Source organism: Mytilus californianus, unplaced genomic scaffold, assembly GCF_021869535.1.
Source record: "Mytilus californianus isolate M0D057914Y unplaced genomic scaffold, xbMytCali1.0.p SCAF_9, whole genome shotgun sequence".
In the NCBI taxonomy this organism is placed as follows: Eukaryota; Metazoa; Mollusca; class Bivalvia; order Mytilida; family Mytilidae; genus Mytilus; species Mytilus californianus.
In genome coordinates this window covers 87,594,560-87,724,136 of record NW_026262745.1, presented here as the reverse complement: position 1 = coordinate 87,724,136, position 129,577 = coordinate 87,594,560, and the positions used below count along the sequence as shown (strand labels likewise).

The 129,577-nt window shown below is 31.5% G+C and overlaps 1 protein-coding gene and 1 long non-coding RNA gene across 5 annotated transcripts; one reads left to right on the top strand and one right to left on the bottom strand.

Moving 5' to 3' along the window:
* Nucleotides 1–23,910: 23,910 nt before the first annotated feature.
* On the bottom strand, nt 23,911–27,951 carry LOC127715435 (uncharacterized). Its single transcript, XR_007988414.1, has 3 exons — nt 27,414–27,951; nt 26,204–26,283; nt 23,911–24,558 (listed from the first exon to the last, which is right to left on the bottom strand). It is a non-coding gene; the product is annotated as an uncharacterized LOC127715435 (long non-coding RNA).
* A 4,107-nt stretch (nt 27,952–32,058) lies between these two features.
* LOC127715430 (transient receptor potential cation channel subfamily M member-like 2) lies at nt 32,059–117,227 on the top strand. 4 transcript variants are annotated; one of them, XM_052221471.1, is made up of 24 exons: nt 32,059–32,434; nt 59,450–59,499; nt 64,533–64,590; nt 67,907–68,084; nt 70,300–70,451; nt 72,209–72,428; nt 73,324–73,507; nt 75,427–75,571; nt 76,527–76,605; nt 79,177–79,400; nt 81,351–81,479; nt 91,549–91,593; nt 91,911–92,031; nt 92,523–92,690; nt 95,229–95,328; nt 96,856–97,078; nt 99,495–99,704; nt 101,977–102,117; nt 102,602–102,856; nt 104,439–104,616; nt 108,486–108,642; nt 110,267–110,445; nt 111,668–111,797; nt 113,881–117,227. In XM_052221471.1, the coding sequence occupies exons 2-24, from the start codon at nt 59,453–59,455 to the stop codon at nt 114,071–114,073; spliced, it is 3,516 nt and encodes a 1,171-aa protein (XP_052077431.1). In that variant the 5' UTR covers nt 32,059–32,434; nt 59,450–59,452; the 3' UTR covers nt 114,074–117,227. The 4 variants fall into 4 exon arrangements, with proteins under 4 accessions (XP_052077431.1, XP_052077430.1, XP_052077433.1 ...); XM_052221470.1 differs by lacking the exon at nt 32,059–32,434 and adding an exon at nt 41,862–42,522; XM_052221473.1 differs by lacking the exon at nt 32,059–32,434 and adding an exon at nt 43,005–43,035.
* Nucleotides 117,228–129,577: the final 12,350 nt, after the last annotated feature.

Genomic DNA, 129,577 nt, shown 5'->3' with positions numbered 1-129,577 from the left:
TTTTCTCAAAAGTGATATCATAAAAAATCTTCAGAAAATTATCTGTATTCAGCAGAGAATAGCAGCAGCAGCAAACCAAACATGGAAGTCATCTGAGTCATAACACAAACATTTTTCATCTTGAATTTTATTTTGCATCTCAAAATCTGACATATATATTATGAACAATATTCAATAATACAAACAAGAATATGCAATGATATAACTTGCAAAAAAAAAATCAAATACAATGAACTATTGCAATTTTGCCAAAGTAATTATTGCAAGGTCAACAAAGGACAAGACTGCAATTGACTGTTATAACCAGTCAGAACAACAAATTCCAGAGCCTGATAAAATTCTTAAGCCCCAGTATAATAATCATTTGTCGATTCAACAGCGTTATGAAAATTACAGCATTTTCATGGGAAAATATCCAAAAATGCTCATCAGCAGCTACAATTATTTTCGTCTAAAACTGCCAAAGCTACAAGATTATATATACCAGAATAAATACTATGTCAACAAAAACAAAACTGGAGAAAAGGAAAAATTTGTATCCCAGTTTAGTTTGGTCAACTGGATGCAAATGAAAGAAATTGAAAAACATCAGCATACGCTTGAAGAATGCCCAATCTGCACCACAAAATACAATATGTTTTCGTCATTACACACATGTAGCAAAGTTGAAAATAAGGCAGAAAATCTTAAGTTTACTTGTACAAATCTGGTGGACACAATTCAGGAAGAGTTTTCTGCCTCTCCATCAATTAATAAGGTGTGGTAAAATAAAAATTCTTAAAATTAAAAATAATTGGTGTATAAACTGGATCAATTCACTGACAAAGTGGCCCAGTATCACGCTAAGCTACAGGCCCAGCAGCTCAGGCTTGTAAAACTGCTTTCGGGCTTGTAAAAATCGTGTCTGCAGGCCAACAGAATCTAACAAAAAATTCCTAAATTTGAGATCAGGGCCTGCAGGTTTTAAAGTTCATCGTGAAAACCGCAAACCAATAAATTGATGAAGGAATTTAATAATATTTATGTGCAATGTGATCTATAGTTTATACACAGATAAATTCCTTTACAGAAAGCGATTATCCTTACTTCTATAAAACAAATAACTTAAAGAACCACTAACGCAAGCCTTCTCAACAAGAATCATACTAATATATTTCCTTATACGCAAATTTATATAAGATTTATAGATTGTAATCATTGATCATATCAGACTATCTGTTTCAAAATTAAATTCGGTTTAAAAAGTGGGATGTATGCATGACAAGGTAAATTGCCTTCCATGTTTTAACTGCCTATAAGGGTCAGGCAAAATGGTAAAAAAATAAAACTAGGTTATAAAAAAAAAACACCAAGCTAATCATTCTACTTTGAAGTTCATTCATTATGAGTTAGAAAAAGTGAATCAGTTGTTTGTGTTTCTGGTAATGGAAATAACTAAGTTGGAGAATTGGTTAGAATGATAGCAAATTAGAGTGATCTCCCCTTAAATGTTTATTTTTAGTGCATTTCAACCAAATTGTATCTTCTATTATCAGAACAGTAAAAGGAAAAGAAAACTATTTTTTTGTAATTCTACTTAATAAGTTATGAATAAAAATCAATGTAAACTATGGTGGGTTTTTTGTCATGTTTTCACCTGGTACTGGCACCTAAATGATTATTTTTATAAACAAGCCTTTTCAACATTAACATTTAAACTTTCACTACTATTCAAAAATTAAGTTGGTATGACTGGTCTTTGACACAAAAATCAATTAATACAATGACAAATTTATTCAGGTCGGGAGTTCAGCCAACTGGAATGAGGACCAATTTCCTAATAATCAAAATTATAATAAAATTTGTCAAAATTAACTGTCTAAATCTCTAGCCCTTCAGCTTTACTGGTGAAGTGAATTTTAACTTTATATCTATTTCAGTATTTGTAAATTAAATTTATATTAAAGATAAGATGTCTGGCTCACTATTCAAAATGATTTATTAATTCATTTGTCAATGCTGTACAGTTGTCTGAATAGTCTCCCTTTAACACTAATTCATAAAACAATTACTGTTAATACATTGAAATATTCAAAAATACAAAAAGATCTGACATCATAATAATACACAATATTTGGTATAAAACATTAATTAAAAAAAAGTTTGAAATTGTAAATGATATAATATGCAAATCACAAAATAAGAAGACTGGTTTCTTAAGCTTAATACTTTTGATTACAAATTCAACATATAAACAGTTCATTTATTCATACTTTATGGTATTTCAGTGTTCATGGGCAAATCAGAAGTAAATAAAAATTGCATTCAATACAAATTAGGAAAACTTGAAAGATCATAGTACAATTTTGAGTTTTACTTTTTAAATCTTAATTGTCTCTTAAATTTTTACTATTTAATGGTCCTCCTCCTTTATTATTTATTTTTCCACAAATATAAAAAAGAAGATGTGGTATGATTGCCAATGAGACAACTGTCCACAAGAGACCAAAATGACACAGACATTAAGCAATTATATGATACAAATTTTCTTTCATCAAGCAAAATTTATTCAATTAAATTCAATTATGTAATGAATTAATAAAAATTTTCCTAAATTTTTTTTTAAAATTGAACTATTCTAATTTTGATCCAAAATATCTTTATTATGACTCCTTTGATTTTCATTTCCAAATCATTATACTAACCATTAGGATATACTTGGGTGAAATTTTTTTTTTAATTAAAATGTACAAACTAAAATTTATACAAATAAACTGTTATCACAGAGATATGTCTCGCCTTTTTGTAATTTTGATAATGCAAATGTTGAAATCATAATAGCAATACTTAAACATTTAAGTTATGCAAATATTCAAAGTCGATGAACCATGACTGAAGGTACATGGCTAAACAATCTCCATGGAATGAGATGTGCCAATGCTAATACAACTGCATACCAAATACCATTGACTTTTATAAGTCATTACCTTTAAACAAACCTAAACACAAACATTAACTTGTAAACTGTGTAAAAGTTTCAAAGTCAATGAACCATGATCAGGGGTGGGGCTATATAATCTCCATGGAAAAGATACTTGCAAATGCCAATACATGTGCATACCAAATATCATTGACTTAACATTAGCAGTTCATCTTAAACTGACCTAATCACAAACTAATACATGTAAACTAAGCAAAAGTTTCAAAGTCAATAGACCATGACTGAGGGGGCGGGGCCAAATATTCTCCATGGAAATGAGATGTGCTAATGTTTACACAACTGAACACCAATTAACATTGGCCTACCACTAATGGTTCCCCTTGAACTGACCTAATCACAAACTAATACATGTTAACTTAGCAAAATTTTCAAAATCTATAGACCATGACTAAGGGGGCAGAGCCAAATAATCTCCATGGTAATAAGATGTGCCAATGCTAATACAACTGCATACCAAATATCATTGACCTACCATTAGTGGTTCACCATGAACTAGACCTTATCACAAACTAATACATTGTTGACGCCGCCGCCGCCGGAAACAGCATACCTATGTCTCGCTTTTTGACTCAGTCAAGGCGAGACAAAAATAGGTACAGCATTAATTAAGGAACAAAATAAGCTTTAAATATTTATAGGTTATTCAACTCATTCTCAAGATATTTGATGTTTAAAAAATGGCTGGAAAAGGCTTTCTCTGACTTTATCCTTATATTAAAACCTTGTATCTGAGGGGAAAAAACAAAGGTGTCTGAACATATGACAAAAAATACCAAAACCTCATATAAGTATATCGATTCCTTAAATTGCACAGCATTAAATAAAAATCAATTCATGCAATCTGTTATGCTACAAATGCATATAAATTTGCACACTCCAGTTTATAAAACATTACCATAAAAAGGCATAATCACCTTCAAAAGAATGCAAATATTTTTTTTATAAATGAATCTACTATATTTGTTACAATATTTGTAGTCTTTTAAATAAAACATATTACAATTAGATGTGTAATTAAGTGACTAGTTTAACAAAATAAGTTTAGTCTTAACTATAAGCTATGTTCCTTTACAAAGTACTTAAAATATTTTCAGTTAAATACATTCATACTATATTATAAAAGGTAGTTCTGGGGATATTGATTTTTATATGTGAAGCTTGCCAAGCTTTTTAGATTTTAAAATCAAATTGTCTTGAGTGGAGAAATTTTGTAGTACACAAGATAAAGCGGTGGAATCTCTTTCTCTATTGACTTTTAAACAAAATCTAATACAAACTTTGTCCTGTCATTCCAAAAAACTGCAGAAAGTTGTGTTCTTTATATGTGACGCCATCAAGCATGGTTGCCCTTTTTTATGACGTCACATTGAAAAATTTAGATAAAAGCAAGAAATTTTGATGTCATAATTAAAATTCAACCAATCATGCCAAGAACACGATAATTATTTTTCTCACAATGGTGGATAAATGTGAAACAAGCATTAAAATAAGAGAAAAGGCAGTATAAACATTTTCTATTATCCAACATAAATATTTTGTCAATACATTAAAATTTAAATAGTCTTAGATCCAAAAATATTTCATTCCCCCAGAACTACTTCAATTGAACAACATACAATTCATTTGTAATACAATCCATTATTCTGCTACAAAACTGTTTTAACAGGTGACAAAAGCTGTTGTGCAAGTTATAAACCCAGTATTTGCTTCAAAATTTGATGTAAACTTTGAAACTGCAATTGCTGAATCTTTTCATCTGTCACCAACTGAAACCGCAGAAAGCAGGAAAAACACAATGGAACAAACACTCAACATGTCCATGCAATCCATTAACAGTGCATTAACTGACAATGACAATGATGTTAGGCAGTTTTTAACATTAGGGAAATCTTATAAAAGCCATGACCGCGAGAGGATGATATTTTTTTCAACCAAAGAAGAGTCCAGAAAGATCACCCAAAAAAAAATAGAGCAAGAAAATCTTGGAAAACTCAAACCAAAAATACATCATGGAAATTTTGACAAATACAAATTTGACAGAGAGAATTTTATTGAGGAATTATCAACAATTGAAGAGGGTCAAACTATAAATTGGACAAGCATGGCAAGAAAACACAACTTTAAAAATCTAAATAACAAAATGCCACTGAATTCAGGACAGATTTTAATGGCATATGCTAAAGAGCAAGGTATAATGAAAGCAATTTTTACAGACTCCTTTATTCTTTGAATATTTACTCAATATCAAATTTTGATAGATCCATATGGAATGTTTTAAACTTAATTTAAAAGTTTACTATTAAAAGTACAAATTTGTAATCAAGCAATCCACAACTCCTGAATGGCAAAAACAGTAAAAAATATTTTTGTAAGACATTTTTAAGAATAAATGTAGTGCTTTAAATTATCAAATTGATTTAAAAAAAATACAGGAGTTGCTATTATAAGCCAATCAGATCCATAATGTAGCATTCATAGAATGTGTCCATAGTACACGGATGCCCAACTTGCACTATCATATTCTATGTTTAGTAAATTCGTCAAAAATCTAATTTGGCATCCCTTTTGATAATGTTAAAATAAATTTTGATTGTCTGAAACAGTTGCTTTCAATCTACCTTTATTTTTTTATTAGGAATAGATGTTTACAAATTTAACAAGCAAAGTCGAGTCAGTGGAAGGGACTACTTGCGCCGCGTTCGTCGTGCCAAAAAAAGGTTGCTGAAGACAAACATTTCAATCAATACACCAAGGTCAGCCAAAATACTGAGAGGTATAGTTAAGGAAAAGGTAGAGTCAGGCGAAATCAACATTGGAAAAAAAATAGCTCCAAAAACCTTCATAACAACAACTATAAATAAGGAAGGAAACCTTATAGAAAAAACAAAAACGGTCTATGGTAGAAAAATTCCATTAAAAGAAATATTGGAAAAAGAAAACCACAGGTTACATGCAGCTGGGGTTCTTAGAGTGAACACTGATGAGTATTATGACAAATTAACACAGCCTGAGCTAGACAAGTGTCTGATCAACTTGCAAGAGAATCATCACTGCAATAGCAACACAGAAACAAAACGAAACATCTTAAAGGCAATTCAAAGATCAAGATACATTAAAGTCTGGCATGACCATTCTGATATACTTAGCCATACCTACATAAATTTCATGATAAGTTACATGTATGACTCTGCAAATTTTCTAACAAGCAAAGAGTATCTGGAAAGAAATCCTACCATCAAAGATATAGATATACAGAAAATTGTTGAAAGGCCACAACTGTATATTTTAGGACAATCAGGTAAAAATAGTACTACATGACAACAAATAGATAAAGTATAAGGAAACAAGAGTGCACACGCTGAAATGTCTCGCCTTCTTTACTAATCACTGATATCGTGTTGATAGTCCTTAATATAAAGCTTTATTACAACTGTCACATAAACTTAACATTAACCAAGAAAACTAAACATTGACCAATGAACCATGAAAATGAGGTCAAGGTCAGATGAACTATGCCAGGCAGGCATGCACAGCTAACAATTCTTCCATACAACAAATATAGTTGACCTATTGCTTATAGGTTAAGAAAAACAGACCAAAACACAAAAACTTAACACTGACCAATGAACTGTGAAAATGAGGTCAAGGTCAAATAAAACCTGTGCGACTGACATGTAGATCATAAAATATTTCCATACACCAAATATAGTTGACCTATTGCATATAGTATTAGAAAAAAAGACCAAAACTAAAAATCTTAACTTTGACCACTGAACCATGAAAATGAGGTCAAGGTCAAATGACACCTGCCAGCTAGACATGTACAGCTTACAATCATTCCATCCAGGTCTTCCACCTTCTAAAATATAAAGCGTTTAAGAAGTTAGCTAATGCCGCCGCCGGATCACTATTCCTATGTCGAGCTTTCTGCGACAAAAGTCGCAGGCTCGATAAAAATTGCATGGAAAGAGTTTGTAATGATACAACTCTTTGTCCTATTCCATGAAAATAAGATGGGGTATGATTACTAATAATACATTTCTTTGTCCTATTCCATGAAAATAAAATGGGGTATGATTACCAATAATGCATTTCTTTTCCCTATTCCATGAAAATAAAATGGGGTATGATGGGGTACGATTACCAATAGTACATTTCTTTGTCCTATTCCATGAACACAAAATTGGGTATGATTACCAATAATACATTTCTTTGTCCTATTGCGTGAAAATAAAATGGGGTATGATTACAAATGATACAACTCGGTCCGAGTCCAAATATTGCTAATGATGGCATTTCTTGTTAAGGGCCTCTAGTTTCCATTGTAAAAAAATCAAACGAGATGTAATGGATTTTAAATCAAAATTAATACTTAACTCTCCAGTCCTACCCTTATTAAAAGCCCATTTCACTTTTTGAAAAAAAAAACTTTTAAAGTTTATTCAATGAATTCTTTGTTGCGAAAAATACATAAAGTTGCTGACCAGGTTCCTTGATAGAATTTGAAACTGATCAAATCTGTCTCTGGAGAATATGTTGAATAAACTGGGATACAATTTCAGCAAGTACAGATCAAGATCAAAGAACTTATATACAGACAAGAATGGAGGACATTGTAGAATTATCTGAAGGAACCAAATTCCAAGATGTCACTTTTACAGACAAAATAAGAGTTTTCAGTGGGGACAACCCCGCAAGACAGTTTGAAGCAGGACAACAGAGAGGTGGAGCATACAGCTGTCTTTGTGGTATTCCATCAAAAGCCCATATCAATCTGGAAAGCTGCTACAAACAAAAACCTCAGGATCTGGAAGACAGAAGAAAACTTGTAACTGAAGGGTATTTGTGGAAAAAAATTGAGGGAGGTAATTTCAATCCCTTCAAAAATTTAAAAAAAGAAGAAATTATCAATGAATTAGATCATAGGAAAATTGAAATCATGAAAGAAGATAAGCCATCCCTACAACAAGAACTGACAGAGCTGTTGCATGGAATCTGCAGACCACCAGCACTGATGCTAAATGATCCATCACTATCAGCCTCTGAAAATCATATTGCCCATTACGAGATAATGCACTGTGAACCCTTGCATGATATCACAAATGTGGTTCAAAATGTTTTATCTGAACTTCCACACCATATAGAAGATCCTGAGACAAAGATGGCACTGGAAAAATTTACAGCAAAGGCCATTGGTGATAAAAACCAACTTAAGGGTTCCGATGCCAGATGTATTGCCATCAAACTGGAGAAATTGGTTCACTCTCTCTTTTTAGATGGCAAGATATCTTATGATATAGTCAAGATGGTTTCTTCCATGGTGGAAATTATTCACATTGCATATAGCCCTGAAGAGAAAAGAAATCCAAGGCAAGTACTTCGCCTTTTCAACATCACCTTTTTATTTGGAGTATTGGCCAAGTCTGTAATTGCTAATCCTGTGAAAATGACCCAAAGGAAGTTCTATGGTAACCATTTCCACTCCATTGTTACACATCTAGCTGAAACATACAGGATCATGAACACAAAATCTGTTCTGACTGAAGATGAGGAGAGATCCTTTGGACTTCTTAGAAGAATTTCCGAGACCACATCAAACAGAAAACCTGGTGATGTTATTGACAATGCTATCATCAGATACAATTGTCAATCCCAAGCTGATGATAGAATAGACTCCTTACAAAAACAGGAATGTGAGATAAGTCGCCTAGCAAAACTACTACCAGAAAGAACAAGTTCTATTTTTAACAAAGACATCCTAATGAACAAATCATCTATGTATCAAACACATTTAAGCAGGATTGCTGAATTTGTTAAACCTGGAGAAAACATCTGGTGGCACTTCAATGGTGACTCTGTAGTCTTTCATGACAGTCAGCAGGAACCTCCTTTCAGAGATGATGGGCCTCTTCTTTTGCATTTTAGATCTTCTTCCTTAAAACAAAAACATGAGGAAAATGAAAAAATCTGGCAAAATTGCATAGATCAATATGAAACAAAAAATCTGTCATTGCCTTTACTTAAGTTAAAAAAAAGGGGTCAAGATGGAAAAATTGTTATAGTGTTGAATGAAAGAAAGAAAGGTAATACATGTACATGTGTCTTAACTGAACAATAACTTACTATGCATTCATTGCAACCATATTGGAACCTCAGCAGCACAAAATTGACCAAAGCCTTAAATGGCCAGGTTTTTAAGTGCAAAATACAAAAAACAAAAGGCGCTCAAGAGCTGGAATTGCTCACCTGTAACTTTTGTTTGTTTAAATCCTTCATCAATGATTATTTTTTGCTTTTCAATGTATAATTATATATTAAATGATTCCTTAAAAATGCAAATAAATCTTTGTATCTGTCATATTTTCTTCCAAAGCAAGAAAAAAAAGCATTGTGAAATTGTTTTAAAACGGCAATAATTCCTTAGGGGGTCAATTGAAAATTTTGGTAAGTTTTCCTTTTTTGTAAATCTTACTATGCTGAACATTTTTGTTGTAAATTGTTTATCTGTATCTTTAATAATATTCAAGATAATAACCAATATTATACTGCACAATTTCCTTAAAATTACCAATTCAGTGGCAGGAACCCAACAACAGGTGTTTTCCTGGAATTCAGTTTATTTTTATCAGAATTCTGGAAGATTTATATTACAAATTCTGTACCCATTTTCGTCAAACCCGGCCAAAAATCTATGAAGAGGAAAATCAACATAATAAAAGCACACAACTATATAAAACTAAACCTTATTTCTTGTAGACACAGAAGTCCCCTATCCAAATGTCAGCACAGATATCCAGGCAACAACAACAAATAGTGTTGAGCAATCTGGTAGGTCAAAGTATCCTGAAATATTTGTTTAATTAGACTTTTTGCTTTCATTTGATGTTTCATTTCTCGTTTTTTTTATATAGATTAGACCATTGGTTTTCCCGTTTGAATGGTTTTACACTAGTAATTTTGGGGCCCTTTATAGCTTGTTGTTTGGTGTGAGCCAAGGCTCTGTGTTGAAGGCCGTACATTGACCTATAATGGTTTACTTTTATAAATTGTTATTTGGATGGAGAGTTGTCTCATTGGCACTCATACCACATCTTCCTATATCTAGGAACAATAGAAATCATAAGAACATTTGATATATAAAGAAGTATTTTTTGTAGTGTTATAACTTTTTTCTCTCATTAAATTCAATATATCATTGCAAGATGTTTTTTTTCATTCATTTTGTCTCAAAAACTGCAGCAGTGTGGAAATATTTGTTGTAAGCATTTGTCTCTGGACAAGTAAAGCTGTAAATGTTACTTGTCCCGTAAAAGTTGCAAGAGTAATTCTACATCTTTTATGAAATTGAACTATGTCAAGTGATTTTTTTTTGTCCATTGAAAGTAAGATTTAAAAAAAATACTTGTCCATGTGTTTCAATGTACACTGTATGAGTGATGCAAGGCATTTCCACACCCCTCAACTGTATTATTTCTTACCAGTTTCTATGTTTTTTAGATGATTAGCAGGAACCTGCATTTATTTCGACTGTGGAGGAAACTCATAGCAATCATGAAGAGACAGGTATATACTAAAAAACAAACATATATATTAAATATTCTTATCAAATTACCTTAATGATTAACATGTGTCTTTGAATTGTTATAAAGAATAACGCATAACGCAGAAAAAGTAATAAATTTGTCTCAACTGAACAAAGTGTTATCATGTGTAACGATGTGTTCATTGTAAAGCAATTATAAACAATTTCAGCAAAGTAACATCGGTTCTACACCCTGTCCCATATTTCACTGAGCAAGTTCTCATCTCCATTGAAATATTCGGACCGGATTATACTAATCATGCACATCCTCAGTAGCACACTGCATGTATGATGGTCTGTGATGTTTCATCAATACCAATTTGTTTGTTGGGGTATGATATCTGAACTATTTACAGATCTATACTATTAAACGAGAAGACCTCATTTTGTGTGTCGCTTCTCTTCCTCCCACAATAAATTAATCATCATGCCTCTGTGTCTTATAGGTACCGTGCATAGTCGCATTTGTCATCCATTCTTATGACTATTCAGTTTGGGTTATTTTGGGAGAAAAAACGAAAATAAAGGCGTCCAGATATTGATTCCGTATGCAAACCGACTTTTAAGTCAGATATGACTTCCGGTTTTAACATTGAGAACCAATCGTATGATAGATAACAATAAAATGCTCCGCTCCAAGTACCTATGAATTTTGATACCTTTTCTGAAATTCTCCAGACATGAAATCTTTTACAAAAATTCTCCTTTCAACAGTTTACATACTTTCAACCAAGCTCTAAATGCCAGCGATTTCGCGGGTGTGTTCTAGTATAAAATGATTTGTGTATATATTTATGAATTTCAGTTATATTGTTTGTTTCTTATTTTGTATTTGTCAAACTTGTTGATTTTAGTTTATTCCCTACTTGCGGATTACAGGATTTATCTCCCATTTGCAGAGTTATCTCCTCTTTATAGTAAGCTACAGCAAACTGTCCAAAACTATTATTTCTTACCAGTTTTCATTTTTTTTCAGATGATGAGCAGGAACCTGCATTTATTCCGACTGTGGAGGAAAATCACAGCAATCATGAAGAGACAGGTATATACTAAAATAAAAAATATTGCAGCATTATCAATATAAGACATGTTACAACCTAATATTGATCAATAGACTTGAGCAACTTAGCAGCACAAAGAGTATTATCGGTCAAGCAACATAATTATCTTTTTTTTTTTTTAGATACAACAGTCAATCGTCCTATCCAGGCAACAACAACAAGTAATGATGAGCAATCTGGTAGGTCAAAGTATCCTGATTTAATTTTATAATAAGACTTTTTGCTGTCATTCAACCTTTAATATTTCATCTGACTTTTAGTAAAATTTCAAAAGCATCTTTCAATATAAACCAGAATTTTAATACTAGTATTAATTATCTTGGAGCAGAACATTTGCGGTAATCTGTCACCGGAAGTTTGAGGCCGATGCCTTAATAAAGTAGCTATAGTAAGCTATAGTAAACTTTCCAAAAACTTATTTCTTACCAGTTTTCAATTTTTTTCAGTTGATGAGCAGGAACCTGCATTTATTCCGACTGTGGAGGAAAATCACAGCAATCATGAAGAGACAGGTATATACTAAAATAAAAAACATTGCAGCATTATCAATATGAAATATGTATACTCATTGTTTGTATATTACATTTTTAGTAACAATTAAACTGAATGAAAATGTCTTTTTATTTCAGAAAAGAAGAAGAGTCCACTTGTACGAAAAAAACAAATCACATTGACAGCTGAGGTGCATAATGCCTTTAGTAAGTGTTAATGCATAAAAAACGCACACATGGTTCACTCATTTACATCAGTATATTAGTACGTAAATAAAAATTGTGAATGGAAATGGGGAATGGGTCAAAGAGATAACAACCCGACCAACGAGCATAAAACAACAAATAATAATAACCAATAATCTGCTTCACTGAGCGCAACTGGGTACGCCCACAGAGGCTTGATACAGGTCTGAATTTCGATTGTAATTTAATAGTTGACATATCATAGGTTTCTGAATAAATGTAGTCAATGAACTTGAAAAAGGTTGAATGAATTGAATTTATATACAATTAAAGATGTCTTGCTGTTGTACAATACACTTTGCTGTTGCGCAATACTTAGTAAATCTGTTGTCAGACTATAGACAAATAAAATATTATTACTTGGAAACGCAAAATTGAAAATTTAAAAAAATCTAAAGGGAGCTTACAAAAATAGATATAAACAATTTACCAAAGTTTCAGAAAGCATTTTTGAGTTATTTTTCGTAATGAATAAAACCCCATTAATCGGAAACGTATAGTCTAAAATTTATAAAAATCAAAAGGGAGCTTTGTCGATAGAACTAAACAATTCACCAAAGTTTCTTACAAATTGGTGAAATTGTTTTTGAGTTATTGTTTGAAAACTGGAAATTACCCCCTTTTTTATTGAATAAAACCCCAAAACTCAGAACCTGTAAGTCGGAAATTCCTAAAAAAATAGAGGGAGCTCACGTCATAGATATAAACAATTCACCAAAGTTTCATGCATATTAGTTAAAGTGTTTTTGAAATAATGTCCATCATGTTGACAATGGACGGTCAACAGTAAGTATACCATTATACGTCCCGTAATCGGGCGTAAAAAAACTACACTAAACTGAAGCCAACATAAGTACTAGGCCAGGATTTGAACCTGGAACCTCCTCAAACTGGGTTGAGGTGCTCTTCCAAATGAGCTACCTAGTAAACTATAAGGGTCAAAACTATCAATTCACAAAACTGACGAATTTGTCTTATATTTCAATGTCTTAAAGTGTCCAAAGTGAATGTGATTTATGTTCATGATTTCTCCAATTTGAATATTTCTAAAATGCAAAACCTTAAAAGACAAATAATTCAGCCATATTTTTATTTTTCTTCTTTCAGATGATGATCCAATGACCATTCCAGCTAAACAGATTGTTTCCCTTTCTGGAGACCATGGTAAAGGTTTAAATCTATTACAAAAATTGTTTAACAGTATTATACATTATATTGGAATGATTGATCACCCTTTTTCTTATTGTGTTTTTTATAATTATGTCCATTTTCTTTTTTCCATTGAAAACAATTTGATCTAAGGTATGACATAAAAATGTGTGATTTCATGAAGTGGGTACATGAAAAACCTTCAAATTAAGAACCTTTGTTAAATTCTACAAAAGAAAGAGTGATTTTCCATTGCTGCAATTCACATCATCTCATAAACTGAAAACTTAACAAAATAATTCTACACCATTTTTAATACTTATCATTTTTTTTGGTTAACCAGTCGAACTTTACAAATACCAGTTTTTTTTTTTTGGAATGAAAGCCTGTTGTCAAAGAATTCTCATTTCCCCCTTGTGGTCCTTGAAGAATGTCTGGAGGTCCTCAACATTTATCTTTACTTTTGCATATTACCAACAACTTTTCAACAGTAGTCTTTGTGCCTGAAAAGTAATATATAAAAGTAAATAAACTGTATTCTAATTTTATTTTCCTTTATCCTTATTTACAGACCACCAGTTATCAAACCATACTGCACACACTGGCGAGAAGAAACTTGCTGCAAGAAAAGTAATGGATAAACAACTTTCAACAAGTTAGTCTTTTGTTTTAAAATGAGATTTCTGTTGATTGTTAAGAAAAATGCATAGAAATGGCATGTATAGAAATTTATTTTTTACACGATTGGGCTAAATAAAAAATATATTTATTGTTCCAGTTACCAGACTGACCATGGTTTAAACCCCCCAACCCTAGAACTTTTTTTTTGTCATTTCTGAAAAAAAAGTAATTGATCAAATTTTGAGGATTGTGAATTTTAAATAATTAAATTCATAGATTCCTGTCATCTGAATTTCATAAAAAAATATCCATTCTGAAATGCAACAATTCATAACAGAATGCAACAAAATTAACTAGAAACGCAACGCTATTTATTTTTCACAGTAACACTTGAAAAATGATGAACTTCCTGAAGAGGCGTGTATAATACCGGAATCAATTTTGGTAAACACACGATTTTTTTTATTGATTTTGACAATCCATTTTAAAAATTTAGAAAAAAAAAAATGAAATTGCCCACCTACCGAACCTATTTTTTAAAAGTATTTAACTGTAACCACACATATATTTTTATCTGGCCTTGGCATATTATTTTTAGTATTCCAATTACACATACAATACCTATAAATATATTAACAAGTCTAACTTATCTATGTTTAGATATATTTATAAACATTTGTAACTATTTATTTTACAATTAGTTGAAGATTGATGGATGAAGTTTTTAAGTTCAAGGTTTTATCTTTCAGGATATAAGCATTTGGAAGATGACAAAGTTAAAACTCTATACAACTCATATATTAAAGGTATGATAATTATTATAAAAACTTAAATTCAATCAGTTACATGAAAACTGGCATTTATGAAATACCATTTTTACCATAAAATAAATTGCTCGGCAAAGTGTAGATTATTTTTTTTCTTGCTATGGCTTTGTTAGTTTATTTCTTATTTCATTTCATACCTTTATATTTATGAATCCATTGGTGAACAAACTTCACAACTACATGTACATGTAACTGAAAATGATGAAAGTTGTCAGTTTAAATGGCCATGGTAGCTCCCTATCTACATTGTACATGATCTACGATGTTATCTATTTGGAAGGCTTATTGCATGCATTGGGTTGACAAATATTTGAATTTTTCACTATACAATAATCAAAATGTGAATCTTATTACAGATAAGAAATCTGCTGTGTGTGACAATGATGACAGGTCAAGTTGTACAGCAAGTACATGTAGAACAACCCTTAGGAAGAGAAGATTGCAAGTTAAAAGGAATCTTTTTGAAGACAAAAAAGGTAAAAGTGAATCCTAGTATTGAAACTATTACTTATAGGACTTGGGGGTACATGTATAATCAAGATGTGTCAGAACGACATAAACGGTCCCTTTTCAAATAAAGTGAAAACCTGCAATATCAATTACAAGTGGGGACAGAAACATGCACGGTCCAGCATTCAACTGTTTATTTCAGATTATTTCAAGTTCAGTTAGAGTCTGTAATTTCAGCAAAAATAAGCAGAGCAGCATGAAACTTAAAGCTGATCCGTAACTCATCATAACTGGATTTCCCGCTGCAAATGTTTGCACCTGTCCTAAGTCAGGAATCTGAAGTACAGTAGTTGTTGTTTGTTTATGTAATTTATACTTGTTTCTCGTTTTTTATATAGATTAGACCGTTAGTTTTCACGTTTGAATGGTTTTACACTAGTAATTTTGGGGCCCTTTATAGCTTGTTGTTCGGTGTGAGCCAAGGCTCCGTGTTGAAGGCCGTACATTGACCTATAATGGTTTACTTTTATAAATTGTTATTTGGATGGAGAGTTGTCTAATTGGCACTCACACCACATCTTCCTATATATATTTACATATTAAAAACAAGCTCAAGATCTGAAGACACATCGAAAAGAGTGTATCAGTCTGTGTATATTTTTATTAGTCCAAAGGCTGTAATTTTCTAGCAAAAATCAGCCGAGCAGAACAAAACATAATCTTAATCTGTAAATCAGCAGACTTGAACATAATTAGCACTTGATCTGTAACCTGCCATGGTTATACTATATACCAAATATCAAACCAACATACTCAATGACAAAAAAAAGTGTGGAAAGCTGATTTGCAGGGTGGACGTATAGACAGACGGACGGACAGAGTGTAAACCTAAAGTCCCCTTCAACGTCAATGGTAGGGGACTAATAAGAATTTACTTACCGACTGAAAAGATGCTGTAATTTTCAAGTATCATATATGATTTCCATGGTTGGAGAATTCAGAAACAAATCGGATTGTCTTTTGTACCTACATGTATAAATAAATAATAAAACGAATAGCCTCTCAAAACTTGAATAATGTGATGTTTTACTTTCAGGTAAAAGTAATAAAAGGGTTTTGATAGAACTTGGACAAATTGACAAAATGAATATGGTCCATCAATATGTATTAGATTCAAGTAAAGGTAAATTTAACCATTTATACATGTTGTAATCAATAAAAATATGTTACAAAAATGTATTCCTTTCGTTAATAATAATCTTGCATTTGAAATTCTAAATGCATAAAACAATGTAACAAGAGTGCACACGCTGAAATGTCTCGCCTTCTTTACTAACCATTGATTTTATGTTGATAGTCCTAAATACAAAGCTTTACTACAAGTAACACATAAACTTAACATGATCCAAGAAAATGAGGTCAAGGTCAGATAAACCAAACGAGAAATACATGTACACCTTACAATCATTCAATAAACCAAACATAGTTGACCTATTGCTTATTGTTTCTAAGAAATAGTCTTAAACATGAAAACTTAACATTGACCAATGAACCATGAAAATGAGGTCAAGGCAAGATGATCCATGCCAGACAGACATGTACACCTTACAATCAATTTAGGCATTAAATATAGTTGACCTATTGCTTATAGTATCTAAGAAACAAACTGAACCATGAAAATGAGGTCATTTTCAGATGATACAATGTACCTGCCAGACTGACATGTACACCTTACCATCCTTCCATACATCAAATATAGTTGATCTATTGCTTATAGTTGAAGAAAAATAGACCAAAACACAAAAACTTAACACTGAGAAATGAACCGTGAAAATGAGGTCAAGGTCAAATAAAACCTGTGAGACTGACATGTACATCATAAAATATTTCCATACACCATTTATAGTTAACCTATTGCATATAGTATTAGAAAAAAAGATCAAAACTCAAAAACTTAACTTTGACCACTGAACCATGAAAATGAGGTCAAGGTCAGATGACACCTTACCATCATTCTGTTTACCAAATATAGTAGACCTTCAGCTTATAGTATCTGATATATGGACTTGACCACGAAAACTTAACCTTGTTCACTGATCCATGAAATGAGGTCGAGGTCAAATGAAAATTGTCTGACGGGCATGAGGACCTTGCAAGATACACACATACTAGATAAGAGAGAAATTAACATTACAAAAAAAGTTGACTTTTTTTTCAAGTAGTCACTGAACCATGAAAATGAGGTCAAGGACAATGGACATATGACAGACGGAAACTTCGTAACATAAGGCATCTATATACAAAGTTTGAAGCATCCAGGTCTTCTAGCTTCTAAAATATAAAGCTTTTAAGTAGTTAGCTAACGCCACCATAGCCGCCGCCGCCGGATTACTATCCTGATGTTGAGCTTTCTGCGACAAAAGTCGCAGGCTCTACAAAAATTAATGACAGGACTACTTTTTTTTTCATCATATTTGAAAATTTAAATGATGAGCACTTTTTAATTGACATTAATATCATAATTATTACTACATTTGTATCTACTGTACATGTGCATGTACCAGTCTGTGTCAAACTGTTTTAGGGTTTGTCTGACCGAAAAAGAAATTTGACATTTTTCTACTATATATTCAACTAAAAATTCTGAAAATTTCTGTCTGACATCGACTGAATGGCTTTTTGTCTGACATTTTGTCAGACAGACAGAGTTTGGGATACTCCGATGTACTTCATACTTTTATCGCCAAGACACAGGAATATAGGCAACAATAGTATACTGCTGTTCAATAGTCATAAACAAAAAAATAACTGGGCAAAAAAATACAATTAAAAAGAGGACACAGGACTGACATCTGGGACCCTCTGGAATCAATTTTTCCGGCCGTTCATCTATTTTCATTTTTCTGCTTTTTTGGGAGGTTTCATTATAAATCATTTGATTAACATTTTGTTGATACAATGTACTTCATTATGATCAAATCATCTAGCTACCTTTAATCTCTGAGGTCCTTAAATATTGTTGTCATCACACCAATGAAATTACTTAACCTGGTTCCAAAAGTTAAGAATATCTATGACAAGTAATAGATGTAAACTGTAAACCAGTGTGTCATGATTTGACCAAGTACCCTATGTTACAACAAAGTTCAATGTATTAGAATGAACTTTTATGTTTTAAAAAATAGTTCATTCTGCCTGATATGAAAATCTCTATAGAACTTTAAATCCTTGTTTTTGGTCTTAAAATATTTAAAGAGTAAATTAGTTACTAGAACTTAAGTAGGATTTTTTTAATATAGTTCTGAAGAATTTCACCTGTATTTCAAATAAATGCATTTCCTACATATAACTGTATTTTACTTACAGTGATGGCAGATGTTCAAAAGCCTAAAACAGAGATGGACTTTTGCAAAGATCTGTTAGGTGATGAGAATAGAGAAATTATAGATGTCATCAAATACCAAATTCGTCTCGAAAAATATCCAGGCAACAGATCATTTCAATCTTCCTTAGACATTGCTATGGCTAAATTACAAACTGCAATTTCAAAAGAACATAATACACTAAAGAAAGTCTTTTTAGAATCAAAATTAAATCCTAAGATATCTGGTAAACTAAAAAAAGCAGAAATTCTTTTGAAAAAATGGAAAATATATTTCTTTTAACTCAATTTTGGTCGGGTTTCCATTTTTACTGAATTCAAATGGTGATCACCTTGTTGTGGTGATAAATTTATCCTAGATTTGGAAGGATTATTGGGTTTTTCTTTTTTTGAAACTCATATTAATAAGCTGAATGTTACATGTATGTTATTTCAATGAAAGAGAAAGCAATTCAAAATGAAAATCTTGTTTTTATTGAACTTTCATTGGACTGCTTCAATATCTATTTTACATGTTGATGTATATACATGTACAATGTATATGGTAGTTAAACCATCAAAACTTTTCAAGCAAAATGTTATTTGTTGGCAACCAAACACTAACGTTACTTAGTTTTTTTTATCTTCATTTCAAAAACTAACAGTAGTCACTTGACAAAAATAAAAGGTCAACATTGAAACCAAGTGTTTGTATACTTTGAAGGTTTTATGAAGTTTGAGTTTATGTAATAAAGATAATGTTAGTGAAAAAATGTAAATACCATTTCTGTGAGCTTCCTCTCAACAAAAAACATGTGGTTTTAACAATGGATGGTATTTAAATATAGACAATTGCATAACAATAAATGAGAATAAGTTATGTTCAGTTATGGTGACAGGGAAATATTAAGGTGGCAGTTAAAGGTGTGCACAATTTAGGTACTTTTGAGTTATTTGATCTTTATCCATCTACTTTGAACTGTTTAATAGGTTTCCAGTTACAGTAACAAATTTTGCAATTACATGTGCAATATTAATATTTAACCAGTTACATTGTCAAAATGGATGTCAAGCTTATCTACCTAATCATTTATTTTTTATTAATAAAGAATGAAAACATATAGGTTAAATGGAATATTTTCTATACTACTTTGTCTTAATATATTATGAATTCTGGATTTTTGCTTACACACTTACTTACATGCTAAGGATTACAATTATATATTTTTCTCAAATTTGTCAAATGCAGAAAATTTAACAAAGAATAAAGATTTTAAACATTTTAAGACTTTTATGTACATGAAAAATTTGTTTATTCTAATACATTCATAATCATATCATAAATATATTGCCACTGAAAATTGTGTTGTTTTAATTTATTGAAAATTTGGAAATACAAATGTATATAAAAAAGATGTGGTGTGATTGCCAATGAGACAACCCTTCACAAGAGACCAAAGTTAAATGACACAGAAATCAATAACAACTATAGGTCACCATACAGCCTTCAACAATGAGCAAAACCCATACTGCATAGTAATCTATAAAAGGCCTCGAAATGACAAATGTAAACCACTTGTCTTCAAACAAGAAAAGTAATGGCCTAATTAATGCACAAAAAAATGAATAAAAAACAAATATGAATATGTAACACAGCAACAAACGACAACACACTATCCTGACTTATATAGGACAGGCACATACATACATAATGTGTTGTAGTTAAACATGCTAGGTTTTTGTAGCAACATAAGCGATGAAATTTTAAAAAAAAGTGGCAGGACAGGAATTTTGAGTAAAAGAATCCAGGACATGAGTTTCAAGTAAAAAAAACAAAACAGAATGAGCGACTGGGCAAAAAAAAATCCAGGATAAACTTGTAAAAAAAGACAGGACCGAGTTAACTAAACAAGAATGTGTCAGTTTTCGGTAGAGTTGTTTTAAAGAGATGGGAGTTTTTTCTGCTTTTGACCATCCACAAGAACTTGCGGTCATCCAATGTTCAGTACTTCAGTACTTTGATAAATTCTGTCTGCACCTAATATTTTTCAGAAACATATGGAACTTGTTCTGAACTCTGTTCCAATTTGTTTTATTGGACTTCAGATGGATTTTGTTAGTTCAAGAACTAACTTACCCAGCCCACTCATGGCTCCTTCCAGACTTAGGACAGGTGCAAAACTGCCAAAATCATGTATTTTGCCCAAAGTTCATGCATTATTGTCATCTAATTATTTTCTGTGATCTATGATTTTCTCTATAATCTTGCAATTTTTGCTGAATTTCATGCATTTGTTGAAAATTTGGCACATCTGCAAGTGCATGTAAAATATAAAAACCCAGAGACAGACAAACAACAAAAAAAGAATTAGGGACATGCCCCCAGATTGAAAATTTGTGATACTTTTGCGGCATAGCAACTTTAGATAACATATGTATAAGGCCAATTATAACATACAAATAGCCAAATGTATCAAATAGAAATTAAAGGGATATATCAAGTAACAACTTATCAGTTAACATAGGGCTTTTTTCTTCCGATTCTTCATAGTTTATGAAAATTAACTTTAATTAGATTACAGTACAGACTGTAATAGCTGCAGAAAAGTACATGTAGCTCTTCTAAAGCCCCTGTGTTTTTTTTTTTATTGTAGTGCACAACATCTATGGTCCACAAACAAACAAAAATAACATCAGGACCTAATCTAGTCCAAATAGTCATGATAGTTATAACGTCTTTGAAGGCTATTTTAAATTTTTGCTTTGACGCCTTCCTGCGACGTAAGGCGTCAAAGCAAAAAAAATATAATAGCCTTTAAAGACGTCATAGTTATTTGACTAAGACTTATATATATAATGAATCATGATTGAGCTGGGGTTTCACAGCTTCTGCAACAAAAACAGGGAGCCTTAGTTAAAATATTGCAACTTGTGCAGTGTTTTTTGGTCATTTGATGTTTAGGCCTCACCAATTTAATTACTTGTTCGACGGACCCGCCCGCACCAATTTTTTTTAATTATATATAATTCTTTTGGAAAATATGAGCCCTTTAGTACTAAAAAGTGTTTAACAAAAAAAATATTATAACTTATATTGACCCCTTTATAAATGGGATATTAATAACATAGGGGTTGTTCCCAACCTGATTATGACATGGATGGAGAAGTCTTATTGGCACACATACACCATCTAATTATTCAATTATATCTTGGTGAACAGGGAAAAAACACTTCATAAATAAAAGAAATGTCAGAGTACAAGTGATAAATCAAGTTTTAATATTGTAAAAACCTACTATTTTAAGTTTTTAAAAATAAAAATATAATCGCTCGCCTTTACTTTTCAACCTTCGGCTCAAAAATTTTCAGATTAAATATTTTTTTACAAAAATTTTCAAATCGCTCGCTCGCCCCAATTTTTGGAGGTCAAAACTCCGTAAAACAAGAAATCAAATTGGTGTGGCCTTAGTATAACTTAGAAAAAATAATTAAAAAGTTAATACACAGGAATTATGAAATTATAGACAGTAAATTTTAGTAGCCAATCACTGTGCATCTGCATGTGTGTCACCTTGATTTTAATAACATTTCAGATTCCTGTGCAAACAGAGAGATGCACCTAACAGCTGTACTTATTCAGTTTATAGCCTGCCACAAAAGTTGAAGAATTCTGTATTTAAATTTTCATATGTCTGGAGATACTTCGTATTTGAAATGCCAATTAATGGTCATTTCAACTGCAATTTTTTCAGGCGCAATTTTATTATGAATATATATGACAGGTTTTCGCAATAGATAGCAAATCATCAAACTAAAGAAATGATAAATTAAATATCCTCTTGACAGGCATCGCTAATTCAACGGATTTAAGGCAGGCGACACGACCAACAGGATAGAAGCACGTGTTCTGGTTAAAAATTGACATTCTGACACCAATATATCCGCTAATAGAGGTATTTTCTCCATTATTATTTGACTTACTTGATGCATGCGATCATAAATGTCCTAACAATCACTTTTCTTGCCCAAAGAAACATAATTCTACAGTTTATTTCAGGTTTTTCTAGGAAAAGTCACTTTACTCGTTGAACAAACAAGTGCCCTCAACATTCAGAATACAAGCATCCAAAAGACCTCGAGGAGATTTTGATTGGTCGTTTAGTCTGAATAGGCGGGGCCAAGTCCGCGATAGAAAAACTGCTAAGATAAATAAACTTTACTTATAAATGTAATTAGTATGGCAAATCATAGTACCTTAAATAATTATACACCATATCGAAATACTTTTGACAACAATGCATCGTCTGTATTTACCATATAACGAAATCTTTCCTTGCGACGCTCAGTGTGCATTGATGACGTCATGAATAATAATAAGGAACATGGAGTTATCTCCGCTTGGTAAAAAATCCGGGAAAAAATGTCCAAAAATGCCTTAACAGTCCCGCGTAATGTTTATTGCTTATCTTGTTTGATTAAACTCAGTTTAACATAGTTTTAATTGAAAATATACTACAGAATTAGGCCTGGTAAGACCCCTTTTAAGCCCCAAAATTTAGCATTTTTTTAATTACATGTATTAACTTATCGCTACTTATTGAAGTCACTTTTCAGAAGTAGAATACTTCAGTTACTTTAAAATCATTTTTTAATGGGCTGTTTTTTTACAATGCAATGAACATTCAACAGGTACTGTCTTCATTAATTTATGAAAATTTCTGAAATCCTCACAATTTTAGCATTTGTGCTAATTTTAGACGTTTGTTGTCTAAAATGGATATGGCCACTTTTGTTCAGTCTTGATATTTAAATACATGTTGTATTTGATGATATTACATACACATATAAAAATTGAGACTGGGTGCTTCTTACCTAGAAAAGGGGGTCCATTTTTTTTATATTAGAATTAATCTTTATAAGCTTTTTGTCAAATATCAAGCAGATGCTGAGAAAAGTGTTACTTAAATTTTGTGACGCTGACATGAATGACAGATAGTGATCCCTATGTAGCTTCTGGGATAACAGTCGACATAACAACAATGTTAAGTTTCCTCATAGTTTGTAATCTCCAATAACTTAAGGCATGTGAATAAGACATGTAAGATGTAGTTAGCCTATTAATACCACAGACAAACAAAAATATTTCAAATGGAAATAAAATTTATTTTATACCTACATGAATAAAAACAAATATACAGATAAATGGTTCAACTGTGGTGCCGACATTTTCATTAAAATGGTTATATAGTTATTTAGGCTGTTTGCTTATAATTTTACTGTCATATAATATTAGCGAAGTCTGCCATAAAGAGAAACATGTAAAACGGTCTGAATACATGCAAACAGTGATAAGATCTGAAGCCAGGTCGGATGACTATTCAGGTCTTAGTTAGTAAGTATGCATCAATACGAGCTTCAGTCAAAACATCCTGTTGTAATATTGACTGTGTTTCGTCTGTTTTCCTCTTTTCTACTACAGATCAGAACACTTTATCGACTTGTATTGTGCAGGTACAATATAATTCAAAATCAAATCAATAATTTCTGATGATAATTTTGTAGAAAAAGCCATTGTACTTTTTGATACATCATCCCATTCAAGATTCAATTGGTTCCTAAATGGTGGATACTTTCAATTTCAAAGGAAATGCAAGCCTCTGTTGAGTTTCTCCCGGTCAGAAATGTTATCTGTTTCCCAATCTGATGCTAAATATTATGAAAAATTAGTTGATGCTCTTGAATATACTCCTATGAGAACCTGAGTATCTTTAATTTGGCTTTCATCTTCATCTAAAAAGATAAAAAAATAAATCTACAAATGTACTTTAAAAAAATAATATATCCCTTATTAAATTAAAGTTATATGAATTCTCAAATATACAATGTCCATGATATATGGGATAACTATGAAATCTATTTGGTTGGGACCCAATGAAAAAAAATATATAAGATATCTCAACTGGTGGAGTAAAATCATTGCTTTACCACATCTAGTATATCTGATAAAACCTCAATGATTTAATGCAAAAACTTCATGAACTTAACCAATCCATTCATGCAGAAATTGTAGGCCAAAGTGACCTTATCAATAGTAACCATGTTGTACTACCCAAGATATCTATCCACTAGCTATAGTCAAGTATCAATGTAATACCATGTCTATTATCATACAGAGAGACCTAAACACACAAAATTAACAAAGTTGCTCCAGTGGAAAATGTAGGTCAAACTTACCTTTATAAAAGTGAATCATGTTGGACTATCCAAAATCAATACACTGGTTAAGTATCAAAGCTATACAATTTTGTACCCGAGATATTGACCTTAATGCAAAAAACGTAACCATGTCACTCATGTGGAAAATGTAGGTCAAGGTGATCTAATTTTTATTATTTACCCTATTGCTCTACCCAAAACCTATCCACTGGTCAAATATCATAGCTATACTACATGTTTCATGATTAATCTAGTGTCACTTAAGTGAAAATGTAGGTCATAATGACCTAATTATAAATGTTAATTAGGAAATTTTAATATGTCATTATATGAGGTTCTTGATTGAATCCAAGTCCATGATAAAACTAATACAAAGCTATACCCAGTACTGTAAATTCTGAAATTATTGCGTGCATTAATAACTGCGATTTGGTAATGTAATTTTAGACTGAAATGCGAATTTAATTTTTGCAATATTCAGAAAAATCCTGTTAGATTCATATACATGATATAGTAAATTTCAAAATGCGAGTTTAAATTAGTGCGATTATAACCCTGTCGCATTTTTCGCGATAATAAAACATCGCAATAATTTCAGAATTTACAGTAATATTTTTGACATTATCACTTTTTTGGTAATGGTTAAATATTTTACCACTGGTCGTCTCATGATTACCTAACCTCCACCCCTTCCCACTAAATGTATCTCTGTACATTTAACAATCAGTTTAAAATTTTCAAAATGCCTTTCAATTGCCCCTGTAACTAAACTATGTAGGGATGCCACATCCGATCTCTGATTTTGTTAGATGTATTTATGCTTTGTGTCAATCTGATGAGTTAAGCCTCAACTGACACATGACTGATTTCTTATGTTGTACTGATACACTACTGTCCCAGGTTAGATGAGGGTTGGCGCCTTCAAACGAATTTAACCTCAAAGTGGTTGATGTTTGTTGCTGTATACCATATTTGTTTTTCGTTCATTGTTTTGTATATATATTTACTCATTCTAAATAGTTTAACATTTGTGATTTCTTGGCCTTTGATAGCTGACTATGCGGTATGGGCTTTGTTCATTGTTGAAGGCCATACAGTGACCTATAGTTGTTAATTTTATGCCATCTAGTCTCTTGTGGAGCATTGTCACATTTGCAATCAATTCAAATCACTTCTTTTTTTATATCAAAAACATTCTCATACACGTATGTTTTCTTACCATAATCTTTTTTGTATCAACTATGATTCCTCCATCAACTTCTGTTTGTCTAATCTTGGTAAAACACTGCTTGCAGAGACCTACAAAGTATGACTTTGTGAAAAAATGGAATAATGCAGCCAGTCAATGGTACCATACACACTAAAAACATCAATAAAACACGATCATGTCAATGTCCAGATGAACAATGTTTCAGGTGTGAACAATCAATCAATTTATAAACCTGTTGTTCTACGGCATGATGCCAGTGAATAAATTATAATAGACAAATATGTTTTATCAAATTAAAGGTTAAAACTAATTTATTTACAAAAACAGTCAGAGATCTGACATAAACAAGTCAGAATTGTCAAGACTTATGCAAGTCAGATTATGCATTTTTACACAGGAGTAACAGTATCTTTAGACTTTATACAGTCAGAATGTGCCTGACTTATTCAGGTCATATTATGTTCAGTGGATTGTGATGTTTCAGTATTTTAAGATTTGTAGCAAACCTTTTCAAAAAGTTACCATGAATTTTTGTATGATGCTTAACAATACCAAAATATATCTTTTAATGCTGGTTTTCAAGTAAATCCATTGTTTATACAGAATCTTATTTACCATTTATCACAAATACATTCTTACATAAAATGGTTAATTTCATATGATTCCGTTTTTTTAGGGTCTTATTCATATTTCTGGTCATTTACAGTTCGCAATTAGATGGTGGTTGTGCGTGTTGCATATATCACATATCTACATGTATTAGAAATAAATGCCTTTTTCCATATACCTGTATATATGTTCATTGTATCACATAATTATATACCTCGCCACTATGTCATGCATATGTGGCAGTTTAAAAAATGAATCTTTTCATGATACAGTGGATCCATCCAGGGAGGGACCGGTGGTCAAAATAATTATGACGTCTTGAAAGGCCATTTTATTTACTGGCTATGCCTATGGCGCCTGCGTTGCATTAAGGCGTCAAACATGTCAAAGCAAAAAAAAATAAAATAGCCTTTCAAGACGTCATATATATTTGGACTGGGGACCAGTTGGTTAGAACCTTCCCTTTTATTGCTGATTAATGCTTTTGAATAGGGACACATGGATGGACATCCCTTTTTATCCTGCTAAGAACCACCACCCCCTCCCCCCTTTTTTTAAATTGGCTAGATCCACCCCTGTCATAATTAACTAATTTATTTTTGTAGTTTACCTGACCCTTTTGGAATTAGTTGTCATTACAATAGTCAGTATTCCTATGATAGGGTTAGTGTCGTTCCTCCAACACTATCAGATTTTCGCCTTTTGGAGTTTTGCCTTAATGTTAGCAGAACGATCTTTGAATCCACACTTTGTTGAATAGTCCCGCCAATATATCCCAAAAAAGTCTCTGTGCCATCGGCATGTACATATCGACAATTTTATAGCAGCACGATCAACAGAAAACAATGTCACTTATGTGTATAAAAATTAAAATAGTCCTCCTGGAACATGTGGAAAGTTTGATAAACAGGCCTCACTGCCCTCAGTGCTGTGGATAAATTCAAGGTGGTGTCCTTTGTACAAAGATAAACCTTGTCTAACAGATGAGTTGTATAGTGCTTTGATTGTCCACAATAACCTCCAAGATTAGAAAAATCGGACCGAACAGAGACGTCAACTTTTCATCACTGGAAGCTGCCATATTGCCAGTGAAAGATTTCCACTAAGGGAGACAATTTAACCACAAAAATAACATTGAGGCTACCTTTGGGTAATTTAATGTTAAATTTTGCAAATTACAAGAAAAAAAACATACATTTAGCCAGAAATATTTTTCAACATAAAATAAATCAATTTTAGTCCAATTACCACCTACTTTAAGCAATTTTAGTTAAATAACAAGAAACAAAAACTATTAGAATTATTGCATTTTATGGTTATTTTAAGAGTATTTTTGATCAACTTTCCATTATTTGCCAAGCTAAAAATTTTTACCTGTCTTAGAACTGATATACACCTTTCAAAATATTATAAAAGTTAAGAATAAAAAATATGATCTTGAGAGAAAACTGCTATTGAGTACATGTAGTATATACAAGTTGTTTATAACATCTGTTGCGCGAACTTTCTTGCAACCTGCCAAAAGTTCCGAAATTCTCAAAAAAGCTATTTTTTTGGTTATTAACTAATGTTCCTTAAAAATATGATAAAAAAATATTTCATTTAAGAGCTATATCAATTATCCAGACCCTTTAAAAGTGCCTAAATAAGGTGTATTTTTTAGCCGTTTTTAAAAATAATTCACTAATATGCAAATTAGGCGGTTTAATGGAAAATAGCGCAAATTAACAAAAAAATTTTTTTTTATCTGAACTCCTGAATACCTAAAGTTTTTGGAAATATATATAATTTTGGCAAGTTGTAACTACCAATTTGGACGAAATTTGGGATTTTGCATGGTTTTAGGGCAGACTGGCTCTTAACATTATAATCAAATACATTAAAACTGTTACAATCATTAGCCAATTCTTTTGGATTTGAACATTTCACTAATGAGAAATTATTGTCCTTCACACGATTTGCTCTGACATGCCTTTCAACATTCTATACTATTCACAATTTGAATAGTTTTAACGCAATAACACTCATAAATAATGAAAGTGTAAAATATTATCCTGATTTGCAATTGTCCTTTGTGATACATTAATTGAAAATTTAACAAAACAAGAGTATTTTACCGCATCGATTTAAAAAAATGTTCTTTTGTAGAAAAGTGCTTCTTGATTTAGGTAAGTTTTTACATAGCTTGTATTGTACATATGCTTTCCAGCACAGTACATGTATATATTACTTTTTAAAAAAATTCTAATTGATAATGGGTATTCTTTGTAGGTCCATTTTATTAATATAGATCCGCACGTTTTCATGTATTTAAACATTCATTGATTTTCAAATTCAAGATATATCGGCGTCTTATTAATACTAACATTACTATGTGTGACCAGGAATGTAAATGTATGAAATGAAATGTCGACTAGTTAATATACTATAATTCATTTTTAGATCTTCTGATTGACTGATTTTTTTCCCTTTCGATTCGGATTGACATCTAACATGTGGTGCATACTTTTAATAACCTGCTGGAGAGTTGTTCCGCTATGCGAGATATTCAGTGTGCACCACATCATTGATGCTTTTTCTTCATAGACAGAAAAAAAATATTGCACTCATTCCTTATTTTATCATGATTTTTGTGAGCCAAATTTTGTTTATTCATGTTATAGAGAATATATTTTATTAGTATCATACCATACGTGTATGATCAACACGTGACTTTGAATAATGCAGTACATTTTCTTCTAAATATTCAAGGAAGGACTAGTAATCCCGAACACCATGCGACGATTAATCCTATTATTCCCCTGAGCATGAACTTTTGATGTTATTGATTTGTTTGTAAGTTTTTGTCCGAATATAATAATGTCCCAGAGAATATCTCTGACAAATTAAACTTAGGATGACCTTTTATATCTAACATAAAACGTCTGTTAATTTTCATTTAATTGCAAGGAAGGACGAGTAACCTTCAAAATTAACAACTATCAATGAATAACTCTATTTGTCACCGCTGAATACTTTTCGAGCTTCTTGATTTGTACACGAGTTATAAAAAATGAGGTCACAAAGGTATATAATCAAAATATCAACGATCAGAGAGTAAGTCATCGAGTGATGAATAAACAAAGCCTGGAAATTCCTCTTCTTACATGTCTTATGCCAAGAATATTTCTCAAAAACGGTCCTTTTCAGCTCCATCGCTATTTTACAGAAAAGTCTACCTTTGTTGTATAAAAGAAATGCTCAAAATTAACTTATTAAAGGTTTTTAAATCTGTTACTACAGTCAGGTATTTTGTAATGGTTCAAAAGACCTGTACACTGTTAGTTCGAAATGATGAATTAATTTTTGCATCTGAGTAACTATACATATCACAAATTATCAACCCTAAAAAAGTTATTTGCACTTTGGGCTTCCCATCTGGGAAATAACCGTTATGGGTTGACAATTATGGAAATTTACCTTTTCTACGGGTCATAATTGTATATTATACATTTGTTGAAAGTTTCATTTGTTACAAGTTAACATTTTGCGTGTGTTCCTTTTAATGATAAAGTTTCGTTAATTTTAAAGAGCTTATGAACGAGAAACTCAATATATTCAAAATGTTTAAGTAGATAAAATTTGTTCGTACTTGACTTAATTTTAAAATCCTTTAAAAAAATGTCAGACACGAGCTTCTTGATGCATGCACAAGCAAGTCTATACATAGTTTATATTTTCCAAATACTGTCTTGTTTAATGTCCTTTATGATTGCTGTTTTTGTTGTTGTTGAAACGATTATCATATTTCATTGCACATGTTGCAGAATTGTTCTTAAATTTGACTAAATATAAAATATTGATTAAATGTGATGATTATAGATCATATTGTCATTTTTTTTCTAAACTGATACTCTGTCAATCTTTTACATATGTGTAGGCATATCATTATTTTGAACAATTACCACCACAGTCATATGATAAAGTCTATTATGTTAAACACAAAGTAAAAACACTGTAAATGTTTAATTGACATCTCTAGTGCTACTCATTAGAAATAGCCATACATGTATTTTTCTAACATGAATTGGATGATACAGGTGTATTTTAAAATATGAGTTAAACATATTTACAATGCATGATCAGAAATAAATATACATTATAATATCTCGCAACCATGTCTCAAAATGGTTTTTTTATTTACTAAAGGAACGTATTCAGACTCTAGAAAAAATAGTAAAGCAGTCGTTTAAGTTCGATCTCTACAGTATAAGTTATTATTTCGTCAATAAATAAGTGAAAGAACACATTTGATTGCAACTTATCTTTATTCGTTAAAGTTAAACGAAGGACGATAACCACAGCCAAGTCTCTCTTAATTTATGCTAAGAATAAGAACAAAACAGTCGTTTAGACAAAAACAACAACAACCTGTATGATATGAAACGCACCATCTTTTGTCGCACAAAAGATTCTGTCGTGAACATTTATTATTCCACAGAAATGACGTCAGATAAAAACAAACATACTACTTCAGCGACAGAAAATTGAGACAAAATATAATTCATTACAATCTTTACTCAAATTGACTGTAAACATATTTAAAAGAACACTTTAAAACAAATATAACTTTCAACTCAATTTAATTAGTGTCGGTTAAAATCGGTATTCAATGAAAGTCCCGTTTGATTATATAGATCCTCACGTATTCCAGGTATTTATACTGTACATAATCAGCTCAAAAATATTGGCTGTAAGTGTTCTTGATGAAGGTTAAATTGGCCTTTTATAAATCATCACAAATCTATTTTGCGTGTAAAATGTAAATATGTAAATTAATAATCTCACATGGAAAATAACTCGTTTATTTTACCGCACGATACTTTCTCTATCAATTAACGGACCCTCACATAAGACTTCAGATCGGAGATTTTAGCATTGATTTCAAAAAGTTCATTGACTAACTAATTAATTGATAAAGTGTATCATAAACCAACAATGGATAGTCGATTTTTATTGTAAGCAACTTCTTGCTTCACAATAGTTACAAAAGCTGAAATAATCTTCTCTAAGTATCAAATGTGTGCAACATCTGCAATACATATATATTTAGAGGACAAACAGTAGAGTGGTTGCAACAATTCACAAAATCTGTCCAACTACCACTGAAATATGTTTTGATATTATGTTTCTTTATAATAAGAGGTATAACTTATTGACGTTTATTTTAATTTAAAAAAAGAAATAAGACCAATTGTCACCGAACGTCGCTATGTGATGCGCACTTTATCGTTGTTAAAAGTTGTCAACATTTGACACATGTTGTTGATAAAGTACTGCTAATTTCAAAAACTTCACGAAAATTATATTAATGCATTCAAATGTGTTATACTATCAAATGTGTTCGTACATGAACTTCCACTCAAGTTGATAGTAAAAATCGCCTTGTCAACATTCTCATTTATTCACAATTTAAACGGTCCTACATAATGCAAGTCATTTGATCAATTCATTTTAAAGTGTTTTGCAATCATGTGTTCATTTCACATTGTATCTCAATTATGAGACATTTAACTAAAAAACCTGAATACTTTAAACTATTCATTAGATATATTGTTTGTCAGGGACGTACACATTTGCCCATTAATCCAGGTAAGTTACTAACATAATTGACAGATATTCATGTTATATATATAGATTGCCTAACAATGTAATTTTAGCACACTATTTAGTATGTTAATATGAGAATGTTTAAAATATTTACAAAATGATGAAAATAAACGCAATCTTTCGCTAGACTAACTAGCTTTATCAAGCGTGCATCTATAATTTTATTTGTGTAATTGAATTAATCTCTGCACTGATTAATCCACACTCCCATAGATTTGTATTTCATGTGCTGCTATTTATAGGCACTTATATATATATAAAGTCTCTGAATGATTGTATAATAAAAACTATAACACAATTTTCCATACGTTTCGGCCATTACGGCCTTCTTCATTGGAATAAATTACAACATTGAAAAAACAATTACATCGATTGGATGCATTACGTAATAATAACTACTATGACGTTTATTTGCCGCGTATTTTTTTTTTTTTTTTTTTTTTTTTTATAAATATTTTCACTATCTTTCATACATTGTGTTGAGTCCATCAGGCTCTACAGTTTTTATTTTTTTTTTATCCAAAAGGCTTCTTTAGTTTTTCTGTAAATTTCTGTTCCAAATACTCTTTCTATGGCGGTAACTTTTAAATTTTTCATCGAATGATTATGCTGAATGAAGTGGTTTGCTACCGGATCGTCTATTTTGTTTGTTCGTATTTTTGAAAAAGTTCAATAGCATCCATTGATAAAGTGAATCACCTGTTTGTCCTACATATATAAGTTTTTCGTATTTTGTACAGTTAATTGCATATACTACGCCCACGGTTTTACAGTTTATTTGTCCCTGAATGGTATATTCTTTCCCGGTGTTGTCACAAAATACCTTGGTTTCATTTATGTGTGAGCATAATGCACAATTTTTACCGCATGGTCCACAGCCATTAGTTTGTTTATAAAATTGTAAATTGTGCTTCTTGTGTACTAAGATATCTTTTATGTTGTTGTCGCGTTTAAATTCTACGATAGGCGGATCGGGGAATATTTTCTTTAGCCTGTTAGATTGATGGAGAATTTTAAGATTTTTTCTGAGAATTGAATGTATATTTGGAAGCGCTTTGGAAAAAGTAATCACCAAGGGTACTCTGTCGTTTTCTTTCTTTGGTTTGTACTGTAATAGACCGTCTCGGTTTAGAATGTCGACTTTTATTAATTAAACTTCAGTTTACGAGTTATTGTATCCACTTTTTTTAGGTGCGTTTTTATTTCTTCTCTTCTTATTTTGTAATTTTCTTCTGTTGAGCAAATTTTTTTGACACGAATATCGAGTCCATATGGTATAGCATTTTTTTACAGAATTTGGGTGGCTTGACGAAACATGTAAGTACTGGTGTTTATCTGTCGATTTTGTGAAAAAATCTGTTTTAAGTTGTCCGTTTTCTATGTTTACAAACATATCAAGAAATTCGATTTTTTCAGTTGAGTAACGCATTTCTGTTTTAATTCGCGGATATAAATTATTGGACAATTCGTGAAATTTTTTTAATTCATCTAAACCATGTTCCCATATTCCCCAGATGTCATCAACATATCTCCAATATGAAAACGGGTGTAATTGCTGTTTTAAAATAAATTTTCCTCCCATTTTCCGAGGTAGGTGCAAGCATAATTCATGCCTAGATGGGAACCAATAGCTGTTTCTTCTGTTTGTAAAAAGTGCTTTCCGTTAAAGCTAAAATTATTATTTTCAATGACTAAGTCCATCATTTTAAGAACATCTTCAGTTGGGATTGATATATCAGATCGATTTTCTAATGCTGTTTTAAATGCTTCTCGTGCTTCTTTTCGTTGTACACTTGGATATAATTTAGTTACATCTAAACAAAACATTATTGCGTTGTCTGGTAATGGCTGTTGGATTGCATTTAGTTTGTTTAAAAAATCTGTTGTGTCTTTAATATAGGTGGGCAAGTTTCGAACATTTTCCGAAAGTTCGTTTTCCACTATTTCCGCGATCTTTTCTGTCGGATGGTTCCGCCCATTAATAATTGTTCTTACCGGATGAATTTTTTTGTGCAATTTTGGATTTGCTTGTACTTTTCCAGGACATGTTCCTTTCGGTAGTAGATATTTTTTCATGTCTTTGTCTATTATTTCTCTTTTACATACATTTTCTACAAGTTTCTTTACTTTATTTTCATTTTTCTGTGTGAGATCTTTATCTATGGCTTTGTAAGTACGTATCGTTGTTATTTAATTCTTTTTCGACTTCTAGTTTATAGTCTTCCGTGTTCATTATAACAACGCCGGAGGATTTATCGCTCGGTCGTATCACGATGCTTGTATCATATAACAGTTCTCGCATTGCCTTTTCTTCTTCTGTAGTAATATTCATTTTAAATTTTCGGCTCTATCTACTTAAAATTTCATCTTTTACGGTCTGAATATATTCATCTAACCATCGTTCTCTTCCGGGTGAGGGTGTGAAATTACTTGATTTTTTGAATTTAGAATATTCGTTTTGACAATTTTCTTTTTCCTCGTTTGCTTCAAAAAAATATTCGCGGATACGCATTCTTCTTTTCCATATTTTCAAATCGGCTATAAGTTTTCCCATGTCTACTTTTCTTCTAGTCGGCACAAACTTAAAACCTTTCGACACAGTGTTTTTTGTGCGTTCGTTAGCTAAATTAACTGTACAAAATGAGAAAAACTTATATATGTAGGACAAACAGGTGATACACTTTATCAACGGATGCTATTGAACTTTTCAAAACTACGAACAAACAAAACAGACGATCCGGTAGCAAACCACTTCATTCAGCATAATCATTCGATGAAAAATTTAAAAGTTACCGCCATAGAAAGAGTATTTGGAACAGAAACGTACAGAAAAACTAAAGAAGCCTTTTGGATAAAAAAATTAAAAACTTTAGAGCCTGATGGACTCAACACAATGTATGAAAGATAGTGAAAATATTTATAAAAAAAAAAAGAAGAAAAATACGCGGCAAATAAACGTCAAAGTAGTTATTATAACGTAATGTATCCAAGCGATGTAATTGTTGTTTCAATGTTGTAATTTATTCCAATTAAGAAGGCTGTAATAGCCGAAATGTATGGAAAATTGTGTTATAGTTTTTATTATATATATATATAATCACGTCTCAAATGAACTTCTCTAGACTCTAGAAAAAATAGAAAAGCTATCTTTTAAGTTCGATATCTACAGCAAAAACTATATTCGTCAATAAATAAGTTATATGAATTGACACATTTGATTGCAGCTTATCTTTTTTCGTTAAATGAGGGACGTTAAAAAACCCCAACAGACAGGCTTCTCACAATTTATGGATCAAGCTTACAAAGAATTAAAAACACTTTCAAATTATTTACTCCGATTGCATTTAAAATGGCAAATTAAAGTAATTATCCTCCATGGTTTTAAATATGATTTTAACATTTATTTAAAACCTAATTCAAACTTAAGGCTTCTAACAATCTCGGTTTATAAAGCTATTTTTGCACATCGAGTGTAAGTGTTAAATATAAAATTTGAAAATTATTTTGATATACCATATTCTATATCAATCAAAAAGTGCATAAAAGCGTTTCTGAATAGTACGACAAATGAAAATTAAAAATAGATGGAAAGTATTTATAATGAACGCGATCAGCTGCTGCATTCTTTATAACTTGAAAGGACCAGACGCAAACATCGTTCTTTATGTTTTGAGCTTTATTTTAATTATTTCCGTAAGACTTTATTAATCAATATTTGCATCATTGTAAACGTATCAAGTTTCTTATTTTGATTTTATTGTTGCTATGGTTCTATCGATAGGCAGATAATACTACCTTTGCACAAATTGTTTTAATATCATGTTTTCCCACTCAAGCGATACAGCACAATTGACTTAACTTCTTTCAGGAATACAAACAAGAAATTAAACGTTTCTTTATCAATTCAGTTTGGTTCATTAAATAACTTTTATACATTAAACAACCTATTGATTTCGCTAGATTTTGACAAGAGATAGCATAAAGTTTCATGGTTTTTTGTATAATGAATTTCTTTACTTTTCTATTTGACAGTTATCATAGGAAACGTATTTCCAAAAAAATCATTAAAATCATTTTTTATGCTTTTTGATTAACGTGGGGTTTTTATGTATTTTTTGTGATTGATTTAATGTACACACCATTAATTTTTTAGCATTCATAGATGTAAGTCAGCTATTGGATATAAGTATGGTTAGGCTTTTCGTCACGATTAAAAGCAATTTTAATGAATGGCGTCGGAGGTAGGTTAAGGAACTTTGAAACGTAAATAGTGGCAAAAATATGATATATCAAGAATAAAATTGTTTAAACCGAAATTCAGGAATCTTAGTTGTTGAATTTATATATTCGTGTAGTAAGGATTCAGTAAACCGAAATTTTTGTCATGATCGCCTAGATCACGTGACTTCTACAGGGGTAAAATGCCTCAACCAAATTGGCAAAAAACGGGTTACTACACTGAATAAAAATCAAGAAACTTTTTTTTAAACGAATCCTTGTGCTTTCCCGTTAATTAAAAGTGCTGCGCGATTTTCCATAAGTGAACATATTAAATAAAAATAATATTTTTAGTTTACCCGGCAGCATATAACGTTAAATTTGTACACAGTTTCGTTCCTATTGTGATTACAGTTTCAAATTCAATAAGCGCGCAGCACTTTTCTATTAGGTTTTATCTTTAGCTTTCTATTTCAGTTGATTTTTTTTAGAAATATCGTCTCTGGTAACCCGCTTTTTATGAATTTAGAATTGGTAACTATGGTTTCGATAAATTGTCAATGTTATTCAAGCGCACTGAAGACTCGAACAATCATCAAAGAACCGCAACTCTGTTGTCACAGTTGACGATGCGGGAGTATTGACATTATTAAACCTCAACATAAATTGGTCTTATTGACAATATCTGTTGAAATCGTTTGACCTTTGTAGTAACCGACGATAGTAAAACAAGTTGTCTGTGTTTGATGCCCCTCTTTAGGCTTCAATTGTATGTAGAATGTTGAATTTTCCCGTAAAAAGGACTGACGAAATATGTGCAGTTCCACCTTCATAAATAATTTGTACTACCAATCTCTATACAAATTTGGAGAGTAGTCTTATGGTGTATATGTTGGTTGTCCGAGTTCTATATATATGTTATGTTATGTGTTGTCCTTGGTTCTTTTTTATCAACCAATTACTTTCCTCCAGCCCCAGGTGATTTATATTCATATCAGACTATTTATTTTGTGTATAGCAAGATCTTGCTATATAAATCACTGATCTCTTACTATATAAATCCTTGATCTCTAACTATACAAATCCTTTATTAATTATGGGTTTGTAAATTTATGCTAATGGTATGCATTAAAAATTGTATAACAGAAGAATAAAAGAAAACAAGCAGTTCTGACATATTCAGTTGCAGAATATGTTTGGAAATGAGTATGACAAGTTCAATCAGAAGTCTTGAAAAGTATAGATAACCACTTTATTTTAATTGGAAGAGAATTTGGTATTCAGGGTGAGGAAAATGGAATGTTTCCTTTCATCTGTTGCTACACAGACATATTTTTTTATGAGGGTTGCTGTGTGAAAAATAATTTTCACTTTTTTTCCTTCATTTTGTGTTTTTCCAGTTCTTACCAGGCAATAATATTCATTTTCAAAAATGATGTCCAAGTCAGTACTCGCATAGTCATTTCATCTATATCATGTACATTGTATATTGTGTTATCAAGCATCGCATTTCATTTTGTGACAACAAAAATGAATTCAGTGGCGGATCCAGGGAGTGGAACCCCCCCTTTTTTTTGACGATCAATGCATTTGAATGGGAACATATAGTTGGAACCCCCTCTTTATCCTGGGTTAGGTACCCCCCTTTTATAAATGGCTGGATCCGCCCCTGGAATTTGTGTTGTTGTGTTACAGTATTAAAGGGACTATTTGTTCAGTGGCTTCCTTTACTTTGGTTCATGTCTGTCATATATGTTTTATTATACATTAGGCTGTTAACTTTCTCTATTGAATTCTTTTTTTTATGTCTAAGCCATTTTTAGCCCAATATACAGTATGGATTTTCTCATTGTCAAAGGTGGTAGTTGCCTATAGTATAATTGCTAAATTCTATAGCTATTTCATTTGAACTTTGGTGGATAGTTGTCTCAATGGCGATCATACTAATTTTGATATAAAAACAGACAAATGGCATTAAAGTATTTGTGTGACCATGTATTGCTTACAGATTTCTTGTTGACCCCTCTTTACAAAAATCTGGATAAACTTATATATTATAATAACCAACATTAGAATTATTTAAAATGGGATTTCACATATATATATATAGATATGTCAATTTTCAACCTTTTATTATTAAAAAATGATTTATTATTTAAAATAAAAACAGTTTATAAAACATGTAAAATCAGGATACCCAGCAATTTTTCAAAACTGTAAATACTGAAATTTTTGCATGCATTTATTATTGCAATTATTCAAGAATGGATGCCTTGGCTATTATCTGCTCTTTGGTTGGGTTGTCTCTTTAATGTGCATATTCCCCAACTTCCATTCTCAATTTTACAAAAAAAATGTTTATTTATTGTGATTTCAAATAATTCTGCATAAATGTGTATGTTTCAGTTATAAATATGCAAGTTCTTTTTATTGCGATACTAACCTAGTCACGTTATTCGCATTCAATAATTTCTGAATTTACAGTATATAAAGTTTGAGTGGTTTGCAAAAAGGCAATATGTGTAATGGAACTTTACAGAAGAAAAATATATAAGCATAGACAATGATAGAAGTCTCATCTGTGTCTTATCAGCTGATAGACCTATGTTTGTCATGTGACTGTGACTAATGAAACGCGTTTTTTTTCATTATTTACACATTAAAATTTAATTCAAAATTGAATTATAAGGAATTACCATAATATTTTTTTCCCTTTCGATTCGGAATGACATCTAACATGTGGTGCATACTTTTAATAACCTGCTGGAGAGTTGTTCTGCTATGCGAGATATTCAGTGTGCACCACATCATTGATGCTTTTTCTTCATAGACAGAAAAAAAATATTACACTCATTCCTTATTTTATCATGATTTTTGTGAGCCAAATTTTGTTTATTCATGTTATAGAGAATATATTTTATTAGTATCATACCATACGTGTATGATCAACACGTGACTTTGAATAATGCAGTACATTTTCATCTAAATATTCAAGGAAGGACTAGTAATCCCGAACACCATGCGACGATTAATCCTATTATTCCCCTGCGCATGAACTTTTGATGTTATTGATTTGTTTGTAAGTTTTTGTCCGAATATAATAATGTCCCAGAGAATATCTCTGACAAATTAAACTTAGGATGACCTTTTATATCTAACATAAAACGTCTGTTAATTTTCATTTAATTGCAAGGAAGGACGAGTAACCTTCAAAATTAACAACTATCAATGAATAACTCTATTTGTCACCGCTGAATACCTTTCGAGCTTCTTGATTTGTACACGAGTTATAAAAAATGAGGTCACAAAGGTATATAATCAAAATATCAACGATCAGAGAGTAAGTCATCGAGTGATGAATAAACAAAGCCTGGAAATTCCTCTTCTTACATGTCTTATGCCAAGAATATTTCTCAAAAACGGTCCTTTTCAGCTCCATCGCTATTTTACAGAAAAGTCTACCTTTGTTGTATAAAAGAAATGCTCAAAATTAATTTATTAAAGGTTTTTAAATCTGTTACTACAGTCAGGTATTTTGTAATGGTTCAAAAGACCTGTACACTGTTAGTTCGAAATGATGAATCAATTGTTGCATCTGAGTAACTATACATATCACAAATTATCAACCCTAAAAAAGTTATTTGCACTTTGGGCTTCCCATCTGGGAAATAACCGTTATGGGTTGACAATTATGGAAATTTACCTTTTCTACGGGTCATAATTGTATATTATACATTTGTTGAAAGTTTCATTTGTTACAAGTTACCATTTTGGGTGTGTTCCTTTTAATGATAAAGTTTCCTTAATTTTAAAGAGCTTATGAACGAGAAACTCAATATATTCAAAATGTTTAAGTAGATAAAATTTGTTCGTACTTGACTTAATTTTAAAATCCTTTAAAAAAATGTCAGACACGAGCTTCTTGATGTATGCACAAGCAAGTCTATACATAGTTTATTTTTTCCAAATACTGTTTTGTTTAATGTCCTTTATGATTGCTGTTTTTGTTGTTGTTGAAACGATTATCATATTTCATTGCACATGTTGCAGGATTGTTCTTAAATTTGACTAAATATAAAATATTGATTAAATGTGATGATTATAGATCATATTGTCATTTTTTTTCTAAACTGATACTCTGTCAATCTTTTACATATATGTAGGCATATTATTATTTTGAACAATTACCACCACAGTCATATGATAAAGTCTATTATGTTAAACACACAGTAAAAACACTGTAAATGTTTAATTGATATCTCTAGTGCTACTCATTAGAAATAGCCATACATGTATTTTTCTAACATGAATTGGATGATACAGGTGTATTTTTACAATGCATGATCAGCAATAAATATACATTATAATATCTCGCAACCATGTCTCAAAATGTTTTTTTTTATTTACTAAAGGAACGTATTCAGACTCTAGAAAAAATAGTAAAGCAGTCGTTTAAGTTCGGTCTCTACAGTATAAGTTATATTCGTCAATAAATAAGTGAAAGGACACATTTGATTGCAACTTATCTTTATTCATTAAAGTTAAATGAAGGACGATAACCACAGCCAAGTCTCTCTTAATTTATGCTAAGAATAAGAACAAAACAGTCGTTTAGACAAAAACAACAACAACCTGTATGATATGAAACGCACCATCTTTTGTCGCACAAAAGATTCTGTCGTGAACATTTATTATTCCACAGAAATGACGTCAGATAAAAACAAACATACTACTTCAGCGACAGAAAATTGAGACAAAATATAATTCATAACATACCTTACTCAAATTGACTGTAAACATATTTAAAAGAACACTTTAAAACAAATATAGGTTTCAACTCAATTTAATTAGTGTCGGTTAAAATCGGTATTCAATGAAAGTCCCGTTTGATTATATAGATCCTCACGTATTCCAGGTATTTATACTGTACATAATCAGCTCAAAAATATTGGCTTTAAGTGTTCTTGATGAAGGTTAAATTGGCCTTTTATAAATCATCACAAATCTATTTTGCGTGTAAAATGTAAATATGTAAATCAATAATCTCACATGGAAAATAACTCGTTTACTTTACCGCACGATACTTTCTCTATCAATTACCGGACCCTCACATAAGACTTCAGATCGGAGATTTTAGCATTGATTTCAATAAGTTAATTGACTAACTAATTAATTGATAAAGTGTATCATAAACCAACAATGGATAGTCGATTTTTATTGTAAGCAACTTCTTGCTTCACAATAGTTCCAAAGCTGAAATAATCTTCTCTAAGTATCAAATGTGTGCAACATCTGCAATACATATATATTTAGAGGACAAACAGTAGAGTGGTTGCAACAATTCACAAAATCTGTCCAACTACCACTGAAATATGTTTTGATATTATGTTTCTTTATAATAAGAGGTATAACTTATTGACGTTTATTTTAATTTAAAAAAAGAAATAAGACCAATTGTCACCGAACGCCGCTATGTGATGCGCACTTTATCGTTGTTAAAAGTTGTCAACATTTGACACATGTTGTTGATAAAGTACTGCTAATTTCAAAAACTTCACGAAAATTATATTAAAGCATTCAAATGTGTTATACTATCAAATGTGTTCGTACATGAACTTCCACTCAAGTTGATAGTAAAAATCGCCTTGTCAACATTCTCATTTATTCACAATTTAAACGGTCCTACATAATGCAAGTCATTTGATCAATTCATTTTAAAGTGTTTTGCTATCATGTGTTCATTTCACATTGTATCTCAATTATTAGACATTTAACTAAAAAACCTGAATACTTTAAACTATTCATTAGATATATTGTTTGTCAGGGACGTACACATTTGCCCATTAATCCAGGTAAGTTACTAACATAATTGACAGATATTCATGTTATAAAGTGAGATATTCTATTATTTTGTTCAAATGATAATATACACAGTGGTATGTCCCTGAGATACACACAAATGATCGAGGCGAGGATGAGGGCAATACTTATAATCAAAGGGACAACAAACTTGGCAATATACTCATAAGTGTTTTATTATATCAAACAAATCAACTTTCTGAATTGACTACATGCACACAATCGAATAACCCAAATAGTCAAATAGACATGCAAAAGATGAACTATCAGGTTTTTTTAATCAGTAATAAATATTTTATATATATATATATATATATATATAGATTGCCTAACAATGTAATTTTAACACACTATTTAGTATGTAAATATAAGAATGTTTAAAATATTTACAAAATGATGAAAATAAACGCAATATTTCGCTAGACTAACTAGCTTTATCAAGCGTGCATCTATCCAGGTGAAATCGGATGTAGGATTTCACCTGGATAGATGCACGCTTGATAAAGGTAGTTAGTCTAGCGAAATATTGCGTTTATTTTCATCATTTTGTAAATATTTTAAACATTCTTATATTTACATACTAAATAGTGTGTTAAAATTACATTGTTAGGCAATCTATAATTTTATTTGTGTAATTGAATTAATCTCTATACTGATTAATCGACACTCCCATAGATTTGTATGTCATGTGCTGCTATTTATAGGCACTTATATATATATATATATATAAAGTCTCTGAATGATTGTATAATAAAAACTATAACACAATTTTCCATACGTTTCGGCCATTACGACCTTCTTCATTGGAATAAATTACAACATTGAAAAAACAATTACATCGACTGGATACATTACGTTATAATAACTACTATGACGTTTATTTGCCGCGTATTTTTTTTTTTTTTTTTTTTTTTTTTTATAAATATATTATCACTATCTTTCATACATTGTGTTGAGTCCATCAGGCTCTACAGTTTTTATTTTTTTTTATCCAAAAGGCTTCTTTAGTTTTTCTGTAAATTTCTGTTCCAAATACTCTTTCTATGGCGGTAACTTTTAATTTTTTCATCGAATGATTATGCTGAATGAAGTGGTTTGCTACCGGATCGTCTATTTTGTTTGTTCGTATTTTTGAAAAAGTTCAATAGCATCCATTGATAAAGTGAATCACCTGTTTGTCCTACATATATAAGTTTTTCGTATTTTGTACAGTTAATTGCATATACTACGCCCACGGTTTTACAGTTTATTTGTCCCTGAATGGTATATTCTTTCCCGGTGTTGTCACAAAATACCTTGGTTTCATTTATGTGTGAGCATAATGCACAATTTTTACCGCATGGTCCACAGCCATTAGTTTGTTTATAAAATTGTAAATTGTGCTTCTTGTGTACTAAGATATCTTTTATGTTGTTGTCGCGTTTAAATTCTACGATAGGCGGATCGGGGAATATTTTCTTTAGCCTGTTAGATTGATGGAGAATTTTAAGATTTTTTCTGAGAATTGAATGTATATTTGAGAGCGCTTTGGAAAAAGTAATCACCAAGGGTACTCTGTCGTTTTCTTTCTTTGGTTTGTACTGTAATAGATCGTCTCGGTTTAGAATGTCGACTTTTATTAATTAAACTTCAGTTTACGAGTTATTGTATCCACTTTTTTTAGGTGCGTTTTTATTTCTTCTCTTCTTATTTTGTAATTTTCTTCTGTTGAGCAAATTCTTTTGACACGAATACCGAGTCCATATGGTATAGCATTTTTTACAGAATTTGGGTGGCTTGACGAAACATGTAAGTACTGGTGTTTATCTGTCGATTTTGTGAAAAAATCTGTTTTAAGTTGTCCGTTTTCTATGTTTACAAACATATCAAGAAATTCGATTTTTTCAGTTGAGTAACGCATTTCTGTTTTAATTCGCGGAAATAAATTATTGGACAATTCGTGAAATTTTTTTAATTCATCTAAACCATGTTCCCATATTCCCCAGATGTCATCAACATATCTCCAATATGAAAACGGGTGTAATTGCTGTTTTAAAATAAATTTTCCTCCCATTGTCCGAGGTAGGTGCAAGCATAATTCATGCCTAGATGGGAACCAATAGCTGTTCCTTCTGTTTGTAAAAAGTGCTTTCCGTTAAAGCTAAAATTATTATTTTCAATGACTAAGTCCATCATTTTAAGAACATCTTCAGTTGGGATTGATATATCAGATCGATTTTCTAATGCTGTTTTAAATGCTTCTCGTGCTTCTTTTCGTTGTACACTTGGATATAATTTAGTTACATCTAAACAAAACATTATTGCGTTGTCTGGTAATGGCTGTTGGATTGCATTTAGTTTGTTTAAAAAATCTGTTGTGTCTTTAATATAGGTGGGCAAGTTTCGAACATTTTCCGAAAGTTCGTTTTCCACTATTTCCGCGATCTTTTCTGTCGGATGGTTCCGCCCATTAATAATTGTTCTTACCGGATGAATTTTTTTGTGCAATTTTGGATTTGCTTGTACTTTTCCAGGACATGTTCCTTTCGGTAGTAGATATTTTTTCATGTCTTTGTCTATTATTTCTCTTTTACATACATTTTCTACAAGTTTCTTTACTTTATTTTCATTTTTCTGTGTGAGATCTTTATCTATGGCTTTGTAAGTACGTATCGTTGTTATTTAATTCTTTTTCGACTTCTAGTTTATAGTCTTCCGTGTTCATTATAACAACGCCGGAGGATTTATCGCTCGGTCGTATCACGATGCTTGTATCATATAACAGTTCTCGCATTGCCTTTTCTTCTTCTGTAGTAATATTCATTTTAAATTTTCGGCTCTATCTACTTAAAATTTCATCTTTTACGGTCTGAATATATTCATCTAACCATCGTTCTCTTCCGGGTGAGGGTGTGAAATTACTTGATTTTTTGAATTTAGAATATTCGTTTTGACAATTTTCTTTTTCCTCGTTTGCTTCAAAAAAATATTCGCGGATACGCATTCTTCTTTTCCATATTTTCAAATCGGCTATAAGTTTTCCCATGTCTACTTTTCTTCTAGTCGGCACAAACTTAAAACCTTTCGACACAGTGTTTTTTGTGCGTTCGTTAGCTAAATTAACTGTACAAAATGAGAAAAACTTATATATGTAGGACAAACAGGTGATACACTTTATCAACGGATGCTATTGAACTTTTCAAAACTACGAACAAACAAAACAGACGATCCGGTAGCAAACCACTTCATTCAGCATAATCATTCGATGAAAAATTTAAAAGTTACCGCCATAGAAAGAGTATTTGGAACAGAAACGTACAGAAAAACTAAAGAAGCCTTTTGGATAAAAAATTAAAAACTTTAGAGCCTGATGGACTCAACACAATGTATGAAAGATAGTGAAAATATTTATAAAAAAAAAAAGAAGAAAAATACGCGGCAAATAAACGTCAAAGTAGTTATTATAACGTAATGTATCCAAGCGATGTAATTGTTGTTTCAATGTTGTAATTTATTCCAATTAAGAAGGCTGTAATAGCCGAAATGTATGGAAAATTGTGTTATAGTTTTTATTATATATATATATATAATCACGTCTCAAATGAACTTCTCTAGACTCTAGAAAAAATAGAAAAGCTATCTTTTAAGTTCGATATCTACAGCAAAAACTATATTCGTCAATAAATAAGTTATATGAATTGACACATTTGATTGCAGCTTATCTTTATTCGTTAAATGAGGGACGTAAAAAAAAAACCAACAGACAGGCTTCTCACAATTTATGGATCAAGCTTATAAAGAATTAAAAACACTTTCAAATTATTTACTCCGATTGCATTTAAAATGGCAAATTAAAGTAATTATCCTCCATGGTTTTAAATATGATTTTAACATTTATTTAAAACCTAATTCAAACTTAAGGCTTCTAACAATCTCGGTTTATAAAGCTATTTTTGCACATCGAGTGTAAGTGTTAAATATGAAATTTGAAAATTATTTTGATATACCATATTCTATATCAATCAAAAAGTGCATAAAAGCGTTTCTGAATAGTACGACAAATGAAAATTAAAAATAGATGGAAAGTGTTTATAATGAACGCGATTAGCTGCTGCATTCTTTATAACTTGAAAGGACCAGACGCAAACATCGTTCTTTATGTTTTGAGCTTTATTTTAATTATTTCCGTAAGACTTTATTAATCAATATTTGCACCATTGTAAACGTATCAAGTTTCTTATTTTGAATTGTGTTGCTATGGTTCTATCGATAGGCAGATAATACTACCTTCGCACAAATTGTTTTAATATCATGTTTTCCCACTCAAGCGATACAGCACAATTGACTTAACTTCTTTCAGAAATACAAACAAGAAATTAAACGTTTCTTTATCAATTCAGTTTGGTTCATTAAATAACTTTTATACATTAAACAACCTATTGATTTCGCTAGATTTTGACAAGAGATAGCATAAAGTTCCATGGTTTTTTGTATAATGAATTTCTTTACTTTTCTTTTTGACAGTTATCATAGGAAACGTATTTCCAAAAAATTCATTAAAATCATTTTTTATGCTTTTTGATTAACGTGGGGTTTTTATGTATTTTTTGTGATTGATTTAATGTACACACCATTAATTTTTTAGCATTCATAGATGTAAGTCAGCTATTGGATATAAGTATGGTTAGGCTTTTCGTCACGATTAAAAGCAATTTTAATGAATGGCGTCGCAGGTAGGTTAAGGAACTTTGAAACGTTAATAGTGGCAAAAATATGATATATCAAGAATAAAATTGTTTAAACCGAAATTCAGGAATCTTAGTTGTTGAATTTATATATTCGTGTAGTAAGGATTCAGTAAACCGAAATTTTGGTCATGATCGCCTAGATCACGTGACTTCTACAGGGGTAAAATGCCTTAACCAAATTGGCAAAAAACGGGTTACTACACTGAATAAAAATCAAGAAATTTTTTTTTAAACGAATCCTTGTGCTTTCCCGTTAATTAAAAGTGCTGCGCGATTTTCCATAAGTGAACATATTAAATAAAAATAATATTTTTGGTTTACCCGGCAGCATATAACGTTAGATTTGTACACAGTTTCGTTCCTATTGTGATTACAGTTTCAAATTCAATAAGCGCGCAGCACTTTTCTATTAGGTTTTATCTTTAGCTTTCTATTTCAGTTGATTTTTTTTAGAAATATCGTCTCTGGTAACCCGCTTTTTATGAATTTAGAATTGGTAACTATGGTTTCGATAAATTGTCAATGTTATTTAAGCGCACTGAAGACTCGAACAATCATCAAAGAACCGCAACTCTGTTGTCACAGTTGACGATGCGGGAGTATTGACATTATTAAACCTCAACATAAATTAGTCTTATTGACAATATCTGTTGAAATCGTTTGACCTTTGTAGTAACCGACGATAGTAAAACAAGTTGTCTGTGTTTGATGCCCCTCTTTAGGCTTCAATTGTATGTAGAATGTTGAATTTTCCCGTAAAAAGGACTGACGAAATATGTGCAGTTCCACCTTCATAAATAATTTGTACTACCAATCTCTATACAAATTTGGAGAGTAGTCTTATGGTGTATATGTTGGTTGTCCGAGTTCTATATATATGTTATGTTATGTGTTGTCCTTGGTTCTTTTTTATCAACCAATTACTTTCCTCCAGCCCCAGGTGATTTATATTCATATCAGACTATTTATTTTGTGTATAGCAAGATCTTGCTATATAAATCACTGATCTCTTACTATATAAATCCTTGATCTCTAACTATACAAATCTTTTTATTAATTATGGGTTTGTAAATTTATGCTAATGATATGCATTAAAAATTGTATAACAGAAGAATAAAAGAAAACAAGCAGTTCTGACATATTCAGTTGCAGAATATGTTTGGAAATGAGTATGACAAGTTCAATCAGAAGTCTTGAAAAGTATAGATAACCACTTTATTTTAAATGGAAGAGAATTTGGTATTCAGGGTGAGGAAAATGGAATGTTTCCTTTCATCTGTTGCTACACAGACATATTTTTTTATGAGGGTTGCTGTGTGAAAAATAATTTTCACTTTTTTTCCTTCATTTTGTGTTTTTCCAGTTCTTACCAGGCAATAATATTCATTTTCAAAAATGATGTCCAAGTCAGTACTCGCATAGTCATTTCATCTATATCATGTACATTGTATATTGTGTTATTAAGCATCGCATTTCATTTTGTGACAAAAAAAATGAATTCAGTGGCGGATCCAGGGAGTGGAACCCCCCCCTTTTTTTTGACGATCAATGCATTTGAATGGGAACATATAGTTGGAACCCCCTCTTTATCCTGGGTTAGGTACCCCCCTTTTATAAATGGCTGGATCCGCCCCTGGAATTTGTGTTGTTGTGTTACAGTATTAAAGGGACTATTTGTTCAGTGGCTTCCTTTACTTTGGTTCATGTCTGTCATATATGTTTTATTATACATTAGGCTGTTAACTTTCTCTATTGAATTCTTTTTTTTATGTCTAAGCCATTTTTAGCCCAATATATAGTATGGATTTTCTCATTGTCAAAGGTGGTAGTTGCCTATAGTATAATTGCTAAATTCTATAGCTAGTTCATTTGAACTTTGGTGGATAGTTGTCTCAATGGCGATCATACTAATTTTGATATAAAAACAGACAAATGGCATTAAAGTATTTGTGTGACCATGTATTGCTTACAGATTTCTTGTTGACCCCTCTTTACAAAAATCTGGATAAACTTATATATTATAATAACCAACATTAGAATGATTTAAAATGGGATTTCACATATATATATATAGATATGTCAATTTTCAACCTTTTACTATTAAAAAATGATTTATTATTTAAAATAAAAACAGTTTATAAAACATGTAAAATCAGGATACCAAGCAATTTTTCAAAACTGTAAATACTGAAATTTTTGCATGCATTTATTATTGCAATTATTCAAGAATGGATGCCTTGGCTGTTATCTGCTCTTTGGTTGGGTTGTCTCTTTAATGTGCATATTCCCCAACTTCCATTCTCAATTTTACAAAAAAATGTTTATTTATTGTGATTTCAAATAATTCTGCATAAATGTGTATGTTTCAGTTATAAATATGCAAGTTCTTTTTATTGCGACACTAACCTAGTCACATTATTCGCATTCAATAATTTCTGAATTTACAGTATATAAAGTTTGAGTGGTTTGCAAAAAGGCAATATGTGTAATGGAACTTTACGGAAGAAAAATATATAAGCATAGACAATGATAGAAGTCTCATCTGTGTCTTATCAGCTGATAGACCTATGTTTGTCATGTGACTGTGACTAATGAAACGCGTTTTTTTTTCATTATTTACACATTAAAATTTAATTCAAAATTGAATTATAAGGAATTACCATAATATTTTTTTCCCTTTCGATTCGGAATGACATCTAACATGTGGTGCATACTTTTAATAACCTGCTGGAGAGTTGTTCCGCTATGCGAGATATTCAGTGTGCACCACATCATTGATGCTTTTTCTTCATAGACAGAAAAAAAATATTGCACTCATTCCTTATTTTATCATGATTTTTGTGAGCCAAATTTTGTTTATTCATGTTATAGAGAATATATTTTATTAGTATCATACCATACGTGTATGATCAACACATGACTTTGAATAATGCAGTACATTTTCATCTAAATATTCAAGGAAGGACTAGTAATCCCGAACACCATGCGACGATTAATCCTATTATTCCCCTGAGCATGAACTTTTGATGTTATTGATTTGTTTGTAAGTTTTTGTCCGAATATAATAATGTCCCAGAGAATATCTCTGACAAATTAAACTTAGGATGACCTTTTATATCTAACATAAAACGTCTGTTAATTTTCATTTAATTGCAAGGAAGGACGAGTAACCTTCAAAATTAACAACTATCAATGAATAACTCTATTTGTCACCGCTGAATACTTTTCGAGCTTCTTGATTTGTACACGAGTTATAAAAAATGAGGTCACAAAGGTATATAATCAAAATATCAACGATCAGAGAGTAAGTCATCGAGTGATGAATAAACAAAGCCTGGAAATTCCTCTTCTTACATGTCTTATGCCAAGAATATTTCTCAAAAACGGTCCTTTTCAGCTCCATCGCTATTTTACAGAAAAGTCTACCTTTGTTGTATAAAAGAAATGCTCAAAATTAATTTATTAAAGGTTTTTAAATCTGTTACTACAGTCAGGTATTTTGTAATGGTTCAAAAGACCTGTACACTGTTAGTTCGAAATGATGAATCAATTGTTGCATCTGAGTAACTATACATATCACAAATTATCAACCCTAAAAAAGTTATTTGCACTTTGGGCTTCCCATCTGGGAAATAACCGTTATGGGTTGACAATTATGGAAATTTACCTTTTCTACGGGTCATAATTGTATATTATACATTTGTTGAAAGTTTCATTTGTTACAAGTTAACATTTTGCGTGTGTTCCTTTTAATGATAAAGTTTCGTTAATTTTAAAGAGCTTATGAACGAGAAACTCAATATATTCAAAATGTTTAAGTAGATAAAATTTGTTCGTACTTGACTTAATTTTAAAATCCTTTAAAAAAATGTCAGACACGAGCTTCTTGATGTATGCACAAGCAAGTCTATACATAGTTTATTTTTTTCCAAATACTGTCTTGTTTAATGTCCTTTATGATTGCTGTTTTTGTTGTTGTTGAAACGATTATCATATTTCATTGCACATGTTGCAGAATTGTTCTTAAATTTGACTAAATATAAAATATTGATTAAATGTGATGATTATAGATCATATTGTCATTTTTTTTCTTAACTGATACTCTGTCAATCTTTTACATATGTGTAGGCATATTATTATTTTGAACAATTACCATCACAGTCATATGATAAAGTCTATTATGTTAAACACACAGTAAAAACACTGTAAATGTTTAATTGATATCTCTAGTGCTACTCATTAGAAATAGCCATACATGTATTTTTCTAACATGAATTGGATGATACAGGTGTATTTTTACAATGCATGATCAGAAATAAATATACATTATAATATCTCGCAACCACGTCTCAAAATGTTTTTTTTATTTACTAAAGGAACGTATTCAGACTCTAGAAAAAATAGTAAAGCAGTCGATTAAGTTCGGTCTCTACAGTATAAGTTATATTCGTCAATAAATAAGTGAAAGGACACATTTGATTGCAACTTATCTTTATTCATTAAAGTTAAATGAAGGACGATAACCACAGCCAAGTCTCTCTTAATTTATGCTAAGAATAAGAACAAAACAGTCGTTTAGACAAAAACAACAACAACCTGTATGATATGAAACGCACCATCTTTTGTCGCACAAAAGATTCTGTCGTGAACATTTATTATTCCACAGAAATGACGTCAGATAAAAACAAACATACTACTTCAGCGACAGAAAATTGAGACAAAATATAATTCATAACATACCTTACTCAAATTGACTGTAAACATATTTAAAAGAACACTTTAAAACAAATATAGGTTTCAACTCAATTTAATTAGTGTCGGTTAAAATCGGTATTCAATGAAAGTCCCGTTTGATTATATAGATCCTCACGTATTCCAGGTATTTATACTGTACATAATCAGCTCAAAAATATTGGCTTTAAGTGTTCTTGATGAAGGTTAAATTGGCCTTTTATAAATCATCACAAATCTATTTTGCGTGTAAAATGTAAATATGTAAATCAATAATCTCACATGGAAAATAACTCGTTTATTTTACCGCACGATACTTTCTCTATCAATTACCGGACCCTCACATAAGACTTCAGATCGGAGATTTTAGCATTGATTTCAATAAGTTAATTGACTAACTAATTAATTGATAAAGTGTATCATAAACCAACAATGGATAGTCGATTTTTATTGTAAGCAACTTCTTGCTTCACAATAGTTACAAAAGCTGAAATAATCTTCTCTAAGTATCAAATGTGTGCAACATCTGCAATACATATATATTTGTAGGACAAACAGTAGAGTGGTTGCAACAATTCACAAAATCTGTCCAACTACTACTGAAATATGTTTTGATATTATGTTTCTTTATAATAAGAGGTATAACTTATTGGCGTTTATTTTAATTTAAAAAAAGAAATAAGACCAATTGTCACCGAACGCCGCTATGTGATGCGCACTTTATCGTTGTTAAAAGTTGTCAACATTTGACACATGTTGTTGATAAAGTACTGCTAATTTCAAAAACTTCACGAAAATTATATTAAAGCATTCAAATGTGTTATACTATCAAATGTGTTCGTACATGAACTTCCACTCAAGTTGATAGTAAAAATCGCCTTGTCAACATTCTCATTTATTCACAATTTAAACGGTCCTACATAATGCAAATCATTTGATCAATTCATTTTAAAGTGTTTTGCTATCATGTGTTCATTTCACATTGTATCTCAATTATTAGACATTTAACTAAAAAACCTGAATACTTTAAACTATTCATTAGATATATTGTTTATCAGGGACGTACACATTTGCCCATTAATCCAGGTAAGTTACTAACATAATTGACAGATATTCATGTTATAAAGTGAGATATTCTATTATTTTGTTGAAATGATAATATACATAGTGGTATGTCCCTGAGATACACACAAATGATCGAGGCGAGGATGAGGGCAATACTTATAATCAAAGGGACAACAAACTTGGCAATATACTCATAAGTGTTTTATTATATCAAACAAATCAACTTTCTGAATTGACTACATGCACACAATCGAATAACCCAAATAGTCAAATAGACATGCAAAAGATGAACTATCAGGTTTTTTTAATCAGTAATAAATATTTTATATATATATATATATATATATATAAAGTCTCTGAATGATTGTATAATAAAAACTATAACACAATTTTCCATACGTTTCGGCCATTACGGCCTTATTCATTGGAATAAATTACAACATTGAAAAAACAATTACATCGATTGGATACATTACGTTATAATAACTACTATGACGTTTATTTGCCGCGTATTTTTTTTTTTTTTTTTTTTTTTTTATAAATATATTATCACTATCTTTCATACATTGTGTTGAGTCCATCAGGCTCTACAGTTTTTATTTTTTTTTTATCCAAAAGGCTTCTTTAGTTTTTCTGTAAATTTCTGTTCCAAATACTCTTTCTATGGCGGTAACTTTTAAATTTTTCATCGAATGATTATGCTGAATGAAGTGGTTTGCTACCGGATCGTCTATTTTGTTTGTTCGTATTTTTGAAAAAGTTCAATAGCATCCATTGATAAAGTGAATCACCTGTTTGTCCTACATATATAAGTTTTTCGTATTTTGTACAGTTAATTGCATATACTACGCCCACGGTTTTACAGTTTATTTGTCCCTGAATGGTATATTCTTTCCCGGTGTTGTCACAAAATACCTTGGTTTCATTTATGTGTGAGCATAATGCATAATTTTTACCGCATGGTCCACAGCCATTAGTTTGTTTATAAAATTGTAAATTGTGCTTCTTGTGTACTAAGATATCTTTTATGTTGTTGTCGCGTTTAAATTCTACGATAGGCGGATCGGGGAATATTTTCTTTAGCCTGTTAGATTGATGAAGAATTTTAAGATTTTTTCTGAGAATTGAATGTATATTTGGAAGCGCTTTGGAAAAAGTAATCACCAAGGGTACTCTGTCGTTCTCTTTCTTTGGTTTGTACTGTAATAGATCGTCTTGGTTTAGAATGTCGACTTTTATTAATTAAACTTCAGTTTACGAGTTATTGTATCCACTTTTTTTAGGTGCGTTTTTATTTCTTCTCTTCTTATTTTGTAATTTTCTTCTGTTGAGCAAATTCTTTTGACACGAATACCGAGTCCATATGGTATAGCATTTTTTACAGAATTTGGGTGGCTTGACGAAACATGTAAGTACTGGTGTTTATCTGTCGATTTTGTGAAAAAAATCTGTTTTAAGTTGTCCGTTTTCTATGTTTACAAACATATCAAGAAATTCTATTTTTTCAGTTGAGTAACGCATTTCTGTTTTAATTCGCGGATATAAATTATTGGACAATTCGTGAAATTTTTTTAATTCATCTAAACCATGTTCCCATATTCCCCAGATGTCATCAACATATCTCCAATATGAAAACGGGTGTAATTGCTGTTTTAAAATAAATTTTCCTCCCATTGTCCGAGGTAGGTGCAAGCATAATTTATGCCTAGATGGGAACCAATAGCTGTTCCTTCTGTTTGTAAAAAGTGCTTTCCGTTAAAGCTAAAATTATTATTTTCAATGACTAAGTCCATCATTTTAAGAACATCTTCAGTTGGGATTGATATATCAGATCGATTTTCTAATGCTGTTTTAAATGCTTCTCGTGCTTCTTTTCGTTGTACACTTGGATATAATTTAGTTACATCTAAACAAAACATTATTGCGTTGTCTGGTAATGGCTGTTGGATTGCATTTAGTTTGTTAAAAAAATCTGTTGTGTCTTTAATATAGGTGGGCAATTTTCGAACATTTTCCGAAAGTTCGTTTTCCTCTATTTCCGCGATCTTTTCTGTCGGATAGTTCCGCCCATTAATAATTGTTTTTACCGGATGATTTTTTTTGTGCAATTTTGGATTTGCTTGTACTTTTCCAGGACATGTTCCTTTCGGTAGTAGATATTTTTTCATGTCTTTGTCTATTATTTCTCTTTTACATACATTTTCTACAAGTTTCTTTATTTTATTTTCATTTTTCTGTGTGAGATCTTTATCTATGGCTTTGTAAGTACGTATCGTTGTTATTTAATTCTTTTTCGACAGTTTTTATTTTTTTTTATCCAAAAGGCTTCTTTAGTTTTTCTGTAAATTTCTGTTCCAAATACTCTTTCTATGGCGGTAACTTTTAAATTTTTCATCGAATGATTATGCTGAATGAAGTGGTTTGCTACCGGATCGTCTATTTTGTTTGTTCGTATTTTTGAAAAAGTTCAATAGCATCCATTGATAAAGTGAATCACCTGTTTGTCCTACATATATAAGTTTTTCGTATTTTGTACAGTTAATTGCATATACTACGCCCACGGTTTTACAGTTTATTTGTCCCTGAATGGTATATTCTTTCCCGGTGTTGTCACAAAATACCTTGGTTTCATTTATGTGTGAGCATAATGCACAATTTTTACCGCATGGTCCACAGCCATTAGTTTGTTTATAAAATTGTAAATTGTGCTTCTTGTGTACTAAGATATCTTTTATGTTGTTGTCGCGTTTAAATTCTACAATAGGCGGATCGGGGAATATATTCTTTAGCCTGTTAGATTGATGGAGAATTTTAAGATTTTTTTCTGAGAATTGAATGTATATTTGGAAGCGCTTTGGAAAAGGTAATCACCAAGGGTACTCTGTTGTTCTCTTTCTTTGGTTTGTACTGTAATAGATCGTCTCGGTTTAGAATGTCGACTTTTATTAATAAAACTTCAGTTTACGAGTTATTGTATCCACTTTTTTTAGGTGCGTTTTTATTTCTTCTCTTCTTATTTTGTAATTTTCTTCTGTTGAGCAAATTCTTTTGACACGAATACCGAGTCCATATGGTATAGCATTTTTTTACAGAATTTGGGTGGCTTGACGAAACATGTAAGTACTGGTGTTTATCTGTCGATTTTGTGAAAAAATCTGTTTTAAGTTGTCCGTTTTCTATGTTTACAAACATATCAAGAAATTCGATTTTTTCAGTTGAGTAACGCATTTCTGTTTTAATTCGCGGATATAAATTATTGGACAATTCGTGAAATTTTTTTAATTCATCTAAACCATGTTCCCATATTCCCCAGATGTCATCAACATATCTCCAATATGAAAACGGGTGTAATTGCTGTTTTAAAATAAATTTTCCTCCCATTGTCCGAGGTAGGTGCAAGCATAATTCATGTCTAGATGGGAACCAATAGCTGTTCCTTCTGTTTGTAAAAAGTGCTTTCCGTTAAAGCTAAAATTATTATTTTCAATGACTAAGTCCATCATTTTAAGAACATCTTCAGTTGGGATTGATATATCAGATCGATTTTCTAATGCTGTTTTAATGCTTCTCGTGCTTCTTTTCGTGGTACACTTGGATATAATTTAGTTACATCTAAACAAAACATTATTGCGTTGTCTGGTAATGGCTGTTGTATTGCATTTAGTTTGTTAAAAAAATCTGTTGTGTCTTTAATATAGGTGGGCAAGTTTCAAACATTTTCCGAAAGTTCGTTTTCCACTATTTCCGCGATCTTTTCTGTCGGATGGTTCCGCCCATTAATAATTGTTTTTACCGGATGATTTTTTGTGTGCAATTTTGGATTTGTTTGTACTTTTCCAGGACATGTTCCTTTTGGTAGTAGATATTTTTTCATGTCTTTGTCTATTAGTTCTCTTTTACATACATTTTCTACAAGTTTCTTTACTTTATTTTCATTTTTCTGTGTGAGATCTTTATCTATGGCTTTGTAAGTACGTATCGTTGTTATTTAATTCTTTTTCGACTTCTAGTTTATAGTCTTCTGTGTTCCTTATAACAACGCCGGAGGATTTATCGCTCGGTCGTATCACGATGCTTGTATCATATAACAGTTCTCGCATTGCCTTTTCTTCTTCTGTAGTAATATTCATTTTAAATTTTCGGCTCTATCTACTTAAAATTTCATCTTTTACGGTCTGAATATATTCATCCAACCATCGTTCTCTTCCGGGTGAGGGTGTGAAATTACTTGATTTTTTGAATTTAGAATATTCGTTTTGACAATTTTCTTTTTCCTCGTTTGCTTCAAAAAAATATTCGCGGATACGCATTCTTCTTTTCCATATTTTCAAATCGGCTATAAGTTTACCATGTCTACTTTTCTTCTAGTCGGCACAAACTTAAAACCTTTCGACACAGTGTTTTTTGTGCGTTCGTAAGCTAAATTAACTGTACAAAATGAGAAAAACTTATATATGTAGGACAAACAGGTGATACACTTTATCAACGGATGCTTTTGAACTTTTCAAAAATACGAACAAACAAAACAGTCGATCCGGTAGCAAACCACTTCATTCAGCATAATCATTCGATGAAAAATTTAAAAGTTACCGCCATAGAAAGAGTATTTGGAACAGAAACGTACAGAAAAACTAAAGAAGCTTTTTGGATAAAAAAAATTAAAAACTTTAGAGCCTGATGGACTCAACACAATGTATGAAAGATAGTGAAAATATTTATAAAAAAAAAAAAAAAAAGAAAAATACGCGGCAAATAAACGTCAAAGTAGTTATTATAACGAAATGTATCCAAGCGATGTAATTGTTGTTTCAATGTTGTAATTTATTCCAATTAAGAAGGCCGTAATAGCCGAAACGTATGGAAAATTATGTTATAGTTTTTATTATATATATATATATAATCACGTCTCAAATGAACTTCTCTAGACTCTAGACAAAATAGAAAAGCTATCTTTTAAGTTCGATATCTACAGCAAAAACTATATTCGTCAATAAATAAGTTATATGAATTGACACATTTGATTGCAGCTTATCTTTTTTCGTTAAATGAGGGACGTAAAAAAACCAACAGACAGGCTTCTCACAATTTATGGATCAAGCTTATAAAGAATTAAAAACACTTTCAAATTATTTACTCCGATTGCATTTAAAATGGCAAATTAAAGTAATTATCCTCCATGGTTTTGAAAATGATTTTAACATTTATTTAAAACCTAATTCAAACTTAAGGCTTCTAACAATCTCGGTTTATAAAGCTATTTTTGCACATCGAGTGTAAGTGTTAAATATGAAATTTGAAAATCATTTTGATATACCATATTCTATATCAATCAAAAAGTGCATAAAAGCGTTTCTGAATAGTACGACAAATGAAAATTAAAAATAGATGGAAAGTGTTTATAATGAACGCGATTAGCTGCTGCATTCTTTATAACTTGAAAGGACCAGACGCAAACATCGTTCTTTATGTTTTGAGCTTTATTTTAATTATTTCCGTAAGACTTTATTAATCAATATTTGCATCAGTGTAAACGTATCAAGTTTCTTATTTTGAATTGTGTTGCTATGGTTCAATCGATAGGCAGATAATACTACCTTCGCACAAATTGTTTTAATATCATGTTTTCCCACTCAAGCGATACAGCACAATTGACTTAACTTCTTTCAGGAATACAAACAAGAAATTTAACGTTTCTTTATCAATTCAGTTTGGTTCATTAACTAACTTTTATACATTAAACAACCTATTGATTTCGCTAGATTTTGACAAGAGATAGCATAAAGTTTCATGGTTTTTTGTATAATGAATTTCTTTACTTTTCTATTTGACAGTTATCATAGGAAACGTATTTCCAAAAAATTCATTAAAATCATTTTTTATGCTTTTTGATTAACGTGGGGTTTTTATGTATTTTTTGTGATTGATTTAATGTACACACCATTAATTTTTTAGCATTCATAGATGTAAGTCAGCTATTGGATATAAGTATGGTTAGGCTTTTCGTCATGATTAAAAGCAATTTTAATGAATGGCGTGAACTTACTTATACTTTGTGTTTTCTTGAGTTTTATTTAGTTAAAACCATGCTGTTGATTGTTTAAGATACTGTTTTCGTGTTGTGTTTATTGGTCAGTTGTCTAGTGTGTCTGGTGTTGTCCATTATGTTTCTGATATTTGTCAGAATATTTTTTTGGTTTATATAAACTAGTTGCCGTATTAACTATATCATGAAACGTTTTGAAATAAAGAAGAAATGTAATCGCCGGCTGAATAGTGTTTATACAAAAGACAAATCAATTCAGTATCATAAATGACAGCAGTAACTAAATTACAGAAATAAAGACTTATAAGTTAAATATTGGCGGGAAGAATAATTTTCATTTGTTTTTGATATCAGGAAATGGCGAAACAAATTCATCACAAAAGGACACAAGAAGAAACGATCAGGTAAGGTACATGTAGTAGATATTGGTGACAAAAGATTACCAGGCACATAATGAACTAGTTTGCAATCACGGAACCCTTTTGTGAAACGATTTAAATTATCATATGTTAATGAATAAAAGGCGTATTAGATGATTGAATGCCTAATTTTATCGTATTACAAGACTTGTCCTACCGTTAAGTCATAAATATGCCTTGTAGGTAAAACTTTGAACTCAGACGTAGTGCGTCTTGTAAATGGGTAGATTGTGTAGTACATTATAAATGTTACTTATACAATTGAGTGGGTACGACGCACTTCTCTGGATTGAAATTTTCTAGAAACAATCATACTTTTAACTTTCAACACTGAGAATGTATAAAAAAATGACGACTTGTATGTCCTGATTGGACTTAAAAAAGTTTGTCAAAAAGTTCAATTTTGCCTTTAACAGTTGATACCTTATTTCTGGTATTTTTTTTTATTAACAAACCTTTCGACAATTATTTTTTTATATTATGTCAGTGGTAAAAATCTTTAATGGTCATACCCTAAGGAACAGGTAGTCCAATGTTCAAAGTGCTAGAAGAATGAGAATTGCAATTTATAACTATTTACCGGATTTGTAATAACATGAGCAATACAACGGGTGTCACATGTGGAGCAGGATCTGCTTACCCTTCATGAGCACCTGGGATCACCCCAGTTGTTGGTGGGGTTCGTGTTGCTTAGTATTTAGTGTTCTATGTTGTGTCTTGTGTACTTTTACATGTTTTATTTGTCTGTCTGTTTGTTTTTTTCTTTTTTAGCCATGACGCTGTCAATTTATTTTCGATCTATGAGTTTGACTCTCCCTCTGGTATCTTTCGTCCCTCTTTTTTACACTACAAACAGCTCAGAGTCTGAAAAGACCATAATTTGTGCTCGACCAGCAAAGTCGAACACTGATTTTACTTAATAAGACTCGACATAATCTCTACTGTTCTTAACTGCACTTAACTGTAATCGACTTAACTTAATAAGTCTATTTTAGTAGTTGATAATCTTTGTATAGTCTGAATCGGTTTCGACAAATGCTCGAACATTCTCGGCTCAGTCTCGAACTGTCTCGACCAGTCTTTACTAAGTCTCGAACTGTCTCGACCTGTCTCGACCAATCTTGACTCAGTTTCGGCCTATTTACCAGTCTTCACATTTAAATTTAGTCTAGACTGGTCTGAATTAGTCCATCTAACTCAATTATATATTGATCTAACAAAATTCCAGGTTATTTGGTAGTTTGGTTCGATTAAATTAATAGGTAAAAAAGCTAGAATTTTCAATTTTTATTAAATTCAAATAGTCATCTTTATTTATTTCTATAAGTTTTTCAAATCAACTTGGATAAACTTTATAAATTTAAGGATTTGATTAATAGGCAAAAATCTAGAATTTTCAGTTCATACTAGATATAGACAGTCCCTTTTAACAATGTTTAAATGTTTTGATAACTTTTCCAAATAAACTTGAATATGAAAGTCTATTTAGAAAAATTATAAAACAATTTAAAGGTGACTGTCTGAATTAACTCCGAACTGAAAATTCTAGTTGATTTGAATGGGCTGATTCAGACTGGTCAAGACAGGTCGAGACATGTCGAGAATGAGTCGAGATTTGTCGAGCATTTGTCAAAACCGTTTCAGACTTTACTAAAATTATCAAGTACGAGACCAATGTCGAGAACAGTACAGTTAACTACTGTTGAGATAACGTCGAGTCTTATTAAGTAATATCTGTGTTCCACTTAGTGGTCGAGCACACCATATGGTCTTTTCAGACTCTGAGCAGTGTGTAGTGCACATAATGTGGGCCAGAAATGCTCTTCATGAATTATGTTTCTTTTCAAAAGAAATGTTCAAATTGCTAAATTTTGCTAGCAAAGAATGTATATAAAAACCTGCCCGGTCCTGCGTTTCTGGCTATTCGACAAATCTCTGGTTAACTTTTGATAAAACTAACAGCATATTACAGAGCTCAACTGTTAATTTTTGACGCTTTGGGACAACTTTTTTTTAAATGTCAGAACATGAAAAGAAAAAAAAAATGTTATAGTCAAGCGCCATATTTATACATATATAACTTTAATCAATAAACACTTTAAGTCGGTTTTTGTTTGTCACGAAAGCCTACCTCAGGATAATCAGTCAATTAAAAGATGCCAATTACACGTAGAATAGTGCATTCAAAGCGTTTTTTTTTGTCTCACCTGGCCCAAAAGCATCAAGTGAGCTTTTCTCATCACTTAGCGTCCGTTGTCCATCGTCGTCAATCACCGTGGTCGTCGTCCGTCGTTGTCCGTAATTTTTACAAAAATCTTCTCCTCTGAAACTACTGGTCTAACTAAAACTATTATTGGCCTAAATCATCCTTAGGGTATCTAGTTTAAAAAATATATCCGATGACCCTGCCTATCAACCAAGATGGCCGACATTGCTAAAAAAGAACATTGGGTAAAATGCATTTTTTCGGTTATATCTTCTGAAACCAAAGCAGTAAGATCAAATATGGCATGGGGTAAAAATGTTCATCAGTTCAAGATCTGTCTGCCCTGAAATTTTCAGACGATTCAGACAATTCGTTGTTGGGTTGCTGACTCTGAATTGTTAATTTGAAGGAAATTTTTCAAAATTGTTCAGCACAGTAAGATCTACAAATAAGTCATCCTGATCGAATTTGTCGATTGACCCAAAAAAGAGTTATTGCCCTTTAAAGTCAATTTTTCACAATTTTTCGTAAATTTTTATAATCTTTTACAAAAATCTTCTCCTCTGAAACTACAGGGCTAATTTAAACAAACTTGGCCTTAATCATTCTATGGGTATCTTGTTAAAAAAATGTATCCGATGACCCAGCCCATCAATCAAGACGGCCGCCATGGCTAAAAAAAGAACATGGCGGTAAAATGCAGTTCTTGGCTTACATCTCTGAAACTAAAGCATTTAGAACAAATCCGACAAGAAGTAATCATTTGTATAAGGTCAAGATCTATCTGCCCTGAAATTTTCAGACGCATTAGCCAACCCATTGTTGGGTTGCTGCCCCATAATTGGTAATTTAAAAGCAATTTTGTAGTTTTTGGTTATCATCTTGAATATTCTAATAGATAGAGATAAACTATAAACAACAAAATTCAGCACAGTAAGATCTAATAATTAGTCATATGACTAAAATTGTCAATTGACCCCATAAAGAGTTTAGAGCCTCTAGTTCATGTCCCGGCCTTTAATAGTCGACTATAGAGTTTAGATTGTTTTCTCATTGTTGAAGGCCATACAATTGCCTATAATTGCTTAAATTATGAAATATAAAAATATCGGAACTATCAAATATATGTATAACACATTCATTTTTGTAAAGAGCGACATAAATGTTAAACGTTTATGTTATCTTCTACATGTATCTAACAGAAAAATTAAATCATAAGAACGCCCATCCAAATTTTAAAAACAAATAGTCAGTAACAAATGTCCTATCATTTATTGAAATTACTTCATGTTAATTGCCCTGACGTTTCGAATTTAAATTACGGTGTTTTTTAAATGTAATTTATTTCCAAACAGCGAGCAGTTACAACATAACTCTTCTGATTTTCTCCTTCCATTTTGTTTTCAGAAAAACAGTTTTGTTCAACCTTCAGCATATGTTTAATGCTAAACTTTCAGTTGATTATGTTTTGCGTATTTTTTTTATTGACATGAAATTTTTCGGTTGTTTTTGGTGATGTTTTTTTTAATGTTATTTGACTGTCTAGTTTTGAAACCCTATATCACTACATTTGCAATCTTTTAACTGAAAGTTATTTTAATCTCAGATATTTACGAGGCGAAGGCAAAATCATATTATGTTACTAGGCACATGTAATAGATACAAATGCAGAAATTAATTTGAAGCGTTTTATGCGCTCTTGAATTGCTCTTGAAAGTTTTTATCTTAAACAATTTATTAACAAATATTCTGAGCTTAACTATGTTGAGTATAATATACAAAAAGATGTAGTTTTTAATCGTGAGAAGTCAGCATGTCGATACATTATTATTATATTGTCATCATTTGACCTCCTGAATCATGTGCCTGCTTTAACAAATTATAAGTTCAAAAACAATTAAGAATTAATATTCACACCTCAGGTGCAAACTCTATGAAGTTCATTAGAATCGAGTTGTTTAGCCTTAACTAAAACTAGTAACAATGGACTGTTTTCCCGCAAAATAATGTATTGAATGTGTTTGATTGGATTATTCTGCCATATTTCAATTTAAGGCTTGATCATTTTCAAATGATTCCTAATTTTGACAAATACTTCAACAATGAGTGAAATGACGATTTTCTTATACCAGGTATAGATTACCTTAGCCGTATTTGGCACAACTTTTTGGAATTTTGGATCCCGAATGCTCTTCAACTTAGTACTTGTTTGGCTTTAAAACTATTTTGATCTGAGCGTCACTGATGAGTCTTATATAGACACAACGCGCGTCTTGGGTATTAAATTATAAGTCTGGTACCTTTGATAACTATTTACACCACTGGGTCGATGCCACTGCTGACGGACGTTTCGTCCCCGAGGTTATCGCCAGCCCAGTAGTCAGCACTTCGGTTTTGACATGAATATCAATTATATGTTCAATTTTTTTTTTAAATTTCCTGTTTACAAAAGTATGAATTTTTCGAAATACTAAGGATTTTCTTATCCCAGGTATAGATTACCTTAGTCGTTTTTGGCACAACTTTTTGGAATTTTGGATCCCCAATGCTCTCCAGCTTTCTACTTGTTTTGCTTTATAAATATTTTGATCTGAGCGTCACTGATAAGTCTTATGAAGACGAAACGCGCGTCTGGCGTATTAAATTATAGGCCTGGTACCATTGATACTATTGTTATATTCATATTTCTGGTGTTGTTCCAGCTGTTGTCTTTAACATATTGGTATACAAAAGTATACACTTTACATGCAATGTTTCTGCCAGTCATTACTTATGTATTCAAAAATAACCTTAAATGTTTAAATGTTTGCAGAGATGATTCACAGAAGTACATGACGTTAAGGAGGAAAACGACATTAAGGAAAGTTTTAGTGAGTTTTTGCTTTTATATTTTTAGATTACTTATTATCAATTACATAACAACAAGCTACTCTTAACTGTCTATATTAATGTAACAGGGTTCTTGTGCGGATTAAAAGGATTCGTCAAGTTTAAATATGTTTATTTATACGACATAAATACATAACCCTGAAAGTAAACAATTAACAAAATAATGAATACAAATAGACAAAGGGATATAACTCTAATTCATATTACGGAAAGTATATATATAAAATACGATAAACTGGCTCTTTTCTATAAGAATACAACCAATACCAGTAAAGTGTATATGTTATTAATATATAAATTCAATTAACCTCAATTATAAACCAAGTCAGGATTAGGTGCTTCATTCTGTAATAATATTACGCTAGTCATTCATAGATTTATGAATGAACTATTTGTTACTATAATGTTAGCATGTTATAATTGACATACAGGTAACTACTATTCACAAGACACAAACAATAATTACACTGAACTAAAATTATATAGTCATACACAAACAATACAATCAACTAAGAATACATTAAAACACTGATCTTACCATGTATATGGTACAGAGGTCTATCTCCTATTTGGAAACATCACCAGATCATAATAACATCAAGATATTCTGTTCCTGTTAAAAAAATACAAATAAAACTTACATTAGTCTAATGAACTAAATCATATCTGCAAAGCATTTATAAACAATAAGTATAATGTCCTATAGACATTGCTTTATACCTTTTATAATAATGATATAACTGTAAAAATAACCTACGTCAGAATAGACCCGCATGTATATGAATCATGTTTTGCGACTGATTTTACAAATTGATATGCCGACCCAATCCAATATAATGAAATGTATGCTTCAGAAAATTTTTGATTTCACCTTATAATTTATTCTTCTGATGACAAACAATTTAGACAAGGATTTTGGACAATGGATTGACATATTTATCTGAATGTATTTTTGAAAGTCTGTGAAACTTATGAAACACTTTACTGTCAATATATCAAGATACTGACAACATCTATTATGATTATTGGTATACAACTCCAGTAACGGAATAATTCACGATTTTCAGAATCTTCAGATTTTTAATCAATGAAATGATAGGAATTGATTAAGATCAGTTTGGAAAATATGTTTATTATCAATGAAATCCTTAACTTCATATTTCGTCCAGCGACTGATTTTTATACTATATGAATGACAGTCAACATAGTTCTAAATAATCACATGTTACAATTATAGCAAGCATGCTGCATGAAAGCTACACACAGGTTTCCTGTGATTTTTGTAACAATTTAAAAAAAAAATTAATAAATGACATCGGAAATCCTAAAATGTACACTTTATGACACATATATGGAGAAGATTCATACATTGAAATGAATAAGCAGAACAAAATAATATCAGCTATTAATCTTCTTGTTAACAAACATACGATGAGTTAAGCCTTTTTTTTTAAATCTTGCATTGACAAACGACGTTAAGGATATCAACACACTACACAATTTCCATTCTTGTTTATTAAATGAACTTGCATAACCTGAGCAAATGTTCTCTAACGAATTTAGATTAAACTTGTTCAACTTAATTTCTAAATTATTAAAACCTTCGCTGATTTTAATAAAGGGGAAATAATCCTTATATACGTATACATTTTTTACAAAATTATTTATCTGTGATATTTTTACTTAGCACTTGACACTATTGAACTCGCTATAATCAGTACTTGATTAGAATTAGCTGCAAGGATTTTCTATACTATTTGAAATATCTTCACATTTACTTTACAATTCCTAAATTATCACTGTCACTTGCATACTAAAGATTTACTTACAGGTTGAAAAAAAATTTAAGTAATTTTCCTTGCTATCAATTCGGGCATTTAAGAGTTGAATAGAATAATATAACTATCTATGTATACAAATTCCACCGTACTACCCTGTTAATTTCGATATGTATCCACTTAAGATAGTATATTGGTTTATTATTCATCAGTGATCATTTTCTCTTTGAAATAAGTACACAATAATTTGACTATTTTTTTCAAATTGCAAGCGTTGAACTATTGGACCGGTCAATAGTTTCCAACTATTGGACCTCGATGAAACTATTTGACCGCAGGCGTCATTATATTTCGGGGAATTTCCAATGCAGCTACGCGATTGGACGAATTTGAAAATACCGCGGGAGTAACGACGTCGCGTTTTACCTATTGCATCTAGGCTTGACGTCAGTACAAGACGTAGCCTTAGCATTTCAGAATATTTATAAACGTTATGGTTGGGTTTCTGCTTTTTATATTATGAAAATAGATTTATCACCGCCATTTATTGTCTGTTGTCTTTTTCGATATAATTAAACACTTACAGACTGAATATTCGTGGAATAGTAAGTTCATTGTCCCCTCGGATACAACTATTGCCCTCGGCTTTGCCTCAGGACACTATATACACCTCGGGGGACAATAAACCTACTATTCCACACATACCCAGTCTATAAGTATACAATATTGTTGTCAATGGAGGGAAATATAAAATCTGTCTCTCAGCAATTAAAAAAGTTTTTTTGATTTTGGCATTAAATTAAGATGACCATCTTCTGATCTCAAGATATTAATGTTTGTCTGATGGAAGGGTAGAACACTGGCATAGATTATAACATAACAATTATAGAATACAAGTAGACAGCAGTAGTTCGAATCTAAATTATCGATTAAGAGGAAATAAATTCAAGTAACAAACAGACTTAGGGACTTCATGTCACAAAAAAGGTGCGTGTGCGTGTGTCCAAAAGGTAAGCTTCAACTGTTATGCAGACATCACCTGCACAGTGAAACACAGTGCAAATCAATAAGTTTACTGATCAGGCTACTCATCTGGTATCTTCCCGATAGTGAGTTGAGAGAACTATAAAACCTATTAGTCCATTATGAATGAATGTGACCGTGACTTTATCAAAATCGATTACAAATGTTCGTGATTTAATTAAAATATGAAAACATCGTAAAATATACAATTGGGTAGACGGAATGTTTTTCCGGAGAATGGAATTATATTTGTTTAATGACTGATTTGACTTACCAAATGAATATGATGCATACCAAATTTTTCTCTTTGCTATCACAAAACTTTAACTTAGTCGAACTTCATATGAAGTTGATTAATTCACAGCAGGAGACATTAACCCTGTTGACCCTTCTGTTTTATTTGTATATTGAGTTACTAGAAACTATTATGATTTGTCCAAAATGGTAGTACGAGAGTTCAAGATTTTCTTTTTATTTATAAAAAATGATATTTCAGTTTAAGCAGATTCCTGACACCATTAACCGAACAGAACTTCTGCGACACAAATTGCCAGAGGAATGGAAGATATCTGCACCAGAGGCCATAATATCAATAACAGGAATAGATCATCAGTTCAATTTAAAAGACAAACACAATTTGAAAAGACATTTGATTGATGCAGTTTTGAGTACTGGTAAATCGATTATCTGTTTATCATTTCCCGTCTTGTCAATGTCGTGCATTTTGATAAGTTGCCTGATATTTGGCTTTTAAAAGAAAATAACTACATACCAATTAGTACTAGGCAAACATTGTAAAAACAATATGAGACTGCGTTTTCAAACTGATGGCAATTCTTGATTTCCCTTCCAAAATAATGTAGAGAATTAACATAATCCAGTCATATAAAGCTTAATATACATTACCTACGACCGTTTATTTTCACTTGAAACAATCGAATTTAAAACGGTATTTCATTTCAAATAACAGTTGTTTGCAATGAGACGATTTTGTAGGAAAATCTTTGAATGTGTGCGTACATGTAAAATGTAAAATGCACAACCGGGAATTGGGGTGTAGACATATATATAGACCAAGGTTTGTTTAATTAATTGTTCAAGTAATGAATTCCAAAAATACTCTGTTTATATTTATATGTACATCCTTGGGGAGGTAGGGACACACATGAAATACAAAATAAATGTCAAAAAAAAATTTCAGTGAGAGAACAAATAATAAACAAGACTTGTTTTTAACGTGTTCTAAACGATATACATGGACATTTTTAACACAACCCATAAACACGTTTTGTGTCTATATAATTTGAAACATAGCTAGGCGATTTATAACATTTTTTATGTTCGGGGGTGGGAATAGAGGTTAAGGTGGGAGTTAAAACTTGCTATCGTGTATCAATCAAATTCACACATTACTAGGAATGCAAGTAATGCTCCCGTATAATTTGCTTTACGTTTACATGAACTAATAAAAACGTGAATGTAATCATATACACAGTTTGAAAAAGTCATGGTCGATTGCTTTCTATATAAACGTCAAAAGAATGTTACAGCATTTGCAAATATGAAATTACCTTAACATTATGTGACGTTATCTTACGATTCTTTACGATAAATTATTAGCTGATTTGTAATTCTATATTTGTGCCTGATATATCATGTACTATGATACAACTCTAGAAGCTACTGCCGAGGAAAGGTAATACTAGGCCACTGAATGCTGAATTATTAGTTTAGTCTAGTTGGCCGAGTGGTCTATGGCGCTCGACACTGTGCAGGCGGTGTCTCCATATCCAAAATAGCATAAGTTTGAATCCCACGCAGGGAAGAACAAAAAATTATTTCCGCAAATTTGCAGATTTAACACTGTTGTGCTCTTATTTATATATATACACTGGTTGACAATTTATAATCTGAAACGGCAATTCGCATCTCAACATCATCCCAAAAGTTTGAACATTAAAACATGAATATGTTAAGAGTTAAAGTTTTTTTTCAGATATTTTCTTCATACAATATCAGTATTGTTCAGTCAGCACGACTTATAAGTAGAGAAAAACCGACAACGCAAGGACAAAAAGGAAAATAGACAAAAGACAACAATATGAAAATGAGAAGATGTGGTTTGATTGCCGATGAGAAAACTGTCCAAACGAGACCAAAATGACCTACAAATTAACAAATATGGGTACACCTACAGCCTACAGCAATGAGACAAACCAATACTGCATATCCAACTTCAAAAAGCTTCGAAATGACAAATGTAAAACAAATCAAACGAGCAATCAAACGGGTCGATTTATGTACGAAATAATGAACGAGAAACGAATATGATATACAGCATCAAATAAAAACAACTGATTCATAGGCCCCTGATTTGGGACAAGTAAATATCGAATGTGGTGGGGTTAAACTAGTTTGAATAAGCCAACACTCCCCCTAACATGGGACAGCGGTGTAAAAGTACAACATAAGACAAAGCCATAACAGTTAGTTAAAAAGGGTTTAACTCATAAGATCGATACATATCAGAAATACATCTAACAAAAACATAGATCGGACGTGGCGTGGTACTTATACATCCCAACCACAAAAAAGATATCTAGTACAGATCTAAGAGTACTCGCAGTTACTCACAGCTAGTTCAACATGTTCAAAGCAAATATCAACTAATAAAAAAACATGCTACTAAGCCTTAACAAGCTTGCACAACGCTCCGCATCACACCAAAGACTGACCGACAAGAATCCCACCAAATCCAGGAAGTAAACTTGAACCAATTTTTACATGATGCTGTCTTATGAATATCTTTTTCATGTTTTTCTTAGGTAAACAACTAATGTAAAGAAATGCATGAATTTAAAAAAGATATAACATACTTTGTATTTGTAGGATCCTGGATTGTAACTTGTGGAACGGAGTCGGAAGTGGTGGAATTTATTAAGGATGCTGTTAATGAACAAATAGCACTGAAAGATTTCTACATTCCAATAGTTGGACTTTTATCGCAGAATGTTTTAGATGAAATAAAACATAAAAAAACAGTAAGACTTATCAAATTGTGGTACAGAATACAGAAACTGATTCTTAATGAAAATTTTTTTTTTTTTTTTTCAATTTGTTATTTTTGTGAAACAGAAAAACACAATTTTTAGAATTTCGGCCATAATAATCAAGAATATTAATATATTTAGTTTATATAAAAGACAAACGATGTTTCCAATTTGTTATAAGAAATACAAGGTATGAAATGAATCTGCATTTTCTAAGGTAAACTAGAATACGTATGTGTGTGTTGAGATATAAAGTTATATGCTCTTTCATAATTTGGACAGAACATTTAGAAAAGACTATCGAAATCCTGCAGAACTGTTTTCTCCTTTCCGATAAGCACTAAATTAATGTAAAAGACAAATCGTTTGTTATGTTTCTGTATAAATTACAAATGGTCAGTTTATTTTTATTCCGAAATTGATAATAATTATTGTATTTTTTCTTTGCGGATTTATTTCACAATTGAGTCGAATTTAAAAGGCTCTTTCATGCAATTCTAACTCTTTTCTAAAAAAGTAAAAAAAAAAAACATGATCCAAATTAAACTTTTTGAACGATAACATTTCCTTAAAATAAAATATGCTTTACCCTGTTACTTGAGGTTAAAAAGGGTTTGTTGAAGAAAAAAACCTACAGATATATATTTTTATATTTTCTTATAACTGAAAATCGAAAACATGTTTGCAGATTTGGTTTTGGTTCAAGTTTGGAATCGCAAATAAAAAAAAATTCAGTTTCGTATCCTGTTACTTATTCCCTTTCAGTGAATTCAATATAACGTTTCTTAAAATAAAATGCCTAGTTGATTCTTATTTAATGTGTTTTACACATGAACATTATAAGGCATAAATAAAAACTGACACACCAACAAATATACCTGAATACATATCTCTATGTACAATATGTTCAATAAACAAATATAGAGAATAGTTATCAAAGGTACCAGGTTTATTATTTGATACACCAGACGCGCGTTTCGTCTCCATTAGACTCATCAGTGACGCTCAGATCAAAATAGTTAAAAAGCAAAAAACAAGTATAAAGTGGAAGAGCACTGAGGACCCAAAATTCCAAAAAGTAGTGCCAACGTTTTTCAAGAAAATTCATCGACATTAACTTGCTCTTATTGATAACAAACAAAATGTGTTACTAGATATCCTACAGCTTATGTTTCAATAGATAAAGGAAGATGTGGTATGAGTGCGAAGTAGACAACTATCCATCTAAGTCACAATTTATAAACGTTAACCATTATAAGTCAAGGTACGATCTTCAACACGGAGCCTTGGCTCACACCGAACAGTAAGCTATAAAGGGTCTCAAAAAATTACTAGTGTAAAACCATTCAAACGGGAAACCAACGGTCTAATATATATAAAAAACGAGAAACGAGAAACACTTATGAACCACATCAACAAACGACAACTACTAAACATCAGATTCCTGACTTAGGACAGGTGCAAACAATTGCATAGGGTTTAAACGTTTTAATGGTACCACACCTTCACCCTTATGGGAATACATTGTGTAACATCACAACATAGAAAGACCCACTATAAAATATCAATCTGAATGGCTTAACTCAATCAAAATACGTAGTCCAGTAAACTATAATCTAATCTAACGAAATAGTGTTCTAATGCATTCCGGATGTTTCTTTCCTATATTCCTATATTCAATTTTTTTCCTTTATTGTAGACATTGTAGCAAATTGTTTGAATGTCATTCTATTCGAATTTTGTATTAGATTTCAGGCTCAAAGAAGAGTACTATGAAGAATACAGAAAAAGATAAATATTCTCACTTAAAAAAAAAGAAAAAAACATTAGATCCAAATCATACACAGTTCATTTTTATCGACGGAAAACATACCAGTGCCAGAACAAGGACCAGGACCCGTAATTCTACATTAGAATGCAGAGAAGCTTTTAACAATTTCTTATCGTGTATATGCGATGAAAACGCAGGTAGTATAAAGTGGGTTCTAATTATTTCTTTATACGTTAAGCTAAAACAACTCAACGTAGCATGCTACAGTTAGTTACAACGCTTGTGATATTGTTTAATCTATAGTTATTGTTAGATTTACATATATCATGGTTTTCAGGTGTGTATTGCTGCAAGTTCGTGTTTAAGGTGGGGCCCGTATTTAAAGTTATGTATTTTGTTCATAGTTGAGAGCCATGTGCTGTTTGATTCTTGAGTCTTTTTATCATATTCAGTCAAATGTAAGATGTAGAAAATTTATATTTTGATAATGTTTAGGGTTATATAAAAATTAAAACCACAAAAATACTGAATTAAATGGTAAAATCAAAAGCTCTAACACATAAGAGTCAATTTCCAATTTGCTATAGCATGGCGCCTACTAACTAAATATAACTTATCATCATGTACTTTCAGTCTCACAACTAGTGAAACATAAGTTGTAAAGTTTTCCAGAACACTTGAGTCCACCACCTTTTTTGATGGGTTTGTGTTGCAAGATCTTTAGCTTTCTCTAAGTAGTTTTTTTTTTGTTTTTTTGTTTATATTGCAATCATACTATACATGTATCGCCTGATTTGTCTATATCTATGAAAGGACTTAAATACTTTTGTATGTAACATACATATTTGTCTCGCTGAAATTCGCCAAGTTTAGAGAAGATGTCCGCTACTGTACTGTAGAAAATGAATCTTTGGTAAAGCGCATATTATTATCATCACAAAAATGCAATGTTATCAATGTTTCTATAATCATTGATAACATGTTTATAATTAAATAGTGAGTTTCATTATGTATGCCCTTGTTTTGTTAGCCCCTGATGGAATGTGCTATTTAGCAATTCAAGAGCACATTATCTTTTCTTTCTCTTTGTAGACGGAAAAACAGAAGCCAAAATAACCTGTGACAAGCTGCCAATAGTCTTAGTACTAATTGAAGGAGGAGTTGATGCAATGAGAACAGCTTCAACTGTAATGAAAGGCAAAAATCCCATTATTGCAATTGAGGGTTCAGGAGGAGCAGCGAATTTCCTTGCTTCTTGCTATTGGCAAAAACATAGGTTTGCTGAATAGTTCACTTTAACCTTTGTTATAACCTTATAATAGGATTAATACAGATTTATACAAAATTCTCGCATGTTTTGTCAATACTAGGTAATTCTATTTAATGATTTAAGAAATGCATTTTTTCGAAGTATTATAAAATAAAAGCACAGAAAGTCATGAACACACATATTAGCTTTGTTAAATACACATATTTCTCATATAATCACTTTAAACAGAAAACATTCATGATAATCATGCGAGACATTTTTCGCCTATCAATCAGGAAAAGTGTATGATATCGCAGATATCTTGTGAAACAAAAAGAGTGCTTCACAAACCATACATACAATCATACCTAATCAGATAAAATTATATAAAGACAATATTCAAAGCGAAAAAAGAAATGCCGGTCTTTCTGTGATTTTAAGGTAGATTAAAAGAAGGCTAAAAGATACCAGAGGGACAGTCAAAATCATAAAAAAAAACTGACAATGCCATGGCTAAAAAAGAAAAAGACAGACAAACAATAGTACACAAAACACAACATAGAAAAATAAAGCCTGGCAACACGAACCCCAGCAAACACTGGGGGTGATCTCAGGTGCTCATGCAGGGAAAACAGATCTGCTCCACATGTAGATCAACTGTATACTGCCATCTTGAATTGGACAATAGTAGTACTAAAAAAAATTAGCCTTGTTCGTTACTTAAAACTGCGAAGCATATTCAGTGTACAAATATTCATTCGAATACAGAGACATTATACATTGAATTCCCCTGCCTAAGGAAGATATGAAGATTTGTTTACACAAGAATATTCACATTTCTTAAGGGCTGTTGCCGAGTGGAATATGATTTTTAGAGGGTGAGCAAATCTTCATATCTCCCGAAGCCTAGGAAAATGAATGTTGTATTCCAATGCCTTGTTTTCTACCTGAACATAAAATATTAGTTTGCATACATTTATTTCCTTATCCAATGGTTTTTAAAACTACACACGACACACACATTGATAAACAAAACGGATCAAATGTTAATTATTAGTCTTTTTGTTTTACACCGGAAATAAGTTTGAACATAATAATGATTTTTGCTATCGCTATTTAATAAAAAAGAAGTTAAAAACGTTATGAACATTAACGGCGCGTAACGTCACATGATGTAGTCTCTACATTTCAGATAAGGAATATGAAACTCATATTGGAATATGCAGATTTGTTCAATGACACGTGGGATAGTCTCAACCTATCAAGTATTGATTTAAAAGTAAAATCACAAAAATAATTTACTCCGAGGAAAATTCAAAACTAAAGCACATCAAACGAATGGATAACAACTGTCATATTCCTGACTTGGAACCTGATTTTCTTACGTAGAAAAAGGTGGATTAAACCTGGTTTTCTAGCTAGCCAAACATCTCACTTGAATGAAAGTCGCAACAATTTCATTATATTGACAACGATGTATGAACAATACATACAGACATAATAGGTAATAATGTCAAAAATAAGGGTACAGCAGTCAACATTATGTTATAATCATAATCACTATAAAAACAAATAAACCAAACTGTTCAGAAAGTTTTATTGTTCGAAAAGCTTTTGTAGACATCTAAATTATCAGTTCATTATCAGCAAACCTTTTTATGTTTGGACAAGAAGTGGACCCACTAACTAAATCAATTTGAAATAAACAATCACGTTTCTTTTACTGCGATACTAATGTGCAAATATACGTTAAATTATCCAATTTGTTTTATTTAAAAAAATGTTTCCCCATTCATGTTATGAGTGATATATGTGTGCGTCAACAATGTAGGTCTATCTACAAAACTCATATTCATTGTCGTTTTTGCGCAATTGATTGGACTTTTCGTTTTGTAAACATCGACATATTTTATTCGTATACATGTACATTTGTGTTGTTTATATAGGGGGAGCAACGACGAGACGAATAAATTAAAAGAAACAGACGAAATTATTGAAGAATTGAAAAAGGAATGCTTTAATGATAACCAGACGGAGTTAGAAGATGAAGCAAACAAACTGTCAAAGCTCTATCTTGAGAATACAAATTTGGTAATAGAATTTTACAAAAATCAAACTAATGTATTTATTGATAACACCTATTGATTTAGATGCAATCATTTTAATCCCATTACTCATATGCTAAACCGATTCATTCGTGTTCTAAAGGGAAGTCAATGTAATGTTGTTGTCTTATTTTTTATGTTGTTTTATTTGTTAAAACATTGATTGTGCTTTCAATAAATTGAAACATTACTAAGAATTAAGCGCTATAATTTCAAGAAAAACTTAATATGACTTTTATGATGTTAGTACGTTTAGTTTGAATCTTGTTGATGAAGTTAAAACAAAAACACCGCGTCGGAATCACAAAATTCATGGTTATTTCATATATATTTTTCTAAAGTTGTTTTAAAATACTTTTGTTTGTTTGTTTTTAAAATGGTGAAATAAGTAGGGTTCTAATTAGAAAAGACTGATAACTATTGTGTATCAGATTTGCATTCAAGGGTAGTATGTGTGACATTTGTTTCAATTGTATAATGGAGGTTTGATAATAATTTAAATAACTTATCAATGTTATTTATATTGTAATTTTACCTGTTGCTATTCATTCATTTTGTAACGTAAAAAAAAAGGTGTTTGCTTATACATGTCTCATTGATTTGTGTTGCCGATCAAAATTATTAGTTCCTACTCTAAATACTTCATAATACTGACGTACTATTCTAGTGCGTGTGGTTCCTACAAATGCTAATTCAACAGGATTCCGAAAGAAATGTTACTGCACTCTGGATTGAATTGGACAGACTTTTTTAATACATTAATACGTTCTAATTACTCACCAGGGGTATAATTCATGCAGTTAACAATTCAGACTATGTGAATGATTGTTAAAAACTAGTCACATTCGAAATCATGTTATAACATGAACCATTAATCTGTTGGTCCGTCACTGCCCACTTAATACACTTAATCATAAGTTAAATTTTAGGTTTAACTGTAGGTTTACGTATATTCACTGGAAGACAAAACAGCAAAAGTTGATGAATATATTCAGAATGCTATATTCAAGATTTACAAAGGTAATTTCTTTTTAATTGAATACTATACAACTTAATTTGGAGACTAAAATTTGAACATGCACAGAATGTCAATAGAGTTATATGCACAATAACGATGATACAGATAAAAAATGAATATGAAGTGTTTTACTCATTCATAGTTTGTTAGCTTTAAACTGAAAATATATTTATATTTCATTTTCCATTGTCAATAATTGTTATTTTTTTTATCCTCTTTTAAATATGATTGAATTATTTCACACCTCACTTTAGGCAAGCACAAAAAAAGTCAAACCATTATTTATTATGTACAAGAGTTCCATGAATCTCTAGGACCTTTTATTGAAAATTGCGATTGCGATAACTTTGATAATATTTGCCAAAGCCTCTCACACATTTTGTTACAACACAACTGTAGATAACGATATTCTGTGGTAAAAGACAGCATTTGTTTATTGAGAAGTTACAAATGAGTATTTATTGTGCATTGTACTCCATTTTTTCCTTCGCAAGTGAACTGAATATGATTAATGAAAACAAGTTTTCACACTAATATGCTGATCAATTTGTCAATGGTATATTCATTGATGTTTAGTATAAAAGAATATAATGAGTTAGTGCAGGTCAAGTTAACGGAAATTATGACTGCCATTTTATTTTGAAATGGTATTTACAAGCATCACATGTATTGAATTATTTTTCACTTGACTTTAAGCAAGCAAGCAAACAATCAATCCATTTATTCTTATGTACAAGAGTTCCATAAGTCTCTAGGACCTTTGATTGAAATTTGCAATTGTGTTAACTTTGATAATATTTGCCAAAGCCAAAAATTGTTATCATGGTGAAAATCATAAATCTGGAATAACAAATACAAATGAAACATTTGAGATCTCTTTTAGACTGTCAGCTTTCACAGACTGCACCTTTTCGAAATTAACTTAGAGTTCGTTATTTTGATTGATATTTATTTTATAAGGACAAGATCTGCATGATCTATTTCTATACATATTTTCAAGAAACAAGACAAAACTTGGATTTTACATGTCTAATTTATAGCATTGGAGGCAATATTTATTGTCATATCGAATGAAAAAAAAAAAAAAAAAAAAAAAAAATGGATATCACATGTATCTTTTACATTAATTCATTTCTTTTCTATAATAAAATCACCACCACCAAGTCCGTTTGTTAGTTGTATTTCTGCTTTGTATCGGTCCGGTGAGATACATATAATTCCTTTCTTGGTTGATTTCTATAGTGTGTTCTTATATTGTACTGTTACACATCTGTCTTAGGTTCGGGGAGGTCTTTGGTACCAGCAAACAACTTTACTGCCTGCTATTCAGTGGTTATCGTTCGTTGTTGTGTATCTTTTATTTGTTCATTGTTGTAAAAACAAATGAAGCAGTTAGTTTTCTCGTTTCATTTGTTTTAAGTCTGTCATTTTCGGGATCTTTCTAACTGACTATCCGGTGTTAGTTTTGTTCCTTGTAGAAGGCCGTAAAGTGATTTATAGCTATTAACTTCTGTGTAATTTGGTCTTAATTAAAACTGAAATAAAAAGATAATATTCTGCACATTATAATCTCAACAGAAATACTAGTAATGGTTATTTTTAGAAAAAAATCATCCCATCAGGGACTGATAGTCCACAATCAGATGTATCAAATCAGTGCTGTGAATAAAAATAAAAATAAAAACACCTTAAAGTTTTTATGCGCCCGAAGCACTTTTCTGTAATTATAAAAAGACTGGTTCATTTTTAGAATATGGACATCGTCGTATTTGTTGACTCCTTCTTGGGATAAAAAAAAAGAGGATAGCGATCCTCTTTTTAGCATGTTTAGATTCAGCATACACAATGAAAAAAATCAACAGTAATTGTTATTGGAGTAAGCTACCTAAATGTAATGAGTCGGACAATAAATGCTAAACCTACCAATGTACCAGTAAAACAATTTTTAATCATACTATATTGAAAGTCAAATGTTGCTCAATCTATAGACTCAGTGGTTTGATGATTGACTTTTTATCTTATTTGTTCTTATTTTGTTAGATTGATCTATCAATGCATAATTCAGATCTGGAAACGAAACCAGACACTTTGTTAGAAGTCAAAATCTAACAAATTAGTATGCGTTTATTTATTAAATTTCGAAATAGAATAAATTCTTTTTACAGAACACACAATAAGTTTAACTAACATACTGTTATATATAACAAGATGTGGCAAAATGTCTTCATTCAACTGTTTTCCTGTGTTCTACGTCTTAGAAAAGACGCTTCTACAAATCTTTCTTTCAGAACCAGGTGAGAAATTGACGTTCTCAACAACATTAACAGAAGGGTCATGTGCGTTACTAACACCTTAAATAGCAGACTGAGTATTCCTTGGAAGTTATTAATGAATTTCTAAACTATGTGAATATCTATGAAATACCTTAAAGTTATATTGCCACATTCAGTAATTGCAACAACAAAATAATTTTAGAAGAGATAAAGATTTCAGTGTTACACAACCATTTTTTTTGTTAAATTGTATTAGACCTTAACAATACACAACAATATATCATCTTATACTTATTTCAGATTGCTATGAAAACATGATAAAGGAAGTGGAAGATGAAAACAACATGAGCAATGGAAACATGATAAACGGTGTGAAAGATAAAAACAATGAAAGCATTGAATCACAAATACTGAAAAATTCAATAAAAAAGCAACTGAAACTTGTTGAGAAATGGAAACGGTATGACATTGCTGACAAAGAAATCTTCATTGCAAGAAATCGACACGAACTTTCGCAATTACAGGTATGTTTGTGAATTCATGATTGATATCAACGATATAAAAACTTGAATGTATTGTACTTGTTTTGTGAAATGAATGCCTATATATTTGTACAGGATGAAGAAGGAAAATACTTTTTCCTAGTTATGCTCTGAATATTCATTGAATTTCAGATTGATGTGTCATGTGTATTTTCATGGCATTTGTTTTTGTATAAATGTGTAATTCATCTGCCCGTAAAATAATTCAGAATGTGTTATTTTTCGCCAATGTCAATGATTTACATAGCATGTCATATAATTATATATTTATTACTTTGCATTCTGAAAATCACGCAGCGAAGCAAACCATTAATTAACCATGTTTATAAATATTTGAGTACATTCAGCTATTTTAGTATATTGATAACATAACGTCATCCATGTATTTTTTTAAAGGGCATACACGCCAATAAAACCTTCTTTGTGTTTAACATTTAGTATAACATATGCTTGTCTTAACGAACAATTTGGGGGAAATGTGCTTTTATACCTTAAAACTATACTTATTCTGCTGCATCTAATACTCATTTCAAATTTCTTTGTCCATCTGTCATGCACGAGACATTATATTTAAAACCTTATATAAACGTTGAACCTAAGATAAGACACAAGTGACAAAATATAATACCTAACCCGGACAAAGAATGAAGGAAAGAAAACACATCACTTTATGTCAAATAAATGTAAACCAGCATATCAAAATCTTTGTGAAATTTGTTCTTAGGTTGTTATGTTTTGATGGTTTAAAATAGTGTAAGTCACATTTTTTAAGAAAAGATAATACACTGAATGCCATGATCGTTGTGTCGTTTTACAGGTTTCAATGATAGTTCAATCTACTCTATCAACCTGTGAATTATAAAATTTGTAAACAAGAATTTTATAACTTAAATATACTGTTTTGTTTTATTGTCATATTATATAGCTACGGATTGCTAAATTGCCGTAGTTATCAAAGTCAACTATAACGTATTGATATGTCATATTTTGCACAGTATCTAGTTGATCATGTTCGGATATGCCAAATAAACTAGATCTATACTACACAACGGGGAAAACAAGGTTTACATATAATTTTTGGTATTGATCAAAATCCATTCCGTCACAGGCACACATTTCATAATCAGTGCAGATTTCTACATTCTACGATTTTTGTCAGATTTACACTGTTTTATATTCAGACTTCCATTGAATAATACTAGCTTATTTATCTAGTTGGACACTTGAATATGTTGAAGTTCAGAGAAAACAGTTTGTTTTATAAGGTTGTATCTCCACCTTTTTCCAGCATTATTGCTCCAAAACAATTGGTTTAAAATTATCTTTAGTTAGTAGTACTAAGTTAAAACTGATTGTATTTTGCTAATTTAAGACTAATTCTGAGAAAAATGAGCCTTCCAGAATCGTGATATCACGCAATTGAAAATCCATAATCCATCTCCAATAGAATAATAGTGATCAATTTCTAAAACTTCATCGTTTGTCGTTTAGCGTTCTGAAATTAGGAGGTTCTTTATCTATTTCAAGTACTTGTTTATTCAAAAGAAAATTGAACAAACAAGTACCCTCCAGGGCCGTAGATTCAACTTCTACCTAACGTTTTACATTTCTGTCAAATACTTATTATATCGAATTTTAAAACTTTATTTTCAATTTCCCATAACTTACACGACAATTTTGTCTCTGGTGAAGAGCTGTCTCATTGATATCATACAACATATTCTTATCCTTATGGATAACAAGAAAAACAGGTAAAGAATTTACTCACTATAACTAAAATTGCAATATTAAGTAAATGTTATCATTCAATATTATGTTATTATTTTCTATTCCCCTATTGAATTGAAATCCTTACAAATGTTTTATCTACAAGTCGTCTCTAAGCATATTGAATTTAACAATAACTAAAAAAATACTTTTTTATTATAACAGAAACAAATTGAACAGCTGTTCTTGTCGTCACTTAAAGCCAACCGAACGGACATTGTCAAGTTGATAATTGACAGAATAGAGAATATGGGATCATTTGTACTCCAAAAAATATTCAAAGTATACAAAGAGGCTAGTAAAATATTTGTATATATACTATTTCTGTTTGTATTATGTTTAAACGATACTGTTTCAAGAAAAACATCCGATAACTGATATATTACAGGAATTCAGTGTGTATTCGTATGTGGCGCTTTGGCATTTCAAATTAATACCTTAAGAATACATTACATATAGAGTAATGCAAATTTTGTTTTTGATACTGACTTTATCAACAAGAAAACCAAGCAAGACCGCTGATGAAGTCAGTATCAACACATACAATTGTATCAGTCTTTTTTATCGACAATGTGTATTTTTTATGTGTTTTTTTTTGGTTTCAGAATATGAGGTAAAATGAAATAGTTAGTACACCTACATTTACGCGTACAAAATGTTGGGGTATTTATTTTGTTGTATTAATGATATTGATTAATTGTCATCGGCTTGATCACGTGACGTTCCTGCACTGATACATGACGTTATAGAGCAAAGGGTAAATGTACAAATCCGCGAAAATTGAAACTCATAGGTTGCAGGACGGACACTGGATATTTTCATCATCGGGCATTTGAAGAGCTCACTTGTTGTCTTCATGTCTGTTTATTTATGCTAGCTATATTTTTGAAGGATGTTTTCATATTTCTTTAGCCGTTATACTGAAATTGTATACCAATCATAAGCGAGGAATAAGATTAAGGAATATTTGGACCCATGACATGTGGAAAGGACGGCAAATATATGGTATATAGGAATAAGAAAATGCGGTTTGAGTGCCAATGAGGCAACTCTCCATCAAAGTCACATTGTGTCCAATGTAAACATTCTAGGTCCAACTATGTCTTTAAACACGAAAGCCTTAGCATTAAAGCATTAGTTATTTCGATTCAAATATGACAAATATTATAATTTATAGGAACAATAAACACTTAGTCAGAAGTTAATGTTCTGTGCGAATGGCAGTTCTCTTTATTTCCGTGAAAGTAAAGCTGAAGGTGTTCATTCAATATATGTGCTGCATAGGTTATTTAAAAAAATACTGTTGGTCATAATGAACACATCTGCATTTTTTTTAAGCTTAATACTGTTTCACTATCTACATATACAAGCAAAACACAGTTATCATGTAGTACAGTCCCTGGATGGTGTAAACTTACCACTAACGCCATACACCATTACACCGTTCACCATACACCATGTGCCTTACACCATACAGGATACACCTTTGCATCATACACCTTACACATTACACCATACCCCATTCCCCATTCTATCTACACCATCCGAAATCACCCATAATGCAATTTGATTTCAAAGAAAGCGTGCGACTGCAAAATTATTCATTTATTTTATAAAACGAATTTTGATCACAATATTGTAAATTAATGTATAAAATAAAAAATCAGTTTTTATCAATATTTTGCATACAGATAGCACTAAATAGTAGTTAGATCATATACAATAATCATGATAATTGAAAGCAATATTGGTGTACAGTTACTGATATTAATCATGTTAATGGTCGGTATAATAATATTTCTTTTTCTGCACCAATCAACAGTGCAAGCATGTTCTTTTTTATTCAAATAATTGAATCATCACCAAACAATAGTAGGTTTAACATCTCAGACTGGCTCCAATATAACATTCTTTTTTACTGTATCAGGAACATATATATTATCTGGAGTTTTGATACCTCAAGCTGACACGTACAAAAAAAATATTTGAACACATCAACCAAAACTGACCATATTTGCACTTTATTATAAAATTGAGAATGGAAATAGGGAATGTGTCTCGCAACAAAATTTCAGTAGTTTTGATACCTCAGGCTGACTCGTATAACAAAATTATTTCAACGCATCAACCAAAACTAACCATATTTGCACTTTTTTATGGTAATTTATATAGCCGCATAGTAAACCAGCAACTATTTTATGTCAGAATGGATTGCATAATACAAATGACATCTACATTGCAACACAATGACAACAAAAATTTGTCTCCATCAATTTCGATTGCCAGCATGTCCTCTTCTTATTCAAAATGTTGTCTCGCAACAAACTTTCAGTAGTTTTGATACCTCAAGCTGACTCTTATAACAAAATTATTTGACGCATCAACCAAAACTGACCATAATTGCACTTTATTATGTTAATCTATAAGGCCACATAGTAAATCAGTAATATTGTGATGTTAGGATGGATCGTATAATACAAATGACAGCATCTTTGCAATACAACGACAACATAAATTTGTCTCCATCAATCTAGATAGCCAGCATGTCCTCTTGTTATTCAAAATACTGTCTTTCAACAAAATTTCAGTAGTTTTGATACCAAAACTTTGACACACAACAAAATTCAGTAGTTTTGATACCCCAGGCTGACTCGTATAACAAAATTATTCGACAGCATCAACTAAAACTTGCCATATGTGCACTTTATTATGTAAATCTATATAGCCGCATAGTAAATCAACAATATTTTATTGTCAGAATGGATTGTATAAAACAAATGACAGCAACATTGCAACACAATGACCAAAAAAGATTGTCCCCATCAATCTCGATTGCCATCATGTCCTCTTTTTTTCAAAATATTGTCTTGACTCGTATAAAAAAATTATTTAAGCGCATCAACCAAAACTGACCATATTTGCACTTTATTGTGTAAATATACATAGCTGCATAGTAAATCAGCAATGTTTTGATGTCAGGATGGATTGTATAATAAAAAATGACAGCAACCTTGCAACACAATGACAACAAAACTTGTCCCCATTAATCTTCATTGCCAGCATGAACTCTTTTTATTCAAAATATCATCTCGCAAAAAAATTTCAGTAGTTTTGATATCTCATTCTGATTCGTATAACAAAATTATTTGACAGCATCAACCAAAACCGACCATACATGTATTTGCACTTTATTTTGAAGATATTTATAGCCGCATTATTATGCAGTAATATTTTTATGTCAGAATGGCTTGATTAATACGATGACAGCAATATTTGAACACAATCACTACAAAATTTTGTCCGCATTAATTTAGATTGCCAGCATGTCCTCTTTTTATTGAAAATATTGTTTCGCAACAAAATTTCAGTAGTTTTGTAACTTCAGGCTGACTTGTACAACAAAATATTTGCACTTTAGATGTATATCTATATAGCTGCATTATAAATCAGAAGCATTTCATCTCTGTACTCGTAAAACCTACCTACCTAGTCCTTTTTATGCCCGGAGGCACATAGGGCAAGGACTAGATCTTTCCACTCATCTCTGTTCTGTGCTTTCTTTTCTATTTTGCCCCAGCTGATTCCATGTTCTTTCATTTCAGCTTCAACTGTTCTTCTCCAAGTTGTTTTGTGGCGTCCTTTCTTTCTTTTCCCCTCAGGTGTCCATCTTAGGGCAACTCTGGTCAAGTCCTCTGCTGGTCTTCTTAGAACATGGCCAATCCATCTCCATCTTTTTTGCGTCAATAAGTTCTCCATGCTGTTGGATCCTGTTGTTTCATGGAGGTCTTTGTTGGTGATCTTACGTGGCCAGAATATCCTTAAGATCTTTTTAAGGCAACTGTTGTGAAAACTGGAGAGCTTGTGGATGTCTTTTTCTGTCATTCTCCAGCATTCAGCCCCATATAGCAGCACTGCTAGTACACAACTGTTATATAGTCTAATTTTGGTGTTCTTACTGATGTTGCTTGACTTCCAGATGTGACTTAGTTTTAAAAATGCAGTTCTTGCTTTTCCTATTCTGGCTCTGATGTCTTTGTCTGCTACTCGTAATACTAAACTGTTACTAAAGTCAGTAGTTCAGGGTGGTTTGTATAATAAAACTATTCGACCACATCATCTTACACTGACATTACAGATTTCATTTGTACTTTACAATGAAAAGTATGCGAAAATAAAAAGGAAGATGTGGTATGATTGCCTTTGAGACAACTCTCCACAAGAGACCAAAAGACACAGAAATTAACAACTATAGGTGACCGTACGGCCTTCAAAAATGAGCAAAGCCCATACCGCATTTTACACTAGTTCTCTTCTAGGAAAAGTATACTGTTAGTATAATATGTCGGTTGGTTGATTTTGTTAGTAGCTCAATATCAAGTGACAAATATTTCATTCCTGTTCACATGAGTATATTTTATGGCAGTGTGTAGGATAAGTGGGCTTTTTAACCGGCTCCGGCAAAATAGCCTCCTAAAAACATTTTTAAAAAGTAAAATATCAAAACTGATATTAGTACTTGTTTTCTTTAATAGGTAGTCTAAAAAAATATGTCTTTTTAAAAAATATTTTATATACATAAGCAAAACATTAATTCTGATTAAAACATTTAATACACATATCCTAATATATTTCTTTTAAGTCTGGAACCAGAAAGGTGCTGCCACTGTAGACATGAACCAGGCTGAACATAACAATAAAATTGAGAATGGAAATGGGGAATGTGTCAAAGAGACAACAACCCGTCCATAGAGCAGATAACAGCCGAAGGCCACCAATGGGTCTTCAATGCAGCGAGAAACTCCCGCACCCGGAGGCGTCCTTCAGCTGGCCCCTAAACAAATATGTACACTAGTTCAGTGATAATGGACGTCATACTAAACTCCAAATTACACACAAGAAAGTAAAATTGAAAATGATACAAGACTAACAAAGGCCAGAGGCTCCTGACTTGGGACAGGCGCAAACATGCGGCGGGGTTAAACATGTTTTTTGAGATCTCGATCCTCCGCCTATACCTCTAGCCAATGTAGAAAAAACAAACGTACAACAGTACGCACAGTAAACTCAGTTTAAGAGAAGTCCGAGTCCGATGTCAGAATAGGAAACAAAAGAAAATAAACAAAATGACAATAATACATAAATAACAACAGACTACTAGCAGTTACTGACATGCCAGCTTCAGACCTCAATTAAACTTATTGAAAGATTATGTCTTCATCATATGAATATCAGGCACAATCCCTCTTGTTAGGGGTTTAGTATTATTCCGTCATAAAATATATGAGAAGAACATAACCCGTGTCATGCCAGCAACTGGTTTTAAAATAAATATGTTCAATTCCGATGCAAAGACCCTATAAGTGAACCAATATTAAAGTCAAAATATGCAATCTTTAATGACCTGACAACAGTATCGTAACTATATCCCTTCTTAATAAGTCTATTTAAAGGTTTTGCTAGCTTTTGAGGTGAATACTGACATTTTTGTGCTTTGTAAAGAATATTACCATAAAAGATTGGATGTGAAATACCCGAACGTATGAGTAGTCTGCATGTTGAGTTATATTTACGAATGATGTCCTTATACCGATGATAAAATTTAGTAAATGTTTTGACTAGTTTATGATATCGAAAACCCTGGTGTAATAATTTTTCAGTAATATATAAATTTCTCTCGCTAAAATATAATACGTTGTTACATACACGAGCAAATCGTACAAGTTGAGATATATAAACACCATAAGATGGTGACAAGGGAACGTCACCATCTAAACATGGATAGTTAACGATAGGAAATGAAAAATCATCTCTTTTATCATAAATTTTTGTATTAAGCTTCCCGTTAAAGATATAGATATCAAGATCGAGGAAAGGACAGTGGTCATTGTTAGTATTAGCTTTATTTCAAGTAAGTTCGACAGGATAAATTTCTTTAGTATACATACTGAAGTTGTCATTATTGAGAGCCAATGTATCATCCAAATATCTAAAAGTATTGTTAAACTTTTGTATCAGATGTTGTTTCGATGGGTCTTTGCTGATTTTAGTCATAAATTGTAACTCATAACAATACAAAAACAGGTCCGCAATACGTGGTGCACAGTTAGTCCCCATTGGAATTCCGATAACTTGACGATATACGGAATCTCGCAAGCGAACAAAATTGTTATCAAGTAAAAATTCAAGGGCAGATATAGTATCAAAGCATGTCCAATTGACATAGCTCTTTTGTTTGTTGCTACTAAAAAATGACCTAAAAGAGTTTGAACATATGTATTCGCATTCCGACTTTTTAAATGCCCATTTAATTAGGTGTGTGAAGTTTTTCTTGATAAGAATATGAGGCAAAGTGGTATATAGGGTAGAAAAATCAAAACTTTGAACAGATTCAAAATCACCAATATATGCTTGCAATTAATCAATTACTTCCAACGAGTTTTTGACACTCCAAAAGTAGTTAATTCCACTATTTTCAAAGGCCTTATTTGAACAATTTATTATCAGGTTTTAGATTGTACCAAGTGTACTAGTAAGTAGAATAGACAATTTAGTAGTGGAACAATGACTTGAAGACGAAATAAATCTATATCTGTAAGGTGATTTGTGTAGCTTCGGAAGCCAGTACATAGTTGGGACTTTCATTGTATTTGGTTCTGCTTGTAAAGAAGTAGCCAATAGTTTGTGTTTGTTACAGATATCGTTTTCTGAAAATGAAGTCAGTTGGAATGTTGGTGAATTTGTGATTTCCTTTTGCAGAACCTCAATGTAAAATTTACGTCAAACTATAATGATATTATTAGCAGCTTTATCAGCCGGGACAAAAATAAATTCCTTGGCTAGTTCTTTTAGTTTATGTTTGATACGAGAGATAGGATTTTTATGGTTGTTGTTAAGAGTAAAATGTTCTTTAAAATGTTGTATATCAACTATCTTCATTACTGAATTAAAAAAAGGGTCCAAAGATTTTTTGTCAGCTTTTTCCTGTTTTATCCATTTCAAACAGTAAGCACGAAGTGAGTCGTGAATGATATTACGACACTCATTCCAATTAATAATTGACGGGGGACGATATTTAGGTCCTTTACTGAGGAATGATTTTAACTCTCGGTCGCAAACGATGTAAAGGTCTCCTGTTATAACATAGGAAATGGGGCCATAAGTGTATTCGGAATTAATACAATTACATGACGGAGGTGTATTTTCACTGATATTTACATCTTTACAGACTTGGCTATAATTAAACACAAATTTTCGGGTAGATTTCTTGTAAATATAACAAATAAGAGGGAGTTCAGTATTATCAAAATATCCAGGAATTTGTTCTTTAACAGAATGGTCGTTAAAAATACCGGCAATATTTACAAAATCAAAACCTTTATTGACATACTTTATTTTAATAAAATGTTTTTTTATGATCTTCAGAGCGATCAATTTTGGGAAACAGTTTAGAATAACAATATGCCATTATAATTTGAACGATTTCATACTTAGGACTGCAATATGAAACTGTTTTGCAATCCTCTAAAATTTCATTTAATTTATTAATAGGTAAAGAACAGAGCTTGGCCTGTTTCTTTAGCGTCTGCGTCACTTTTGCAAAATTTGCAGATACATATCTACATTTCAATATTCAACATTCATAGAATAAATGCTGTCAATAGCTAGATTTCTGTGCATCGTGTGTACAATATTTTTTATCAATCTTATAATATTTTATTGCACCGTAGACTATAGATTATATTGAAGTTTTGTCTGGTTTTCATGAATTTTATAGTCCTCGTTTCACGTTTCAAAGTACTCCAACACCTGCTGTAGATCTTCATATCAATCAAAATCGAGTTTGTTTGATAACAAATTTGTTGTTTTTCATTTTTGAACGTCCAATGTTTAACAGAAATTAACGTATGTACATGTAATTAAATGAATGCAGCTTACTAAAATTGAATGACTAGGAAGGCAAGGCGAACAAAAAGGTTATTGACATCTAGCCACATATATCATTTGTGCATAAATAGTTCCCCTAAAAATATATTTCATAAAGTCTTGATTGAAAATCTGAAATAAGACCGGCAAAATAGCCACTGCCATATTTTTTCGGACGTCTGGAAAATATCCTTTATAATCCGTAAAGACAAATCTGACGAAATTGACGAGATTGTTCATAATTATACAATATCTTATGTACACTAACACTGTACAATCGTAAATCCAAGGCCAACAAGGTGAATTGCGATGCAATTTCTATGAGTTAAATTTAAGAAGAGACTGTCAAAAAAATGGGAAACGAAGCAAAGTTACAAATGATGTTGATATCCCAAGATATACAAATATTGTTCCGATGCGTGGATAACCTTTCTATTCGCCTTCTAGTTAAAAAAAATCCTTTCTTTTATGATACATGTAGCTGCATGTGATCACACGTGTGTAATTAGTAGACATTGTTTAAGGTACAAAAGAATATGAAAAAAAGATTTTTTTAATGTGTATAATATCTATAACATAGAGTCTAACGAGTAAAGTAATTTGCTATACTGGAAAAAAAATATTATTATTATTGCTTATGTTTACAACCCGAAAAATTAAAATAGAACGAACTTCGGTTTTAACCAATGAAATGTCGTACACCATTCATTCACACCATTCCCGATCGCACGTTACACAATCACACCATTCCTCATACACCATTACACCATTCCCCTTACACCATACACCATACACCATACACCTTCTATCATTGCAACATTTGCCATACATCAATACATCATACACGTGTTTACGCCATCCAAGGGCTGTAACTAAGGAATGGTCCGTCAAATTGATTTGGTGAAAGCCATAGTTGTTTGGTTTATGCAAAGTAGTTGAAAATGAAACAACATGTACTACAAAATTTCAAGCATTTTACAGAGACCTTTTTTCTAATTCGAAGCGTAAAAGAAACGAAAAAAACATTCAGTTTAAATTTTTTCTACATTTTTTCTAAGCTGTAAAATTTTTTTCAATTTTGATTTTTTCAAATCCTTAAATTTCGACACGTTAAAGTCCGATGTGTCAATACGCTAAAGTGCGCTTTCCCGCGAAAGTGTGGTCGTTTGCAGCATTAAAAAGCACTATAACTTTACAAGCCATGTGTACACACGATTATGTGTGTGCATTTGAAGTTTGTTAACTTGATTAGATTAGAAAAGGAATAATATAGAAACAAATAATCCCAATGAGGATTTTTGTTAGGTCATTGCTAAAATAGTTTGTACAGGAAGAGTTATTTCCCCAAACAATAATCCACAGTAACAAAAATGAAAACATTTGATCCAAGCGTAAAAGAGCATAAAAACGGCAAAATGCATCAAGTGTCAAAGTATTTTATTTCTCCAAATTTGATTAAGAAACTCCTTCTATATGTTTGTAATTCCATGTCATTTACTTGCTAAATACAAGCTACTTTTTTTACTTTCTACTTATATTATTTGTTAAAATATGTTTTTTTAAACTTTGATTCGTCATTAGATATAAGAAGATGTGTTACGAGTGCCAATGATACAACTATCAATTTAAGTCACAATCTGTAAAAGTAGACCATTATATGTCAAAGTACGGTCTTCAACACGGAGCCTTGGCTCACATCGTACAGCAAGCTATAAAGAGCCCCGACCATGACTAGTGTAAAACCATTGCCAAAGACAGGTTTCTATCTAAGACTTAATGTCATTAATGTAATCAACTATAGGTTATCATATGTTTTTAACGTGACCACTTGGCTGACCCCGTAGATTGTACTCTATACAGAACAAAGGAAAAGTATTAATACGACCTGTGTGAAACTGTTAAAACGAGAAAAATAACAAACTAATCTATATACAAAACAATAAGATTAAAAAATAGGAGGATGTAATATAGATTTTGATGAAAAATCTAACCACCAATGTGGTTGAGGTATGTACCTAGTAAACTTACTACTTTCAAACTGGAGCCTATGTCCGTGCCGCATAGTCAAGCTATATAGGATAACACAATGACTAGACAAGTGTAAAACAATTCAAAATAGAAAGACAACGGCATGATTGATAGACAAAACAATAGACAAAAAACCAATAGACACACAACAACAAAAAAACCATTGCTGCACCCCAGCGCACTTAAGATTATTATATCATCGCCTACAGCGTTTCTTATACCATAGCAATTCAGTTTGTCAGACCATCGTACTTTACCGTGTCAGCTGATTCCACTTAAAACTTAAAACCATCGGACTTAAGCGTCTGACACCATCGCAAACTTATCGTAGACCATCGCACTTTAGCGTGACCATCGCATTTTAGAGTACCATCGCACTTTAGAGTCTTACATATGTATATATTTTTTTCAGTGCATACAAGACCAAGAAGAGCTAGCAATTAATCTTATTGTACAGGTAATTTTGTGTTCTTTATAAAACATATAACATACTTATTGATCAAAACAAATGTGGTATCTTTTATTTGGGGATAATGACTTGCAATTAGTCAAACTAAACATGTTTGAATTTTTAGCATGCAGTTGTGCTTCCTGCAAGTAACGGATAAATAATTGATATAACAGCATTTTATGACATATAAAGATATTGTAAGTTAAATAAAACATAATGAATTTTTAGTGTCAATTACACAAACAAATCAACTGGGACGAAAAGGACAGAAAAATTGAGGCAATTATTTTCAGTTTCTTTATAATTTTCTTTAACGTTATTAGGAATGGAGTGACACACATAAAAACACAGATGTCAATGAAGAATACAAAATACTTTTTGAAATAGAACTTTTCGTCAGGGATGTGATAGGAGATACCAACTGCAGAATGTTTGATCTTACTGGTAAGCATGTATATTGTTCAAACGCTGTTTGTTTTGTAAAGATTAAAGACTTCGAAATGGGTGAATTACTCTGCAATATAACTAACATAACATCAGTGATAATAAATAAAAATTGCTACAACGCATTCGGAAATCAACAGGCTTCTTCGTAAAACATTTAAGGATGTCAAACAAACACACTTTATATATCGTGCACCCGAAGCTCTTTGTTGAAATATTTTTGAAACTTTTTTTTATTTAGCAAGCTTTGCTATTTGAGTTTAAAATAAATGAATTCACTAAAACTGAAAACGTATCTTCCCAAATCTGTAAAACACGTTGATATGTCCAAGTCCTAGGTGTGGCAAAACACACACTTATTTAAAAACAAAAAAATTAAGATATTCTGACCGCAATTATTAGCAGTGGTCATATTTCAGAACACCAGTTTTAAATTGACTAGTGATGAATCATTGTACGTATTGTTTTATACAAACTGTTCTTTTTTAAAGAAACAAAAGCCAAACCAGACACAGATGGAAAAAAGAAAGGGACACCAGAAAATACATTATATATATATTATATCGAAAAACCGTTCTATCACCTTTTTGTATGGGCGGTTCTGATGAACTGGAAAGACATGGCTATGATTTTCTTAGAAAAAGACACCGACTATACATGTAGGTTGTTTCGTACGTATTTGATTATTGAATGCTTCTTTCTGTTAATCCATTGGGGTGTAAACGCGTTAACCAAATTATTTTTTTGCACGAAGCGCGGAAGCGCTTCATTCTAAAAATGTAAGCACGGTTAACGCTTTTATAAATCTGTTAAATTACTAAAAGAAGCATTCAATACTTGCATTGTTTTGCTGGGATAATGACATTGTCCTTTCGAGTTTTTAATTTATTTGCCTGTGCACTTTATTGTGCAAGCTGGTGTCATCATGAATGAAAAATTTCGTTTTGAAATTAAGGTAAATTTCACAATGACGCGAGATTAAAATCAAAATAACGTATCATAATGAAACATACATGTAATGTAATTATATGTATATAAAGCCAGGGCAAATGAATTATTAGATGAATCGGCCTTTTACAAAATATATAATTCTAATAAACAAAAAATCAGACTTTGCTAGCAGACCATCATCTTACGATTTAAATAAAATAATAAAACAAACACAGATTTGTCATTGCAAGCAATAATGGATGAGACCCATTAATTGCCACTATAACGGCATCAACTTTGAACTTTGCGTGCATCGCAACACATATGTCTGCAAATTTTGAGATCTATTGAAGAGTTTTCAATTTTTTCCTGTTGATTTGTATCTGTATATGACAATTAATATCTTTTCTTTAAATAATTTTTAATTTTCATCGTTGCACATCACAAAGTCAGATGCACAGCTTCAGAGGGTGTTCCACATGGCGTAGTTCCCTCAGCATTGGAACAATACATTTCGAGATTTAAGCTGAACAAGATATGTGAAAGACTTACAACAAAGAAAAAGAATCATATAATAACAAAATAGAACCCTAATTCCGTTGAGGGTGCCATAATTAGAACTTCAATATTTTTCATTTTCATTTTTTTGTAAATTACTGCGAACACTTTAGTACTGTTAAGACATTTTTCTTGCAATCAGTTTAGTTTATACTATCAAGTAGCACACTAAAACGTACACACTTAACCATACAGAATTGTCTTAAATGCGACTGGATAGTACCGAATAGACTGTAATTGAATTGTTTGAACAGTACTGCATTAACAGCAGTAGATAAGTCTGAAATTTGAATACAAGCTGAAAATTACTGATTTGTTATTTTTGCAGACATTTAACATCCTGTTAAGATAAAAACAAAAATACCGTTTTTGCCTAAAATTCATTAGCGTTGTGCTGGTTAACCCCATAATATAACTAATTAATGTGAGTATCCATAGTAGAAGATTTACAATTTGTAAAGGTCTTCTTGATGTGATTGTTTTTGTTCAAATTTGACGTTTCAAAACATCTTTTGTCAATGTTATACAATGCATTATACAAACAAAAAGATGTTTCGGGGGATTTGACGCTAACATCAACACATTTTTGTTTGTATAATGTAAGACATGTTTCTGGTAATTCGATCAAGTGGTCAACTACATGTATATAAGTTTAACTTGACATTTTTGTTTGCGTTCCAATTGATTAAATTATAATGGCCTGCAAAATTACATTACTATTAAACTATTAAAGTACGGTAGCCTTCAATCAAGATAATTGAAAGACCCGATTGCGATACACGTTGATAATCATGTAAACATGTATAAAGGCATATTATAGTTAATAATAGTTATTTTCTTGTGTATCAAAATGTGAACCTTGAGAGAAATTTAATTCCGACTTGTTCAAACAAGTCGATGATCTCGAGTCAGTACTTGTTTCATTGTTCTGATGTATTGGCTACTGAAAATAACCATCGGAGAAAATTTATATTAGTGACATAGTGGTAGTTGAAGACGACACTAGTAGTCTATTCATTTCTTTTTATTATTTCGTGCGAGAGAAGACTATTTCTACATTTCCCAATAAATAGCATAAGCCAGCAAATACCCATTTATCAAAGTAAACATTGTTCTAAATAGTTTACGTTTTGATTTTATATGAATAGAACGTGTAGATGTTCACTAGAACCTTTTTTGTGAATAATATGCCTTTTCGTTCGTTACCAAACAATCTTTTCATCACAAAGTTCTTTTGCTAAATTTCATAATATTTGGTTCTTTCTAGGCATAATACTACTTATAATACTGCTCTAATATTCATAATTCTGTAATAGTACAACTGTTTATAACTTATATGCATATGATATATTGTCGAAGGTAGCAAAAGTTTTGCTGCTTAGAACTAAGAGTCATAAAAGAAGACAAACTAATTTTGTAAATGTCAAAATGCCCCCGGATGTTTATAAATGCGCGAAGAAAAATATTACTACTTCGGTATGAAATTAAAAATTGTAAATTACAGTTGATTGATATATGGTGTGTTCTCAGGTTGTGCGTGTCAGTCTTTGAGAATGCAAGACTATTGAAGATATGTTTTAATCAAACGATGTAAACTATATAAAGAGATAATCAAGTCGAGTATACTTTGCTTTCTTAAACTTTTCCCACCTCATCCACATTGTAGTTCATGAGGTAAAATATTCAAAATAATGCTATTTTCATTTCAGGTTCTGCTTTATTTGCCAGTGCAGTGCTGAATAAATTGGCTGATGTTGCATACGTTTCTAATAACATGGAGCTTAGAACGTCATTACTCGAAAATGCTAAGTATGCTTAATAGTAACATCAATACTGATTGCAATTAAAAGTCTGTAGAAAAAAGGGAAAAAGTTAAAGCAGATGAGAAAGATTGTTATGTTTATTCATATATAAAGCCGTGTAATAAAACTAACGAAGAGAAATATAGAAAAGCGCTCCGGACGCACGCAATTTGTATTGTAGAGTATTGTGTCCATGCTTCTGTAAACTTACTACATTATAAATTGTTTAATGATAGCAGATAATGTTCCAGAAAATTTGCCAAGTGCAATTGCAAGTGAACTAAATATCTTTTTCTTGAAAACTCGACTAAATATCTTCGTAAAATGTTTCCAATATACGCAATCAATGTTTAACGAACTAAAATAAAGCGATAATCAAAGTTCGCATAAAAAGTAAAATAACTAAAATACTGAACTCCGAGGAAAATTCAAATGGCAAGGTCAAAAGCTCAAACCAATCAAACAAATGGAAACAACTGTCATATTCCTGACTTGGTACGGCCATTTTCGTATGTAGAACATGGCGGATTATTACTAGCTTAACCTCTCACTTGTATGACAGTCGCATCAAATTCAATTATATTGACAACGATGTATGAACAAAACAAGCAGACATAATATTTTTATTTACCTGTTTATAATATTTTTGTAAATGGCGGATTTTTATTCAAGGTTATTTTTGTTTTTCTGAAATTGTTTAGCATTCCACATCGGTATTATACTGTTACTCAAATTATTCATCCCTTATTTTATTGATTTTGTATTTACATTGCATCATATGTCAATTTTTGTCGTTCAGTGTATGTTCACTTGTGTTAATATGTCTTTTTATTTAGTGAAGCCATTTCAATTGATCTTCTATTGTGTCTTTCTATGTTGTGATGTTACACTATTGTTTCAGATAAGAATGGAAGTTTGGTACAATTGAAACGTTTAAAACGCTGCAATTGTTTGCACCTGTCCTAAGTCAGGAATCTGATGTTCAGTAGTTGTTGTTTGCTGATGTGGTTCATAAGTATTTCTGGTTTCTCGTTATTTTATATAGATTAGACCTTTGGTTTTCCAGTTTGAATGGATTTACCCTTATATTTCTTAGGACCCTTTATAGCTTGCTGTTTGGTGTTGGGCAACGCTCCGTGTTGGAGACCGTACTATGACCCATAATGGTCTACTTTTATAAATTGCGACTTGGATGGAGAGTTGTCTCATTGGCACTCATACCACGTCTTCTTATATCTATATACTAGAAAAACATGTCAAAAATAGGGGTACAACCGTCAACATTGTGTTTTAATCTTAATCACTATAAAACAAACAAATATGTTACAAATAACCACTAAAAGGCATATTGACAAAGCATATAATCAAAAATCAAAGACAAGAATACAAAAATTTACAATAGCACAATTACAAAATGACGGGATGCATTAGGGACACATATTTCTGAATTAAAGCCAATTTAAATGAATTATCTCAAAAGGAAAAAGGAGTAACTGAAGATTTATTATACTAAAAGCCTGCTTGTAAATTTTAGATACTTTGAAATACTAGCTTGTAGTGTCATGACAGAATTGTATAAAACTGATCGAACAAAGGCTCTTAAAACACTGGTTACCACAGTGGATCGATATAGTTGTACACCAATAGCGATGGCTTGGTCACAAAAGTTGAGAACATTCATGGCCATAACAGCCTGCCAAGCAAAGCTCAACAGCATCTGGAGAGGAGATATTGCACTCCACACACAATCATGGAGGGTATATATTGTTAATTGAACCTATTACAAAACAATATTTTCGCTCAATTTGTCCAAAAAAAAAAATGTCGTTAGACAAAGTCCATTCATTTATTATTTTGTTTATTCAATTATGCATGAAATACTTGTAAACGTTTGCATGTTAATGAAACAAAAATGATGTAACAATGCTTTCATACCAAACAGGGAAAATTCAAACTGTTTTTAGAACATGCATTGAAAAAGATTATACAAAATAATGAAATGTCAAACACTAAAAGTATATATAAGGAAGACCCACGAAATCGAAACGCTTTCTATTGATAAATTTACATCTATCGACGAATGTGTGATTTTCGTTGACTTCTGCTAAGTTTTTGTTTGATTTTGTCGTATTTATCGCAATTAATGACGTATACAATACTTTTCGAGTGTAAAGCCTCTCACGTTATGTATGTGTCTGTCTCAAGTCAGGTTGTTTGTTTGTTGCTGTATATCATATTTGTATTTCGATTATAGTTTTGTACATTGATATAAACTAGACCGTTAGTTCTCTTGTTTGAATTGGTTTTTCTTACTTTTTACAATTCATGGCCTTTCATTCATAATTACATGTATGTGGTTAGTGTTATGCACATTGTTGAACGCCGCACGGTTCCTATTGCTGTTAACTACGGCGTCGATTGGTCTTTGGTTGGAAACAAGCAATTATTAATTGCCTTTTTCAAAAATCAAAATAAGTACCAAAAAATATGCTTTAGACAGCCCGTTATTACAAAACTCTTTCCAAATAAGAAAAGGGCTAAATCAACATTAACTCATATACCAACAACCAATATAATATTCACGTAATTTGGAAAACAAAAGTACAAAAAATTCAAACGCGACTTGAAGACAAATAGTGACAGTGTCTAGGGATTTTGCGACCTCTTGTCAAACACTGGACCTTTAAACGAAATATTCTGTCACTGTTGCGTTAATTTTTTTTAGCTTGAATGGTATTTTGAAATGTTGCAAGACAGACAACTCTTGTTTGACAAAATTATAATAAATATGCGCAAATGTGCTAATCTGAAAGACAGTCTACCTGAATCATATCAGTTATGCCAGATATTGTAGTTGCATTTTTTTAGTACATATAAAGATATATATGTAGGAAGTTATGGTATGAGTGCCAATGAGACAATTCTTCATCCAAGTCATAATATATAAAAGTAAACCATTAAAGGTCAAGGTACGGTCTTCAACACAGAGCCTTGGCTCACACCAAACAGCAAGCTATAACGGGCCCCATAAATTACTAGTGTAAAACCATTCAAACGGGAAAACCAACAGTCTAATCTTTATAAAAAACGAGAAACGAGAAACACTTATGAACCACATAAACAGACGACAACCACTGAACATTAGATTCCCGACTTAGGACAGGTGCAAACAATTGCAGCGGTATTAAACGTTTTAATGTTACTGTAACGTGTAACCGGGCGGGGACGTTTGGATAGGTTTATCCTCGGGTTCATACCAATTTCTGGGATTTGAAGAGCAATTCAAAATGTCTAAAGTCAAACGGTTTATGCTATATACTACCAAACATAACACAAATACTACATAAAATGAATTTCAACACATACCAACTTAACCCGATACTGGTAAATTAAAACAGTTTAACAAAACCCTTTCAGTATGATGCATGTTTTAAACCAAATGTTTGGAACTAGGCTGAAACTCAAACGTTTGAAACTGGCTGAAACCTAAATATACCCATATATAATCTGAATTGATTTGTACTAAAAGTGTGTTATATAATACAGAAAGTTCATTTTTTTATGAAACGTATCGTTTAGATAAGAGAAAAAAAATTCGGGCCACCGTGGCGTTTTGATCGATTCACAAGGAACATTCAAGCCTATATATTTGAAAGACAGGGATGCTACGCAATATTAATGGCAATATGCCAAAAAAAGTTTCTTAACAAAATTGTCAAATGCATAAGTTGTGAACTTTTGCCTAAGGGATTAGGAATCGTAGTGATTTGGTGATTTCGTACTTTATGAACGTGGAATTTTAAATAGTTATATGTTATAAATCATGTCAGTACAGAAGCACTGAGTATGAACCTAATACTATCTGACAGTCTTGCAAAAAAAGAAGCTTTAAACATGTTAAACACTCTCTGTGACTTGGCACTTTCTATTACATTAAAAATAGATACATTTTGGTAAAGAGTGAATATATAATCTTTAGTAAATACCCATTAGATCTACATTTACAATTTCTGCATTTTTTACGATTAAGATAGTATGCAAATTATACTTTCATACAGACGAAGTTCACCGATAGCACTGGAGCAAAACTGTAAAAATCAACTGTTCTATTCTGTTAACATTCGTATACATTTTGTGTTTGCGTTTAGTAGACAAATTTGTATTACTTTGTAGATTGGAATGACAGTATTTCTTCCTTTGTTGTTGATTCCAAATCTAGGATTCATTTCTTTTAAAAACAACCCTAGACAAATTCTACCTTCTGCAGACAATTCCGAGACAACTGATGGTCAGTCAGCCGAAGAAAAGAAAGCCGAAAAACGAATTTCGAATAAATTTTTCCAGTTTTACACTGCGCCCATAGTCAAATTCTTCTTTTACATGGTAAGGTTTTCTTTATGTATTATTTCTGTATTCGGATAAATTTAAACCCTAATAAAAATTCAATTAAATTTTAAATATATCTTTTGCATACAATGGTACGTCAATCAGATGTAATCTAAGTATACAAATATTTAAATTCCTTCATAACACCACCTATATCATTACATTTAGATTTAAATTTACCAATCAAATCAACCATGCGTCCTGTAATACTTGTTTGTGTTGCCTTCAAACTAGTGAATTTGATTAGCGAAGTAGGACATTTCCTTCATCATCTGCGTTTTGAGCTATTCATTCTAAAATCATTACATCTATCGATTGTTAATACTATTTTGATAGTCGGCAGTCAAAACGCAATATGTAGGTTATTGACACACAGAGCAGGTTCTCTATATGTAAGCTAGTTGAAACTAATGTTCTAACATACGCCATTAATTACTCAGGTATGAATTCAAAAGGTCTATCGACTCCAGGAGCAGACATACTAATTTCTGAGAACATTATTTACCCTTCAATGATAAACGATCACAATCGCTTTGTCGAGTGAAAAGTGCTATTAAATTTAGTAATGAATATGTCACAAAAGTACATGCACTTTATAAACACTTCATATGAGAACCGCGGAATGGCAATTTGCGGTTATGTTTTGAATCAATGGATTCGTTATTGTAGGTGATAACTTGTCTGTAAATGCCCCTCTTTCTACATTTTGAAGAGATAAATCTGTCAATTATGAAACCAATGATTTTCATATATGATAGATATCATATAAACATATTACTTACCAGATATTCAACAGCTTGATAACTATACCAGAATATCTAGCAAACATAATACAGGTGTCAATAATAAGCTCATATGTACTAGACCAATAATTAAGATGTTTTAAACCCCCCCCCCCCCCCCAAAAAAAAAAAAAAGAATTATCGTGCCTTACTGAAATTATGCAAGTAAGTTTTAAACAGTTTATCTTGAAATTTATAAATTACATCCAACATGTCCAATCAAATATAAAACACACTGATAGATTGAACGAACATTTCTTTCATTGACTTATAATAATATGTTCGTTTATGTATGCGGTTCAAATATTTAAAATTGTCAACATATCTTTCTACATTGCATGATTGCAATTTAACAAAATTGAATAACATTAAAATCTCAATAACTTTAACTGATTTGCTTTTAAAAAACGTTTGCACGATAAATTTGAAGGTAATTGTGTAAACGCCTACCTGTTTGCTTCTATTTTTACTTGAATCACACTATTTAAAATGAATACATTTAAAATAGGACTTAATGATTATGATTAACGAGTTAAGAATTAAGCATAATGAAAAATATGACACAGAAATTGCAAATACATGTCAAAATCATAAATGCATAGAATCAGATGAATGAATAGAAAATGGCATCAATGCAAATGTTTCAGGAAAACCTGCAGTAAACATTTATTGGTATCACCTTTTTTTTGTTTTTTTTTATTAATTTTTTTGAAAATTTAAGAATTTACAACATATACTAGCTTTTTTAAACATGTTAAATATCTGTCATGTATTACTTTTGAATAAACTTCAGTTTGGAAATTTGTTTGAATTTATTGGCAACCTACGTCATGTTAAAATCAAAAGGAAAGATACGGTTTAGTGCACTACAGAATGCAATTATATGATGTTTCATTTCTAACTATGGAGGTAATTGCATTAAAACCTTGTGAAATTGATTTCTAAGATATAGAAAATAAGTATTTATTTTAATAATGACAAGTTAAGGACTATTGAGTAAACAAACAAATTGAAAGAGTTTTATAATTTTTTATGTGCATGATATTTTGGTTTTCAATTAACAGCAAAGTTTTATTATTTCTTATTTCAATTTTTCAAAAATTTAGAGCGCACATATATGTAATATTCAGCATGGTTCCAACCAACCGATAACGAAGTCATCATCTATAACAACCTGCTATAGTGTTTGTTGTTATTTTAGGAGGACAATGATAACATTTAATGCAGACTTTGGTTAAATTTTAATTTAAATTTTTTTTTTCAAGTTACTTTTTACAAGAGACGTTACGAATGATGTGTGCTTCAAAAGGTTATCGAACTTTTGTTCACATAAACATTTTATATTTGTACCTAGATATCCAAACATCGTTTAGAACATTAAAAAAGGTAAATCATTGCATTACGAGTTATAGGTGTGATTGCTATGATATAATTAGTGGTTGGATATCAATCTAGTTTCAACTGATCATTGTGTCATTTTTCTTTAGATTACATACCTCACATTTTTGGTAATATTTTCACTATTTGTGTTGACGGATTTGTACCCTCTATCAGAACGTTCACCATCAATTTTTGAATATGTTACCTGGATTTGGGCTGCGTCACTCGCAGTTGAGGAACTAAGACAAGTATGTATCATTTTTAACAATATGTTAAGACAAATATTCGGTATAATACTTGATAAAAAAAATAGACTTCATTCATGTCAAATAGTTTATAAAGAAAAAAGTTAAACATGTTTAAGTCTTTTTTAGTCAAATCAATAGTCAATGGTAAATATTTGTGTATGTGGCCGTGTGTGCAATTGTAAGCCAACGAATATTGGTAGACTAGAGTTTCATCAACAAATGTGTTGGAAGGTATAGTGTTCAGAAGTCATCAGAAATACCAGTCATGCAACTCTTCGTTATACATGTTATGACCAGAAGACATATTTTTCATTTTTGAGCTCAGTTAAAAATTGAATCCTTGTTTTTTTTCAATGTTTTAAATATAAGCTGTTGCGTGGAATAACATTTGTATACTCTCCCTACGAATGAATGCATATGACATATATTTGTAAAGACGTGAGATTCAACCATTCTAAAATCAAATTCACAATTATATTTGCAGATGTTACAGACCGACAAGGGTTCATTTTCAAAAAACATTAAGTTTTGGGCTAAAGATGTATGGAATATATTTGACCTTTTAATGTACCTCCTATTTTTTGTGTCTGTTATTCTACGAGTAGTGCTGAGTTCGGAGGACTTTTACTTTGCAAGAATGACGTATGTAGTCACATTAGCAATGTTCATTTTAAGGAGCATGCATTTCTTTTTCGTCACAAAAGAAATTGGACCGAAAGTTGTTATGATTGGGAAAATGGTAAGTTGAATGTATTGCATGTATTGCTGTTCTGTCAGTAGCAAAGACTGTGCGATTTATTATGTATTATCAATTAAACAGCTTTTAACAAACATATTCAATCTGTCTTTAACAGTGTAACGACAGTACGTTCTGGGTCATGGTACACGATTTGTTTATAATCGTTATTATCTATTTCTCATAAAAACAAATAAGTCTCATTCAAAAATACCAATAACCGCATATTAAAAATATCGTTTCTTCTTCACAGCTTTGTAAGACGTAAAACATGTAAAACAATGCTTATTCTTGCCGACACTGATAATATAACAAAAGCAAAAAAAAAAACAAAAAAAAAAAAATAATAATGAAGTACTAACTTCCAAATTGCCGGGTAAATTACCAATGTATTTCACTCAAATGTGTTGACAAAATAGTAAGGACTTGCAATCCATACACATATAACTTTATAACCTCTTTAGATTCTATGTTAGAAATAGGACTAGTACAACACATTGTATAATCATATCTCTTCACTTTTGAGAATTACAATCCATTTTGAGATATGAACATATCTCAATTATCAAGCCTTTCATCTTTCAAATTTGAGAGGAATCCTTTGTAAAACAAATATATGATTAGCATTTTTAGTTTGTCTTGTCATTGTCAACGTTGCTGAGATTACGTTTTTGGAAGCTTTGAAAATATTTGTTTTCCTTATATTCAAATATTAATTGATAAAAACTATGGTCTTTAGAATTTGATATAAATTCTATAAAATAAAAAAAGTAATTAGCATTTTCATTATGGTCGTGTTACTGTCCTGTCGTTTTCCTGCCATTGTTCCAGTCATTAGTGTAACCTATCATGCAATAGTAAACGTGCGTTAGTTTTGTACAAGAAAAAGACCTTTTCATGTTAACGCCGAAATAGACGTGAAAGTAAATGTTACTATTTATGTCTACTAAAATTTTGAAGTTCGCACATAATTTACGCGGCTTTTATATGAAATGCACTTGAGTAAATTCTATGCTAACCTTTGCCGCGCGTTTTCATGTAATGCTTGGTCTGTACTCAACTGTATAGTAGGGTCAAATCAAAATTGTATATTCACTGATAAAATTGAGAAAGGAAACGGGGATTGTCTATTGTCGAATGCATGGAGTACAGATAATACGACTTGAAATCAAGACAATATATAATCTGAATAATCTAAGATGAGTTTTTAATTATGTTTACTTTACAGGAACCCACATTTTTAATCAACAAATCAAACTTTCAAAAAACTTTTAGTTTAGTATTTTTTAAGTTCTGTTAAATATCTAAGTATCAAATTTTGAAACGAATTTCAAAATTGCAATACTTTAGAATATATTGTGAAAGTTAAAAAATAGGAATGTTGATAATCTAAGACTATAATAAATAAAAAAAAAATTGAAAATAAAAAGAAATGAAATTAAAAACTATTTTCAATTGTTCAATTGTTAAACAATCATATAAGCTTTTTGTTTGAATTCTGCATATTGTTTCTATGATATATTTTCAAACAACCATTTAAAATTTTGTGTTCCCAATAATATTTTTCGTGTTGTTTTTTTTTCAGCTTGAAGACCTTGCATTTTTCATCTCACTGTTTGCTCTGTTCGTATTTAGTTTTGGAATTATGTATCAAGCCATTTTGTTTCCAAATTCGGTGTTATCATCTTGGGAGTTATTTAAAGAACTTATATATTTACCATATTGGCAGTTGTATGGTGAATTATTTTTAGATCGCATTGAAGGTAATATTTTGTTAACGGTTTTTCGCGTTAACTCTTTCAATATTGAAAAAGATTTCCTCTGTTTCTTGTTTACATTTGTATAACACTAAACAGCGATCGATGGTACTCTGTACCGTGACGGTTACGCTGAAGTGCAATGGTTGCATACTTTCTTACCACGTTATAGTGCGAAGGCGACATCTTGACGCTACTTAGTTGGTAGCTACGCGGATGTCCATGAATACACAAAAGGGCGATAGATAACATACACTATATGTTTTGTATGTTCACATTTGGACGTAAAAGTCATTTTGTTTTTTTTTAGAACCAGCATTTTATGTTTTTTATGTAAACCATCGGGAGTACATGTATGCAACACTATTAAATAGGACATTCTCTCATTAAGTATGACATAGAGCTAAGGAAATACATACAACTAAATATATTCAAACGGCTTTAATTTCAAATCCTACCTACAAACGGTGTGTCCAGGGATTTGATAACATAACTGGCAGCTATTGTTGGCCAAACATTTTAGATCCAAGGATGTTGCCAAGGGTTTCCTCAGACTGCATGTCAGTAACTGCTAGTGGTCCTTTGTTATATATCATTGTAATTTTGTTAACTTTCTTTTGTTAGCTATTCTGACATTGGACTCGGACTTCTTTTAAATTGAGTTAATTTGATGTGTGTTTCTTTATTCTACATTACCTAGAGATAAATGGGAGGGCTGAGAGCTCACATAGCATGTTTAACTCCGCTGCATGTTTGCGCTTGTCCAAAGTCAGGAGCCTCTGGCCTTTAGCCTTGTATGTTTTTTTTTCAATTTTAGTTCATTTATAAGTTTTGTAGTTTAGTATGACTTTCATTTTCACTGAACTAGTACACATTTTTAAAGGGGTCAGCTGATACCCACTACAGGATGCACGATTATATCGCCGCGTTCAAGACCCATTGGTGGCCTATGACAGTTGTCAGCTCTTTGGTCGGGTAGTTGTCCCTTTGAAATATTCGCCATTTCCATTCTCAATTTTCTAGTTCAAATGAATGCACATAATCATCGTACACGTACAGAATATCTAAATGTATTGTAAAACTACCTATTCTAGAGGATGCACGAATTAGATTTAGATACTATCAAAATCAAAGTCTCTTTCATCTTGCAATAAAATTAAAACATTTGACTTACCTACACTTCACACAAGTATTCTCAATTCCAAACTAAAAGACCAATCGAAAGAGTTGGTCATTTTTTTTTCATAAAAAATAATTAGGGTTGGCAAAAACCCGGGTTTTATGAGTGTTGCTAAGTGGGAAATGCTTGGAAAACCTAGGTTTAAATGGGTAATACTGGGCACTACTGGGTAATATGAAATACTGGCCTGCATTTTAAAGAGGATTCAGTGATGAATCACAAATGCAAGACATTAAAGTCAAAGAACTCAATTTTATAAAATATATATATAACTAATATAAAAAATTTACAATTCTATATAAAGACAATTACTTTTAAACATTTTTTTATTATTACTTGGGTCTTGAACGCGGCGATATAATCGTGCATCCTGTAGTGGGTCTCAGCTGACCCCTTTAAAAATGTGTACTAGTTCAGTCAAAATGAAAGTCATACTAAACTTCAAAACTTATAAATGAAATAAAATTGAAAAAAAAAACATACAAGACTAAAGGCCAGAGGCTCCCGACTTTGGACAAGCGCAAACATGCTTTTGACACATAGAAAACATTTATCCTAATTTTTAGCATATGATTGATGTGTACATCACTAATTATAAAGTTATTATTCAGGTTAAAACACAGATTGGTTTATATAACAATAATCAGCCTTTTAATTCCTGTTAGTATTCATAGCCTCTCCCCTTAGGGTGTGTATTCATCAATATGATTGTATCGTGATTAAAATTTACAGTTCACTTAAACATTGCAATGAAATATCTTTTTTCAACTTTTGATTCAAAATTGAAACAAAACCTGGAAATTAGCAAGTGTTCTGAAATGTCAAAAACTTGTATTCTACCTACATTCAGATGGGTGCAGTCCTAACCTGTACAGCTAGTTAACTTAATAAGCAGACTTTATGACTGGTTAAAGTTAACTTAGGGCCGGTTTTATGACTAATGTGACCGGTCCTAGGACAGAATTTGTGTTAACTTAAAAAGCAGACTTGGTCCTATGACTATTTAATGATTGCCCGAAAAGTTAACTTCAGGACAGGTCCATGTCCAGAATTGAAGTTAACTTTGGACGAAGTTAACTTTGCCACAAACAGTCCTACACACAAGTTAACTTATGACCAGGTCTGCTATCAAAAGTCAAACCAGACCTGTTCTTATAAAAGTTAACTTTGGTTTGGTCCATGATAAAGTTAACATCATCCAAAGTTAACTTTGGTCTGGTCTGCTCCTCTAAGATAAAGTTAACTTGATCCCAAGTTAACTTTGGTCTGGTCTGCTCTTCCAAAATAAAGTGAACATGATCCAAAGTTAACTTGTAAACAGGACTGCTTTTATTGTATGTATCAACGTGGTAAAGAATATCCATAGGACCGATAAAAAGCAGACCTGTCCCCATAACTGACAAGACTGCTCTGTTAAATACCAAACTTGTCCACAGGTCTGGCCTGGTCCGGTCAAGCAGATCTGTCCACAGGTCTGGTCTGGTCAAGCAGACCTGTCCACAGGTCTGGTCTGGTCAAGCAGACCTGTCCACTGGTCTGGTTTGGTCAAGCAGACCTGTCCACAGGTCTGGTCTGGTCAAGCAGACCTGTCCACAGGTCTGGACTGGTCAAGCAGACCTGTCTACAGGTCTGATCTGGTCCGGTCAAGCAGTCCTGTCCTCAGGTCTGGTCTGGTCAAGCAGACCTGTCCACAGTTCTGGTCTGGTCGAGCTGACCTGTCCTGGGAACAGGTCTGCTCTAGCTAACTTGTCCTTAGGTCTGGTCTGCAGCAGTCCTATTAAAGCATACACGAGGTCTGGTCTGCTAGGGATAAAGTTAACTTACAGGTCTGCTAAAATTTTCCAAAGTTAACCTATAGAGCAGTCGTAAGGACTGCTTTAGGTTATCTTGTGTACAGGTTAGAACCGCACCCATCTGTAGAATTAGTATAGAAAAGGAAGATATTGAATTTTTAATCTTCACGAATGACTCTCTATGGCTATCTGTATAAAATGTATATAATTAGCTATAATACTATTACACTTCAACAAGTCTTTCCTATTCGTCCACCCCTCTGTTAAGCTCTAGAACAGTCTATCAAAGTCATTAAAGAGATGACAAAAACAAATGCTTTCTATGTGTCAAAAGCAAAACAAAAAGTGACGAATGTTTCTAAATTGTGACAGACAATGTTCAAATTGAAGGAGATAAATTAGTTCTTTTAGAAGTAATCACTTTACTGAAACATTATCCTGTGACTACATATAGTGTACACTATACAATTAAACTAGGAAAATATTTAGTTGACATTGAGTTGTTAACAAATTTTGTTTAAATCGATAATACCAAGGCTGATAATGTATGTTTTTGTCATTGGTTCCAATTCAAGATGTCTGTGCTCTGACAAAGAAAGCCATTTAAACTATGTTAACAGATCAGTATAATATGTTATAACATTACTGTCAGTTGGGAAAAGGAGATTATAGACTAACAAATACATATGAAATCCTGAAAAACAGGAATCTATTTTGATAGTGCATGAAGCTAGTGTTGGATTGACCACTATTGGATCAGTCAAGCGGCTAGTATTCAGTTTTACAATATTTCACATCTTGTTATTTCGAGTTCATGTATTTCATTGACCCTTTTCTCATAAATCTTTAACTATATTGTTAATTGTTCTTATCGATAGTTAAACTTATTCTTAATTACACAGGAACAGAACCATCGGAATGTACACATAATCCATTGTTATACACGAATGGTACAATGTTGCGATGCGCACAGACCAACCAATTTAATTCACCAATGTTGGCAGTATATCTTGTTTTGGCAAATATACTTTTAGTCAATATTCTTATTGCTATGTTTTCGTAAGTATTCTATGGATAAATCTTTGCAAAGAATGCAGTGTGACGTATTTTATTTTTGTCTTTTCTTGATTCGAACTGTCATTTATAGGATAAAAGTAAAATAGCAAAAATCCCGAGCTCCAAGGTAAATTAAATACGGAAAGTCCCTTTAAAATCAAAAGATCAAACATATCAAACGAATGGAAGACAACTTTCATATTCTTGACTTGGTACAGTCATTACATTCAGTTAAGAATGGTGGGCTAAATCTGGAGACCGTGCTTCTATGTTAGTATTATTATATAAAGTTGAAAAATCCCAAAAGCTAATTGACAATGCCATGTCAAAAGAAAAATGATATACAAAAAAATAAAGTATCATTTGATGATTTGTTACGTTGTGTAAACCATCATACGAGAGTGTCAGTGTTTTCAAAACTCTCTTTATTAACGCGGTTAAATCAATTACCTATCATACAATGTACAGCAATATAATATTTATCTAAATAGCACAACATCTATACAAACCTTTTTCCTTGTCGTCAAAATATGTACGATGCATAATCCGTTACACCAACGCCAAAGTTCACTAAATAAAGAACATTCCTTAATTTGCGTACATTAACAAAAATGCCCTTTTTGGTCTTGTCATGTTATATTTTCCTTATTACATTTGATGAATCCTGTAGAATAGAACACTATAGCTTCAATTCAAATTCAAATTTAGTGGTTGCTTGGGCAATATTAACTGAATATTGCAGTTTATAAAAAACAATCTAAACATGATGAAATTACCCAAAAGACAAGATATACAATATGAATGCATTCTGTCTTTGCCCAAAATATAGCGATTTTATCGTTTTGGTCAGTCAAAACTATTCGTCAATGTCAGCTTAACTAATGTTATATTATTCTGAACATAGATTTTATTTCAGCTGATTCATTTTCCCATCTGCGCCTCAGAGTTTTTTTTTTCTTGTTTTCTTATAATATGACTGCACATCGATTGTATTCAATATGGTGACAAAAAATGGCCATGTTCTTATAGATATAAAGTCGGTAAAATAAATTCGTTACACAATGTGTCATTGACTTAATACGATATATATGCAATCAATCTAAATTTTGTGTAACAACTACTTCCCTGGCAATAGAAGTATTAATATTTAATATGCCGAAGTTAACCAATGTATGACGTCTATCATTTTTGGATAAACAGCAGTTTTAGTTTTGTACGTACTGTTTCATACCAAAACACTAGATATAATAAACTGTGTAAAACATGAGCTATAAGTTACTTCCCTAGTTTGTGAAATAGACGATGCAGTTGAACCAACCAAAGAAAAAACTACATGTAGTTCTTTTTTGTATAATGTGTGACTTTAATTTCACTTTTCGAATAACAATAACATTTTATTGAAAACGTGTCTTAGACCGTTGGTTTGCCTGTTTGAATGGTTTTACACTTAGTCTAGTTATTATCGGACCCTTTAAATATTATTTGATCATGTTGATGTGATCGCATTGTTGGTGACACGAGAAGACATTTTTTTTCCGGAATAACTATTTGTTAAATAAAAAGTTTCTACCTGAACAGTACAGACTTTTTAAATTTTAATATGTTCCATCATATTTGATTACTACAGGTATACATTCCAAAAAGTACAAGACAATTCCGAAATTATTTGGAGGTTCCACAGATATTCATTGGTGTATGAATACTATGACATGCCAATGTTTCCAATACCAATAGTAATACACTTATGTCGAATCATTGTATTTTGTTATTACAAAATACGGAAACTTCAGTATAAGAGCGACTTTGGTAAATATTTAAAAACAAAAAAATGTTTTTGTCATGTAAATGCTGTATAAATAACAATCTCGGTATAATTTTCTTGGACATAACCTCATGCTTGTTGATATTCTGAATCATTGTTTGCATTTGTATTGGACTTCGCTATATTTGCTTGTATATTCATTTGCGTCTCATAATCAAAAAAAAAAAAAAAAAACAACTGGCCGTATTTGTATTTGCTTGACATGGTCAAGCTTGGACATTATAAATATTTAGGTAGAATTTTACAAACAGTAGTAAATACTTGATACAACGTAGAACCTTTGGTCCGATAGCTTCTTTTTAATCATCATGCTCCTTTGAACGAAACCAGGAAAGGAAGAACAGCTAGTTCAAAAATATGATTGAAATTCAGAATGGAAATGGGGAATGCGTCAAAGAGACAACAATCCGACAGAAGCAGATAATTAATGTGCTCTATACTGTCAGTTTGGGAAAATATTCTATTAGAATCAGACAGAGTGCAATAAGAACTGTTTTGTATATCTAATGATAATTTTTTTCTCTAAATCTTATACTAGCGCAATTCAACATAAAGAAGTAAACGAAATGACACAAAAAGACCAATTGTTCAGAACACAATTGATGGTCTTTCCAACTTTACATGAAATGAAAATGTGTATGTCTTGTGTTACAAAATAGCTTAACTCACAACCATTCCGAAGATACAAGTTTTAAAGTACTTTTTTCAATTACAATTTGTAATAAATAACTAATGGTTATACCAAATTCACCAAATTTGTATGCGACAATCGGAAACTGAGAATGGTGAATTGTTCACTTGTGAATGTTATAGTATATCTAGGATTTCAACTATTAACAAAACTGTATCTTTTAAATAAATAGAATAAATATCGACATACTTAAAGAATGATTTATTAATAATCAAAACAATTATAGATATATAAAACAGGCAGGTTCACAATATCAAATGTAAACATGTAAAGTGTATTATTTTATGCTGCAATAGTCTGCCTATTCATTGAAAAGATGAATTCTAGATAGGGATATGTTGTGATTCATAAACATCTGTTTTCGTTTTAATTTAACTGTTTTATCATTGAAAAATTATAGTAAAACTGTGTGTACATCAACTTAATGTAGCTGTTAACATGTAAATTTATACAGTTACCCCTTGGTGCATGATTGTATGAAGAAAGTCAATATTGTTTTAACATTGGTTTTGTAGCATTAAGACTTGAACCCGATGACGTTGAGAAACTGAATAGAGTTGAAAGCATTGCTTTGGAACGATATCTAAATGCACCGACATATGCTCGAAGCAGATATGAAACAAGGAACATGGTGTTGGATGAAAGGTATTATAAAAAAATGAAACACATATCTAACAGTATTATTTATCTTTTATAATATGTTTCGTTTCGTTAAAAAATACAGAAATACTGTAAACCATTTTAATGAAGATTCAAATTTAAGACTGGCTATAGGCCTTAAGTATAATAGAATCAATCATATAACCAATGTCCTATTACTTTGCAATTCCTTGACATGTGACTGACGAGACAAATCTTCATAGCTAAGGATCCTCATAAATCGCTATTAAGTGTCATTAAGCTCGTTTTTTTGTTGTTGTGATTTATGTCTTAATTCTGAGCCACACCGTTGTTGAATTATTGCTAACAGTATGTTCCTAATTTTTGTTGTGACGACACTGCACGGGGTTTGGTTGGTTGAGCTCTCGAAATCATGTTTAACCTAACCACATTATATGTGTGATCGTCCTATGTACGACTGTAAATTAACGTTTGTCGATGGTTGTTGTCTCCTAGTTTTTTTTCTTCTGGTTTATCATTATTCATTGTACTGTTTTCTCTCTCCTTTGAATTGTTTTGCATGTAATAATGTCGGGGTCTTATAAATCTAAAGCAATGGTGTTTGGAGGGTATTGATAGTTGAAGACTGTATCGTATTAGCTTCAATCTAAGTCAGGATGTCTCATATGGATATGTGTTTTCATTTAAAGACTACACACATCATCTTGTCTTTAGATTTAAGATGAACCATATAAATATATAATGCTACATTGGTACAAGTGGATTATCGGATTTATCCAATGGAGATAATTAAATGATCGAATTTTAAAGTCCGAGCCTCGGCGATGGTTTTATAATTATTAATTTAGATATCGAGATTGGATAAATCCGATAGTCCACGAGTTACTATGTAAGAATCTGTTTTTGTATTTGAAAAACGAAAATCCACTTTGAGTGCCTTTCACATTCCACTAGGTGGTCAATTTCATTAACACCTGTAAACACACTTTGATTCATTTAGTGAGCTGGCGAAGGTTATGACTTATACAATCAACTTCTGACATCCTCGGCAACCACACGTTGATTATATTTTTTTTATAAAATTGGTCCGGACCAGGTTAAATGTCCACAGAATTAAGGAAATAGGCATATTGCTCATTCTAACCAATAATCTTTTAATATCATGTATGACTTAAACATATAAACATACATGTAAGTCACATTCGGTTAAGGTTAAGGGTTGTGAAATTCGCACAATTATGCCCACTTCTCCCACTGTTGGATGCTGTTTTACCAAAGTCATATTTCCTTATTAAGAGTGGCAAACCGGATATCACTTGTACATTAGGAGCTGTTGACTGTTGGAGAGTACCTATGTAATGTGAATGCAATTTGTTTTGATGATCGTGTTGTTGCTTCATCTTCAGTTTTGTGTACAATGACCTGTGTGCATCGCTTCAAGTTTTCTGTTTTTGGTGATATCAGAGGAAACAACAAACAACGCACACAACTGTCTAGCTTTAACATTGATTTCTCATGGATATGAAAAAATGAAATATTTCCGAATTTTAAAAGTTCGTTTGATATCACTGTTGGAATGGAAAATACAAGAGATTAAAAGATCAGCATGTTCAAATTTCCTGTAAAACCCAACCATATTTCAGTTCAATGGGTATATTTGTTATAGGATTTTGTAAGAACATAACTTAGGGATTACATACCTTATATTATTCCGATTGTTTCGTGAAGATGTTGCACTATACAAAAAAAAAATAAATTAAAAGGTGTTTTTATCAAATTGAATGCAATTTATTAATGTTGCTGATATCAAAAGCATAGAATACATGTGATATAATGTGACAGTACGAAACATTACCTTATCAATGATTAATTTTAGTTGATAAAATCACACTTGAAGTAATTTGTAATATGATCACGGTTGTCTGTTACTCCGTATTTAAAAAGAATGAGAAAATGAAATTGACTCTTATCATACCATCATTTCTTAGATTATGAATATTCATTTAACATACCACACTTTTCTGTGGATATTTTATTCGATTTTCCTGTCCTATTACAAACAACATTACATTTCTTTCCTCTTCTACAATTACATAAATCTTTTCAGAGAAATACCCGGAGAAAAAGATGCAATCAACACCTACCATGACATTGATGATTTACACGAGGAAATGAACAAAATGCATCAATCTTTGAAAAAAGAGATACGACAGCTTGCACTACGACAACCTGTTGTAGTTGTAGACTTTCCGGGCAACTATACAACTGAAAAACATACCCTATTACAGGAATATAATTAACAAAACATAGTAGAAGCCACTGTCTATACACAATTTTCACATAGAACATAATATTTGGGGTTGGGTTATTTAAAAGTTGTTATAGGTTGCAATTATATAAATGTAGATAATGTCATTTCCCATAAGATCTTCTTTTACGGCTAAAATGTACTACTTTTATTACGAAGTTTCGTAAACCAAATTCCTAGACGGAAAAGCTCATATGCATTTCTATTTTTTTTTAAAGTGCGGAATATTTTCTACATTTATTATATGCCCCCGTACGTCTTAGAGTTGAAACTTATACTAAAATTCTGCACTACCTTTACTTTTGGGTCATCCACATATCTCAATTTATGATAATCTATACTAGTAACATTATCAAGTCATGTCTTTACGAGATATAATATAGAGATCATATCTGGGAACAAGTAGAAAAAACAAATATCTATGAATATCACATATCTTTCAAGAGGCGTGGCTTGTGAAACCTATACTTACATTTATCTAAATAGAAAACTCTTGCAAAATATCCTTTTTTTTTCTCTTTTTATATACCTTACATAATGTGGCTAATATATGACTAAAAGTTTTTAAACAAAACCATATTTGCAAAACGTGTATATCATGCATATATGAATGAACCAGTCTGATATACGAATTCTCTAAAAGTTTAATTTATAGAGCTGAGTGATGGAATCTGTTTTTTCATACATTCAAAGCACAGTTATTGTTTACTGTGAGTTTATACTGAGTCAACATAGCCAAAGCCCAGGTTTTTATCAATCTTCATGCAATATTTATAAAACTTTATATATAGTCCATATATCAGCCATTTATCTATATATTTGAGTTAATTTCTTTGACTCTGAAAATGAACCAGAGTTGATAAAGTTCTACAGTTTCTCTTTTTATTTATTTATATAGGTTGCAATTTTGCAAATATAAACAATGCAATTTCCCATAGTAACTCCTTTTATGGCTAAAAAAGTACAATTGTTAATAAGAAGTTTCATAAAAAAATATGCGCTTCTATTCGAAGGTCAAAAAGAAAGGCAAATTTTTAATATTTTATGGTCCGAACTTCTTAGAGTTTAAAATCATACTAAAATCCTGTAAAACCCTTACTTCACTCTTGGTCTTCCACAGATTTCCATTCGACCGCTATTCGTGTGAATGTATATTGATAACATTCCCAAGATATGTCTCTACATTTTTGTCTACGAGATAAAAGAAAGAAGATTGTATCTTGGAACCAGTAGGTAAACAAAGCAAAATGTAATGATTATTAAAAAGCCGTGGTTTTTGACACAGCTGCATTTATGTGTCATTTGTGGAGAGTTGTCATATTAGCAATCATACCCCATTTTCTTTTTTTTTATTCTAATTTCTATATAAGAAAAATATATGTTGTTAGATGATGAAACACACATGTATTCATCAATTCCGAATTAAATATATGAATGTACAGATTATATCAATAAACATGTAGTGTATTTTATTTCAATTAATATAACTTATAACCATGTTTAATTCATTTTGGTTGGCAAATGATTAGAGTGTTTTTTTTTAAATGTTTTTATAGCTATCGCATGTGCTTATAGAATTTCATATGTACTTGATATAAAAAGAAGATGTGGCATGAATGCCAATGAGACTCTCCACAAGAGACCAAATGACACAGAAATTGAGCCTTCTTTGTTTTAATACATTAACAACATTTTAGTAAAATTCAAAAAGGAATGTATTGTTGAATTTCTTCCAGTAATATAATATTTGAATGGCTATAAGGTGATGGTGATTGAAGAACAGTAAACTACTATCAATCTTTCTATTTAATGCACTAAATAACTTAACAATATATTGTTGGTTTTGATTTCAGTCGTTCAGTTTACCTCGAATGATTATTGTAGTATCTGTTTAGAATTATCAACCAAAGAGCAACCATGTTCGTATCATTTGACTTTTAAGGCAAACAAGAAAATCCAAAAAAATGTCTTCTAGTTGAAAAACGTACAAACATATGTTAAAAAGGCTATCTTAATTACCTACGAGGAATTTTAAGTACAACCATAACATTTTCAATCATATTTTGATAAAGCCAAGATGAAGCAACACAAACTTAAGAAAGATTTCGGCACAAATTTTATGCATAACTTCGAATAAATTATTCAAAATTTCAATATAAACTTCTTTGTCTTTGCATTGTCTTATGAGTTCTTTCAATATACTGATTTATACCAGATAACATATGGATAAGACTGCATATTAGACTGTTTTTACATAACAGTCCTCAAATAATGTCTAATACTATCGTATTCTTTTATACCTTCTAAACTGTTATATTTCTTTCCTTCTACTATTTATTGCCTTTGTAAACATATCTGTTGCCGTGAACAATAAGGACTAACTAAATGTATATTGGCATTTTAATTGAAGAAGAGAGGCGAAAGACACCTGTGGAACAATAATTCTGTTATCACAACCCAACAACACAATGGCTAATTAAAGAAAAAGATCAATAGACAAACAACAGTAAACGCACAATTTAAACAAACATATAAAATTAAAGACTGAGCCACACAAACCCCACAAAATCTGGGGCTGATCTCTGGAAGATCCTGATCCACATGTGACAACTGTTGTGTTGCTTATGGTAGTACATACACTTAAATAAGTCTTAGTTGGTAGGTTAACCCGGGATATGTTTTAATAAATTTTAGTCTCTGACGCAAGATATTTTATAATTAAATGTGTTTGGCTTTTAACTAGCTTCAGTAACTGCAGGTACTCTCAATTCGTAATATCACGTTAATTTGAACTGTTGATACAATTTGTAATGCATTTTTGTTTATTCAATTATTATTTATTTGTGTTATATCTCGTCTCACTTTTTTTTAATATATACCACCATTGATAAGTATTTAGTATGACAATAAGTTTTCACTTCTGTTCTCATACTATGAACAAACACATAATTTTTTTGTAAAAGATATTTCCATACTCCATGTACACAATACAACATAGTTATTATACTTATCTGTGTATGCTCTTTTACCAAACGGCATTTTGTCCAAGGATATATTTGTCTTTCTGATATTGTTTTACATCTTCCCCTTTTTTATTTATATTGTATTAACATTGTGTCATAGATCAAATAAAGGCAACAGTAGTATATCGCTGTTCAAAAGTCATAAACCGACTGAGAGAAAACAAATCAGGGTAACAAACTAAAACCGAGGGAAACAACGAAACAACAGAACACGGAAGTGCAACAAAAACAAACGACAATACAACAATCATAGATACGAACTAATAGATAACAACTGCCATATTCCTGACTTGGTACAGGACATTTTAAGAAACACATGTGGGTTAAATATACCTTCAAAATAACAACATTACATGACAGGAATACAGTACAAATAAATACAAGAGCACTCAAGACAGAGAAATACATAAATAAATAGGATTATAGTACATTTCGACATGTTGACCACAGAATAACAACGAATAACTAAAAATAATTTAAGACAGCGCATAAAAACAGCGTAATAGAATTACGAACGGTGTGTCTGTCACACGAATGTATCAACGCCACAAAAAGTAACGTCACATGTACATTTCTATAAATAGGATATAAATTAAAATTTGGTGTATAATTATGTTATTTGATGTTTTGTATGAAAATTACAAGAATATTAATATAGAATTGTGTTAGTAATTGTGCAACTGACTGCATAATCTAACAATGTCGGCTTTTCTTCAAAAAAAAAAAACTGTGTAAAACAAATAAATCCCGTGCACATAGTTGCATTAAACTAAAATCATACAAATGAACAGGATGACTATTTATCTTTACTTTTACATACGAATAGAAAATAACAAACATAATCCCAACTTCAAACGATAATACACAAAACAATATCCAATCAGTATTACAAATAAAACTTCGCAACAACACACATGAACGCTGGATAAACAAATACATAGACACTTCTTATATTTATTCATTCAGTGTATGTTAACTTGTTTTAGTTGACAAGTCTTTTGATTGAGTCATTTTAATGGATAACTTATACTGTGTCTTTCTATGTTGTGGTATTACATTCAGGGTAGAATGAAGGTTGACACCTGTTATTACGTCTAAACACGCCGCATTTGTTTGCACCTGTCATAAATTAGGAACCTGTAGTATAGAAGTTGTCGTTTGTTGATGTGGTTCATAAGTGTTTCTCGTTTCTAGTTTTGTATGTAGATTGCACCGTGGATTTTCCTGTTTGAATGGTTTAACACTAGTCATATTTTGGGCCTTGTTTGTAGCTTGCTGTTCGGTGTGAGTATAGGCTCTGTATTGAAGGCCATACTTCGACCTATAATGATTTATTCTTTACAAATTATCATTGATAAAAAAGGAGACTATTCACACTAACTACATGACCTACAACACACTATAATTTTATGAATTTACCGTGCTAATAATAGTATAAACAAACATAGTGAAATATTTTAAAAGACATGATTTATTAGTAACATAAATTGAACCAGACTAGTATTCAATGATTTTACATATTTAGTGATACCTGTAATAATTTCAATATTTGATGTCGCGCATTTAGTGTCCAGTTGTCAGCATTATTTTAATTAATTACTGTTTAAATGTGTTTTTTGAATAATGCTCGAGACCTGTTGCGCAGTTTCGGACAAGGTTTTTTTTTTCGATGTCCTGTATATTTTGATAGCTACACTGTTGCTAATGAGATAAATGTAGGAGTTTCTGTTAAGCAATCAATGATTTCACTTTGTTATGGTCGATATATGTACAGCTGTACAACTGATGTAACATAATTTTGTAATAACTTTTGTTATCCTGTTTTCAATATGTTGCTATTCCATCATCAAAAAAAAAACAAACTCGAAAGTAGTGTGTATTATTTGCAGAATCTTTTTTAAATTTTCTTATAAACCCTGCAATAAAAAACATCTTTAAATCATATTAAGAAATTCGTTATGTTTATGCATAATAATTAATTAAAAAAAATGAAGATTATATTCAATACAAAACTTGACAACAGTTAATGCATGTCTTTCGAAGGTACCTATTATCATTCGATGATTTTAAAAAGATTTTAAGACGTATTCCAAATATTCCATTTCACTTAATATTATTGAAACAGTTTTTAATACTTAATGGAGTCCTTGCTATATCTAAAAAAAATGTTATCGTCATAAATACTTTCTTGTTAAAAGCGACTTTCACAAAATCTATAAATATGAAAAACAACACAATTTCCGACAAAACATTAGCTATGATTCCTCTAATGCTGTCGAAATTGGGGGATTGATATTCACCAGGTGTATTACTCTGCACCAATTCTAGATTTTGTGTTCACTACAACCACAGTAAAATATTAAAAAAAAGAGAAGAAAAACCATGCAAAGTTTACGTTTCACGTTTAAATGAGTTACTTGATAATGCATCGTATGTATCTGATAAATTGAAGTGAACTTTACATCTTTTCATCTGTTTGTCTTAAACTTTATATGTGTAGGACTCTGAACCGCGATGGTGCTCCGAATCGCGATAGTCACGCTGATGTGCGATGGTTTGACGCTGAAGTGCGATGGTGGCATTGTGACGCTATCTTGTTGATAGCCACGCCGAAGTGCGATGGTGGTAACGCTGAAGTGCGATGGACTACATAAACTATATTTTCAATGCTTTTTATTTCGAAGTCAATTTGTTTGTTAGAAGCAGTTTTTCGGGTTTTAAAGTTAATAAGGGGCTTATACACCTTTAATACTTCGGTAAATTGGGGTGTGATAGGGGGAAAGGGAAAAGTAAACCTTCTGTAGTAGCGGATTTTTGTTCGAAATCTTCGAAAGTTTTTTTCAAGTTACGTACGATGGAACGTGGCATTCTCTAAATACATTCGGGTCCACAGACTCTCCTAATATAACGGTAAACGAGGATCTCATGAGAGAAACAAAGTAAAGATAAATGTTATCTCAGAATTATGTCCACATGCAGAAAATCAAAGAGGACTATCGTTCATTTTGTATGCAACTATATATGAATAACACATAGCTGAGTGGGTGATAGAGCAGATTGTCACCCCGAGAAAACATTGTCAACTGAGGTGAAGCCAAGGTTGACAATGTCTTTTCGAGGGATAACAATCTGCTCTATCACCCTCTTATATATGTGTTATTTAATTTATTATATTGAAGGTTCTGTTATTACTGTCAATTAATTTCAAATTCAAAATAATAAACTATGACGTCTTGTACATAACAACCATCCGTATTTAATAAAGCGCACACTTGATCAAGCGTCTCCGTGAAGGGTAATATAGTATTTGCCATAGGATAGAGTCGTATTTAATAAAGCGCACACTGGATCAAGCGTATCCGTGAAGGGTAATAGAGTATTTGCCATAGGATAGAGTCGTATTTAATAAAGCGCACACTTGATCAAGCGTCTCCATGAAGGATAATAGAGTAAATTAACACCCTCGTACTAGCCAATCAAAATATGGCATTTTAACGTGAAGTATAATAATAACAAATGACATATATAGACAATAATGAATGCTTATCCATATACCAACTATACTGCTTATAATAATTGCACATCTGTAGATAAAGTAGCTATCACGCGTCATATAGACCACTTCACATCAGCGAATAGACCATCGCACTTCGGCGTAGACCATGGCACTTCAGCGTGACCATCGCACTTCAGCGTCCCCATCGCACCTCCGAGTCCTACATATGTGTTATCAATTTTTACAAATGTTAATAACAAAAACATTTTCTTATCCACAATTTATAGTTTCTTGTTCTTTTAATATCTATTTTTGTTTTAGTTATACCTATACTACTAAGGTGTACATGATGTTTAATGTTAAACTGTATTCAAATATGATAATGTATATAATAAATAATATGATTAAAATGACATGTTACGTTATAATGGGCATATAATATACTGCTGACGTAACTAATCGATATTAATACGGCTTTTTAGACCGGTCAAATACGAACATAAAAGTATTAGCCCATATTATTATTGGGCACCAACTTGTTTTTGGAATTCGCTCACTTAATTCTACGTCGGTTTTGGAAATCATGTTAAAATAGATTGAAATTATAACAGATAGCCTAATAATAATCGAGGCCAACTTTGGTTTAATATTAGCCCAATAATTTAATCAAAAGCAGAAGACTTTTTGTAAAGTTTACAGACATTACCAATACATTCAATGCTCTTCAACTTCGTACTTTATTTGGCCTTTTTAACATTTGTTTATTCGAGCGTCACTGATGAGTCTTTTGTAGACGAAACGCGCGTCTGGCGCAAATATGAAATTTCTATCCTGGTATCTATGATGAGTTTATTCCTTGAAATTGTAGAAAATGGCGGTATAAGGACAATAATTCCAATTAGATGTCATTAAAAATTTTGCTCATGTTGACTTATGTGTAGCTTCTTTTTTGATATTTTTTGCAGTTTATAATATATCTCGATCTATGAAGATACATGTAATTCGGTCTTCATCAACACCTCATAATGAACATTCGTGTCATGTTTAGTTTCATTCTATTTAATGCTCCTCTATGAGAAGCATTTGTATGCATTTCCACGATTATGAAGCAAACCCTGAAAACTCGTAGATGAATGTTAACTCAAAGGTAGAACATGTTTAAAACAACAAAACATAGATTTCCCAACTCGCTGGTGGATATAGACAACTTTGAGAAAGATATAGCTTAAAAAGAATGTTACTACTGATACATTTAGATTATACTTTAAAAATTACCTGTGACGTCACTTTTTTGTGGCGTTGTTACTATCGTGTGACGTACAGTTCGGAATTTTATTATGCTGTGTTTGAGTAATGTCGTAAATCAACTTTAGGCATTCGTTGTTATTCTGTGATTAACATGTCGAAATGTACTGTTTTATCATTTACTTATGTATTTCTCTGTCCTGAGTATTCTTTCATTCATTTGTACTGTATTCTTGTTATGTAGTGTTGTCAGTTTACCGATATTTTCAATATTGCCATTAATTAAGTGCGAGATTCGGGTAGCAACACAACCAGGTTCAATCTACCATTTTTCTAAAGAATATGACAGTTGTTATCTAATAGTTTGTTTTTATGTATGTTGCATTGGCGTTTGTTTTTGTTGAACTTCAGCGTTTCTATTGTTCTGTTGTTTTCCTCTTATATTTGATGTGTTTCCCTCGGTTTTAGTTTGTAACCCGAATTTGTTTTATCTCGATCGATTTATGACTTTGAATAGCGGTATACTAATGTTGCCTTTATTTATCACCACCGAATCGGAAATTCTGCTGGTGGACAATCTGTCCCCGAGGATTCTACCCGTCCGGTAGCCTAACAGCAAGAATACTAGTAGAATGAATAATAATATACTGGATGACTCATTGCTCAGGATAGAAAGATGTCAATTGGATGTTGTCGAGGACACAACAACATCGATTTTATACGGTGTCGCTAGAATCATCTTAAATGATGTAGTGAAAATGACACATGTGCAGTCTTCTGAATCCTCGTTCAAATATCAAAATTCAGACAAGTTTGTTTATATTAGGCCCTGTACTGTTCAACTTTCAGATATTTTAGATATCAATGATAACTTTCAATATTGGTCTATTTCCAAATGTAACCGGATAAATTGTTAAACCTGTGGTATACTAATATCTGATACCCACTTTCAAATTAATTTGACCACTAAAAGTTACAATACACACATGAGAATTTATATTGCACTGCTTCCAATATTGTGTACGGTATTGGATGCGCTCTTTGTGGATTGATCTACGTCGGTGAAACTCGACAAAGACTCAATTTTAGAATGAACGACCATCTGTGTAATGTTAATGATATAAGTATTAATGTATAAATACAAATTTCTCTAAATACATGTCAATCAGCCTGATCATTCTATTGTTTTAATGAAAGTCCGGATTATAGAGAAAATACAGAATTCACAAAATGACCCCATATTGAGTACACCATATCGTCTACAAAGAGAAGAATTTTGAATATGTGAGTTAAAACAGCCATTCCATTCCCTATGAATGCACTGACAAAATTGATAGTGTAGGTAATTTTGCCAGTCCAATGTGTAGTACTGTCAATACATTACAATTATTTAACACTTCTGCTCAACGAAAAAGAAGTCATTGTCACAGAAAATATACACCATCTGCTTTTCACAACGATGATAATCTGTTAACGTCTGTTCAAAAACCTTTAGGAAATCAGCATATCAGAACTAAATTAATGTCCGTTCTATTATCTAAACTTTATTTACTATTTCAAGATGCCAAAAATACTTCCGTTATTGATTCTAGTTCTGATTTGTATAGATTAGTTGCAATAGTCATTGACATTGCTAACCATAGACTAGTCTAACCCATATCAATTACATCCAAACATGAGGAAAAACGTATTTTTATTAAGGTAGAATTTGCCAATAAAGAATAAGATGCTATCAATATTAGCAATATTTTCCACTAGAAATCTGTACAAAATACTATACCTGATAACTTCAAAAATTAAGCTACACCTGTAATTTCGTATACGTACACAAAATGTACACATAGTCTATTACATCCGAGATTGTCAACCTCAAAGATGTGAAATCAAAACCTCCAGATTGCTCAGGTGCATCTTCAACATACAATTAAAGTCCAACTTGTCATATCATTACTGGCGGCTTTGGCATAGTAACACATAATCAACTCAGAGAGTTGTTAGCCAAGGAACCAAAATATAGAATTCCACAGCCCATCAACTGGAAAAACACGAAGAAGAAATTCAGGTTGAGGACTATGCTAGTAAATTGGTAAAGCGCCAACCAGGCGAACCAAAACTGGACACTTTGTCGGAATCAAATATATTCGATCTTGCATTCAGACGCGCATTCAGAAACTACGCTGTAATATGAGCACAAGGGTTTCTTACAATCAAAAAACCCGGCGGTTGTGGGTGATTTATCCTCTTGGCATGACAAAAATTATTGTTCCAGCAAATAAAGCTTACAATGTTATTGTCTTCCTATGTAAAAATCATTATTAGCATATTCTATAACTTCATTTACAAAAGATAAAATTTTACAAAATCACAAATCTGTCTTTCTTTCTTTTGGTATAAACATGAAATTAAACGAAAAAAATTTACCGTCATTATACTGGAAACCAAAACTTCACAAAACTTAAAGTAGGATACATAACTGGATCACCAAGATGTGTGACTAAACATCTTTTTAAAGTGCTGATTACTATTTGTTTTACAGTAAAAGATGGCCTCCAAAAATATTGTAATGAAATATATTTAACGAGTGGTGTTAATCAGATGTGTATTCTTAAAAGTTCTAAAGATCCACTACTAAATCTGAGATTACAATCTTTGCAATTTTGCAACAACATAAAGACCTTTAATTTTTTTACATTTATACTATTATTCCACATGCTCAATTGAAATATTGATTTCACAATATCACGAAACAGACCTTTTTCTATAAAAAAGGGAATCGTAGATACACATTTCTTGTGTTGGGTTATATTTATTCTTTTTTTGTGAAGAACCACACTGATTCTAATAGATAATATACTGAAGATGATATTATCAAAATTACTTTTTAAAACTATACTATATTTGATGAGTTTGGATGATTGATATTTCAACAGGAAGTCGTATTCAGATTGGTACTGATTGTGCATTCCTATTGCTTTTTGTATTCGTATGAAAACGAATTCATTCAGAACCTTCTTAAAGACTAAAAGAAAAAAACACCTTGCGAAATTCTTTAATTTTACTTTCAGATATATTGATGCTGTCCTATCACTGAATAACCCATATTTCAGCTAGTACTTACATCTTATATATCCCAGTAAACATTTTATTAAGGATACTACTGATACTAGAAGGACAGCTTCATACCTTGATCTCTTCCTCAATATTGGCACAGATTGAAGCCTTTACACTAAAATCTATGAAAAACGGGACGATTTCAACTTTCCAATTATCATTTTTTTATTTCTCAGCAGTAACATACCTCTGCCCCATCGTTTGGAAACGTTTTGCTCGTGCACTTTCCTGGATCTTGAAATCTATATCCTTTTAACGGGAAGCTTAATACCAAAATTTATGATAAAAGATATTATTTTTGTTTCCCATTGTTGATTATCAATTTTTAGATGGTGACGTTCCCCTGTCATCATCTTATGGTGTTTACATATCTCAACTTGTACCATTCTCTGGTGTATGTAACAACGTATACGATTTTATAATCTATGTATTACAGAACAATTATTACACCAGGGTTTTAGATATCACAAACTAGTCAAAACATTTACTAGACTTTATCATCAGTACAAGGACAAATATAAATTAACATGAAAACATCTGATACGTTCAGGTATTTCACATCCAATCTGTTATGGTAATATTCTTTACAAAGCACAAAAAATGTCGGCATTCACCTCAAAAGCTAACAGTTCTTTAAACAGACTTATTAAGAAGGGGTATAGTTACGATGCTGTTAACGTTCTCAGGTCATTAAAATGGCATATTTTGGCTTTAATATTGATTCACTTATAGGGTCTCTGTATCGGAAATAAACACATTTATTCTTGAATCAGTTTTTGGCATGATACTGGTTATGTTTTTTTCATATATGTTATGATGGTATGATACTCAACCCCTAACGGGGGTGATGATTGTGATTGAAATTCATATGATGAAGACATAATCTTTCAATCAGTTTAGTTGAGGTCTGAAGCTGGCATGTTACATGTGTTAGTAACTGCTAGTAGTCCTTTGTTAATTTATGTATCATTGTCTTTTTGTTTAGTTTCTTTTGTTACATATTTAGACATTGGACTAGGACTTCTTTTAAACTGAATTTTACTGTGCGTATTGCTGACTGTTTTTTTTCTACATTGATTACAGGAATAGGGTAGGGTTGAGATCTCACAAAACATGCTTGACACTGCCGCATTTAAATAATACGGAGTTTAGTATGACGTCCATCATCACTGAAGTAGTACACATTTCTGTTTAGGGGCCAGCTGAAGCACGCCTCTGGGTGCGGGATTTTCCCGCTGTATTGAAGACCTATTTGTTGCCTTCGGCTGTTTTCTGCTCTTTGATAGGGTTGTTGTTTTTTTTAACACATTCCCTATTTCCATTCTCAATTCTATGTTAGCACTATACGGACTACTTATACGGGATTGTGTTCCTTACGCAGAAACTGCGCCAACAAAGTTATGAGGAGTAAAGATTACAAAAGACACTCGGTAAACGTTATGGACACCATCATGAATTGGTTGATCCGTACGATGAGTCTGTGTCTAAACTAACTAGGGATATTTTTGCCACGTCTTAGATTGTGGTTTACCATTTACGTCGTCATGTCTTTTAAGTACCAAACGTGACCTCTTCCCGAATATGACTGTTTTGCTGAGTGTTAATTTCGTATTGCTATAAGACGTGTCTCGGTATTTGTATATCCAATATTCATGTATTGAGCTATAATATTTTATTTGTAATTTTGAGTAAATATTGTTTTATATCTTATCGTTTGTAGTTTTAATTCTATTTCTTTTTTTCTATTCGTATGTAAAAGTAAGAATAGTTAATCACCCAGTTAATATATATGATATAAGTTTAAAACAATTATATGCACATGATTTATTTGTTTTACACAGATTGATTTTTTTTTCTTCCGCAAAATTTTGTTCTTGCGATGAATATTTGTTTCGCAATATGTTGCTTTCATATTTCTTATATTGTATCGTACAGTGTATGCGCTTTTGAATTTCACCCTGCTTAGCCGTACCATTTTCTTTGTAAGAGTTATCTCCCTATTCACTGTTTATCAAGTGTGTGCATCTCATTCGTAACAAAAAAAGATATGAACAAAATTTTTTTTTCTAACTTGTTCGTTACATTCTCAGGAATTTTGGCTAATTTGGATCGAAGCGATTCGATGAAATTTTAAAGGAGTTATCTACCTTCACCAAATAAATTTGTCGGTATGTTTTTTTTTACTAATAAACCGTTAACCGTATAACCCTGAAATCTTTTTATTTGTGGCCCCTAGGTCCTAACTTAGAAAATAAGGTCAAGGTCAAGTTCTTAATTTTGACTTTTCCTTGTTTCATCATTTTCTCAAACACTTTTAAAGATATATATATATATATACATAAAAGAACAAGTGCAAAATGTTTGCTTTATTGTAATGAAGATATGTTACATTTGGTCTGAAACAATTAAATGGCATCTGATAGGAGTTAGTGCCCCTGAAATGTCATAATATAAGGTTAATTGATTTTTACTTCAACTTGGTTCATTATAACCCATATGACCTTTTAGAAAGATTGGATGATATATGACCTTGAAAAATGACAATCGAAAGTGACCTTGAGAAAACCGGAAGTAGCCATATTCGCACTTTTTCATGAAAAAATAATTAGAATCCATATATTTTGTATTTTAAATACAATAACTCATCGCTAAAGACTAGAAGTGACTTTAGATAAACCGGAAGTGGCCAATTATCTCCTTGTTTACAGGCAAAAGTATATATACACTCCGCCAAAAGTTAAGCACCACCTAAATATAACTGGCTATATTTTTTTAACTTTTGCGAAAAAATTATTTATGTTTGGTGTTATGAATAGCCATTAACATACACTAAGAAAATTCATTACGACCAAAATGATTGAACTCTGATAAACCCGTCAAGCAACTTTTTATTAAAAGTCATCTGCACTTTACAAATACACTGTTTCGATACCTTTAAAAATCATCTTCCTATTGTCCCGCGTACAGGTGAAATTTGACCTTCGTCAAGTCATTTTGTAATATGGCAAGGCATAATTTATCTGTGGCTGAACGTTGGCAAGCAATTGGCATGTCAAATGTCAGTAGGTGCACTAGGAGTATAGGTTACCATTTCAATGTAAATCACACCGTCATTGTCAGACTTTTACAACGTCATATTAACACAGGAACTGTAAATGATAGACCAAGGTCCTGAAGACCCCGTTTAACTACCCGTCGTGATGACAGACTGCTTATTCGTCGTGCTAAAGCCATCCTATTTACTACTGCCCCGCAGCTTAAGACACCACTGGTCTCCAGGTGGTCGTGTTAGTGTTCGAACATTGGTCCGTCGACTTCATAAAGGCAACCTAAGAGCATGCGGTGTTGTCAAGAGACCTACCCTAACAGCCAGGCACCGTATGATCAGGTTTCAATGGGCTAATGATCATCGACGCTGTAACATTAGAAGCTGGCAAAAAAATCATTGATCAGTTGAGAGTCGGTTTCTGTTACGACCAGTAGACGGCAGAATACAAGTTTAGCGGGAAAATATAACTGCTTATGACCAAAACAACATTGTCCAACGACTGCATTCAATGCTGGTGGTGTTACAGTATGGGATTGCTTCTCATACCGTTGTAAGCTGGATATGCATATTCTGCAGGGTAACATGAACAGACAGACATACAGGGATTTGGTGCTTAGAAACATTGTAGTCCCTCTTTTTGATAATCACAAACTTGCATCAAGACCCTTGTACATGGACGACAACGCTAGACCACAGAGGGCAAGGATTGTAACCGAGTACAAAGAGCAAGAAGCCATTGACACTATCTTTTGGCCTTCCATGTCTCCATACATGAACCCTATCGGAAATGTCTGGGATGCCATTGGCAGAAATCTCAATCGCAGAGATCCACCTTTGCAAAATCTTGGCGATTTAAGAGTGGCAATTGTTGATGAATGGAATAGATTTCCTCAACTAAAGTTCAGAAGGCTTGTACAGAGTATGAGACGCCGTGTTATGGAACTGTACCGGAAGAGAGGTGGTTACACATCCAATTGACTCAAATATTGACATTAAATTTGCCAAACATACCAAAGATTATTTGTAGAGAATTTTAATGATATTGGCTGATTAATTGTTGTAAAAAAATAAAATCACAGTGAAACTTAAATTCCGTTTCTGATTTCTATGAACACAAAACTTAAATGCATAGAACCTGCATATGTGACCAAACTTAAGTTATAGTTTGTTAATGGTATATGTTAGCAAAATTGCTACTTGAACGTTTTCTCTTTTTGAGGAATAACTGATTTTTTTAAAATGAAAAAAATGTCGATGCAATAAAAAAAAAAGCTGGTGCTTAACCTTTGGCGGACTGTATATAAACGATATATTGTTGGAATGAGTGTGAAAGAAGCTATCATATTAGACCGGAAGTGACATTAACTTCACCGGAAGTAGCACACTATCTCCCTTATTTCACTCAAAAGTATTTAGAAACCACTTATTGATCGCATCAGTATGAAGAAACTTATGACTGGATGGAAATGTTAACTTTGAGTAAACAGGAACTAGCTTCTTTTCAATAACTTTGAAAATTGTTCTGATAAGACCTTCAATTGTTCTTTGAACAATTGGTTTTTAATTATTATT

Coding starts and splice junctions, on each gene's coding strand:
- LOC127715430 (XM_052221471.1), top strand. CDS start 59,453: ATGGCGAAACAAATTCATCACAAAAGGACACAAGAAGAAACGATCAG. Junction 72,429..73,323: donor TATATGCGATGAAAACGCAG/GTAGTATAAAGT, acceptor TTCTCTTTGTAG/ACGGAAAAACAGAAGCCAAA. Junction 110,446..111,667: donor TCAGTATAAGAGCGACTTTG/GTAAATATTTAA, acceptor TTGGTTTTGTAG/CATTAAGACTTGAACCCGAT.